The sequence below is a fragment of the Parasteatoda tepidariorum genome, chromosome 4, assembly GCF_982258835.1.
Source record: "Parasteatoda tepidariorum strain Cologne lab strain chromosome 4, Ptep-v5.0, whole genome shotgun sequence".
NCBI lineage: Eukaryota > Metazoa > Arthropoda > Arachnida > Araneae > Theridiidae > Parasteatoda > Parasteatoda tepidariorum.
Window position 1 is genome coordinate 93,615,383 of NC_141758.1, and position 144,179 is coordinate 93,759,561.

Here is a 144,179-nt window from a genome sequence, read left to right on the forward strand (position 1 = left end):
CCAAGTTCGGTACAATGAATGTGTCATACAACTCTGTTTAGTTATTCTCTCTTTAGTTGAGCTTTTTTATTGCATTTAAAGCTCTAAGTTTCGGCTTGAAGTAATAAAATAAAACAATATTTATTAATCAGAGATGGGCAATTAAGTATGTTTAAAACACTAATAAAAAGTTTGCTAATAAAAGTTATTACGTCGAAATGTAGAAAAACATTTAAATAAATAAAGTCAAACAAATGAAAAAGTAAAATAAAATACATTGCACTAAATAATTTTTTAAAATAATTTTGTAATAATTTTTTACAAAGGATAATATTTTATCCTTTGTAAAAAATAAGTAAGAATAAATTTAATTTCGTTAAATATTTTTTTAACTAACAAAAATGATTTTTTTACTGATATTTACTATTGTAATATAAAAACTCCAAAAGTATTCCTTAAATTATTTTCTGAAATATATTTTTATAAATATCTTCTTTTGTACATTCAGGTGAAGGCTGGCAGTTTTTATAGTTTCTGTATTTATATTAAACTTGGTACATAGACTAGGATAAATAGAACTTTAGATAAAAAATAAATGTTTATAGTTTTTAAAGAAAAATAATGAAAATTAGAATAAACTACAATAAATTGAATTAATTTTATTAGTTATAAAAATTCTGAATATAGATTTTAAGAATCTAAACCATCAATCAGTAATAATAAAAAAAAACTAATTATTATTTAAAACAGTTATCTTCTTTCATTCTTTAAAACGCATATACTTTAAGAATTGATTTTTAGCAATATATTGAATTTATCATCTTCTTTACTATAACCTGTTTTTCATAGTTATCTTAAAATGCAATGTTCGTTGCAATCAATGTCATATTCACTATTTAAAATGAATTCTTTTAAACTTATTGATATCTTTTTATTAACCTAATTCAATCTCATAAGTTAAAGTAATTTATATTTACGAAATAAAGTACTAATAGTATTAATATAATAATCGAATTTAATCTATTAAAGTAAAATTGAATTTTAATATGAGTAATTACATCGATTTTGTTTAATTTAATTAAACAACATGCTTTATGGTCAAATTACAATTTTTTGGAGATATTTTTACATTTATTTATTTAACAGTAAAAAATAAATATCTGTCACTGAATAAAGCAGACACTCAAAATTGTTTTTAAAAACAAATTATTCTTTTTGTCTACAGTCCAAAATGGGAAAGTCCACAAGCACCCAAAAGTATTCCTAAAATCAGAATAAAAATAATTTGCGTCAGAAAATTTTTTAGAACAATGGAAATGTAAAATGGCTAAAACAATTTGGAAAGCAACATGTATTAATATAATTTAATTTCCTTTCTTTACATCTGAATTTTTTATTTATTTATTTTTTAATTTCAAATTAAAAACTGAGATAAGAAAGAAGTAAAATAACTAAATTTTTTTCAATATTAGATTTTGTTTTAAAATATAAGAAAAAAAATCTATAATTTAATTTTCTGATATTAATTTTACAGTTTTATGTGATATATTTATAATAAAACTTTTAAAAAATATATATAATTCATTACTATTAATTTAGATTAAAAAAATCATTGTTGAAAAAAGTAAACATTTCCACACTATTTTTTGAAATTTTTTTTGGGTGTTTGCAGCTGTTCCCACATTTAATAAATATGAAAGAACATTTCACTTAGTCAACTTTTTATCTATATAAAAGGTCTTATAAAACATTTTTTTACATAATATTACCCACCTCTATGACTGATTTCAAAATATTGGTATTTGAGAGTATGAGTTATACGCTTTTTATTTTTTACAAATATAATTTCTGTGATTAAAAATATTTAGTTTATGAATGTGTATTTTCTAGTGAGCTTTATTAACCTCCATATTTTTTTTTACAGTAAAAAATAGACTTTATGTTAAATATATAAGATGAAACATATACTTATATATGGTTTATCTCTCTATTTAAAGTTCAAATGAGCTAGTAACAAATAAATGGCAGTTGAAATAAAGTTCCATATATATTACGTGACATTTAACTTTACTGGTCGTGTAAAACATTGACTAGGCAGTGAATTGGTATAAATTTTTCAATCTCGTATTAACTCAGACTCTATCAAATTTGTGATTCATATTTTATAGGAATCAAACAAACGTGCTGCCATCTGGTGCACATAAAACATAACAGCTGCAAGCCTAATAAAATTTCTTTTTACATGCTTTTATATAATATATATATAATATATCTATATATACTAAATTTCAAACAGACTAAAATGGTCGTATTTACATATAAATATAAAAAGTCTATTCATTGCGATTGGCTAAAAAAAATTGCATGAGCAATCAAGTATAACATAAATTAAATTCAACACAGTCAGAAATGCATGGCAATATGCATCAAAAGCTTCTTTACACACAAAAGTGACCATAGCATGCTGGATAGCTCTTCCTTGTCTTTTGAGTATTGTGTCCATTTTGAAATGTTGCTCGTTTTATATATCACATTGGACGAGACCAAAAAATTGAGACTCGTAATCGGAGAAACATTTCACTTGTGTCTCAATAAATAGCTCAGTTTTGCTTCTGGGGCATATTGTTCTACGCCGATCTTTCTTTTTTTAATTAAATCATTGAGCCGCAAATCCAATTGAGATCGAGATTAATACTTAATGGAGGCACGGATAATCATCTGACCAAAAAGATTCGTGTTAATAATGTTTAGAGTAAATAAAAATATTACATTGACAAAGTAATTTGTATATATAATATATATATATGTATGTATAAATAATATAATATGAAGTAAAAACAGAGATACTGATTCTATGACCAATGCAATTAATTGCACTTAAAGCATAGTTTTTCGTTATATATACCTGATGGGAGTGATGTTACATTGTCTCATAACTTTGAAAAATGATTTTTTTCTTAACAAAAAAACGTGTACAAACATTTGAACAATGAGTTATTATAAATTAATGTGACTTTAAGTCTTTTTCCAAAATCTGGAAAAATGACTTATCTTAAATAACATTTAAAAAAATTCCCGAAACCTTGACCCCAAAATGGAGGATGAAAAATTCCAACAAAATAGTGAAGAGAGAAAAAAAAGGAGCCTACATTAAGGCTTGTGAAGTAAGTATCAGTTGTTTTCAGGATTTGTCGTTGTGTATCAGTCCCAGATCTTTCGGTCTTATTCATGGCTCATGTATGTTTAGGTAACAGCGTAGAACTTTTAAGATCTTCTGGAACAAATTAAGAATAGAGATCCCCTTTTAATTTTAAGACAGATGGGAATCGGTAGTGAATCATGTCTGGATCAGTCAGTCCACAAAACGTGTGCAAGCCTTTTTCCATTTGCACTGCGTGCACCACATGTCCCTGTTTTCCATGCCATACACTTTGCGGCATTTGCGACTCTCAGAGCGTGTCCTGCGATGGATTGGGGACGAGGCTTTACTGGGCGATGGAGCCGACTTCAAGCTGAGGCGCATGCATTTTTGTGGAGAACCCTGGAAAAAAATTGAATTTAATATAAAAGAAATAAATGTGCACAAATTAGGGAATAAATGAAAAGAATAATTAAAATTCTAAGTATGCATGATAGTCCGTGATCCCAGCTTTTAAAGTCCCGCAGTGGACTGATTGTTAAGATACGGTTCCCAGCAGATCACCGAAGTCAAGCATCACTGGCTGCGGTCAGTGTGCAGGTGGGTGGCCTCTTGGATCAGTCTGCGTAGGGACTGAGGGTGTGCGGTATTGGACCTCGTTAAACTGGACTTCGCGTGCAGGTCGTCGGGCTACCGAAGCGGGGGTGCCATCCCCTCAGCAGAGGATCAAAATTGTGATGGCATGTCTTCGGATCATCCTCAGGGATGTTTCCCTGACCGTCGCCATTAGCCCATTGTGCAGGTCTAGTGCGATGTAAATAAACTACAATAACCAACAACAACACATCTCTTAATTTATATTTTTATAATGACTGTAAGAAATTAAATCTAAAAGGTAGACATGTATTGCACATTAAGTGAGGTAAAAACAAAATTGCAATAAAAATCTGTCGAATCACAACTGAGGAAAGCGGGACAGAAAATATCAAAATCTTATTGATTGCTTGATGAAATTTAAGGGTATTTCTAATAATTACTTTTCAACTTCTCTTTGTTTTATATAGAAGTCAAACAGGTTTTAATGATTGCAGTCCTGCCGCTCATGTTTGTGATCATATAGATTTTTAAAACCGATTTTGCTTCTTCCTCGCCAGATTAAGTTTCATGTATGTTATATGTAAGATATATATTCCATATTAAGTTGTGACCCAAATGTGTGTTCTCCTTTGACAAAGATTCTACAAATATATATTAAGGGATGGGTTTATGGAGCACCATTCAAGGTGCGCAAATATTATCTGACCTACTTCGACTTGCAATAACAAATAACTGAAATAAAATGGCCAAGAAATGTAGCTCGCATGTCATATATACACTCCTCAAAAGTGAAATTGCAACACCAAGAAATAATGCACGTAGCGTCATGCAAATTTCAGGAGCGATAGAAGTGAGATGGATATGCAAATGATTAAATTTGCGCACGCATCTGATCACGTGGTACGCATATTCGGGCTATAAAGGCCAGCAACTTTCCCTTCTCATAAACGGCATCTGAGGTTTTGCGTAGCATTTGCGACTTTCGAAAAAGCGTAGAAAATGCCTCTGAGACGTCGGCGAGCTCAATACCATCAGTTAACGACCGGGGAACGCGACCGTATTATCACACTCCATGAACTTGGTTTGTCGCTGCGTGCAATGGCAACTCGTGTTGGGCACAACGTGAGTACCATCCAACGTTGTGTCACACGATGGATTCAGGAAGGTCTACGTGCTAGCCGAAGAGGAAGTGGTGCGCACAAGTGCACGTCAGAGCGCACAGCCCGGCGTATTCGCCAGTTGACTATTCAAGACCTTTTCTCCACGGCACGTGCCATCCGAAGCCGGTTGCCTTCAGGAGCAGGTGGATCTGTGTCCACCCAAACCATATGCAACAGATTGAATGAAGTACAGTTACGTGCACGGGTACCAGCAACAGGGGTACCGTTGACCGCTTTACACAGGGCTAGGCGCCTGGTGTCATGTCATCGTCATCGTACCTGGACCATCCAATGGCATCGGATATTGTTCATGGATGAATCTCGTTTCTGTCTGTGGAGAAATGACGGTCGTCGACGGGTATGGCGGCGACCCGGAGAACGCTACGAACCAGCCCATTACGCCGAGCGTCACAACGGTCCTACACCGGGCATCATGGTTTGGGGTGGCATAATGTTTGATCGCAGAACGCCCCTGGTACACATTCACCACAGTTTGACAGCGGACCGCTACGTCACACAAGTTGTGTATCCCGTTGTTCTGACCTTGTTGCAGGGCGCACCCAACACGGTATTCCAGCAAGACAATGCCAGGCCGCATGTCGCACGGCGAACTATTAACAGCCTGACTGGATTTGACATCCTTCCCTGGCCGGCAGCCTCTCCAGATCTGAATCCCATAGAACACCTATGGGATCTCATTGGACGTGGCATGAACAGAGGACCAATGGCCCAAACCATCGATGATCCGCGCACAGCAGTGGATGTGGCTTGGCAAAGGTTACCTCAGGCAACCATCAATGGAGTCATTGATAGCATGCCTCGCCGGATTGAGGCCTGTATAGCTGCCCGAGGTGGCCACATTAGATATTGAATAAATTGCTTTATAACGATTTTACTAGTCTGTTTTTTTAATCATTTGCATATCCATCTCACTACTATCGTTCCTGAAATTTGCATGACGCTACGTGCATTATTTCTTGGCGTTGCAATTTCACTTTTGAGGAGTGTATGTTAACGTGAATGATTGAAATTGGTGGTTGTTGACCTCCACTGGTGAATATTGACCGATAAAATAGTCGCTTCAGTAAATGTCTGAAATATATACTAAGTCTAGTCAAGTGCCACTGCCTGGTATGCATTTGCCCGGTATGCCCTACATCGATGTTTCTTTAAGATCAAGTGCCTCTGTCCGGTATGCATTTAACCGGTACTTTGAACACTGGTGTTTTTCCTAATCTATCCTCAGCAGATATTAAAATATCGAATAAACATCAACGAATAAATTACAGTAGGGAACCGATTATCCGGAACGATCGCTATTCCGGATAACTGATTTTTCCAGTTTTCTGAATCGCTACAAAAAGCCGTTTTTTTTATTGTTAAACCCAACTAAAAAAAAAAAAAATTTGGAAATAATCTTAAAAAGAAGAAAAAACGATGAAAACACACTAATGATTATTTGCAAAATGACGGAAAGGTAAACATCTTTCAAAAAAGAAAGAAAAATCCTAAAATTTTATGAGGAAAAGAATTTTTTTTTTTTTAAAAATATGACGGGAAACTTTATCGAATTTCGTTCCGGTTTTTTGGTTTTCCGGTTTTCTGATTTCCGGATAACGGGTTCTGTACTACTATCAAATCGGATATAACAAATATTTCAGAATTCACCAAAGTGACAACGTGATTGTTGACATTCACCGGTGAAAGTCGACGTTCTCTTGATTTCGGTCATTAAAGGTAACATATATATAGTGTATACTCTAATAACCACCCTTGATATATACATATTTATTCAAAAGGATAGACCAGAAATAATTAATTAATATTTAATAAAATATAAATTGGACTTAAACAATCTGCGTGCTATTCAAAAAAAATGATAGTTTTAATTGTTTTTTAACAGTGGTTTTTAATGTCCACTTTTTGCTGCCCGACAAAACATTCAAAATTTAGCCAAATTCGTCCGACACACGAAAATTATGTGTTTTTGAGTGCACCTCAGCAGTAGCATGGTCGTTTAGAGTTATCGGCAAATGTCGACACATGACGTGAGGAAGTATAACTCACAGCCGAGGGTGAAACTGAATGTCTATAGTCTGTTCAACGAGAACTGATAGTGGAAGTAAACAAAAGGGTTGCTGTTTGATCGCCAACGTTTGCCACTTCAACGGTTTCTTCGCTGAATGGGCGATTTCGTTTGAATCGACAGAGCCTTCGCTTTTATATAAAAAGACGAAAACGATATTCGGTTTTTTGACACCTTAGAATTAGATAACAAAGCGTAAAATTGAAATATTTACATGAAAATACGTTTCTAATTGTTTCAGTAAACACATAATTTAATTTTGAGAATAGTTTTAATGTATTTTTTTTAAGTTTAAATTAAGTTAGTTTTAATATATCTTGCGTAAATATCTATGCAAAACATAACTTTTATAATTCCATCGTAAAAGTCGTATAGAATTGAAAGTATATGTTAAAAAAATACTCTTTATTTTCATAATTACCACTTTTTTAAATTTATTAAAAGTTAAATAATATTTAAAAAAGTTTTATGTTTCACCGATTGATTTAAAAATATATTTGAAGGATTACATTATTTGTATTTTTAAACTGTTATCTTTATTTTTCTAAGGGAAGTATGTTTGAAGTCTAATTTTTTTAACAGGGAATGAAATGTTCTTGTAAAGTTTGCTAAATTAGAATCATCGTTCACAGCTTTGAGAACTTTGTTTATTGTCGGAATTTCGTTATGGCGGAAAAAATCATGAACTTTCCTTCTTACAGCATTTTTGTCGAAATCATCCAAAAAAGTTTTACGAGATTTAGTCCTCTTCGATGAATGTAATGTACTATCCCTTTTATATTCTTTAATAATTCTGAAAACAGAAGTTGTGCTAAGTCCCGATGCAAAAACCGCATGGTCAGCCACATCAATATCTGGTTTTGAATGCATTTCTGTTTTATAATTGTTCAATATTATTTCCTTCTCAGCTTTACTTATGTAAGATTTCTTCTGCCGTTTTTTAGGAGGATTTAAATCCTTCACTTTATTTTCCTATTGCTCATGAAACACCTGCAAAAAGACACCACGGTGAAACAAACAACCCTCTAAGAAATAAGAGTTTTTGCTTGACTGCTAGGCGCTATTTGTCATTAATCCGGTGCCAAGCAGACAACGGTATTGCGCCGAATAGCACGCCGCTTTGTTTACTTTCACTATCAGTTCTCGTTGAACAGACTATACCTGATGGTGTACCCTAGCTCTCACGTAACGCAGTGAACAAAGGCGTCAGCATTGACAGCAGTTTGATCGTGAGTTCGATTCTTGCAGCCATCTAAATTAGCTGTGCTTGTCAGCAATTAGGTCTACGAAAGTTCCCTCGATTTTTAGTTCAGACACAAAAATCAGAAATGTAAGAACAAAAAGGTAAAAATCAAGACAAATATGGGCATCATCAGGAGAACTACGAACTCAGCGTAATATATTGTTCCACTAAACCTTTTTCAATACTTTAAGCTGCATTAAATGATGGCGATTTTTAATAAATTTAAACTAAAATGTCAATAAAATTTTAATTAGATAAAAATTTGATAGACATACCATGGTGCTTGGAGCACTGGCAGCATATTCATGTAAGTTCCAAACAGCAGATTTCTGTAGTTGTGGTATGGATATTGGAGATGCTTGCGTGAAACTCGGGCTTATCACCTACACAAGGGAAATAATTTTTTAGAAATATATCTCACTCTATATAACAATATATATATATTTCACAATACAACAAATAGACATTTCACACAAGAAATTAGTTTTTAACTCAACGTTGTTCTACAAGAGTTGTTCTTAAAACACTGAAATATTTTAAAATGGATTGTTAATTTTTCACTTGACTCCATCCAGATTCTATACATTTTGGTAAGTTTTTAACTCATAGCAAATACATCGAAAATATAAATTCGTCATAATTAATTATACACAACATGAATATTAATATAGCAGCATTAACAAACAGGATTCACTTAGTCCTCAATTAATGCTAGTTTGTCCCAATTCAGGAGTTCCGTTAATTTCTGGATTGGGTTCAAAATTACGAAACTACGGAGTTCAACATTGATAGCTATAAAAGGTAGGCTGTTCAATGCTGGTTATAAAATTTTCTTGGTTTTTTCTGCTAAATTTAGTTTATTAAATTATCTGTCCCGCTCTGGGTTGAACTAAGAGAATGTGCGTTAAAGTCTTTTAAACCAGCCAAAGGCCAGGATTGCCTGGTTGGCAGAGAGCTGGACTCAGGTTCGTAAGAACGGAAATTCGAATCCAGCCAACCAAAGTCTCCCCGTGTAGTAAATGGTGACCGGTGCATGTTAAATAAGTCGGGTCACAAAGTCCTCTATGTTCCCATAATAAATTATGCCTCTGGGGTTCTGAATAGGAGATTGATCATTATCTGGTTCAGGTAAAAATCACAATTTGTGGATCAATAAATGGGTGTATGAGTGAGTCCGCCTTATAAACGGGTGTGATGTATGGATGTGGCAGAAGTCGAACTCTTAGCCGTAGATGGCGCCACTGGCAAGCAAGAACCCCTTGCCTTAAATTGCCCACGACAACAACAACAAACCACCAAAAAAAATATGTATAGATTAATTTCTTTACCGTCTTTCTTACTTGAGTATGTTTCCTGTACTCAGGGTCCTCGTGGGCTGGCCTTGCCATGTCCAGGTGACTGAGGGTGGGCACAGAAGAGGAGTAGATGGAAGATCCATTGAGGTATGGACTCGGAGTGCTCTCCACCTCCATTTCTGTGTAATAAAACTCTTCCTCGTGGTCGCTGCCTTCTTCAGAATCTAACATCTCTCCACTTCGTCTAAAAAGGAACACATGCACAATCGTTAAGCAAAAAAGTTTTACGAAAGGATATGGAACGAAATGCAATATGGAATGGATCCCTTACTTCAAGTGCTGTGTCCTTACGTGCCTCTCTACTTGTTCGCATTCCGGGTACTGCTGGCCACATCCTGGCCATGTACATTGAAAGACTAATCTTGTGCGATATGGACTCTAAAAAAGGAAGAGGAAAAAAAGGATATGAAGCATTATGTTAACCAATGTTACACAATAAGCATAGGGCATAATGTTTGGTTTAAACATTTATTGATAGATGTCTGATGAATGGTGGAATTTTGCTATCTTCCTCGTCTGATTAGCCTTTTTTTGAACTTAGAGAGGATGCTGTACAGCGGGAGAAAATTTTCCTAGCAAATTCTGTTTCATTTTGTTTGTTTCTGTTTGTTGATATTTTAAAGTTTAGAGATAAGTGAGTTCAGGTAAACGTAGAGTAAGCCATGAAGTTTTGAATACTTAAAAAATGCTTTCAATGTATCAAAAGACAAACAAAATACTGCAGGATAACTTCCCTAAAACGCGTGCGTAATCCTAAGTAATCCTGCGATATTTTCTTTGGATTTTGGTATTTCTAAAAAAACATTTTTTTAAGTAGAGTAAGCCATGAAGTTTTGAATACTTAAAAAATGCTTTCAATGTATCAAAAGACAAACAAAATACTGCAGGATAACTTCCCTAAAACGCGTGCGTAATCCTAAGTAATCCTGCGATATTTTCTTTGGATTTTGGTATTTCTAAAAAAACATTTTTTTAAGTAGAGTAAGCCATGAAGTTTTGAATACTTAAAAAATGCTTTCAATGTATCAAAAGACAAACAAAATACTGCAGGATAACTTCCCTAAAACGCGTGCGTAATCCTAAGTAATCCTGCGATATTTTCTTTGGATTTTGGTATTTCTAAAAAAACATTTTTTTAAGTAGAGTAAGCCATGAAGTTTTGAATACTTAAAAAATGCTTTCAATGTATCAAAAGACAAACAAAATACTGCAGGATAACTTCCCTAAAACGCGTGCGTAATCCTAAGTAATCCTGCGATATTTTCTTTGGATTTTGGTATTTCTAAAAAAACATTTTTTTAAGTAGAGTAAGCCATGAAGTTTTGAATACTTAAAAAATGCTTTCAATGTATCAAAAGACAAACAAAATACTGCAGGATAACTTCCCTAAAACGCGTGCGTAATCCTAAGTAATCCTGCGATATTTTCTTTGGCTTTTGGTACTTCTAAAAAAACATTTTTTTAAGTAGAGTAAGCCATGAAGTTTTGAATACTTAAAAAATGCTTTCAATGTATCAAAAGGCAAACAAAATATTGCAGGATAACTTACCAAAAACGTGTGCGTAATCCTGCCATATTTTGTTTGGGTTTTGATATTTTGGAAAAAAAAAGCACTCGAAACTTCATGGTTTACTCGACATTTTTCTCGCTTTTCCATTGAATTTAAACTATTTATTTGCCAACGCTCCAGTGGTGGCTTTAAATCTACCATCGATGAGAACCAGCGTTTCAGAAAAGTAAAGGCGACCGATGCGCAATGTTAACAACAGTGCCGCCATCAGGCCGTCGGTCACGAAATTGCTTAGCTTCATTCTCACAGCTTCGTTGACCCACCAATGAGTGAGTGCTTTACTTTATTTTACTACAATCACTTCAGTAATTCCTGCATTACTTTAAATCAATCACTTTACAATTCCAGGATTATTTTATCGTAATCAAGATCATCTTTTACAATAGTTTTCATGGGTCATATTTGCCCCTGTTTACAAGCTCGAGCTTAAGATACTTCCAACTGAAAGGCTTGGGATATTGTAGTGATAAGCTTCATTTGTTTCGAAAAAGTGACCATTTTTAGATCAAATGCTTCCTCAATTTTGCTTCCAAATAGGTACTTAACTAACTTCGGAAATTGCCACTAGATAGCAGCACAATACAAAAAAAAACATCTCATTGTTTGAATAGAAATCGCAGTGTTAAAAAAAGCTCTCCTGAATAATATTAAAAATGTGGCTTATCATTAAAATGCCCAAAGCCTTTGTACTTGCTAACACACTTTTTTCTGTTTTAAAAAAAGAAAAACAAATGACTCATCCACCTTCTTTTTAAAATTATTTGATTGATTCTGACAACTGTATAATAATAAAATAAAACAGAAAACGATTTTCATTCGAATTCGAACATAAGTTTATTTATCTCTACATCAATCAACCTTCAAATGGAAGGGGGGGGGGAGGGGAACTAAAGAACATCTAATTGGATTTTAATCGCCCAAGTATGGCTCTATTATCATTTGAATTCCGGTAAACAAGAGGATCTGCTTTCCATCATCTGCGAGGTGAGTAAACAAACGTTTTTGGCAACCTAGCACATTTTCTAAGATCAATGAACCCGAAAAAAATATGATTTTTTTTTATTCCATCGACAACACAGAAAAAAATAACCTATATTTCTACCCGTAAAACATACATAAATATCTTATAACTATTTTCCGTTTTGTTCCTTACATGCTGACGAAAGATGTTATAGCCGTGAGTCATGCATTTTTAGTTAAGTGACATAATAGGATTGGTTTTTAGATGTGATAAGTAGAAAAAAATAGAAGAAAGAAAAAAAAGGAAATCATAGTAAAAGTAAATCGTACTCATGATAAATCGATTTAATAAACATAAATGAGATTGATTTGTTTTCCTGTACTTTTAAGTCATACATCTTGAGATTTTTTTTTTTAAATCCAGCAACAGTCGTATATATTGAACGAGATGTGCAAGTTCAATTTAAAATTTTGTTTTAGAATGAATGATTTTAATGTTATTTATCTCTATTATCCACGCGTAATACGCATTCTGTGAGAAAACACGCACCACATTTTTGATGGAACGCACCCGCCTCTCAATTATCTACTATAAGCATAAAGTGCGAACAGATCACGTCACTGTGACGTCGCATTCACCATCACGATCCTGTGAATAGAATATAAATAAACATGCATAAACAGATTGTCAAATGTATTTTTAATTGACTTTTTTTAAATAATGGAACGATTAAGATTAATTCAGAGCTGAAATCGATATTTAAAAAAATACCGATGATTTTTTTTTCACTATGATGTTAACAATAACTTTTTTTTTTTTTTTTTTATGGAAAATTCATAGCAATTCGAAATTTTCTTAATAAGAAAGATGCAGTTTATAAGGCGCAAATTTGAGGTAAAATTAAATTATACTCGTCTATTACCGTTGGTTGATTTCCAAAAATTAAAACATTCTTCGGCGAAACATAATTCGCAATGATTATGAATAATTGAATAGCTTTGATTAATTTCGGAGCTGGAATCTAAGAAAAATACTGTTATGTTTTTTCTTTCTGATATGCGTTCTTTTTCCACAATACATTAAAGATTAATAGCTTTCGTTTAGCAAACTTAATGCATTTCTAAATCCGATTAACAAGATGCAATATTTTGGATGCAAATTTGAAGTAAAATTGCATCATACGCGTTCATTACCGTTAATTGATAACCAAAAATTAAAACATTCGCCGGTGAAAAATAATAAATAATGATTATGAGTAATTAAATAGCTTTGATTATTTTCAGAGAGAGAATCTGAATCTACGGAAAATGATGTCATATTTTCTTTCTAATATATGTTTTTTTCCCCATTATACATTAACAATGAATAGTTTTTGCTTATTAAACTTATTGCATTTTCAAATCTGGTTAACAGGATGCAAATATGATGCAAAATTGCATCGCTTTCTTTCTTCCTCTACCGTTTATTGATTTCCAAAAAAAATGAAAACATTTGCCGGCCGGCATGTACTTCCACGCAGAATCGATTTTCATAGAAAAGATGACAACATAGAATCTTGACGTCACGTGGGATCTTTGTTTATCGACAAAGTGGCGTGAGTTGCGCGCGCACGACACTGTGCCCCCGCAGTGACGTCACAGAATGTGGCAGAACGTAAACACCGATTCAAAATATGCTTCACCACGAAGTACAGAAAAACACGTTGTGGTTTTTTGTTGATCCAAATGTTATTGCATTTCATTTTATTATTTTTTATCTCGTTGTTTTGAAAAGCGGTTCAATTTGACAGGTTGTGATAAAGTCAACAGAGCAGGAGCTCAAATAAATCTATTTTAATTTTTTTTTTTTTTTTTTTTTTTTTTTTAATAAATGTTATCTACTTTTCTAGAGATTTCCTTTTGGTTCTGCTAGTGTAAAAAAAAAAGAAAATCGTAACTCAGATGTTAATGGGACAAGATAAAAAATTAGATTTGGAACAGTTGAAATATTTCTGTGTTTTCAATATTCCTCACATAGATTCTCCTGGAATCAATTGCAGCTCAAATGAAAACAACTCAAATTAAAACAAATAAAAAAAATTTAGAATTTTAAAATTAGTTCAAACATAATGGAGAGTAACCAAAGTGAAAAATAACAGTTGTAGTGAAAAATAATTTACTTAGTAGCAAATAATTTTGTTTTATTTTATTATCGTCACTGAACAGCCGACCCAACTTTGGGTTTACTACTACTTATGTTCAACTCCGTAGTCTTGTAATTTTGAACCCAACCCAGAAGTCAAGGGTACTTCTGGATCAAGTAAGTATTGGGAGAAATTTGCCTCCGTGGAGTTTGCTTCCGTGGAGGACTTTTTGATGGAACTAACCCGCATTTGCATTACATGTAGAGAAAAACCACGAAAACCTTTTAGACTGACGACAAGGGGACTCTAGCCCATGACTCAATCACTGAGGATATTTTCTACGTCAGCACTGTGGTCGGTTCGAGCCGGGTGTTTATCGAACAGCCATGGCTGGGATTCGAACATATCTATGTTTAAGAATAGCGATATTTTATAATTTAACTAATTTATATTATTTTTACGTTAGTCAATAATTTCCCTAACTAAATAAAATTTAAGAACACTCTCATAATAATATATATTCAATAATTATCGTTATGCATAATATTCGCTAAACTACCTTTACGATAACTGTGGCATGGATAATTATTGTTATTGCGATAATAATCGTAATATGGCAGTTATCGTAAAGCATCGCATCACGATATTGTTGAATTTGATATTCCAAAGCATATTATCGGTACCCAGTGATATGCGTAAACCACACGAAGGAAAAAATTCCAGTAAAATTACCGTATTATATTGTAATGATATTTCTTATAAATAAAAACTATATTTCTAGTGTTAAAAACTAAAATATACGGTATTTAAACCACTCATTTGGTAATTATTCCGTTCATATGGTAACGGTTAACCGGAAATTCTGGTTTTCTAAATTATAGTTCGTATTACCCCACATTTAGTAAAAAAAAACTGAAAAGTAAATTTAACGGAGTAAACGGTTTTTATGCCCTGCTGTAAACTATGAAAAAAATCAATACATTTTACCACATTTACCGAATTCTATCACATATAAAACATTATTTTTTCGTTAATTTTACCAAAATCATTACCAAAACGCTTCGGTAAAAATTACCGAGCTTTTTGGTGTTCTCATAGAGCCAGAAACACGGTACATTTTACCAAATTCCGGTAGTTATGAACATTCTTTTCTTTCTCAGTAATGTAGCGTTGTTCACACATGTTGGCCAATCTGGTCTAATAATCCCTATGACCAACAAATAACCCTATGACCAATGTATAAAAATCCCTATGACGAACAATTTTTTATAACTAAGGATAAAAAAAAAAAAAAACTAATATTCTCTCTCTTTCTCTTTTTTAGTTGAATGAAGAGGGAATTAAGAAAGTTATTCCGTTAGCAAGAGGGAAAAAGGAAACAAGGTATGTAAAGACGTCGAATATTGTTAAGAGTATTAAAATCTGAACAAAAAAAAGTGGGCATTACTGTGCCTATGATAGTAATGTCGACAAAGGGGACTTAAAAAAGAACAGGCCCCCTTTTATGACCTCACAGATGTTCGAAGCGAATTCTTAGAAAGAAAACATTCTTCAGGCGTGTGTCAATGAGTAGGAATTTTTATAGCAAACGATATTGTGATTGGAGCGATTCAACAGAAAGGGGAGAGTTGTAAATCTTTGCATTCGGGGAAGCCCTGGTTCTGCAGTCAATGCTTTATTTTGAAAGGTTAGGCAATATTAACAATAGAAAATAAGGTATAGTAAAAAAGTTATGTGGTATGAAAAATGAATGTAGGTTTTATTCATCGAAAGTGGTTTTTATGGAGGATTGTAGAATAATACAAGTTGCACATTTTATATTTGAAAACTATGCTATAAAATTTTGATTTCACTACACTTTTGATTTTAATCAATACATTTGTACAATTTTTATTGCTGTTTTAATCTATTTTTTTTAAACTATATTTGTGGAAATGTTGCCAAACTTTTCATTCTATAAATACACATATATTTGTACAATTTTGATGTTGTCATGCTTTTTTTTAATTTAATAAGCGTATACGTACATTTTTAATATTTATATATTTTTTAAAAAAAATATTTATAGAAATAATTTTTTATCTTTAGAAAAAATAAATTTTAAAATTCGGGTTGGGACAAAACCGTTTTTCTCAAAAATTCCTTTCATTAGTAGAACTATCGTCGTCTTCTTTTCTTTGTTCGCCTTGTCCACGCGTGGACAGGAACCTTTTCTTCTGAGCATGGCTTATCTTCAAAGCGTAATAACTCTCGGAGATAACGGACTTCCATATTATTGATTTGTCAAATTTTAGCAATCCACAAAATGCAACAGATGGCGACTGAATCGTTATTTTTGTGAAAAATGGACACACACTTTGTTTCTCCCTCAGTTTTACATTGTAGAATTTTAATATTACAACAATATTTCTGTAAAATTTTAATGCTATAAACTTTTTATCTCATACCAATACTTTCACAATTTCAATATTACCAAATTATATTTGAACAATTTTATTTGTTTTATAACTATATTTGTGAAATTTTAAGATTCCCTTTCTTTTCATTCCAATGTATGCAGAATTTTAATACAACCCAACCAGATTGGTAGTATATTTAATTTTATAGTCATTAATCTGCACAATTTCAACGCTACCAAACTTTTTATTTTATAACGATATTCGTACCATCTTAATATCACTACACTTTTCATTTTGTACTTTATTTGCTCAATTTTAATCCTATCAAACCCTTTAGTTTAAAACTATATTAATACAATATTAATATTTCATTTTATACAATTAAAATATAATTTTACAATAAATTATAAATTATATTCGTACATTTTTAAAAGTACAATACATTTCAATTAATTTTATAATCACATTACAACAAACGAGTTCATGTTACAACTACATTTGCGCAATTTTAATACTACCAAACTTTTTATTCTATAACTATATTTGCACAATTTTAAAATTTATGTAATTATAATTTTATGACTATCTTTACAAGTTTTTAATTTAATATTTCTGAAATGTTAATCTGATTTTATATATTAAAATAATTCCTAACACAAATGCCGGAAGAAATTTCGATAATTTACATCTATCCTTATAAGTGCTAATTTTTAATTATTTTTATCCCTCAATAATAATAATAATAATAAAATGTGCTCTCGATCGTATGATAAATAACAAACGAAAAGCTGAAACAACATTGACGTTCGTAGAGTATTAGATGGAAATCGTGCAATGCAAAACGTGCCGGTAAGTCAGGAAATATCACTATATCGGTCTTGCATCTCGTTCGTAAATAGCAACTTTCTCATCCAGAATAATAATAAAAACGGACTTCGCACTTTTAAATCATTAAATCGTGCGGCTTGTCATTTTTTATTTAGTTTCAAACTGTGATGAATTAGGTTAATCAGCTATCGCCCTCATCGCTAGTGGAAACAATGCAACGTTAACGAAAGTTCGAAAGGAAAAGGAACTTTTTTAATCCCTAGATAGAGAAGAGACAATTATTAAATCTGATACAGAAAGACTGAAATTAGACTTTGGAGATGGAAACTTAAGATGATTCCAATACGATAACTGAAACGAATATCATAAGATATAAATAAACATGGAAGTACAATTACATTTCTATTCATTTACTTATTTATTTTAAAAAAATATTGTCATTATTTTAAAAGGATTTTGCAATCAAATATTTAATTAAATTTTATTATCTCGTTATAGAAAAGCGAAGTTATAAAAAAACTGACACTGTTTTCTAAACATGAGTTATTAAATGTTTTTTTTTAAATAAATTAAATAACCCATTTTCTTGTTCATAAAATTGGTTATTTAATTATTGTTATAGAAATATTGTTAATTATTTTATTTTATTTTATAACCGTCGTTGAACAGCCGACCCAACGTTTGGGTTTACGACAATTAATGTTCAACTCCGCAACCTTGTAATTTTGAACCCAATCCAGAAGACAGGGGAACTCCTGGATCATGTATTGAGAGAAATTTGCCTTCATGGAGGACTTTTTAATGGAACTAACCCGCATTTGCGTTACATGGAGAGGAAGACCACGAGAACCTCTCACGGTTAGCCTAACGGCAAGGGGACTCTAATCTATGATCCGTCTACCACTGAGGATATTTCATGTCAGCGCTGTGGTCAGTGCAAGCCGGATGCGGAATTCGCATCGACTGCGATTCGAACCCGGTTCGCCTCATTGGAAGGCGAACGCTCTATCCCCTGAGCCATCGTGGCTCTCATTATTAATTATTGTTGTCGATAAGATTTTTAAAAAAAAACTTATATTGAAAATATACATGATTTATTATACGTGATTTTAAATACGTAATTTCTGTTAACGCCTAGCTACAGCCACAGGGTCATTTTCAGGTTATCCAAGGACGAAAACACGAAGATTTGTACACATCGAATTCGAAAAATTAGTAGCATAAGAACCGTGTTTCTTTTCTAAATTAACGTTAAAAGTATTGCCAGGAATCGCTGCAAACTACTTTTTTTGTATCGCACTATTTACTACACTGCATTAAAAAAAAAAAAAAAAAAAAACATAGCGCATACACTACAAACTACGACAAAAAAGTAGCGATACTTGCAGTGAGCCACTTCCGACAACTGGAACAAGGAAAATAATTACTGAAGTATGTTATTCATAACTTTCAGTTAATTCTGCGGTACAACAAAAATACAATGCTTGTTTTACCAGAAGATACGGCAGGGGAAAGTTTTACAGAACTTAATCAGATAAAAAAGAAAGTAACAAAGAGTTCTTTTTGTATCGGTCAGTAGCGCAACTTCTTCAGAACATGTGGTCATTTAATTTCGAAGTTTCATATTCTATTTCCGAAAGGGGGGAGGGGAGAACAATGTAACAATGTTTTGACCTCCATTTCTGTCAGAACACAATAACTTTTAATGCCTTTTCAAAAACCAACAATATGAACTGATAGGACAAGCAATAAAGGGACAATAGAAAAATTGATTATTATTTTCTTCTTAAAACTTAAAACAATGATCGTATTGATCCACAACAATTGATTGGCAACGTCAAATACTTTGCATAGTTTAAGTTTCAGTTCCCAGTTAGACCGAATTAGTTTCAAAATTTGAATTGAATAAAAATACCAGGAGGCATTTTGTTTAAGAGTATCAAAGATCGTAATTAAAAGATAATTTTTTAATAACAATACCCGTAATAAAATAAGTTTTAGGTGGTTCAGGGGATAGAGAACTCGTATCCCAGGTTCGACTTACAGCGGTGACTGATTGATACAAATTATGCTCCCAGCTCGCACCGATCACAGCGTTAACGTAAAATATCCTCAGTGGTAGACGGATCAAGGGTTAGAATCCCCTTTGCCGTCGGGCTAACCATGGAGGGTTTTTATGAATTTCCTTTCTATGTAACGCAAATGCGGGTTAGTTTCATCAAAAAATCCTCCCCGAAGGCTAGCTTGTTCCAGGAGTTCCCTTGTCTTCGAGATTGGGTTCAAAATTACAAGTATAAGGAGTTGAACATTAATTGTCGTAAACTTTAGGTTGGGTCGTCTGTTCCAAAAAGAAAAAAAAGCGTAAAAAATGATGTGTTTAGAGTTGAGTTGGCTCAGAAGATAGAACGTTTACCTCCAAATGAGGTGGCCTAAGTTCGAATCCCAGCGGAATGAATTCTGCTTCCGGATCCCACCGACCACAGTGTTGACGTAAAATATCCTCAGTGGTAGATGGATCATGAGTTAGAATCCCCTTATCGTCGGGATAACCGTAGGTGGATTTCGTGGTTTTCCTTACCGTGAAACGTACATACGGGTTATTTCTATAAAATGTCCTCCACGAAGACTAGCTAGTCCCAATGCTTAATACAGGAGTTCTCCTGTCATGTGGGTAGCGTTCAAAATTACAACACTGAACTTTGATATGAACTGGGTCAGCTGTTCAACACCAGTTATAAAATAAAAGAAAATTATGTATTATGATGTGTTTAAAAAGATGTTTTAACGGTGAAAATTTGGAAAATTGAAATTAACGTGTCAAACGTAAACGTATCAAAATGATAAATCACATAATTAGTTTATTTATATAGCAATATATATATATATTTTTTTAAAAAAGATCTGCTTAAATAAATTATGTATCTAACAAGATTATATGAATAACTAGAAAGTTGTTTTTTTACATTTCTTTAATGAACGATATAAAAAATAATTTCCGTATCTGATAAAATTCACTTTAATGATGTTATGAAATAATATGTACTAAAATAACTGAAAAGATGTTAATTTATTTAAATTCATTCACTAAAATAAAATGTATTATAATATCGTGTATCTTTATAGGTAGTTGCTTCCTTAAAATTCTATAATGCATTAATTTCTGCAAAAAAAAAAAAAAAAAAAAACTCTAAAAGTAACTTTATATATTAAACAATTGATTATTGTATTCAGGGTGCGTAGCCAGAGTTTTCAACAAAAAAATAAGCACCTTTTAAGTACTTTTTAAGCACTAAAAAAATATTTTTAATCATTTTCCAAAAAGAAAAAAATCATAATTAGAATCAGTGCAGTAATAAAAACGTTTTTTTTTTCTATCGTTTAAAGTTCTTAATTTATAAACTTAAAAATCAATTAAATTCAAAAATATTTTCAAAAACTTTACCTAATCATGATAAAATAACTATCTTATGATAAATATTGCAGAGAAAATAGGGAAAATCATGAATTTTTTGTTGTAATTAAGAACGACAATTGATACGACAAAGAAAAAATCTTTTTTTAAAAATATTTAAAATTAAGCCCTTTTTACAAACCCCGAATAAAAAAAAGCACCCTTAAGGGCTTTTAAAAAAAGTAAATCAAAAATAAGCACCTTTAAGCACTTTTTAAAAACTCTACGCATAACGAGAATTTATTTTAACGAAATAAAATGCTTTAAAATGATAACTTTTACCAAAATTTTTTTTCTCCGAGTACATTTATAAAAATATACATTTTTTATCTCTTAAATAAAGAAACTAGAGATAACAATTACATAAAATGAAAAAACATTTTCTCTGCTTAGTTTAAACAAGCCGCCAAGATAACAAATGATTCAAATGATCTTAAAAGAGCCACCAAAACACTTCTCATCCAGGAATAAAAAGAATCAGTCGCTATGGTGGAAGAAATGAGGGAATTTCTTTTAAAAATAGAAAGCTGGAGAGGATCCAGGAAAGCAGGAAATAGGTCGAAAATATTTCTGAGGAGCATCTTTGGTATTCGGGGAGAAGCGACGGTGGTCGTCACCTGTTGCTAAATTATCGCGATTTCCCCCCTCACTCGGTGTTACTTCACATCATTGTCTGAAAAATTTGCGCCATCCTCCCAAAACGCGTCATGACATTGAGCTGAGAACGTTTATTTCGGTTTAGTCTGCATAAAAAACACACAATGCCAAGAACTCAGTCAAAAACTGTTGATTCAAGAGGCGTTCGTAAAAAAAGAAGTTAGGTAAATAACATAGTAATCAAGCTATTAAGTCATTCCAATAATTAAATACATAACTATACGATTTAAAGCAGTGGTGGCTCAGGGGATAGAGCGCTCGCATCTCAATGAGGGTTCGAATCCTGTCACTGGCTGGTTGATTCGAATTCCGCACCCGGCTCGCACCGACCACAGTGCTAACGTGAAATATACCCAGTGGTAGACGGATCATGGGTTAGAGTCCCTTTGCCGTCAGGCTAACCATGGGAGGTTTTCGTGGTTTTCCTCTCCATGTAACGTATAAATAACACCGTAATCAAGATAACAAGTCACTCCAATAATTAAATAAGTACGACATGAATGATACGATTTAGAGCCGTAGCGGCTCAGGGGATAAAGCCCTCGCCTCTCAATGAGGTGAACCGGGTTCGAATCCTGGCAATGGCTGGTTGATTTGAATTCCGCATCCGGTTGGCACCGACCACAGTGCTGACGTAAATTATGCTCAGTGGTAGACGGATCATGGGTTAGAGTCCCTTTCCGTCAGGCTAACCGTGGGAGGTTTCTGTGGCTTTCCTCTCCATGTAACGCAAATGCGGGTTAGTTCCATCAAAAAGTTCTCCACGCCGCAAATTTCACTCAATACTTGATACAGGAGTTCTCTTGTCTTTTGAATTAGGTTCAAAATTATAAGGGTACGGAGTTGAACATTGGTAGCCGTTAGCTGAAAATTCCGTCGACTGTTTAATAACGATTATAAAATATAAAATGATACGATTTAGTATGCTGTAAACTATAAGATTAATAACATTTAAATGATAATGAATGAATATCAACGATACAGTGCTCCACAGCATTTACTTATATATATATAATTTTTTTTTTATCATTTTCGTATAAATATTTTACTATGAACATCACCTAATAGTTTTTCGTATAAATTTTCCATTTTATTTTTTTAACACTTTTTTTGTTTGAAATTATTTGCGTTAAATATTAATTAAAAACATTTCCTTAAATAAATTTAAGAAAGATACAATTTTATAGATGCAATAAATATGAGTTCTTATGCCTCATAAGTATGATGTAAAAATATTCTTTCGATTTAAAAAAAAAATAATAATTAGATATTTCATTTAGGTATAAGAGAAGCAAACGTTAAAGTAGATTTTTTAATATTTCGCCATTAAAATAATATTTCACATTTAACACAATATTTCACATTAAAACAATATTTCACACAATAAAAATAAATGTAAATTTCAAACATTTATGAAAAATAGTTAAGAAATTTCCAAAAAGCTCTTTTCTTGCACATAAAAAGTTTAAAAACATTAAAAAAGGAATAGCATTACAATTCTTTAAAATTTCAAGTTCACTAAATTTTATTCTTTATGTCATTCCAACGTGCTTAACAACACAAATAGCGTTTTAATAATGAGATATTCTTGGTTACAAATAAAAGCAGATTAAAAAAAAAAAAAAAAAAAGTATTATTTTTTTCCCCATTTCTGCTAGGAAACGTGTAATTTTGATTCTTCCACCTTTGACCTATCCAAATTACACGCTCTAACAGTTCTTTATTGCAACATAGAACACTAACAGTTATTAAATAACAGAAGTTACTTTCCATCGCATTGTTCTTTTTCGGAAATACCCACGCGTAACAGGTTGAAATATTTCAACCACAAACACGAACAGATAGACAACTTGCAATGGTTTATTAGGCGGGGGAGTTGGTTTCGGTATCATAAATGTATCGGATATTGACGTCACTTGGGTGTGATACGATGTTACCTTGACATCGAATTTTGTAACCTACACGATTTTGACCCACTTTTGCCATTCCCCCACAAATGATACTACTTTGGAATGGACCCTACTACCCTTCCCGATGCAACAGGCCCGTATTGATTTTTCCCCAGTTTACAAATGATTATTTCTTCCCTTCTCTGAGAAACCATTTCCGGGAAATTTATGCCGTAATCGTTTTCATTTTTACCTAGAAATTTATCGTCGTGTTTTATGGCGTAATGATTGCCGGTTTCGAACAATGCAATTAAGGATTTCATTAGAAGTTACTTTGATTTAAGCAATCAATTAAGTGTGTAAGATCACAATAATGAAATAGACAATTTTGCGTAAAATATGATTTTCAGCAATCGTTTTATTTTTACCTGGTTTCTGCAGTTATCGTTTTCTTTATTACCGTTAAATTTATTGACGTAATGGCAATCGAGTAGTGTAATTAAGAATTCCATTAGGGTTAACTTTGATTTAAGTTATCAGTCAAATGAGAGATCGCAATACTGAAATAAATGATTTAGTAAAAATATGATTCTTTGTCAGTGATCGGTTCATTTTTTATCTCGCTTATTCTTTTTTATCAGAAAATTTATCGCAGTGTTTACTTACTTAAAGATTATGCCTATACAGATTACCGCTTTGAACTAAGTAATTTAAGGATTTTCTAAAAAAATTAACTGTAATTCCAGCAATCAATTAAGTTTAATATAGAAATCAAATAAACGATTTCTATTAAAAACATAACTATTTGACAAAGCATTAATAGAATAGATATTTTTTGTGTAATATATAGTTTATATAAATCAATAGTATAAAAAATGAAACACCTTAATAACTTTTGATCTAATGATTTGTTTGCAATGTATTTAAAATGCATGGATTTTGGATAAACGAGTATTACAATACTTTTTGATACTCTTACATAAATCTAGAACTATAGTGAAATGGGCAAAAAAGAAAACTTGCATTAAAAAGTCAAAACTTTCGACCGTTCTCTTGACTAAACTATTCGGACCTTATTTCGAGGATCAAGAGTCTAAATCCGCGGAAAAGAAGGCATGTTTATTAAAAGTAAGTTAGCTTTTGGTTTGATTTCGTAATACAAAACATCGTTAGCATAAATTAGTTAATCTACTCGGGATTAGTATTTCGAATCATTAAGATTGCACGAAAATTTGACCGCTAAATAATAAGTTATTAAGATGTTGTGTATCATTTTTTTCCCTTTAAGCCTTAATAAGCCTTGTACAAGTGTTTTATAAATATTAGGTCACGTCCTCCGAATCAGAACGATTTTTTTTTAAAGGGACAATAGTCAATAAAGTAAAAGGGTATAGCTAGATTCAATTACCGCCTTATTTAGAAATTGTAATTAACAACAACAAAAAAAAAATCAAAATCCATTAACTCAAGAAATAATTCTAAATGGATATTAAATACCGTCTCGTCACGAGAATCAATAGACAGAGTGCAATTCAACAAAACCGGTCAAACTTTTTTTACGGGCAATATCAGTAATAAACAATCACAATCCGAATTAACTAAATAAACGGGAATGGGTGGAACGATTATGCAGTTCGGATTGGTGTCCCATGCGAGAATATGCATCTCTTTAGAGCAACCCTAAAGTAGTCAAGGCAATCGAGATCCACCTAAAATTACTATTACTTTCGCATTTTTTATTTTGTTTATAGCCTTTAATTTTGTTATTTCTCTGGACTATTTTTACGTTTCGCCTTGGCACGTGCACCTGTAGAGAGAAATCGGAAAAGAAACTAGTTTTTCCCCTCGCAAGGTTTCATTCTTTAATTTTAAAACAGCTATCAGGAGATTTAAAGAAAAAAAGCCAAGTTCTTATCAGTTAAAGGGTAATAGTATAAGTTAGATATAAGTAGTGTTTCGCATTAGTGGGCGAGTAAAAGAATAATTCAGAATCATCATTCTTTGAGAGTTTTGATTTCATTCAAGGACATGCCCATTCATCCTAATACTATTTCTACTACAAAAATTTTTCTGATTATCCGTGGCTAAATAATACACGCTGGTCTGGAATCTTGTGGGTAAGAAGTGCAGCATTTAATACAATTTTAAATCAACAACAAGTATTTGTCAACAGCAGATTCTGTTCCTCGAAATTTTATAGCATCAGATTCTGTCCCAAGATATTTTATACACAGGAAATTTTGTCTACATGAAATTCCGTCGCATACTATTTTGTCCAAATAAGCTTCTGTTCCCATGATACGCGATAACCTACACATGAGAGTTTGTTAAATGATATTTTGATCACACTATGTTCTATTCCATGATATTTTGTCTACATGAGAAACTGTTCTATATTTTGTTCACATGAGATTCTGTTCCAGGACATTATGTCCACATGAGATCCTGTTGTATGATATTTTGTCCACATGATTCTGTTCCATTTTATTTTATCCTCGTGAAATTCTGTTCCATAATATTTTATCCTCAAGAAATTCTGTTCCAGGACAGTACGTCCACATGAGATCCTCTTCTATGATATTTTGTCCACATGATTCTGTTGCATAATATTTTATACTCATGAAATTCTGCTCCAGGACAATATGTCTTCTTGAGATTCTGTTCTATGATATTTTGTTCACATGATTCTGTTGCATAATATTTTATCCTCATGAAATTCTGTTCCAGGACAGTATGTTCACAAATCAGATCCTGTTCTTTGAGATATTTTGATATTTGACCTGCTTGAGATATTTTGTCCACATGATTCTGTTCCATAATATTTTATTCTCAAGAAATTCTGTTCCAGGACATTATGTCCACATGAGATCCTGTTCTATGATATTTTATTCTCATGAAATTCTATTGAGATATTTTGTCCACATGATTCTGTTCCATAATATTTTCGAACCCAGTTCACCTCATTGTAAGGTAAACGCTTTATCCCCTGGGCCACCACGGTTCTATGCCGGCACTTTGAACATTTACTAATTTACTTAAAAGTATCTGAATTCATTTTAAACAGCCAAAAATAAATCAGACTAATTGAACAATACAGATCAAGAAGGCAAAAACTTATTGAGAAGACCTTGGGCTGTCATAGGCTGTAGTGCCCAAGAAGAAGAACAATAAATAATATGTTTAATTAGCCTAAAAGTGTCTGGGCTAATTGATATAAGTCTAAAATCTATTAGGCATATTAGAAAAATATTGGAGACTATTCCGATTAACCTGACAAAATGGTTTGCTAAGAGCCAGATTTGTGGTTCAGGGGATACAGCACTGGTATTCCCAATTATGTGACCACATTTCGAATCCTAGAGATGCGATACGAATTCTGTTCCCGGCTGGCATCGATAGCGCTTAACTAAAATATCCTCAGTGGCGGACGGATCATGCCCTTGTCGTCTGGATAATTGTGAGAGATTTTCGTGGTTTCCCTCTCCATGTAACGCAAATGTGGGTTGATACTATGAAAAAGTCCTGCACGCAGGCTATTATGTCTCAATGCTTGATTCAGAAGTTCCCTTGTTTTCTGTGTCAAGGTCAAAATTAGAAGACTACAGAGTTGAACATCGAAAATCCGTAAGCCCAAAAATAGGTCAGCCGCTACGAAATTAAATAAAATTAACCTACGACCCACATTAATTTAAAACAAAATAAGAATGCATCAACTATGATAAAGTATTCCTACAACGTGTTAAAATATTAATCAACATAATATATATGTGCATTAAAATTTATTATCTTAATAACTTTATCCTATTATTTTAACGGTATGATTATTGTATCGCAAATAACGCCCAATAGATTATGTTTATATAGTTTAATTTAAACAGCTTAAGAAAAAACTACAAATTTTGCATTCAAAATCATTTAATGGGATTACAAAATTCGATGCTCGTAAATGAAATGGAATTTTATTTGTTTAATCCGAACATAAAATTTAAAAAGTTCAAGTAGTTTTGTTTCTTCTATTATTTTTTTTAAACTTGATAAATGGGTGAGGTACCACACCTTTCTCAGCATTTCCCAATATTAAAAAGAACAGGGAATGAAAAGGTGAAGGCCGAATTCAGTTTCAAGATCATGTCAAGAGATTGCCCTAGATTTTATATGGGTACGCCAAATAGCGATGCAAACGAAAAGTAATCGAAAGTTCTGCAATAAAAGGAAAATGTTCGCTAATTTTGATAAAAACGTGATACGATTTTAGATGTAAACAAATAAATGTTGTTTATATCCTTGTAATTTTGATCGCAATCCAGAAGACAAGGGAGCTCCTGGATCAGTACCCCAGTGGTATTGATATTTTTTTTTAAAAAAGGGAACATGGAAGACTTTGTGACCCGACGCATTTAACGAGCACCAGTCAAAATCTTCTACACTGGTAGTCTTCGGTCGGCTGGATTCTAACTCCCGTCCTCACAAACGCGAGTCCAGCTTCCTGCCAATCCTGGCCTAATTGGCCGTGATGGCTCAGGGGATAGAGCGCTCGCCTTCCAATGAGGCGAACCGGGTTCGAATCCCAGTCGATACGAATTCCGCATCCGGCTTGCACCGACCACAGTGCTGACGTGAAATATCCTCAGTGGTAGACGGATCATGGGTTAGAGTCCCCTTGCCGTCAGGCTAACCGTGGGAGGTTCTCGTGGTCTTCCTCTCCATGCAACGCAAATGCGAGTTATCTCAATCAAAAAGTCTTCCACGAAGGCAAATTTCTCCCAATACTCTATCCAGGAGTTCCCTTGTCTTCTGGATTGGATTCAAAATTACAAGGCTACGGAGTTGAACATTAGTAGTCGTAAACCCATAAAATTGGGTCGACTGTTCGACGACGGTTATAATATAAAATAAAATTATCCCGGCCTAAACGCTTCACTAATTTTATTTAACAACAAAACAGTTCATACTGATGTGGAAATCAATTTATATTAAAAACAAGAAGAAGAAAAAAAATCCATAAAAATCTGAAAAAATAATAAATCTCATTTTAGTACGATAAAGATTTTAACTACGTTTATCTTTTCCGTCAACAACCAACTGCAAGTTCCAGAACCCCTTCTTTTCTCAATTGATAAAAAACAGCCTGCTCCCTTCATGGAATAACCGGAACGAAATATAAAAGAGGCTCTACATCAAGGGATGGATACGAAAACACACCAGAGAAATTAAAAAAAATAAAACGATTTTTTTTCCTTCCATCTTGTTTATCAGTTGGGGAAAAGTAAAGAGTACTTCGCCCACAATTCCTGGCACTGTCCCAAGATTAAGTGTCAGCATTGGTTTTTGTTCTCGTAAGAAAATATCAACGGTTTAAGTGTCAAGCCGTAAAATAACATGAAAAATTAAGAGAATAGCTGTTTACATCCGGGAATTAGAGTAGCTTTTTTTTCGCAACTACATGCTTACAACTCTGTGGACCCAAAGTGAAGTGCGATGCACGTAGAAGGTATTCTCCCTCTACTATTTTTGCCACCGCGGTAGTATAAATAACAAGTAAATTATTTACCCTAGATAAATACCCATTCTTCTTTAAATTCGGTTGGTTACAAAACCACTATTATTTTTGAGGCGCACTCAATATTCATAAACATCGAACAGTTCATTTGTTTGTTTATAGTCACGTGTTTCATGTTTTCTTTGATAAACATTCTAGAAATTGGGTTCTTAATTATTCTTTTAAATAAGTAAAGAAACTTGTTAAATTAAATCGTCATTTTTGCATCGATTCAAATGAAAATTTCAATATGTTGATTAACAGTTTGATTTTAAATTTGAATTGAAAATCAAATTCCAATTTGAATTTCAACTCATAAAAATTTAATCACTCAATTGTTATATGTTATTTTGAATCAGTTTCCATGAATAAATGGGTTCAAATATTTTTATGAGTTGATTTGATAAAAATTGTCGATTCTAAGATTCAAATCAATTAAACTTATATCGACTATATGAAATTATTCTTTTTATTTGATGTATATGATAAGTTTTCTCCCTTCCACCCTACGACATTAAACGATATTATTCACAAAACTCATATCGTTTCTAACTGATTCTATAAATAATCGTAATAAATCGTAAGAGGGGTAAAACTTTAAAAAATATATATATATATATACAATATTTATCAAAATTTAATAAATATTTACTTTTTAAGTTTATAAAATATTTGAAACGTAAGATACAAATATTTTCCTAAACAAAATGATGAATTAAAAAAAGATTCTTTTTAAAAACTTTTTCGAAGGAAGCTTATTTCAGAAGCAGCAATTTTTTCCAAGTACTCCAATATAAGATTTTTTCTGTCGTAGTCCTATAAATAAGTGTAAGAATCACGCCTGCCATATTTGATGCGCTGCATATTTACAAATATAGAATTTTTTCATGTTCTGTCTAGCGTATACATTATATGCAAATAAGTTTATAGACCCAATGTGGAAATACAGACGATTTTTTTAGGCAAACGATTTCATTATTTTTACTCCGTAATTGCTCTTAAATCATACATTGCGAAAAGCAAACGATTTTTATCGGCAATTTTTTTCCGTGACACTTTAACGCACACACAAGCGATTGTCAAGTGAAGGATAGTAAAATCCAGGGCCTTGGAAATAAATCTTCACAGGTGGATAGCAAATCTATGCAAAATACTCTGCAAGGTGAAATGCGTAGAAAACTCCGGTCTTCTTTTATTGCAAAACCGAAACACTGTCAGATCAAAACATCTCCACTCAACTCGGCAGTTACGCAAGTGAATCTCTATCCGACCTTCGAAGCAATTTAAAAAAAAACGATTTTTTTTCTTTTCTTCTTTTCTTACATACATATGAAGTGAAGTAACTAAGGAAAATGACCTCGACTTTAGTTATTAAAACGAAAAAAGAGAGAAAGAAAAAGATAAGATAGAGTAGGAGGGAAATTCAAATGCGATAAGATGCGAAGGAGAGAAAATATGAGATTTTTAGCCTTCAGGAAGATTTTCAACACGGCTTGCGAAGAAGATTCATTAAAATTCATTACATTTAAAAAGAAAAAGTTTGCATCGGTGGGTTGCTTCCTAATATTATTCTTTTCTTTTAATGAGCAAAATACAAACTTTTAATGTTTAATGCACTTCTATTATATTTTTTAAGAAAAGGCAGACGATTTACTAAAAACAATTACATTTAAAGAGCTTAAGACCAAATGACATTTATTTCATTATTAATTACAATATAGCTATTAATCTTCATTATATTTTGTTTCACTCCAATATCGCTATCATGCAAAATTTTAATACGGCTATTTTTGTTTGTTGGAAGCAATATTAAAAAGAAAAACTATTAATGTTCAATACATTTTGCCCGCTAAAAAATTTTTTATTTTTTTTTTTAAATTATTTATTAAAACCCGTCACATTAAAACACAACAATACTATTTGACATCTTTAATTTTTTAATGAAAACAATGAGCACATATATTATTTGATATGAGCATATTAAATTGTTTTGTATTTTTTTAGAATTGTAAAAATAGAATAAAACTAGCAAAAATTTCTTTTAGGCCAATTTAAACTGTTAACAGTCAATTTATAACCTGAATTAACAATATTTCCACAAAGCTGTTATTTAAGCCTAACTATCTGGAACACAGAATACCATACAGAACATTGAAGAAAAAAGTAGTTCTGTTCATTATCAGGTAAGATAATGAAAATAAAAATCACGAAAATAAAAATCACGTTTGTACAAAATAAAACGCTCATAATTCGAAGATTAATTGCTGTTAACATTAACACTTTCTAGCAAAACAACAAACACTCCTTCCTAAATGAAAAAAAAATTCGGAAATAAATTTTATTTTAAGAATTATTAAAATAAAGATAGCAAAAAAAAATTTTTTTAAGCTAATTTAACTGTTAATAGGCAGTTTATAACCTGAATTAACAATATATACCTATAGCTGTTATTTGAACTTAACTTTGCGGAACAGAGAACGTCTTACAGAACATTCAAGAGAAAAGTAATTCTGTTCATTATCAGGTGTAAGCTATAAAGGAAAACGCTTATAAGCCGAAGATTAATTGCAGTTAAAATTAACACTTCCTAGAAGAAATTAGGCAAGACTTTCCGAACATGCTTCGCTTCACATTATGTGTACCCTGAAATGATTAAGGAAAGCGCACGGTTTAAAGAATCGTTTGGGGAAAGATTTTTTTTTTCCAAACAAAAACTAAAAAAAAAACGGTGTTTTAATTGTCGAAGAATAATTTGTTTTGAGCACGATAGTTTCGTTGGGAGAGCAGAAAATTCTATTATGAAATAAAAGTTATCGTTTGCACTAAGAGAATGTTTATCAGTGGAAAGGTTCAAATGAAATTTCGTCATGTTTTTTGGCATAAAAAGCAATTTGTCCTTTACTAAACTGACTTTTCTTTAAAAAAAAATACTAGGAATAAATTTAAAGAATCGAAATGCATTTTTAATTCTTGCTAATAGCGTTTTGAATTGTTAAATAAAGCTCTAAATTAAAAATCGAACATGAATTTTTCTCACGGGAAATTAAATGGAAAATTTGAATGCAATTAATTACCAAAGAATGAAATAAAAAAAGAGGAAGACCTAAAAATAACCACTTGCCACGATGCTAATCAACGCAAAAAAAAAAGTGGCGACTTATATTAAATAAACAACCGGTCACGATTTCCCATCGTTTTTTTCTTCTTTCTTTGCTTTTTTTTTTCTTTCTAAACTTTTTATAGCCGTTGATTATTTCGATTATTTTTTAAAAAGAAAAATAATTTACTCCAGGCAAAAAAAAAAAAAATCATTAAGTGGCTATTAAAGGAAAAGGACCAATCGATATGGGTCATCAACTCATAATGTTTGAGAAAACAGTGACAGTGTAAGCCGGGAACAGAATTCGGACAAATCAGTCACCTCTGAGATCCGAACCTGTGTCAATTGTTTGTGAAGCGAGCTCTCTATCCCCAGAGCCACCGCTCCAAAAATAATTTAACAAAACCCTGCAATTAATACCTTTCTTTTGGGAGCTGGAAACGCATCATCTGCAGCAAAGGATGAGGAAGCATCGGAATCTATTCCTTCATCTGTTTGGCCATCCATCATAGGGGGGGAAGGTGTGGCACGTGTGGATCCCCCTCCACCCGAACAATAGCTGGATGCTCCCGAACTGCTGGCAACAGCCGAAGGTGACCATCCTACAAAAAAAAATTTAAACATTTTAATATATATATATAATATTGCAATAAAACAATGAATTTTTGAAATAAGATTACTAACACTTGCTAATAACAATATCGATAGTTAGCAATATTGATGTAATTGAAGAGTTAATGGAAAGAAAATACTGCGTGAAATTTGGAAAAAAATCAAACTTTCGAACAATGTTATTGTCTGCTTATTATTAATTTATTTCGCCAAATCTTTAAACATGGTGTTTTTTTTCTGTATTTGTTAACTACTTTCCGGATTTTCTATATGTCTTACTGATTTCGTCTAATTAACTAAAACATTATTTAAAATCTTTTATGACTAAGTCCCTCCAAATAAGATACCCCCAAGAATATAGCGTTTAAAATACAGTAAAATTATTATTATGCAGAACAAGAACATTAAAGGTTTATTAAATGATAAAAATTTCTTTAATTAAAAATACATTTAAAAAAAAATACATTTAAAAAATATATATTTTTTAAAAAAAATTATTAAAAAAATCATCAAGTATACCGGTACAATGTAATATTTTTTATATATTTATCCCCCACTATAGTAATGCTTTAAACATATATAACACCATTTTGTACTGTAAGATTTTATCCCCCACTCTAATAATGCTTTAAACATATATAACACCATTTTTACTACAAGATTTTATTCCCCACATTAGTAATGCTTTAAACATATATAACACCATTTTGTATTGCAAGATTTTATCCCCCACTATAGTAATGCTTTAAACGTGTACAACACCATTTTGTATTGTAAGATTTTATCCCCCACTATAGTAATGCTTTAAACGTATATAACACCATTTTGTATTGTAAGATTTTATCCCCCACTATAGTAATGCTTTAAACACAAAATTGTTCGGCTGTTCAACGACGCTTATAAAATAAAATATAAAAAAACTAATAAAGTAAAGTCATCGGAAATAACAAAATAAACACTGCGAAAAAAAACCGAAACTTTTCTAAATATATGAGGCAGCTAACAGTGCACGTAATTTTCAAAAATGTTTCTGAATATTTCGGAAATCTCTGAAACGGCGTCAATGCGATTCAGTTTCGCACTTTTCAGATTTTCTGAAACGCTTTTTGTGGAGTCAAAATTTGTTTCAGAATTTTTTTTACATTGCAATAATAAATTTAAAGAATTTAATTATTTTAGTTTTATTAATTGTGTCGGTCTTTCAGTTTTGTGAAGGATTTCGTAGTGTTGTATTGATTGCGTACTTTTTTCCACACCGTACGAAGAACAGGTATTCAACAAGTTGAATGAATAAAAAGAAAAATCTAAACAATAGCTAGTTATTTGAAGTACAAATAGCGACGAAACTTTCGTCCCGATCCTAACAGGTTAATGATCCTATACATATAATTTTACAGAAGATATCTAATTTGCATCATTACAAAAGACAGCTCTATGTTTTCGGTCAAAGAGGCTATCGTTTTGTGGCTTAATCATCATTCGAATACTTCCTAGGAAAAAAAAACTATCGCCGGACCCTTATTAATATGTATTTGACCCCATTGTTATGGTCCACTTCACCGACATCAGACATTTATTAGACCAATAGATCTCGGACATTCACTCAAAACTGTCACTGAAAATGTCGCAATGATTGAATCAGAGTTAAATAAAAATAGTGTGTTTTTAATTAGTCATTACGCAATGAAAGGTATATAGTACTGATTAATTAAAAAAAAACTAAAATTGACAAATTAAATAAATAGTATGTGTTGGTTAATTAAAAAAAACTAAATAACTTGATCCAACACGTCTAACAGTTTAGAAATGCGCATATTCCAAAAGAGAGACTGATTCCATAATAACAAAAATCACACTGAAAAAAAATTATGGTCAAAACTACCGAGACCAGCATGGTAAAATTTACCATATTTCTAGCTCTATAATTTTTATCTAAGTGTTTTTGGTAACGATTTTAGAAGCATTTACAATAAAATATATGGTTTCATAATATGTGGTAAAATTTGCTAAATGTGATAAAATTCATATTTTATCATGTTTAATTCAAGCATGGACTAAAAATTATTTATTCGGTTAAATTTACTTATCAGTTTTGTATATTTTACTAAATTAAAAAATTGCAATAAATTAAGTGATGTAATAATAATAACAATCATTACAAAATTACATTAAATGTGTGGTAATAGGAACTATTCATTTTAAAAACCAGAATTTCAGGTAAACAGTTAACATATGAACGGAAAAATTACCAAATTAATGGTTTAAATATTTTAATTTTATTAACTAGAATTATGTTTTTTTTTTCTTCTTTTTTTTTAAAAATACCAGAAATGTTATTGCTATGCCGTACGGTAATTATACTTGAATTTTTTTTTTATCTCCGTGGAGTATCACTTAATATTAAACACAATTTTTAAAAAAAATTCTAAAAGAAAGGAGTAGATTGTTTCTTTTTAACTAAGTTTTAAAATAATTCCATTTAGTAGATAGAACTCATGCGAAAAGCTCCAGGGATTCTTTCCACTTGTACCACTTTTCTTAACCCCTTTCCACTATTAACCCAGTTCGCAATGCAAGTTACAGCTTCTAGTATATTCGCCGTTGTTGAACTAAAAGCTAAACAACCATTAAACTTCTTTTGAATGAATAAGTTTATTTAGTAAAATAAGGAAATCAGAAATAAGAGCGTTGTACCCGGAAATTTTCGAGCTTTTTTTTTCGAAAACTTCACAAAACTGAAAGTAATTTTCTAAAATAGGATTTTCGGAATAAATAGCTTAACTTTTTTTTGTTAAGAATATAATAGGAGATAAGAGTGTTTAGAAGCTTTTTGTAACTGCCACCATTAAATTTAATTATACAGCGATGCAAAAAGGCGATAAGTATTATTCAAAAGAAAGAGCGGCTGTTTTTTGTCAGCTTTAAATTTCTACAGAACATAAATTTTGCAGGGGATAAATTGATTTTTCGTTTAAAATGTGAGTGAACAATGTATCGAAGAGAAATAAAAACTTGAAACCTTTCTGCTAAAATATTTCGCACTCTTTTAACAGTATTTACTATCAAAACTTCGTTTATTTCACTCTTAAAAATAAAAAAAAATAAAAAAAATAATAATAACTTTATCAGCCATACCTATGGATTAATAATTTTTTAAACTATCTAAAAGATCTAAAGAAAATAATTATAATTTAAATTCTAGAGAAAATAATTTAGTTAAGCTTTAGAGTCAGCTGATTTTTATTTAAAATGAAAATTTAATTGGAAAAAAAAACTAATATGTATAAAAAAAAAACCTCATGAGATTTTCAGACATAAAACAGAAGGAAAAAAAATGGAAAACCGAAATGAAAAAAAAAATATTTTAACAGACAAACCGTCAATTTTACATTTTTAAAAGCGAAATTGAAATCAAGTAATAATCGTTTGAAAGGAGGATATCAATAAAGATTATCCAAGCGATTATTTTATTCTCTTTTTTTTATCGGTCACTCTCAATTTGAGATAGTTATCTCAAAGGATCTAGGAAGTAACCAAAATAAGGGAAAGGACCTGCAAAATAAAGATAAATTTCTATTTATTTTCAAACTCCTCTCGCTCTGATTGTGACCGTAACGTTCGTGTCAGTTTGCAATTTTTTTTGTAGTTGACTATCCGATAATTTCTCGTCTGTTCTTCTTTTTAGAACTTAATCAAGGAGAAAATCAGCGCGAATAGAAATAAAAAAAAATCGTCTGTTCTACTTTTACTATTTCAAATGGAAAGTATTTTTTTTCTTCCTTTTTTCCTTTAAAATAACCTTATTTTACCTTTAAAAAAGAATGAATGTTGTGCCACGTTTTTGAAAGCATGGGTGAAAAAATAAGTTTTTTAAATAAGATACCTGAATCGAATCAAACTTTCTAAAAGGTAACTTAGGCACAATGTAAAAAATATTATTATACATTTGGCGAACATATAGTTCAAATTGTCTGCGAGTATGAATATTAAATTAAGTCACATTTATTATTAATTAAATGAAGATATTACGATTTATTTTGAACAAAATTATCGTTCAGTTGAAAAGCCTATTAAGGTAACAGCAAATTTGCACAATATTCTGGTTCGAAGTACTGATACTGGTAAATACCGATAATATGAGTCAAACTAGATGCAATTTTATTAAAACTTCAAAAAGTGTACATGTAATTTGCGGGATATAATGGTTTCGACTTGATCTAATTTTTAGAAAATGTGAATGTAATTTGAAAGTTTTTTTTCCCAAATTTAAAAAGTGTGAATGTAGTTTGCACGATATAATGGTTCTAAATTGAATTAATTTTCATAAATTGGGAATGTAATTTGAACCACATGATATAATTGTTCAAGGTACTGATATTACAATTCTTTCTTGAACGAATTTCCCTTTGTCAAAAGTAATTAGCACGATATAGTGCTTCAAGCTTGAAGCAATTTTTTACTGAGTGTAGAAAGCATGAATGTAATTTGCACGACATAATGTTCCAAAGCATCGATATTACAGTTCATACTTCGACGAATTTTCCCGAGTATAAAAAGTGCGAATGTAATTAGAACGATATAGTGCTTCAAACTTGAAACAATTTTTTCCAGAGTGTAGAAAATGTTAATGTAATTTGCAGGATATAGAGCTTCAAACTTAAAGCAATTTTTTTTCCAGAGTGTAGAAATTGTGAATGTAATTTGCATAATATAGAGCTTCAAACTTAAGCCAATTGTTTCGAGAGTGTAGAAAGCATGAATGTAATTTGCAGGATATGATGTTCCAAAGAAAGCATCGATACTACAGTTCATACTTAAACGAATTTTCCTGAGTATAAAAAGTAGTGTGAATGTAATTTGTAAGATATAGTGCTTCAAACTTGAAGCAATTTTTTCCAGAGTGTAGAAACTGCGAATGGAATTTGCACGATATAGAGCTTCAAACTTAAAGCAATTTTTTCCAGAGTGTAGAAAAAGTGAATGTAATTTGTAGGATACGAAGCTCCAAAGCATCGATATTACTTGGACTTCATACTTGGACGAATTTTTCTGAGTATAAAAAGTGTGAATGTAATTTGCACGATATAGTGCTTCAAACTTGAAACAATTTTTTTCAGAGTATAGAAAATATGCATGTTACTTGCAGGATATAGTGTTCTAAAGCATTGATCAAGTTTTTTTTTGGATGTGTGAATGTAATTTGGACGATATCATATAATGGTCCCAACACCGATATTCCGGAACAATTTCCCTGATAGTAGAAAAAAAAATGCTTCTAACTTGAATTTTTTCAAGTGTGTAGAAAGTGTAAACGTATTGGTTCATGCTTAAATTAATTTTTTATAAACTTTGGAAATTGCAATCACAATTAGAAGAATATATTGCCCCTAAATACAGATATTATAGTTCGAGCTCGCACCAATTTTCAAAAAAAGTAGAAAATAAGGATGCAGTTTGAACGATATTATCGCTCTAAGCACCGATATTTATGATGCAAATTTCAGCCGATCATATTAAGATAAAAACAACCATGTAAATTATACAGCGCGCATGTAAATTAAGGTTGTTGAATCTTGTTCACAAAAAAATAACTGATTTCTTTTATTTGAACAATAAAAGCTTATCGATCGATTTTTAATAATATAAACATCTGGCAAATAATGACCTTGATCTGTATCTAGTATTATGAATATTAGACAACACGGATATACAACGAACTTCAACCATTCCAAACAATAATTAAATTTTCTCTTTATTTTTAAAGTGTTGTTAAACAGAATTCATACCAGTGTAATTTTAAATTCTTTAAAGATTATTATAATGAGACTATAAATACAAATATATGTATAAAAAAAAGAAGGGGTAGTGCTGGTATTTAAAGATTACAAAACCAGCTGTGATTGCTTTAAGGCACTTCGATCTAAACATATCTTAGCTGATTAAATAACATTTCAGCTGATATAAACACCTGTTAAGATTGCGGAACTATACATGCGGAGTGACGTATTTTCTGAACTGTCGATCTGAACATTCCTTTTAACAAATATTAATTACAATTATAGATGCGTAGATGTAACATGTGCGCTATATCACAGTACTATTGTACTATACTTAAAATATTATACCTACTATACCTGGTAATATACTATCAATACTTAAAAAAATATGTTAAAAGAAATATATAAAAAAAAATTTTCCAAGTCAGATATTTTTCATTAATTATAAATACATTATAATAGATTTTATTTATAATCAAATTATTTACCTTATATAATTATATAATAAGTTATATGAATGACACAAACAATAATAATATGAAAAATATTTTTTTTAATTATAAATATTTTGCAAATTATGTTTAATTTACAAATTATTAATATTTATTTATTAGGGTTTATAATGATTAAAATTATAAGCCCTATATCAAATTTAATATTCATTAATTATAAATACATTATTATAGATTTTATTTATAATCAAATTATTTACTTTATATAATTATGTAATAAGTTATTTGACACAAACAATAATAATATGAAAAATATTTTTTTAATTTTAAATGTTTTTCTAATTATGTTTAATTTGCAAATTATTAATAATTATTACACATTATTAATAATATTTTTTTAATCATAAATGTTTTGCAAATTACGTTTAATTTACAAATTATTAATATTTATTAAACATCATTAATATTTTGAATCTTACGTTAAATATTGGAAATATTGTAAATTTTCATGATAAAAATTGATAAATATGATAAATTTTATATAGGGCTTATAATGATTACAATTACGATAGATTTATTTTATAAAATTTGTTATAATTATTAAATTATTATGATAAATTTTATTACAAAATTTATCATTATTGATACTTATAAGGATAAAATTGATTACAATAATAAGAAATATTAGTAAAGAAATTTTATTAACCCATTTAAAAAAATCTTATAGCTCTGAATACCTAACCTTCTATATACCTTTAACAAATCTTTAATGTACATAATACCCTATACTTATCTTTTAAGTACCTAATACTTTTCACAGACCTTTTATATATTTTAGCATACCTTAAGTCCTTATATCATTTTTTACATGGTTTTAACTTTCAAGTACCTGATACAATTTACATTTCTTAGAATATTAAACATCTTACATAACTTTCACAAATTTTTTATGTACCTAACACCATTTATATACCTTTTACATAATTTATACACTTTTTACAAATCATTTAAGTGTGTATATTTTTAAATACTTTTTACAAAGGATAAACGTACTTTATACCTTTTATATAATACCAAATATAATTATTTATTTATGCATTTATAAAATCCTATTATAACATTGAATACAATTGAATAAACTAATAATAAAGTTTATTTTAAACGCTTTTCGAATCAGCTAAATCATCGACCCCAAACATTCAAATAGTTTATTAACCCTTTAATATATTCATCAACAATACAGTGTCCCGAACTGAATTTTCTATTGAACAAACCCAACCTATCTACAAAGCTAGAGGAACAAAAAAACTTTATCACGCGAACAGATGTAATATCGATAATGCGACGAAAATAATAATGCCTAATACAATAATTGCAATAAAAAAAATGCGGCAGGTGTATAATTTTACTAGCAAATGCGATTTATATTCAAATTTTTTTTTCTAGAACGGCGATATGAGGTGGTTTCAAGAGTTGACTAAGGGTGTTGCTTTTCTTTCGCCAAAGAAAATAGAAACGCTACAGTTTGAGTGTTTTTATTCGAAGTAAACATTTAGTTATCGACTACATATATACTGGGCTATAAAACGAAAAAATATTTTAAATATTTAAAAAAATTATCAAACTTTTATAAATAGTCGCCAATTTGGCGAGGTTTTGTCATTTACGGGGAAATTAACGGGTAATTCTCAATTTCTGCTTATTATGAGCTTAATTTATACAGTGATAATATAATGTTTAAAAGTTACACAACAAACGGTTTCTTATATATAATTCTGTTTCTTCATAATGAAATTTTGTCTCATTTCATAATTTGCAAAACAATAAACTTTCTAGAGGAAGAATATACTTAATCTTACAGTATATAACGTTTTATTAACCAATAATACAACGTTTTTTAAACCAATAATGTAACGTTTTTTTAACCAATAATATAGCACGTTATTAGTTTTAAAAAAAATCTTACTTCACATGATGTTAGATACTTCGATTAAAGTTGGATTATATATCGAGGAAAACTGATAGTATTTAGAAATCGCGATAACGACATTTTAAAAAGTATTTTTAGAACATATCATGAAAACAACATCTTACGATAAACATCAAATATATATATATCATAAATTATCGATAATGGTGATATCAGGATCATTTTCGACAGCGATAGATACGATAATGTAAGAATATAATGAGTGATTTGAAAAAAAATTACTAAAATTTCAGCAATTATTGTACTATACATCATTATTTTGGACGTTAATTTTTCTATTAAAATTATGAGATTTTTGACGAAATGTGAACTCTCAAACATTTGACATAACTTTTTCCTCTCTTGGGTGTATTCTGGAAGTTCTCAATAATTTCAAATCCTAATTATTGAAATTAGGTAATTTTTGACGAAATGTGAACTCTTAAACATTTGATTAAAACTCTTTCCTCATTCGGGAGCATTCTGAAAGTTCTTAGTAATTTCAACTCTAATTAGTGAAATTAATTGATTTTTGGTGAAATGTGAACAAAAACATACCTCTCTTCTGGAAGTTTCCAATGATTTCATTTTAGAAGCGTTTTCACTATATGACGGGATGATACAGAGGTTAACGAGTTCTCCTGATTAACAGATTTCTCGGGTTCAACACTTGGCTTTGACGGGTTGTCCATCTTATTACTCATACATCTTATGTTTAACGGTGTATTGCCTAATCACCTAATCAATTATGTTAATCGACAGGAAAAATTAGGCATAAAATTGTTTACAAAATTCAACAAGTGAAGATTAATATTTCACCAATTCGTCGATATAATCGCTCTAAACTTTTCCTTGGAGAAGGTTTCGTCAAAAAAAAATTTTCTTTTGTTACAGAGACTAGTAACATGTTTAATAAAATATTTTATGATCCTTGTTAACGTTTCCGTCATCTACTTGAATTATAAGCAAATTTGTCGATAAATTTAAACCCTTTTAGGAAAAAGGAAAAAGAGAGCTGTAAGCAAGGGTTTAAATTTAGCAAAACAACAGAAACGTATTTATAATCTCAGTATTACTTATGACCCTTCGGAAGTAATTACAAAGTTCATAGCATATTAGAATCAGCCGTCTAGTTTGTAACAATAATAGAGTCGTTGGCCCCAGGGGAAAGGGGGAGAAGATTCAAGGATTCTCCGAAGATCGTCATTACGAACGATAAACTTCTACGAAATAAATCCAGACTGAAATTAAAAACGATGAACAGAACACCACGCCAACGATAGACACCATAGGAGTGAATTTGAAATCGTTTTAATAATTAATCTTGTTTTGCTAGTTCATCGTTCGTAATTATAACTTGGCCCTTGCTTAATTATCAATTCTATGAACAATGAGTGTTTAATCCGTATGGAAATCAGAGTTCTAATAAGTAATTCCAATCGGTCGTTTACACGCGAGCATGCAAATGCAAGGAAAGTGCGAAATTATGCTAATATGATTATAAAATTAATAAAAGTGTTAAAACCATTTTATTAATTTTGAATAAATGTTATTGATGAAGATAATAATTTTAATAGCAAAAATATTTTTTAAGAAAATAATATCCAATAAATTGATTGATTCGCTATAGATTTTTTAGGGATGGAGTTTTTTGAACTTGATGTAGCTTAATTTTTGGCATAAACTTAGTGATATATTATTTAATAATCAGTGTAATTCTTTTAAATTTCAGTTAAATTCTATTTCGAAATTTGTAATTGTATTGCATTGATTTGTATAATTCTATAATAATAATTGAATTGTATTAAACAAAATATGTAGTCGTATAAATTTGTATTTGTATAATTTTTTTTAATTCTTTTGATTTCACTAATAGCTTAAATAATAACTTGTAAGTACAAAAATAGCTGTTGTAACTGTTAGTGCGCGATTTTTTGTACCTTCCAAATCATTCATATAGTATGTAATTATAACTATTTAAATTAATAGGTATAACGGTACATTTTTAAGAATGGTTCGAGAAAAAAGCTATTATTATTACTCGAATGTGACAAGTATTTTTAGGAATTTATTTCCTTTAAAATTCATCATAAGAAACTCGTTTCTCAAGGGTGGTTTAAATGACAAAGTGGCTTTTTTAATTTTTCAATCAGACTAAATCGTAATCTTTAGAAATAAGAAAAAGACAAATCTGACAAACTAATTCCTAACTTCTATTTAATAAATACTTCATTAAATACAGTTATAAGAACAATTCAGTTTTTAGCTCTTTTTAAACATTTTAGTTCTCGCCCATAAACTATTTCAAGTACTAAAACAAAAACCTTCCAAACTGGATTTTTTACGATCTAAATGATTTCATATAATTTTACTTAGTATAAAAAATTTGATTGCAAATAAAGAAGCTCGAATATTAATGGGTCAAGGAATTCAATAAAAATATTTTTTTTTTCAAATCTGCAGACCTATATTATTGTAGAAAAAAATCATGTACATGAACTAGTTCATTGTTGACATAAAAATTATTAAAAAAAAATTTCTATGAGTTGTTGGATGTGGGCTAAAAATAGCTGTACTTAGGTTGTAAGTAAAAAAATATTTTCTAAAGACAATCTATTTTTTTATCTTTGAACAGCGGACCCAATTTTTGGGTTTACGACTACTAATGTTCAACTCCGTAGCCTTGCAATTTTGAACCCGATCCAGAAGACAAGGGAACTCCTGGATGAAGTATTATTTGTTGCTGTTTATTTTATTAATTCAGATATGAATAGATTTTAAGTTTAATTTAGATATCAATAGATTTTAAAATGAATAAATAAAGACAAAAGTTTACAAGTTTCTTTCTCTTAAAAAAATTAAATTACCTAAGGTATTTAATAAAATCATGAGGTATTTAGTATTATCAATCTAAATTTTCAGTTTTTTTCAATTGTTATTTTATTATAAATTTCTTATTTTTTATTGAAATCAAGACGACATGCACTTAAATAGATTTTTTTACAAGAATCAATTAAAAAAATCTTAACTAACAGTACTCCGAATTCAAAAATAATAAACAAATATACTTTTGTTTTAATGTTTCGTTTTTAAATAATGAGCGACAAACGATTTTATAAATAGAACAAAAACAGAAACACATAAATATCCAAGGCAGTCACTTAACTATCCTTAAGAGCCTTGTTATCAGATGTAAAACAGTTGACAAGTTAAAAGTTCAACGAGAATCATGGCTTTTAACGACCTTTAGAGAAAAAGGTATTAAAAAGATGGTCGGAATATATTAAAACGCAATCACATAATACTGGGTCAATATCAGGACATTGACTCGCTCTTAAAGGTAAGTTTCCCATTTAAAAAAACGTAGGTTAAGATGCAAAAGACGACCTGCTTAAAATGGAAATGAAAGACAGTGTTAGCAAGGACATTTTTTATTATTTTCTTGTTTCTATTAGCTGATTTATCATTTCGGTCATGGCTTTGTACGAGGTTGCATTCGTTACAAATAATTGCTATTTGTAAATACAATGTAACACATTCAGTGAAAAATATCGATGCAACAATAAGCTTTATCAATCACAATCATCCTTGGCTAACGTCAGGATGATTGTAAGCCATTTTGAAACAAAATGGCTTCATGATTGGTTTATGCATTTTTTTTAATTAGCCAATGAAATAACGAGGGAAAAAAACTTAGAAGTAAAATCCTTTAATGATTAATGTTGGTAATTTTATAAAAATATTTCAAAATGGTTTCATGATTGGTTTATGATTTTTTTTTAATTAGCCAATGAAATAACGAGGAAAAAAAACTTAAAAGTAAAATGCTTTAATGATTAATGTTGGTTACTTTATAAAAATATTTCAAAATGGTTTCATGATTAGTTTATGATTTTTTTATTAATTAGCCAAATTAACCATGTTAAAACAAATTATTCAAATGAATGCTTTAAGTTTTTAAAAAAAACTTAATGCCAAGATTTGATTATATAAATTATAAATGAATCTTTTTAAAACAAAATTATTTAAATTGATTATTATTTAAATTGATTTTGATTGTTAAAAAATTTAATTACAAGTTTTCAAAATTATAAATCAAATATTTTAAAACAAAATAATTAAATGATTGAAAAGAAATTAAAAAATCAAAAAATTTATGGTCAAGTTTTTTAAAATATTATAACTATAATAAAATAATATAACTATTAATTTTTTATTTAAATTAATAGTTATATTTAAAGTTATATTTAAAATAATTAAGTTAATGTAAAGTTAAATAGTTAAATTATATTTAAAATAATATAACTATTTTAAAAAAAGTCATTCAAATAATTGTTTTAGATTTTTCTAAAAAAATAATTCTAAAATTTCAAATATAAAAGTAAATTTTTGTTAAAACAAAATATTTAAATAAATAGTTTTGGTTATTTAAAATTAGTTAAATCCGAAGTTTTAATAAATAAAAATAATTTTTTTTAAAATAAAAATGGTCAAATTTAAATGGTTCATTTTGTTCGCTTAAAAAAATTAACACCACATTTTTAAAATTCTAAACCAATCATTTCAGAACACAATGTTTAAATGATTTATTTAAAATATTTTGTCAAAAAATAGCTTTTAATATTTTAATTTTCAAATCCAAGTAACTCATAGGAGACAATAAGTGTTTAATCATTAATTCAGGTCCAAATTATTAGACGCACTATAAGATACTATGTAAAATCTTAATTATCAGATGATACTATACGGCAATATTCTTTTGACGCGGCTGAAACCGGTTTGTACTTGTTTATGTTCGTGTATCAATTGGTTAACAATGCAATGCAATACTTTAAGAATAAAAACAAATAAGAAGTATGTAAAGAATCTCTTGCACCCATTACACGTATGTTTAAATATAAAAGTATTGCATATAAATTAGTGCAAAACATGTCATTATTAAAACACTACCATGAGTCTAATAATTTGGTCTAATTATTACAATATGCTAATATAATAATTATTCTATATTTATATAATATATCGTCTAATTTATCCAATCATCGAATTTATATTATATATCGTCTAATTTAACCAATTGATACACGAAAGTAAACAAGTACAAACCGGTTTCAGTCGCGTAAAAACAATAAAGCTGTATAGTATCACCTGATAATTAAGATTTCACATAGAATCTTATACAGGGTGCGTAGCCAAAACTTTCAGTAAAAAAAATAAGCACCTTTTAAGTACTTTTTAAGCACTCAACAATATTTTTAAGCATTTTATTTATTAACAAAAGTACAAAATAATTTTTAAAGACTCTACATCAGGGGTGTCAAACTCGCGGCCCAAGATGCACATGTTTGTGGCCCAGTCAATATATCCGACGCAAAGTAAAAATAAATTAGAAATGTGAATTAGAAAGGAAACTAGCATATGAAATTATAATATACTTTATTTATAAACTATACGGATCATTTTAAATTGTACGCGCAAAAATGTAAAATTCCAACTGGCTTGCGGCACCTGCCATTCCAGGGATACTGCATCATATCAAAAATACGCAGAAAAAATTTCAAATCTTAGAACGGAATTTGAAACAAGGTTTAAAGATTTTAATTCCTCAGAAAACAAATTTTGTTTGTTTTCGTCGATTTTCTCAATAAATATAGACTCAGTACCCAGTAGTATGCAAATGGAAGTGATTGAGATTCAGTGCGACTCAAATTTGAAGGCAAAATTCATTGAAGTGGTTGTGCCTGAATTTTACAAATATTTACCGGCAAGGTTTGAAAATACTCGAAAATTCGCCTATGAAATTATTTCCATGTTTGGAAGTACTTATCAGTGCAAGAAATTATTTTCTATTATGAAAGGAAATAAATCTCCTGTCCGAAACCGTATTAATAACGCTCATGTTGGGTCAATTTTGAAAGTAGTCTCGGCCAAAAAAATTTCTCCCGAAGTAGGAAAAATAGTAGCAGAGAAGAGATGTCAAATATCAAACAATAATTTAACTTTATATATGTTTATTACAATGTGCTAGTCAAAATAAAAATATTTGTTTCTATGAACATTGATTTATTTTTTTTTTTCTTGCGGCCCACCTAAAGTTAAGCATTGTTCATTTGGCCCAAGTTAGCTTTTGAGTTTGACACCCCAGCTCTACATGATTATAATAAAATAACTAGTTTTTGACAAATAACTCTTTTCTTGATTATATTAGCCATTATAAAATGATCAAGAGATTTTTCAGTTCGATTTCAGAGGGTGGAAAGCTTGAAATTGAATGAAGCTTGAAATTGAGAATATCTCACAAAATGCAGCAAAGTTGCGCATGAGAGTGCAATAATCTCACCGAATCCAGCTCACTTATACGCACATGCGGACTCGCAAGTATTTCTTCAAACCTGTAAAATGATTGGCGCTTTCATATGCTATGGACCGACGGTACGCTGAAATAGATTGTTGCTGAATGAATTGTGAAAACGTTGAATAGAACAGTGGGAATTAGCTATTCTATTCAACGCTGTTCTATTTGCTTAATACGTGGCGAAAATAGACATGGTAAAGAAAAAGAAAAAAAATCTCCTTATCGAAAAGGGAAAATTAAGCACTTTTTACAACCACCCAATGAAAGAAGAACTTTTAAAAAACGAAAATCTAAAATAAGCAATCTTAAGCACTTTTTAAAAACGCTACGCACCCTGTTATAGTGAGAATAATAATTTGGCCATGTACTGTAAAAAGAACATCTAAGAAATCACAAAGACACCATATGGTATTTAGATCATTTCTGGTAAAAGTATACCGTTCCAATGCTTGTTCAACCTTGACATTCAACCATATTTAGCATGATCCAGGTGTAGACATGGGACAAAACACCTCGTTATAACACATGTCTACTTCTCACAAAAGATTCACACATGCCGTTGACATTTTAAATGATAAATTCTGACAATCTGATTCATCTAAAAATAAATACAGAGTTCTTTTCAAACGAATTCATTCAAACCTTTTTAGTTTTAATTTTTTTTTTTTATCAATTTACGAACGTCACGCAATCTTACGATTCGTTTCAAGTTTAACTGGCGTATAATAGCATAAGGTTTGTGGATTAGAACTCTGATAGTATTTCTTTTTTTTTTTTATCTTCAAAAAATAATATGGATCGATGTCATTGAAGTTTACTACGTATTATGCCAATTTTAAATCTATCATAAAGAAGATATTTTAACTTCGATTTTGTCCTTAGAAAGTTACAAAAACATGGTACTACATAGCTTTATAATTCATTATTCTAGTGCAGTGATTCTCAACCTTTTTTTTGTCGCGGCACACTTTTAAAGATTTCGAAAATTGACGGCACACAATGAAAAAAATTAGTTTAAAAGTTGTTTAATTACCTATAATACACTGTGTTAAATAGTTTGTGATAATAGTTTTGAATGTGAAATAAAATAATATGTACTACAAAAGCACATTTATTAAGGGATTAATTATTTCTTTCGACTAATTTTTTATTAGTTAGTAACAGTTTTTTTTTGCTAGTTATTAATTGTTAGCTTGTTTTCCATAGTTATTAACTGTTAGTTTTTTTACATTAATTATTATTTTTTGTGATTTCTTGTTTGTTAGTTTTTTGCTAATTATGTTAGCTTATTTTTTTTTTGCTAGTTATCCTTTGTTAATTTGTTTTTATAACTATCAATTGCATAGCTTACTTTAATGATTAGCTTTTATTTTCGCTTGGAAGTTAGTATTTAGCTTGTTTTAGCCTTTGTTAATTAATAATTTTAATAGTCATTAAATTTCCTACTAATTTCAACATTATTTAAAATTGTGTGTCAAAGACAATTTAAACACTTCCTTCTTATTTTAAGATTGTCAGAGACAAGACAATTGCCCACAAAGAGATGTTCACGTGGTAAAAGCGTGGAAAAATTATAAAAAGTATATATATAAAATTATATATCTATACACTTTTCTTTAGTTTAAACTTCACTTGTAATAAAAAGAGCATTAATTTCTACTGTATCATTTCTAATATTTGGCGGCACATTTTAAGAATTTGGCGGCACACAAAAGTGCCGCGGCACAGTGGTTGAGAATCACTGTTCTAGTGCGTGGCTTCACCTTGATACTGTAAATTGTCCCAAGTATTGAAATAAAAAAATTTTTAATTACATTTTCTCATAACTATTTAAAAAAAAGTCATAAAAAATTTTCATCAATGATCGTGCTGAATTTCGTTATTTTTGACGTTAGTTTTCGTATGAAACTAAAGTGATTTTTGACGAAATGTGAACTCTTAAACATTTGACAAAACTCTTTCCTCTCTGAGGTGTATTCTGAAAGTTATCAGTAATTTCAATAGCTAATTAATAGCTAATTTCAATAGCTAGTAAGTGAAATTAGGTGATTTTTGACGAAATGTGAACTCTCAAACATTTGGCAAAACTCTTTCCTCACTGAGGTGTATTCTGAAAGTTACCAGTAATTTCAATAGCTAATTAATAGCTAATTTCAATAGCTAGTAAGTGAAATTAGGTGATTTTTGACGAAATGTGAACTCTTAAACATTTGACAAAACTCTTTCCTCTCTGAGGTGTATTCTGAAAGTTATCAGTAATTTCAATAGCTAATTAATAGCTAATTTCAATAGCTAGTAAGTGAAATTAGGTGATTTTTGACGAAATGTGAACTCTCAAACATTTGACAAAACTCTTTCCTCACTCGAATACATTCGGGACGTTCCAAATAATTTCACTTTTCACCGCAAAAGTTCCCAATTTAGCCCTATATCCAGCAGAAACGAAGACTATCTGTCATTAATGACATTAATATCTTAGTGACAAGAGGAAGGAAGGAAGACATCGCCCAATTATTTCCATCCCCTCAAGGCAGCAAACAACGGAAGCACACTCCAGAGTTGCCTATATCTACCTTTTGATTGTGTGCTACCGTCTCGAACTAATCCTGGATTCATCCGGTGGTTTACGGCTCAACCCTCACAACAACCCTCGATTCGCATGTCAAGCACGCGATGAGGATTACTACACTCTCAAATGCAAAGCAGCATGTCGATTCTCTTTTTTTTTTCTTTTTCCTTCTAGCAAATGCGGTCAATCATAGTTCACAGAGTCCCAAACAATATGTACCAGTCGTAATTGGCTTAAGGATTAACGACCCTAAGCCAAATTCAGATTATGTCGCCAATCATTGCTCCTTAAAAGGGTTTGATTTTCTTTTTCTATTTCGTTACATTAAGCTCTCAGTCTGGTCAATATTTTTTTAAATTTTTTTTATGTATATTATTGATTTGCTATGGGAGCATGGGGGACTTTGTGACCCGACAGATTTAACGTGCGTCAGTGTCCGGCCGGCGGGGATCGAATTCACAATCACTTCGACATGGACTCAGCGCCATACCAATCAGGCTATCCCGGCCCTAGTCTGTCCTATATTATAACCGTCGTTGAACAGCCTACCCAATTTTTGTTCGGGTTTACGACTTCTAATGTTCAACTCCGTAGCCTTGTAATTGTGACTCCGACCCAGAAGACTAAAGAACTCCGGGATCAAGTATTGGGAGGAATTTCGCCTTCGTGGAGGACTTTTTGATGGAACTAACCCGCATTTGCGTTACATGGAGAGGAAGAACACGAGACCACGAGAAGAAGACCACCAAATCATTAAGCCCAGAACTTTACGAAAAATAATTATAAATATTTTTGTTCTTAATTTTAAAACATTTTTAAGAGCTTGAAAGAAATATTTCATACGCAAGCAAGTATTTTAATGAGCAAAATATTTTTCATAAATTAATAATAATAAAAATAAAAAAAATACTAAATACTTAAAGAGTTAACAAAAACAGAATAACAAAGTAAACTTAATTCAAAATAAATTAGAAGAATATTTGGTTCGGAATCTTTGTTATTTTTCCAATGATGATGGAAAAAAAAATGGCTAAACATTTCGGGAGATTTCAGTATCGTGATCTGTAGCAGAATAATCGTCATCAAGCCTTGGTAGCGACCCAAGAAAAACTACAAAAAAAAAAAAAAAAAAAAAAAAAAAAATTACAGAAAGGGACCAACTTTACCAACTCGTAGCCATTCCCGGGGCAAACATCTACATGTCTTTTTAAAGAAGAAAAAAAATTGCAAGTTTAAAATCTATTTGGCACCATGGCGACAGTAGTTGGCGAAACTGATCACGATACGGAAATATCCCCAAACATTTATCTGTTTTTAATCAAAAATCAAATTATTTAAAAAAAAATTTTTACTACTAAACATGTGCTCATTTGTCAAATCATCATGAATTGGAGTGTTTTTTGCTAAGGTATAAAAATATAATAATATCAAAACATGTCTGGAAAGTAATTATGTAGTTAACTATTTTAGAACTGCCACCTGTAAATGGGAAGAAAAACCAGACGACAATTACACCGATGCACATTATCTTAGAAAGATATCGTTTTAGACAGGTAAAGGTGGGTTTACATTTCCGACGGGGGAGGATGAGTAGCGGACATACCACGCGGAAGATTACCGTAAAAAAAAAGAAATAAAAAAAAGGTAGGAGTAAATAAGAAAGAAGAAAAAAAAGATAAATGCACGTCATATGAGTAATATAAGAATACTGCATAATACTAGAGGCGTGAGTAACTACGTCATCGACTGACGTTAATCCCCATTCAGTGACGAAATGTCGTAAAAGCAGACGATTAAACACGGAGCACCTGGATGAAACCAACCGTGAAAAAGTTTTATTCGAAAAATCTATACATTAAAACAGATTAAACAGTTAATAATATAGGAATATGCAGCTAGTGTTACTTACAAACTTCAATTCAGTTTATCTTACTGTATGCTTTAAGAGCAATCTTGATAGAAACTTATAAAATTTAAAAAAAAAAAAAAAAGAACTTTTGAATGCTTACAAAATTATAGAACTTTTGCAATTTTCAAGTGTATCAACTAAGAACTTATAAAGAGTAGAAAAAACGGTACAAGACGTATTATATTTGAAGCAATAATGAATAATAGAATTAGCAGTCGTAAACTTAAAATATCGTTTTCTAAAAAATACATACTATAAATAAATAATAAGAAAGAAAGAAAGAAATTTTCGGAAAATATTATTATTTTCAAATTTGATCTAATGTTCAACGGCGTGTATATTACTATTACTTATTTAGTTTCTGTTACAAGTACGACTTTTTTTTTCCTCGTTTGAGTTTATAGTTCTTGCGTAATAAAACAATTTTTGATTATGTCACTCTATTTTTAAAAAACGTTTTCGTAAATAAATAAATAAATAATAATAATAATAATAAAAATTAGATTTTATGGATTTTTTTTATTTTTCAAATTTGATCCTACGTTCAATTGCGTATATGTATTACTATAACTCATGTTGTTTCCGTTGCGAATTTTTTTTTCTTTCGTCGAAGTTTTTGGGAACACCTGACTTTTAAGGCATATTGTTGCAATAAATGTTCTCTTTATTGCCAGTATGATTGTTTTCAGCGTGTACATTTAATGCATGATTGCCAGTAGCATATTTTTTTCTCTTTTTAGGTTTTTACGCAAATAAATTACTCTAAGAAAATCCTTGACTTTAAGGCAAAACGTTGCAACTAATATTTACTTCAATGCAACAAATATTTATTTCGTATTTACTTCAACAAAGTGTACATTATTATTGTAGTATTGCAAGTTTTTTCCCCTCTTTTGGGTTCATAGTTTTTTAATTATTAAATTACTCTAAGGAAATATTTGATTTAAAAAGCAATATAATTCAACAAATATTTCCTTTATCACTAGAATATTATGTTTCTAATGTTAAACAGTGCATATATTAGATATGTAGTTTTTTTTTTTTTCGTGGGAAATAAGATTTTTTAAAAGATGAACGTACCGTTTTTGGAATAGTAAAATGACTCTAAAAATCCTGACGATTTGTAAGAAATAAGGGTTCGAAAATTCTTTCCTTTGTAACCAGAATACTATATTTCCAGTGGTATAATCAAATGTTCAACAAAGTGTACAATACTAAGGTAATTTCTGCGTAACTGGTAGGATTTTTTTTTTTTTACCGTTATGTGCATAGATTACACTTCACTAAACTATTCTTGAAAGAACCTCCGATTGATTTATTTCATTTCATTATTATAGAACTACGCTCTTAAATAAAAAATTTTAAAAAGCATGTATAAGTTGCATTTCTTTCTTAAAAGATTGTAAAACGTAAAGGTGAGTTTAGTTGTATGATGTTTTTAAGCAATAGAATTGTACGAATGGAACATGAACGCCATGAAAAGATCCATTCATTGCGATGTAAACAAAGAAACAGAAAACTGTCTTCGAATAAAACAACATCAAAATGCATAAAATCATTATAAGCCCAATTTAATAATCATTAGAATTAATAATCAATTCTATTTCAGAAAGCTTTACATCCCTTTAAAAAAAATGATTTTTACTTGAACTGGGATCTATTCTCTTATCTCCAGTTTCTCTGTTGACCTTTTGAGAGAGAGAGGCGTGGCAGGGGTTTCCTCCAATGGGAAGAAAGAGCCCGGGATCACATGACCTTCCGTATGCAGGAAGTGGTTCAGCTTCTGTTGCCAAACAAACCGGTCGGCGTGTATGCTCCCCAAGTCATGTGGTCAACGGACTCTTTAGATTTTTTTCCAAACAATGCCGGATTGTAGGCACCTGGAGATTTTTATTTTTTGTTTTTTTAATTTATCGACAGCCCCCTACGGCGCCTCGATATGAGTCCTTTCTTTTAAAGATAGAAAGACAAGGAGATGATAAGAAATAGTCTTTTTCTTGCGTCAACCGGAAGGGGGGCCCTTTGGAAATACTTGACGATCTGTCTTAATTTGTTCCAACACTGATTCGAAAAATTTTTGCTTTTTATTTATGGGGAAAACAATTTTCACATTTTTACACAACTTAAAAAAACTACTGTTGTATAATGACTTAAGAAAAAGAAAAACAACAACCTTAAATAACTCGTGTATCGGATTTCTACGTACTGCCTATCTTCGTTGTTCCAAAGTTTGACCTCAATTATGGCTATTGATTAGTTTTAACTATTAATTAAGTAACAAAATCAAATACAAGAGATACTTTCTTTCAATAATCAGGCTTTTTTTCGGCATGGATTCGGGTATATGTTCACTCTAATAATCCAGACAAATAGATAAAATTTTCATTAATCTTCATCGATTTTAGTTCAGTAAAGTTAAAAACAAGTTAGGAAATTTAAAAAAAAAAAAAAAATTAGCAAATATTCGTCAGTTAAAAGAAAAATTTTTAAAAATTTTTTTCAGTGGATTTTAAAGATTCGAATAATGTATTTAAATTTAGTCCCCTCAAAAGCCTGTGCGTCCAGTCACAGTTAAGAAAAAATCGTCTCAATAGTTTATTTAGAGCAATCGAATGTTTGACCATCTTTTGGTATTTCGATGTATCTCTGAAACTACTAACTGAATCACAAGCTTTTTGCACATTATTATAAAACTTTTTCGTTCAAAGATTATTTTATACATTTTTATAATTATTATTCAATTTAATAACATTAAAAAAAATATTTGTAATAAAATGTACATACTCTTACTGTACATCATTACTGTGCCTCATTCTAAGCTATGGAATTTTAAATAACAAAGTGACAAATGCATCATGGCATCTAATATAAAAAACATTAGTAAAAAATTGCGGCTTTTTACTCATTTTTTAATGTTACAAAACAGCAGTAATATACATTCAACTAGTCAAAATTCGAAAACATAATTTCATATGATTGAAATGTAAACATAGCAAACTATGCATAGAGACTTAAATATATACATTATTTTTTTAGTAGATTGATGGAATAACATTTAAAGTAAAAATTAATCTTTCATTTCTCAATCGAATTCGGCACGAAAAAGTTTAAAAAAATAATTTTCCTTCCCAATGACCGATAAATGTTTTCTTAGCGTGACAAACAATCGTTTGACGCTTGCAACGCTGTGTTGACAAAGTGTTTAAGTTGTTGAGACAGTTTAACTATAACCGAAACTATGTAATCGACATGTACTATCAATGCCGAAGTGAACAATCGTTTGTTTATCATTTAGAGTAATGTTTCGTAACTAGATTGTCAATGTAGGAGTTTTGAGTCGTATCGATTTTTACACAAAACCTTAATGCTACAAAACAACAGTAGTCATTTAATAGATTTGAATATTTTTACTACAGAATTTAACTTTTTTTAGAGACCATTAAAATTGTAATGCTTCAAAAAAAAAACTTTTTTTCTTCTTTTTTTTTAAATAATTTGTTTGTTGATGGGATTTTTACGTACTAGAACTCAATCTTTATTGTTTGAAGATTGACCCTTCAATATTAATAGTTCGAGGTCTTAAAAAAAGTCAGATATTTAAAATTCGATATCTCAGTAACAATTAGACTGATTTCATTCAAATTTTGCAATTCACCATAAGAAATTAAATTTTTGAAAATGCCGTAAATAATTGTGTACCTTACAATTCGAAAATATTTCGACCATTTATTAAACAAAACAATACAAAAATAACTAGTCATTAAAAAAAAATTTTGTGTGAAATTCTATTTGAATAATCATATTTTATAATTACATGCAAAAATTTTTCGATTCGCTTAAAAACTTATCAAAATAAACAAAAATTAATATTAACACTAAGGGGACTAAATTTTCGACAGCCCTCCTGATCAAACTATTAGGACTATATTTCCCAGATAGCGGTTACCCGCAATATATTGGAGGTCAAGATTCCTTAAATTGTCGGGAAAAAAAGGCATACATGTATAGAGAAAGTACGTTCTTCTCTGCGCAATTTAAAATATCGTCTGCACTAACTAATTAGAATATTTGACGTCACCTCTTCAAGATCGAATCCTAGTACGTGAAAATCCGATCACAAGACAAAAGTTATTCAGGGTGATTCATATATTGTGGTAGTTGGCTAAAAATTCTAATTTATCTCTAAGAATAGGTTTGACATCACGAGACAAGAATTCGAAAACTCTCTGAAAAGAAAAAAAAAATCTTATTTTACACAAGTTTGAACAAGGGCAGGCTAATCGTAAACAGATTAGTCAATCGAATCTAAATTAGTTTCGAAAATTGGATTCTAATTCAGACGACTGGAATACGATTTTCCAGACAAAACAGTTGAAATCATTTCTTGGCACGTTTCTACGCATTTTCAGCCAAACCTGAGACACGGAATTTCAAGACCTTACATAATAGTAAAAGCATGGTTTTAGATAATTGTAGCAAATTGTATAATATGATTAATACGTTTTTTCATTTGAATTTGGATTATCTAACTCTACGATAATTTTCCTGAGTCTTGTTTTATTTTTAAGGAAATGTTAGATTTTTATAAGATAAATAAATATTCCTTTTTATTACTTTATTAGTATTGCACTTTAAGCTAATTTTTCTTACTTTTAAAGCTATTTTTGGAAATATAAACTCAAAAATGCGGAAAGTAATTCACAGTTTTATTTTTTGGAACAAGGAGAAAAAAAAAAGGAATTGAACATGTGGAACTAAGTATTTAATTAAAAAAATAATTTTTTCTAACATCTTGCCATCTTCTGAGAAAACGGAAATTTTCTCTTTTTAATGAAGTCGGCCATATTAGGATAATTCTTTGTTTATTTGATTTTTCCGCTGTTAAAAAAATCTTTTGGTCTGTTCAATTGGATACCTGCAAGCGACGTCATCGTGGCATTTGTCGATACAGAAGCCAATCAGGTTCAACACGCGCGTGACGTTGCTTACAGGTATCCTATTATATCTGATTTAAATCACACGTTTAGGCATAATCACTTCTTCTCGCGCTTCAAGTACCCAATTATGGTAAATGAGACAAAGCCTATTAAGGCGAAACTAGACTATTATAAATTTTTAAAATTATAATATCGTTCAAATTTGCAACAATTTGAACTCTATTACAGTCTTTATTAATCTAGAGTGCATGATACAATGGTTCAATTAAACATATTATTAAGGTTATAGAAAATTCACACCGTATTATGGTGCAAGACAGGGATATTATAGTTCACTATTGAGCCTATTTTTTTAAAAGTGTATTACAAATACGATTTGAGAAAAAAAAATCCCGAACCCGATACTTTATGTCAGGAGATAAAATGTAAACATCAAACTACATGTTTGCTGAGAATGAACAATAAAATGCTTAAAACTGCCATCAAACAAAAGATAAACTGTTGTGAATAGGGGATAAAAACTTTTTATTAGTTTGTGCAAACAAATGTGTGTTTATATATTTAGTAAATTTCAGTAGCACAGCGCAACAGACGAAACTACCTTCATGCGCGAATTAACACGTAATGGCGCATGGAGATTTGTTCACTGACGTCATACATCACATGATCAAAGAAGCGCTGATGCCGGTAATTGCCGAACACCACATGTTTAAATATCTATAGAGGAACTATAGCTTTGGTCATATTAATATAAACGGAAAACTGTATTGAATTGCTTTATTTAGACAGGTATAGGAAAATTGTAGGAATATCAACGAAAGAAAAACATTAGAAATGCTTTATTTATTTTGTGTTTCATTTACTTATTATTTTATCACTTCATACAACATATAATATAAATACTGCTTTTCGAATTTCAGTCATTCGATATTTTCAAAACCATATTTTTCATAAGACATGCCAGTCATGGTTTGTTATAAACTTGACCTAGTTCAAAAAAATTTTCAAAATTTAACAAACGTAAGTTTGCTTAATGGTCACACGCACGAGGTGACCCAGGCTCGATTCGACTATTTAGTACAAGACGAGCACAGTGCGGACGTAAAATATCTTCAGTATTAAACGGATCATGGGCTAGAATCCCTTTCCATCGAGCTAACCGTGAAAAGTTCTGTAGTTTTCCTCTCCATGTAACGCAAATGCGGGTCAGTTCTATCAGGAAATGCACCACGAAGGCTATGCTTGATCCAGAAGTTACCTTGTCTTCTGAGTTGGGTTCAAAAGTACAAGGCTACGGAGTGTGGATTGATTAATCGAAAACTCAGATTTAAGTTGGTTGTTCAATGCTGGTTATAAAATAAAACAAAATGGTCACACGCAAATCTATTAAAGATAACGTAAAATTTAAACCGCAGTAAAAATAAACTACAATTCTAAAAACAAAAAAAAATTCAATTTTTAAGGAAAATCGTAAAGGTAACAAAATGTAAATGAAAAATATGTAACTTCCGTATAAGATTTCATTAGCCTCTTATAAATTTAACGAAACAAAAACCGCTTCCGTAAAACACGTTTTCCTCCAAGCCAACGTATCTTGCAAGAAAAACCTATTTACAGCAATTGTACCGTGGATGATGCATGCTGGCTAGGGGACACATCTTTCGTAAAATTTTGTATTTATAAACAATAAGTAGATTTATTAGTTATTCGAATAATTTTCTAGCAAACAAATACAATGTTAATTAATTACAGATAGATGTAAATTATTTACCTCAGGAAAAACAAAATTTTATTTTCCACTTTTCACTTCGCATTAGTTGGAAAGTACAAACATAGAGAAGAGATCCTTAAATATGCTTTGCACATTGAAAAGCATTTTTGAAACTAATTAAATTCCATTTAAAATGTTTATTTTAAAACGTTTAAAATCATAATATGAATTCAAATCGTTGTACCTACTTAATTAGCATGTTTAGTATAGACAAAAACCCATCTACAAATTACAATAAAAATAAATTCGGGTTTAAATTAAATAAATTATAATTTAAATTTGAAAATCAGCAGAATTATTAACCGGTTTGAAAAGGCAGCGTTTATTAATTGCATTTTTGTATGATTTAAAGAATTTCTTTCCAATAAATTTTTTTGTAATTACTGGCATATCTACTATCTGTTTGTTAATTTCACAATTATATTTTCATTTGATTTGAATAATTTTTTTAATTAGTATGATTTAATTTAATTAAAGCCGTGAGTATCCACTAATGTGTTCCTAAAAATTGGAGTTAGTTAATTGCTTGTTTGATTTTTTAATTGTTTTGAATAACTTCTTCACAATTAATATTGCTGAATAATATATTTAAAAAAAATCGCGCATAGCCATTATTTGTGTTTTTAAAAGTTGAGTTTGTTAATTGCATTTTTTAAATTTTATTTCATGTAAATTTTTTCTCCATTTTTGCTGTTTAATAATTTCTTTATAAAGTCCCAAGCCGTGTTCCTAAATTAAGTTTTTAAATTGCATATTTAAATATTTATTATCCTTGAATAATTTCTTATCAATTCATTAATTTCTTTTTTCCAATACCATGCCAATTTCGCAAATGTCATACATATCAGCAATCTTTGTTCTTATATAGTGATTCTGAATTTACAACTTTAATAAGACTAACAATCATTGCGGATTATTGTTGTATTATAACAATATTAACGACAAAGGGAATGGTAATCTTAACCAAAATATTTAACAATTAAAAAATATACAAAAAAGGTGTCAATTTACGATCATATTTCATACTCAGATATTTTCAAGGTTGAGGTGCATAATGACATACAAACGACCTACACGAAAAACACGTGCATTCGTACCTCGCGCACCTGTTTCTTAAAACATATTCTTCTTTCAAGCAAAGACGTCATTATTATAACAAGTGCAGAAATGAATTCAACTCGATGTCTTTCTAAAAATAGTATAAAATAAACCTTAATTAAAAATCCATCAAGGTGCTTTCCTTAATTATTTTTTCGGTCAACGAGGAATCGGGTAAAGTGTTTATCCTTAAAAAGTCAGCATGTGGAAGAGGCATGCCTTCGAATTATGTCACATTCTTAGGTGGAGATGCTAATTTCGTTCTACTGATCTTCCCAACTTCCTAGTTCTAGCAGCAACCTTGAAGTGCTCGGTGCTTGGCAAAGGTCCAAAAGATCGAATTCGAAAGAGAAGACCTTGAAGAGCGGGTCACCTGAGAGAATCTTCTATTATTTCTCTTTGCACCACCCCTTCGCCGCTTCCCTCTTCGAAAAGTAGGAAAGGTAAATAAATGCGGTAATAAGAATAAAAAATTCGATATTCCGCATTTTAGATAGAAACAAACCATTTACGAAACGTTATTATTTTTTTGAAACGTACTTCTTACCTCTACTATGGGTAAGAATGGTAAATAATTACAGAAATAATAATAAAAACTTCGATGTTCCACATTTTAGACAGAAATAAACCTTTATTGGAACGTACCCCTTCTCTCTACTACGGGTAAGAATGGTAAATGAATACCGTTATGATAATAATAACTTCGATATTCCACATTTTAGACAGAAGTAAACTTTTATTGGAACGTACCCCTTCTCTCTACTACGGGTAAGAATGGTAAATGAATACCGTTATGATAATAATAACTTCGATATTCCACATTTTAGACAGAAGTAAACTTTTATTGGAACGTACCCCTTCTCTCTACTACGGGTAAGAATGGTAAATGAATACCGTTATGATAATAATAACTTCGATATTCCACATTTTAGACAGAAGTAAACTTTTATTGGAACGTACCCCTTCTCTCTACTACGGGTAAGAATGGTAAATGAATACCGTTATGATAATAATAACTTCGATATTCCACATTTTAGACAGAAATAAATCTTTATTGGAACGTACCTCTTCTCTCTACTACTTGTAAGAATTGTAAATAACTACGGTAATAATAATAATAAAAACTTCGATATTCTGCATTTTAGACAGAAGTAAACTTTTATTGGAACGCACCCCTTCTCTCTACTACTTGTAAGAATGGTAAATAATTACGGTAATAATAATAATAAAAACTTCGATATTCCACATTTTAGACAGAAATAAACCTTTATTGGAACGTACCCCTTCTCTCTACTATGGGTAAGAATGGTAAATAAATACGGTAATAATAATAAAAACTTCGATATTCCACATTTTAAACAGAAGTAAACTTTTATTGGAACGTACCTCTTCTCTCTACGACTTGTAAGAATTGTAAATAATTACGGTAATAATAATAATAAAAACTTCGATATTCTACATTTTAGACAGAAATAAATCTTTATTGGAACGTACCCCTTCTCTCTACTATGGGTAAGAATGGTAAATAAATACGGTAATAATAATAAAAACTTCGATGTTCCACATTTTAGACAGAAGTAAACCTTTATTGGAACGTACCCCTTCTCTCTACTACTTGTAAGAATTGTAAATAATTACGGTAATAATAATAATAAAAACTTCGATATTCTACATTTTAGACAGAAATAAATCTTTATTGGAACGTACCCCTTCTCTCTACTATGGGTAAGAATGTAAATAAATACGGTAATAATAATAAAAACTTCGATGTTCCACATTTTAGACAGAAGTAAACCTTTATTGGAACGTACCCCTTCTCTCTACTACTTGTAAGAATGGTAAATAATTACGGCAATAATAATTAAAAAAACTTCGATATTCTACATTTTAGACAGAAATAAATCTTTATTGGAACGTACCCCTTCTCTCTACTACTTGTAAGAATGGTAAATAATTACGGCAATAATAATAATAAAAACTTCGATGTTCTACATTTTAGACAGAAATAAATCTTTATTGGAACGTACCCCTTCTCTCTACAACTTGTAAGAATGGTAAATAATTACGGCAATAATAAAAATAAAAACTTCAATATTCTACATTTTAGACAGAAATAAATCTTTATTGGAACGTACCCCTTCTCTCAACTACTTGTAAGAATGGTAAATAATTACGGTAATAATAATAATAAAAACTTCGATATTCCACATTTTAGACAGAAATAAACCTTTATTGGAACGTACCCCTTCTCTCTACTATGGGTAAGAATGGTAAATAAATACGGTAATAATAATAAAAACTTCGATATTCCACATTTTAAACAGAAGTAAACTTTTATTGGAACGTACCTCTTCTCTCTACTACTTGTAAGAATTGTAAATAATTACGGTAATAATAATAATAAAAACTTCGATATTCTACATTTTAGACAGAAATAAATCTTTATTGGAACGTACCCCTTCTCTCTACTATGGGTAAGAATGGTAAATAAATACGGTAATAATAATAAAAACTTCGATGTTCCACATTTTAGACAGAAGTAAACCTTTATTGGAACGTACCCCTTCTCTCTACTACTTGTAAGAATGGTAAATAATTACGGCAATAATAATTAAAAAAACTTCGATATTCTACATTTTAGACAGAAATAAATCTTTATTGGAACGTACCCCTTCTCTCAACTACTTGTAAGAATGGTAAATAATTACGGTAATAATAATAATAAAAACTTCGATATTCCACATTTTAGACAGAAATAAACCTTTATTGGAACGTACCCCTTCTCTCTACTATGGGTAAGAATGGTAAATAAATACGGTAATAATAATAAAAACTTCGATATTCCACATTTTAGACAGAAATAAACCTTTATTGGAACGTACCTCTTCTCTCTACTACTTGTAAGATTGGTCAAAAATTACAGTATAATAAAAATAAAAATTTCGATTTATTTTAGATAGAAACAAATCATTATTGGAACGTACCCTTCTCTCTACTACGTGTAATAATGGTAAATAATTACAGTAATAATAATAAAAACTTCAATATTCCACATTTTAGATAGAAATAGATCATTTTTTGAAAGTTTTTGATTTTATTTTATTTATTTTTATTTATTTTCTCATTTAATTATTTTGAATAAGTCCCTTTCCTCTTTTCAGCGTAGAAATGACCAATAAATACGGTAATAAGAATAATAAAATCGATATTCCTCATTTTAAGAATGAACAAGGGAGAAATAGACTATGTTTGGAGGGAAAAACAGATTTTAAAAGTAGTATCATCTAATTTACAAAAGACATTAATAGAAAAATTTTAACTCTATACACAGGAGACTATATTTAAAAACATTATAGTCGTAAAATATCAAATAATCTTTAAAAGCAAGATAAATAAAAATATAACTTATAAAAACAGTTTCAAAAGCCTCGAAAACAATTTGAAAAAATGAAAATAAATGCAAAAAGGTACAAATTTTCAAGGATGTTAAGCGATTCGCATATTCCGTACGTATTGGAAATTTTTCTTGAGTACTTTTATATTTGAAGAAAAACATATAAAAAAAGGAAATAAATCTTAATAAAAAAGTTTCTTTGATTTTCGGGAATGCATATCTTTTATTTAAAGGTAAATTTTATATATCCAAAGGAAAGAATGGAAAATAAATCAATAATCATAAAGAAGTTCAAGGATAAGCACACATTGAATTTACAAATTATTTTTTTATTTTTATTTACCGATCTCTGTGTGGAATATACAGAGGGGTGGTCGCTTTTATTTGATTTTATGATCTTCTGAAGTATAATGGTAGTTTATGAGGCTAGAGATATTGGCAGTAAATTTAATAAAATATATTCTTAAAGTTGCGGTTTATTAGATTGTTTTTTTTTTTTTTTTTTTTTGGAGGTTATGTTAGGGTTAGCAAAAAAATCAGAGATTGCTAATAATTGTAGAATTGTATGTTATAAAAATATGTTGCAATTAGTAATATTTATACTTTGGCTAAAAAATAAATAATATTTGCTTTTCTTTAAGTTTTTTGTTTAAAAAAAATAAACTAAAGAATTTCGTAGATAAATTCTAACTACTCTGTAAAAATTTCAGTATAAAATTACCGTAAAGGTACTTTTTTACCGCAAAATCCATTTTAGAACGTAAAAATTTGATGAAATAAAAAATCGAAAAAATAACCTGAATTTTACAGTAACATTTACTGTAAAATCACGGAATTACTGTAATGAAATAAATATAATAGTAAAAACTACGGTAAAAGTTTTTAAGGTAAATTGATGTACCCAGGGTGCCAGTTTAAAAAAAAAATCATTTAAAAAAAAGCATCTTACATTAAATAATTTTTATAAAAAAATCTTTTGCATTATAATCTTTTTCAAAAAAAAAAAATAAATAAATAAAAATCAGACACTTTCTTTACGACGTTGTTCCCAAACGTCATCAAGTTACCCACCCAATCAAATCCAGTCTTTGCTTTCAACAAAGGGACATATGATATGCAAAGAGAAATCGAATCTGGTTTAATGGTTTTTAGAATTTCACTAGTCCCAGAGGCCAAAAATTAAAATAAGAACAACAGAAAGAATAAGCAGTAGACAGCGGGGCGTCCTTGTCCTGGCCTTGGAAAAAAGCGAATATCAAGAGGGCGTAGCCGGAAACTTAAAACTAAACAGCGTTAACCTGTTTGCAGTTGACAAGATATAAATTCCCTTTTTTTACATCCTTTTTGGCGATGAAAAGTGTCCGTAACAAGTCGCCAATTACCATTGTTTGCGAGGGAAGATCCCAATGAATCCTGGTTGTCACGGAATTTGTGGGCAAAATATAGCCGTTGTAAAACGTTGAAGCACAATACATGGTTTTGATTGTTACTTTATCTACCTTTTTTTATTACGGAGTTAAAAGAGAAGCTAGGTGACCCAAAACTTTCAAAAGAGATCTTAAATGGACGAGGAAAAGATAATATTCTCAAACAACATTAATTACAAAGTGCCGGGTCTTTTTGTTTATTGGCGTAAATAATTTGTGCAGGCTTTGCTCTGATTCTTTACATCAAAAGCGATATTTTTTTTTGTGTGTGAATTTTTAAAAGATTTTAATCGGTGAAAAGAAACGAAATTTTGCTTTCAGATAGCGTGTAAAATTTGAATTAATGTTTTTTGGCGACAAATTAAAGGCTAATTGCTGTTTGCACGCATAAGATGACACTTTTATATACCTTAAGATAAGGATTATACCATAACACAGAGAACAATAGCCATGTTATTGTTTACTATTGCATATTTTATACACATGACTGTTTATAAATGATTCTCTATTCGTTGTTTAAATGCATTATGCATTTTAAATTTTTTTTTAAGATGAATTAAAGCGTAATGCATAGCTTTTCTGAAGAATTAGACGAAAATTCATACATGTTTTAAAGAATTTGAGTGTTTTTCCTAATTTCCTATAAAGAAGATAATTTAAAGTTTTCATTGAAAATTAAAAAAATCCAACTAAAATTGTTCGTTTGGCAATACATTAATGCATATTTTTTTCAAAAATTTTATGAAGAAATAATTAGAGGTTGATTTAAAGTTTTTTATGAAATTTTAAAAGGCAAAAGTTATTAACACCAAGAATTTGCTACATTTAATTATTAATTAATAAAATAATTATATTACAAAAAAACATGCAATAAAAAAGTTTAAAAAACCGAATGCCTAGGATAGTTTTTTCAAGCAAATTTTCATGAGAGTAAAATAAAAAAATAAACGCTAATTAATTATAGATAGTTATTTATTCTGTATTAAACTTTAAAGCAGTAATGTAAAAAATAAAAAATATGTACATATATTTTATCCGCAAGTTAAAACAAATAATTTTATGAGCATAAATGCATTGATTGAATATTTCTTAAGAAATAAATAACAATATGAAAAAGTATAATAAAGTTTAAATTTAAAAAAGCAAGAAATAGAAGCAAATGTATTTACAATTAAATCGTAATGTTTAGTAAATGTTCTTCAAGAGTGTATCGTATAATTGGATACTTGCACTTCGTATAATTGGATACTTGCACTTCAAGAAGAAGACCTTCCATACCCACACATACAACCTATGACGTCAGCACCAGCTAATCTTTATCAGCAAAATGACGTATTAAAGTTGAGCTAAGTTTCTCTACGTATGTTAGAAGGTTAATTAAAGATAAGTTAATTTAATACACAGCCGTATCGCGCATCGAATTAGTTGAAACATAATCTTTTCTCGTCTACTTATTTTACTTAACTTAGATTTATTATTTGTTTATGTATTTTATTGTAACCGTGATATATTTTAGTTTTGTGCACCAGGCAACTTCGATGCATAATTAGTTTGTTTATGTTCCACATGGCTTCATGCCTGCCTTTGTGTTAAGTCTCCGTGTAAATATATAGTGAAAGAATAGAAATCTTTGAGAAAGAATCTTGGTGAAAGAATTTAGAATGTGTCACCTAAGAGAATTGATACCTGGACGGCTTGGCTTATTCGAAATAGAATGGAAAGAACAGTTGCTAACGAAAATAAAATGCCACGTTTCAAGAACCAATCAGGATCGAGATCACACGACGTAATTTGCAGGCATCCCATTTATAGACAAGCTTAAAAGTAATTTCCAATTTTGAAACCTACAATATATATTTACAGGTGAACGGAAAATTGGGTACAAATTTTCTTGTAAATCACAACGATTAAAATACAAGGAATAAAAATAACTTTCTGCTAAACACAAGAAAAAAAAGAACATTTTCCTTAGCTCTCCATCGCATTTGAAGTGGTTGGAAAAGAGAGGAAGGAAAAAAGAACAACCTGATATATAAGACGATCTATTTCGGGATCTCTCAACTCCAGTCCAGCTTGTCACCAATGAGGGAAGAAGGAAGGAAAAATAAAAAAAAACGATATGCTTCTTTAAATGATATTTTCATTGCATGGTGAAATGACAGCACAGAGATCGAGTTTCGCCCACTCACCCATCCAAGTGACAAGGCCAATCTATAAACAATGCATTCATATAAACTGCCCAGATATTGAAAAGATCTTAATTTACATCTAGCAATTGTAAGAGCTTCATTGATTAAATGCCAGTTTCAATTTTTGATTTGTTTAAGAATGTTTTTTGATGCTATTTCGACAGGGAAAATACATAAGTCTCAGTCTTAAGAATATAAATTGCAAAGCAACGCTTTATTTTTGAATTAATGTATTGAGTTTTAAGAATATATTAGACAATTATATTACAAATTTAAATAATTATTAAATCATTTTAAAGTTAATTTGGTGAGAAAAGAATTAAAGAGGTTAGAAGTTAGTTCTTAATATTTGCTTTAATCGATTTGAAAGTTGCTTTTTTCTTTTTTTATAAAGAAAATGTTAGGTAACTTTCCAGTAAAAGAGCATTTATAAAAGTCAAGTTTTATTCATTTATAGTTAGTTCATTGCGGAAATATTGAATTATGCTAATTTTTATTAATTTCAAACTTGAAATTCACTTTTAAACAATATAAGAACTAAAAGTTTTTGTATTAATTCCAAACTTGAAATTAACTTCTACACAATATAACATCTAAAAAACAATGTATTTTTGGTTAAATATTTAAAAACATTAGTTAATGTTGCATAACTACATTATTTACCATTTCCCACCTTGGATTTGATTTTTATAAAATTTTATTAATATTAAGATTTTTATCCAAGGCATTATATAATTTTGATCAAGCCAATGTATAAATATATTTTGACTATTAATAATCAATGATAAGTGTTGTAATATTATGAAATAAATACGCATAGATAATAATCGAAGGATAAATATTTATTAGATTATAGGTTTTTAAATAAACTAAAACAATATACAATAAATGCATAAAAAAGAAAAGAAAAAACTTTGTTGTAAAAAAAAAATTAGAACGCGTGAAAACAATTTTTAGCAAACCTTAAAACCGTTCTATTGTAAGAATAAGATTAAATATTTATAGAACAATTTAACCTATATCAGAATTATCTTCAAATCACTCAGTTTATAAACGCATATGCAAATTAAAAACAATTCATAGGAATAAAAAACTGCATATTATATCACAAACCGCTAATAAAAGATAATAAAATGAAAGTTTCAGATTACGATTTTTAAGCAACGGGGTTAATCAGATACGACGATAAGCAACTTTAACTGCTTCTATAATGTCACTTAACTTTAATCCTATCTCATTTGGCAAAATTGGCACCATTTTTCTCATCACCGTTTGTCTTATCGCCTTCACTTGGCGTGACAAAAACTCACGCGAAGTCTCAAACAAAAACGGGATAAAACGAGATCGAAATCGTTAGGGATAATAAGAACTACAAAGAATATGAATAATTTCTCTATCTTTGATTCTTATGATCACGAAATTGGCACGAATATTTTTTGCCAAGAAGCAGTTTATGATTTCATCTGTTGTGATAATAAACTAGTTAAATATTTAAGATAAAATAAATATGATAAAATTATATCGGGAAAAATTATAGTCTATTTTTAAGGAGCGATGCCTGATAAACGATATACTACTTAGATAAAAAACGAAAAATTGACACATTGAAAAGTATATTTTATCAGATAGATATCAAAAGGTAATATTCGAATTTAAATTTTATTTATAAGTACAGCTAAAAATAAACTAAATAACCCATTTTAATCTTTTCGCCAATAAATAAAAATAATTAGATCAAAAAAAAAAAAATTTTTTTTCTCAAATGAATGAAAAAATTTTTTTACACAACTTCCGAAGTAACTACTAATATAATAAGGGAATAAACAAAAAAAGTAAAATTAATACGAGAATTATTTTAAAAGTTATCTGATTAGTTTAATTACTTATTTTTTAAAAGAAATTTTTGTCGGTAAACTATCAGTCAGCTTATTTTACTCATTTTGATTATTATTTTATTTTATTCATTTTCTGCACCAAAAAGAAATTTAGAACTCGATTAGATACCGTTGTAGCCTTAAAAATTCAATTGTTTGACATAAAACCTGTTTTATTTTATAAATTTTATTGATAAAACAGTTATAGAAAAAAACTTCATCCTTCACATTATTAATCAAAATATCAATATCTAATCTATTATCAAAATATCTAATTATTATCAAAATAATTAGTAGTCTTTTTTTGGTAAGTATGTTCACACCTGCTAATAAATTTTACTTATATATTTGGGGTTCCGGAAAAAGATGCTTGATCATTGAGGGTTCCGTAGCATTAAGAAAGTGGGAGCCGCTGACTTATAATAACGAACGTTTTAAACATCTAATAAATATTTTCAAAACGTAGTTATCTAAATTGGTTTTTAAATATTTTTACTTTATATCTTCTTATGTTTTTCTTTTCATGAAAATTTTATTTTTACCTACCGTTAATATAACTTTTTTACGCAACTTTTCTTGAAAACTAATGACTCAATTCTTTGATAAGAAAAACATATATTAACAACTGATAATTTCATCTCTTTTAACAGGCGTCTTTTAGTTAGTTCCCCATATAAACACAGAGCAAGAAAAACTTTATAAATAATAACTCAGTTAATTAGGTAACTCTTATTAACTGCTTCGACGCTCGGTGGTTGAGTGGTAGCCCTTCGCGCTGTCGTGCCACAGGTCCCGGTTCAACCCTTGAGCCGGGCAAGGTTGACTCAGCCTTTCATCTCCTCAGTGGGTCGATAAAATAAGTACTTGAGAGCTAAACACTGGGAGTTTCGAGTTGGGCTGACCACCCAACCGAAACATCTGCTCGTGCACCTCAGAGTCCAAAGGTGAAGAAAACTGAGATGTTCACAGTAGGCCTTGGCCCTCCATAGGCTGTCGCGCCACTGAGTTTAGTTTAATAACTGCTTCGTAATTAGATAAACGATAAGGATTATTTTTCTAATAATTTAAAACTTCTTATGATAATAGTAAAAAAAAAATTTCTTAATTCAGGCAGGAAATCATCGTTAACTATTACAAAATAGTTTTAAAAAAAACACTCACAGCTAAAAAAAAACATGAAAGTAGTCAAGCAGTGATTCATCTAACCCAGAGGTCGCCAAAGTGGTCTATATAGACCCCCAGGGGTCTATTTAACATAAGCGGGGGTCGATCTGAGCCAGGGGGTCGAATGGGGGTCGATCCGCACCGGAAGGGTCGATTGGTCGAAGGATTATCAGTATTTTTCAGATATGTGACAATTAGAAATAAAGGAAGACTTGGAAATATATACAGCTAATCTTCAAAAATTGAGCGACGATTTTAAACTGCGTTTTGTTGATTTGGAAAACATTGACATCCCTGATTGGATTATTGTGCCATTTTCTGCTAAAATTGAAAACGTGGACATCAACCTACAAGATGAGCTTGCTGAATTATTATGGGGATTTGAAGCAAAGACGCTTTTTAAAAATTTAACAATAAGCAAATTTTGGACAAATATAAATATAATGCAAAAATATGTAAGACTTTACGAAATAGCTCAGCCATTTATGATAGCATTTCCAATTTCCTGTATGGTTGAAGCCGGTTTCAGTCACGTAAATTCAATCTTAACTAAGGACAGAAATAAATTAAATGTGGAGTTTCGAGGGGATTTAAGATTAAAATTGACCAATTTTGATCCCAATATAACGAACCTTGCAGAACAAAAAAAAGCACCAGGCACACCCATGTCATTGATTAAAAAGCAATAAATCCGTAGTTACTTTACTTATTATTTCTACTTACTTATAATTACTTATTATTTCTACTTACTTATAATTACTTATTATTTCATAAATATTAAGGTATTTATATTTCAACATTAATATATTTTTCATAAAACTATTGTTACACTATGTACTATTACTTTAATAAATGTTCAAAATCATAAAATAAATTCGCAAACACAGTATCTAATAGTTTTATTTTAATTAACAGAAAACTACTTTTATGGGGGTCGATGGAGATTTCGAAAAATTATGTAGGGGTCGATGATCAAAAAAGTTTGGCAACCCCTGATCTAACCTTTGATCAAGGACAGCGAGGCGAAACTAGATCTGTAACATCAAAAATTTTGCATATTTATTTTCTAAATAATAGCCAAAATATATGAATTTTAATCAATCCTTAGAAGGATAATTAATAATTATATAATCGTTTCTTTATTCAGATCTACCAGACAAGAAATCATTACTCTAACTATTACGTAACTAAAAACAAAACCACTGTCAACTAACCAAAAAAAAGTGTCTCGTCGGAAAGTAGTTTAGAAGTGGTTAGGAGTGGTTTATAACGCCTAAAAAAAAGTCCAGGCGTGCTGTTGCATACAGCAAGGCAGAGAGTTTTAAGTTTCCTTCAAGGACATGCGGATGAAAATGAATGCGCGATGCGGAAGTGTTGGCGAAATAAAAACCAAAAACAGAATAATCATGTCCAACATTCGCTCTTTTGTATTAAATCGATGCTTATGAAGGCCGAGGTGAAATAAAATACGAGACGCGCTTGAATGGTGGCAATTTTTCACACTATATTTTTTGATACCCAGATGGGTTTTTTCTGAAAACTCAATTCAGTATTAAAAACAGAAGCGTTTGACCAATGCATTCGAAGAAAAGTCCGGTTGCACGAGCCGCGATGAAGGTCGTCATGTGACCTTGGCAGTCATTAACAATTGATTCACAATCTAATTTACTGAAAGTTGTAAACAACTGCGTATTATATATCGTACTAAAGATAACTTTTAAAATACATTGGTTCAAGTATATGCCATACGCTTATATACATGATCGAATATTAATACACTGTAAATTTGAGTTACACTTAAAATTCTCATATATATGATAAATCTATATATTACGCTCATTTATAAGATCGAGAATATGTAAATGGTAAACAGGTCGAATAAATATAACACGTAAGATCAAGTGCATATAGTACGCTGGATTTTAAGACCAAGTGCATACGATACGCTCATATATAAGATCGATCATAGATAAGGTGTAAAACGCTCATCAACAAGAAATCAATTTCAGTTAGCTCATTAAGTATGTGTTAAGTTCATACGACGAATTTAAAATAAGAGATATCATCATTATATCAAACATATTTATACAACATATCTGTATGCAGGAAGTAAAGGAAGTAACCATGTCGCAAATATGTAATTTTTGAGGAAAGGAGGGTTTAGATTTTCTTCCCAACTTTATTTTAAGATTATTAAGGTTTTATAACATGTTACAAATCAATTTAAGAAACAAATAGAAATGATGTCCTTGGTAGCCTTGGAATTTTGAACCCAATCCAGAAGACAAGGTAACTACTGGATCAAGTATTGGGAGAAATTTGCCTTCGTTGAAGACTTTCTGGTGGAACTAACCCGCATTTGCGTTACATGGAGAAGAAAACCACGAAAATATCCCATGGTTAGCTAGACGGCAAAAGGATTCTAACCCATGATCCGTCTACCACTGAGGATATTTTGCGTCAGTACTGCGGTCGCTGTAAGCCGGATGCGGAATTCGCACCGACCAGTCATCGATGAAGTTCGAACCCAGGAAGGCAAACACTTTATCCCCTGAGCCATCACGGCTCTGCAATAAATAAGAACAACATTTCATAGTGAAGCGTTTGCATTTGTGACAGCGACTTTGACTGTGAATATTGGTTTTGTATTTTGCTCATGATTTACACTGATCATTAGGCTAACCGTGGGTGGGTTTTGGGATATTTCCTTCGTGCAAAACAAATGCCAGTTAATTTCACTCAAATTCTCACCGTAAGTAAATTTGCTCACGTTCTTAACACAAAGCTTAACTTGCCTTTTGAGTTGGGTTTAAAACTACGAGCTGAAAGAGCTCTACGAGTAACACCGAATACATGAATACGTTTGAGGTGTTACATCACGGCGAACTTTTTCTTATGACGTCACTTGACACGAAGTCCGTAGAATAACGAAAGTGAAGGAAAGATAAATAAATTTTGTAATCTGATTTTTAAAAATTTAAAATAAACAAGCCGCCATTTTCTTATTAAAAAAACACACCCAACATAAAACGCAGATCGCCAACAACGCAATTAACGATGAAAAACGAAATGCTAAAAAGAGATCGCAGGCGATTAAATCAACAAAACACGGCACCTGAACTAATATATTTATTCTTACAGATTAAATTAAAAAAATAAATAAATAAATAAAAGTCAATAATTCCATGATGGGAAATGCCCTTTTCGAGGAAGGTGCTATCGCTGCTCCGTGGAGCGCGTTGTTGTTCGCAATGAGCAATGACAAGCAAGGTCGCAGTCCAAGGACCAACTGAAAACAACAAGCGAGCTCGGTGGAGAACAATGACAGGGAAGGCCACGCACAACGCTTTCCAAAGGGGTTTTGGATACTATTAGTTCCGCACATTTTCTCACTGAAACTATGTTATATTCCTTTCTTCGAAATAGAATAAAATTTCAATGTTTAGAATCTTCTGTTAACCTTCATAGTTGTTTGTTTGCTTAATAATCGTGAACCCTGGACATTGAAATTGTAAATCCGGAAGGAAAAGAATACTTTATCACTGATAACTTCTTAACTCTTTTGGGAATGTGGTTTCTGTTTTATTTTCATTTATTTATTTTTTAAATAACTGCATAACGTTAACATTTTGAATTTCATTCTTGAAATTGAAATAGAATTTTTTTTTTTAAATTTTCTACATATATATTGCTAGAAAAGCATTTGCTTTTGTATAGATAATCCGAAAAATTCATACAGTTATTGGGCTATTTTTAATCAGAATAATTTATAGAATAATCAGAATAATTTATAGAATAACGACTTAATCAATTAACACTCGAATTTACAGCTTGAAGACACACTGTAAAAAAATCCGGATCAAATCACGTAACAAGTACTTTTACCCTGGGTGCATCATCCGTATTATTTCATTTTACCGTAAAATCCACTTTTACCACAAAATTTCATATCGTAATGTTTACAGTAATATTTATCTATTTACACGGATTAAGTGTTTTTTAACAGATTTTTTGTTCTGTGTAATTTTACGCTAAAATTGACTTTATGGTAAAAAGTACCGGCAGCCTGAGCACCGGTACTTTTTACCGTTATTTGTTCCGAAATTTTTTACAGTGCAGCAAAAGAAAAATGATGCTCAGAAATAACAACTGGGAAGGATCTTTTAAATCTTCAACAAAATTTGAGTTTGATCGGAATGTTTTACCCCAACCTCAATATTTACATAACCTTGTGGCTTGAAATTTCTTGCTTTTTCTATTTAATTCTTTCCATCTAAAATGATTAAAAAATCTTTACCGAAATTTAAATGTGTTCCGCTTTAATTATTCTTCAAAACTGGGACTATCATCCTCAGGGATATTTCCCAGACCGTCGCCAATAGCCCAATGTGCAGCTCTAGTGAGACGTAAATGAAGTTGTTGTTGTTCATTTACATCGCACTAGAGCGGCACAATGGACTATTGGCGACGGTCTGGGAAACATCCCTGAGGATGATCCGAAGATATGCCATCACAATTTTGATTCTCTGCAGAGGGGTTGGCACCCCCGCTTCGGTAGCCCGACGACCTGCAAGCGAAGTCGAGCACTTTACGGTAGAACAGTTTAACGAGAACCAATACCGCACACCCTCGGTCCCTACGCAGACTGATCCAAGTGGTCACCCACCCGCACACTGACAGCAGCCAGTGATGCTTGACTTCAGTGATCTGCTGGGAACCGTGTCTTAACGATCAGTCCACTGCGGGACAGTTAATGAAGTACCTACCTGCTAACATTACAGTTTATTATTTACAGTAAATGTAATAGTATATGTACAGTTCATTATTATTTCCAGTGAGTTATTGTTCCAAAATTACAGTTTATTATTTACAATAAATTATTGCTCCAAAATTACTAACATTACAGATTATTATTTAGAGTAAATGTTATAGTAAATATACAGTTTATTAATTACAGTAAATGTATTGAGAAAAATTAATCAGTTGATCACATTAATTTAATTCCTATAAACTGGGATAAGTTTAATTGAAAATTTTTAAACTGATTTGATTTAAATATTTAGGAAGTATATATAATAAAAAAATATAAATTCATTTTTTTTTCTTTTGAATCACCTCGTTACCTACTTTATAAACAAAAATACATTCTAAATGTGAGTCATACTAAAAATACTTCGTCAAACAAATAAAGAAATATCGCACTAACGCCCATACGACACGCTGAGCCACCAACAAAACCCTTCCTGCGTTTAGTCCGGTTGGGTGGGTTAAATGACAATACATTAAGAGGCCCTACGCAAAGTGCAAAAAAAAAACTATCTGGGGTATCTATTGATATGGGTGGTTTAAATTCAATTCCTTTAAAAAAAATAGCAAAACTTTTATCTAAACAATGCTATAAAGCAAATCAATAAAACTATTTTTTTTTATACCTTAGTCAGTAAATATAGATAGTTACTGCTTTGTAATATAAATGACCAAGTTAAATAGACCATAGAGATGAAGATACAATAAATAAATGTTATTAATTACACAGTTGAAGAGCACAATTTGCTGCAATTTTATAGTAAAGTTAAATCATGTATTGTTTATGGGTGAAGATATAATAGCATAATTTAACTTCGCAAGTGTAATTTAATTTAAACATAATAACCTATTATTAGTAAAAGAAAAATCAACTCGGTTATATAGTTCAGTCTGACACCTTACAGTTACAACAGGTTACGGTTTAATATGGTTGCGATAGTTTGAACCATGTGGTTTAAATTAATAGCAAAACTCAGATTAAATCAGGTTTAATGCTGATCCGATTTATCAGAGAATGAACAGATGGTGCGTTTTTAAATAAGTGATGATAATGTCTGGAAGTCGTAATCCCTTTTTTTTTTTTTAAATCATCATAAAAAACGATTTACAAAAATTAACAATATCATACTATTTTCTCCACATGCTAATGCTTGAGTTTCACTTTTCGTGGTTTTCTTCTTCATGTTCAAATGTGGATTAAGTTCAATTACGAAATTAACTTATAAAGCGAATTTGAGCCGTGATGACTCAGGGGACAGGGGGCTCACCTTCCAATTAAGTGACCCAGGTTCAAATCCTAGCAATGGTAGGTCGATACGAAATCCGCATCCGGCTTGCACTAACCACAGTGCTGACATAACATATCCTCAGAGGTAGACGGATCATGGGTTAGTGTCCCCTTACCGTCGGGCTAACCGTGGAAGGTTTTCGCTGGTTTTCTTCTCCATGAAACGCAAACGCGGGTTACTTCCATCAAAAAGTCTTCCACGAAGGCAAATTTCTCGAAATACTTACTCCAGGAGTTTCCTTGTCTTCTGGATTGGGTTCAAAATTAGAAGGCTACGTAGTTGAACATTAGTAGTCGTAAACCCGAAAAATTATGTCGGCTGTTTTACAACGGTTATAAAATAAAATAAAATGTAAGGTGAGCTTGTACAAATATCAGACGCAGGCCATTTAAATTTACTACGTCGCTAAATTTATTTATGATTAACTAAAATAGGTTAACGATAAACTATGCATTACAAATTTCTTAATTTCGTCATTGTTTAAGAGAGAACATATAAAGTCTAAATATAGAGAGAATCTTTAAAAAAAAAAATTTGAACAAAAAATATGCATTAAATAATTTTGATTAATAATCAAACGTTTTAAAAGGTAAAATATCTTATTATTTTGTAGTAATTCCTACTTTTTAACTGTTCTAATTTAGAACATCACAATACAAATCTAGCACAAAAGAAAAATAAAATAAATCTCAGCACAAAAATAAAATAAAATAAATAAAATTAACTAAAATAAATAAAGTAAAATAAATTAATGAAGTAAAATAAATTAATAAAATAAAATAATTAAAATAAATAAAATAACAGGGTTAATTAACGAATCAAAACCACCCCATCTCCTAATCATTAAAAAAAACGGAATTTCCTTTGTTTATATTCGGATTAAAAAAACTAATGATAAAAAACTGATAATGAAACTACACATGAAATAAACCTATACCTCTAGGACCTTCAAAAACCACAAACTAAGAGGGGAATGCCCTAACTTCGTTATCGTCAATAACGGGGTGTTCTTTCAAACTCAAGAACAAAAAACATTATTCTATGAGTGGAATGATCGGGATGGAGTCGCTAAGCGGTCGCTTGCGTGTTTCTGGGCACGCACGCCCGACAAGTTCGCCCTGGGGCGGTGCCTCTTTCCCCCACCCCCTCGCTAACTCAATTGAGCTCGAAACAATAGGGCGCTGCCGAGCTCGCTTACTTGGCCAAGGCAGCAATCCACCTGGGCCACAACATACCGATGTTTGTTTTGCAAAGGTCGCGGCTGTTGTTTCCAATTCGTTACCTGGCGTCGAAATTGGCGATTAAGTGTCGAATCTAGTTAGCGCCAATTATTGGAACAATAAGTTATTAATAAGATTTTGAATCATGCAAGGTGAATAGGTTAAACAATGGTTGATTAATGTTTTTGTAGCGAAATATGTTAATTTATATGCTTTGAGGCACTCAAATAAAATATAATTGTTGATGTTATAACCTTCGAATTTATTAATTTCAAGATATCAATTCTAAAGCAAAGGACAGTAGGTGATTCCTTAAATTTACTCAACCATTTATCAATAGGTCTTTAAAGTTAAGTTATTTTTCTCTCGACTTTCGATTAGGCGAGATGAATTAAAAAAGTTTAGCACATTTTTTTTTTTAATTTTATATTTCAAAAAGAGCTTCTAAAACCAGTTTTTGTAAAAAAAAGAAAAAAGAAGAAAAAAAAAAAGAATCCAAATAATTTAAAGCACATTAACCAGTTTAAATAACAATGTAAAACCGCTGCGATTACTAAACGAAATTTGAAACGCGTAATTCTCAAAATTATTATTTTAAAATTTAATAAAAAGAAAAACTTTTGATGGTTTAGTTAGTATATCAAGAAGTTTATCCTGAAAATCATTTTTTTTTTTAAGGACCAAATACTTTAAAGCTCAATATGCAAACGCTTTCATTACTGTGTTGAATTTTAAACGCGTACTAATGTTCAACTCCGTAGCTTAGTAATCTTGAACTAAATCCAGAAGACAAGGGAACTCCTGAATCGAGCATTGGGAGAAAATTGCCTCGTGGAGAACTTTTTGATGGAGCTAACCCGCATTTGCGTTACATGGAGAGGAAGACCACGAGAACCTCCCTTGGTTAGCCTAACGACTAGGGGACTCTAACTCATGATCCGTTTACCACTGAGGATATTTCACGTCAGCACCGTGGTCAGTGCAAGCCGGATGCAGAATTCGTATCGTCAGGGATTCGAACCCGGTTCGCCGCATTGGAAGGCGAACGCTCTATCACCTGAGCCATCGCGGTTCTTAGTAACAGTTATTATCACTAAAAATGTAGAAATGCTCAAAGTGTAACGAAACAAAAGGCATTTTATATCGTAAAAAAGTAATGGCACGTCCGGGTCCGGGGGAAAAAATAAAAACTAAACTTGACATTCTAAGTCAAGTCTGAAAGATCAAGAAATTTTTTGTCAGTTTTAGAGCAAATTTCCCCCCAACATTTTATAGAGGAATAAAGGAATAAAAAAATGAATGGGAAAAAAAAATTTCCAACCCAGAGTCATTTATTTAAGGTGAGGGAAAAAAGATAAAAATATTTCCCCAATTCAATTGCGGATGAGAAAGACCTCTAATCAAGTTTGAGGTCAAGGAGGGAGTGAAGGCGCCAAGACTTTCATTATGCTTTATTTATTTTGGTAAGATCACATAAAAAAAAAGTGGGGAATAGCTTTGTGGTTTACCTTATAAAAAAATGCTTCTTGCTTCACGATATAAATGTCTTAGGCTAATTGAAATTTGGGCATTTTGCAATGAACCAAGCTGAATTAGAGAATCCCCAAATACTTTCTGATCTGCCTTATGTTTTTCAAGTTAATTACAATCAGCCTAAGTGCCTTTAATTAGTGAATATGTGAGGAATTACTTATCTCTCTTATGTTTTTCAAGTTCAATCAGCCTATGTGCCTTTAATTAGGAAATGTGTGAAGAATTACTCATCTGCCTTATGTTTTTCAAGTGAATTACAATCAGCCTACGTGACTTTAATTAGTTATTATGTGAGGAATTACTTATCTGCCTTATGTTTTTTTAAGTTTAATCAGCCTATGTGCCTTTAATTAGGAAATGTGCGAGGAATCACTCATCTGTCTTATGTTTTTCAAGTTAATTACAATCAGCCTACGTGCCTTTAATTAGTAAATGTGTGAAGAATTGCTTATCTGCCTAATGTTTTTCAAGTTCCATCAGCCTATGTGCCTTTATTTAGGAAATATGTGAAGAATTACTCATCTGCCAAAAGCACTAAGGCTTTTGGCAGATGAGTGAAATTACTCAAGCTGAAATGAGTGAAATTACTCAATCAGACAGCATTTGTGTATGCTTATTGCGATAAACCTTTCAAAAAGGCCATTTTCAATGAGCCTTTACATAAGTTTTTCACAATAAGCCTTCACTGGACATATTACGAACTGACAGAGACAATGCAGGCTAATTGAGAAATTAACGCTAAATTTTATAATTAGCCTGAGGATATGACGACTCACTGCAATAAGCTTAAAAAGTGTGCTATCATGCCACGTGATGCCATTATGTCAGAAATGGCTATTTTCAATTTTATTCGTAGAATAACTGACCAGCCAGTAAAAAAGAATAATATTAATAAAAAAAATAATAAAAGAAAGAAGAATAGAGCTTAATGTCAAATCTAGGAGAGAAACGCACCTAATGGAGACACCGCTTGCTGGGAAACAGCTGGATAAAAGCGTAATTTTAGAGGACGAAATTTTAGTCCGCAAATGGATTCGGTAACCATGGAAACGGCAGAGTTGCTTTCAAGAATCCTGATTTTTCGTAACAAAATTTTGTTTTAGATAAAACAAAGAACGATTTTACTGATACATTTCTTTAAATACTTAAATGTAAATAGATTAAAGTTTGGATTACATCATATAAAAAATAACAAATATAAAATAAACTGAATGAATTTTATGCACTGGAAAAATAGCTCATACTATAGTTCATTATGTACGACAACTCTTCGTTCCAGACGTCCATATATACGTATAAAATTCAGGGATTCAATCACATATGAATGTGAAATAATGCATAAAAAAAAGAGTATTTCTACATATTCACTCACTAAGTAATGAATCTATAATATAACCGCGCTAAATATATATATACATATATAACTGAAATGAAGGAAATATATATTTACGAGATTGCAAATGAACATTTAAGGGAAGGAAGAATAAACACCGTTATCAGAATCTGAGGAATCATTAACGCGAAAACGGGATTAAAATCATCAAGTTTTGCCAAAACACAATCACCTTTCGTTAAATAAAAAAATGACACAAATTAATAAATTTTTTTTTTTTAATTTTTCTAAAAAAATGGAAAAAATTATATTTAATTAATTTTAAAATCTAATTTTAAAAGAAAGAGAGGGATTTGTACAAATTATTTTGCTTAAATATATGGAGTGCAAGCAAAAAAATTGGAAACAAAAAGTGAAATTTAAACCAATGACAACTTGAAGTGATATAATTAAGCCTCTTGTGAATAGTTTTAACCCCCTACTAAATAGGTCAGGCTAAAACTTTGCCGATAGCTTGTCAGCTGCCCATAAAGCTCGACCTTATGTTTAAATAAACAACGAAATGAGGTTTAGAGATAATGTTTAACCTTTGCACGTGCCTTATTGCACTTGAGAGGCAGATGAAAACACAAATATACGTAGAAAGAATAGCTTATTTATAGTTTCCTTTTTTAGAGTTGTTCTTCTTTTTTAAAAAAAATTCTGAAGGAGAACATAACAGATATATTAAAAAAATGACTGAAATTAGAATAGACGATCCGTGAAAAAAATAAAATTAAACATTTTATACATTCACTATTTATACGTTACATTTTATGCTATCTTTTTCACCTTTTTTATTTGCAAAATTGCTAATTTTTCTTTTCATATATTTGATAAATCTTTTTTGGGTTGTTTCGTTTTTTCTTATATAAATACTACTTTCTTTCAGTTTTTCTTATTTGTTATTTTCTCATTTTTACTTTATAAATTTTCAATCGTTTCTCTTTTCATTTATTTGCTGTCTTTTTTTCCTTAATATATTTGCTATCTTCTTTCTATCTTTCATTTATTTTTATATTTTTCGTTTATTTATTTGCTATCTTTTTACGTGCACTTTCGTTAATAAACATACTATCTACTTTCTTTTATTTATTTGCTGTCTTTTCACACTTTCCTTATTAGTTATCTTTATTTTTACTTTATTAATTTTCTATAGTTTCTCTTTCCATTTATTTGCTGAATTTCTTTCATTAATATATTTGCTACATTCTTTCTATCTTTTATTTATTTTATACTTTTCTTTTATTTATTTGTTATCTTCGTTTGAGTACTTTCTTTTAAAAACATACTATCTACTACTTTCCTTTATTTATTTGCTCTCTTTTTTACTTTTTCTTATTAGTTATTTTCATTTTTACTTTATTATTTTCAATCGTTTCTTTTTTCATTTATTTGCTGTCTTTTTTTCCTTAATATATTTGCTATCTTCTTTCTATCTTTTATTTATTTTTATATTTTTCTTTTATTTATTTGCTATCCTTTTAATGTGCACTTTCTTTTTTTTTATAAACTTACTATCTACTTTCTTTTATTTATTTGTTGTCTTTTTACTCTTTTCTCATTAGTTATCTTTATTTTTACTTTATTAATTTTCTATCGTTACTCTTTTCATTTACTTGCTGCCTTTTTTTTCATTAATTATTTTGCTACATTCTTTCTATCTTTTATTTATTTTTATACTTTTCTTTTATTTATTTGCTATCTCCTTTTGTGTACTTTCTTTTAAAAACATACTGTCTACTACTTTCTTTTATTTACTTGCTCTCTTTTTACTTTTTCGTATTAGTTATCTTCATTTTCCTTTTATTAATTTTCATTAGTTGTTTTTTTTTCGATTTATTTGCTGTTTTTTTCTCCTTAATACATTTGCTATCTTCTTTCTATCTTTTATTTATTTTTATACTTTTCTTTTATTTATTTGCTATCCTTTTATGTGCACTTCCTTTTTTTATATAAACATACTATCTACTTTCTTTTATTTATTTGTTGTCTTTTTGCTCTTTTCTTATTAGTTATCTTTATTTTTACTTTATTAATTTTCTATCGTTTCTCTTTTCATTTATTTGCTGCCTTTTTTTCATTAATATATTTATTACATTCTTTCTATCTTTTATTTATTTTTATACTTTTCTTTTATTTATTGCTATCTCCTTTTGTGTACTTTCTTTTAAAAACATACTATCTACTACTTTCTCTTTTTCTCATTAGTTATCTTCATTTTCAATTTATTAATTTTCATTTGTTTTTTCTTTCATTTATTTGCTGTTTTTTTTTTCTTAATATATTTGCTAATTTCTTTCTATCTTTTATTTATTTGCTATCGTTACTTTAATATCCTTAATTTTCCATCTTTCCAACTTTCACTTATTAGCCAACTTCTTTTTTCTTTTATATGTTTGCCATATTCTTTCTGTTATTTAATTGCTATATTTTTATTTTATTTGTTTGCCATCTTTATTTTCCTTTTATTAAATATTCCTTCATTTCTACTTTCATTTATTCGTTACTATCCTTAAATTACTTTTTTACTATCATTTTTTTCCTCTTCGCTATCTTTTTTTCTTTAATTATTTGCTAGACTTATTTTTGTTTATTAATTTGATATATTTACTTCTTTCATTTATTTCCTATCTTTTTTTCCATGTATTTTTTATTTTATTCATTCGCTTTTTTTTTCAACAAAAAATTGTGGTATGTATTAATCCGCTAGCTGAAATTAAGAATTTTTTAAACACGTAAAGTTTTCATATACAGCAAGAACTGGCATAGATCCAAATAAATCATGAATAATCATTTACGTAACAATTAAAATCCGCTAAAAGTAATAATTTAAATAAATTAATATTATTATTTACTAAAAAAAAGAAGTTAAAAATAAGAAGTTAATAAAAAAAACTTAAAAAAAAGAAAAAAAATGAAGTTAATACCTCAAATTCTACTCCAATTAAATATATAACTAAATAATGGTATAAAGTTATCGGAAAGAAATATTAAAAATATTCACAATAAAATATTTCGAAACAATAATTATGTCAGATTTGAAGACATCAATATAATTAATTAAATAAAGTAATAAAATTCTCTAACATCAGTAATTGTATCCTATTTGAAAATCAATTAACGCATTTTATTCGAAAGTTGAATTAATTGAAAATTAATAATTTCAAAAATGTTGAGAAATCAAATTCTAACCCAAATCAGAGCTATAAAAGCCTAAAAAAAAACGTTTAAAATAATAATAAAGGTAATTAAAGAAAATAATAAAACAAGAGCCATATACACAATATCCCATTATTTCAAACATTAAGCAAACCAGCTTTGAGCTCTCTACACCCGAAGGGTAAACTCGAGTAATAAATACCGGGAAAGCCTCAAGAGTTCAACCGTTCCAAACGAGTAAACACGAAGGCGCAAATAAAAGCATCCTAAGGATAGAAGCCCAAGAAAGAAATCGGGCGATATTCTGTACTCAAAAATCGCCAAAGAACTGAAAGTGAAGAAGCTGTGCTCCATTTACCGGCTCTATAAATAAAAAAACAAGCACCCGGTAGAGAAAAAAATGGAGCGTGACACGTTTATTTTTTTCAATTTATTTTTTCCTTCGATCTTAGAATAATAGTTGACACCCTCTCCAGTTAATTGGGACAAGCTTTCCCCCCGTGATATACGGTTGTTGTTTATTGAATTCGAATTTCCTTCTTGTTTATGCTAAGTACCGAAGAATATATTTTGGCGATATCCATACGTTTTATTATGTAACATTGTTAGTTGCTTTCATTTGCTGACCTCCTTATTTATGAATGTAGCAACATGATAAAATCTCAATTCAAATAGATGTTAAAGTTTTATAGTAGCTTGTAAACTATTACATTAATAATCTTTGTTGGATTAATATTTTATTTTTATTACGCTTTTTTTTATTAACTCGCTTTTGTGTCAGTGTGGAATTTTGCATTCCAAATTTCTACCAGCTAGTGCACTAAAATCATTATTAGAGCTCTATATCGAATGGCAAAAATGCCGGGCAGTTAAAAAATCAACGCAAGCGACAAAAAATTCAAAATTGAGATTTTTTGTATTCGTCATTTTTGTATGCTAGGTTACAAAAAATATTTTCAAAAAGAAGACTTTTTTTTAATCAATTTTCTGAAGTTCTATTTCAGTGTTAGAAAAAAAGTAATGGTCAAACCACTTTTCTAGAAATCTTAAAGCACTTTATTTGTTTTGACAGTTGCAAAACAGAAGAAAAGTTTTAATCGTTTCCTGACCGCTAAACTCAGAATTAATTTATTGCTAAATTATCGCCACAGAGTGTCAAATATTCGACCAATTTCAGACAAACTAGAGTACTCAAACCTTCCTTCTGGAGTTCTGTGCCTAATGGCAATGCAAGTTTCAATAGTCTCCTAATCGTTATCGCCTTATTTTAGGCACAGGAAATTCGACAACAGCCACAACGTCATGTATCTAATGCAAAAAATGCTAACCGTTCTGGCGTATCTCTCACATAAAAAACAATTAATAAAATTTCGAAGATCTATTATTTTGGAACAGGTATTTATAACAGATATGATTTTGTATCGGTAATTTTGAGTAATTTCAGCTGTAACATGTAATTTTAGAATACCTGTTACGACCTATCTCTAATTATAACAAATGAAAAAAAATATTAGAAAAAATCAATAAAAAAAATAAGCGAGTTCTTTTTCCAACTTGGTGTTCCTTCTTATATTTAAATAATTTCTTTGCCGTTCTGGCAAAAAATACTAGCCGTTCTGGTGTATCTCTCAAATTAAAAACAGTTAATAAAATTTCGAAGATCTATTATTTTGGAACCGGTATTTATAACAGATACGATTTTGTATCTGTTATTTTAATATTGAGCAATTTCAGCTGTAACATGTAATTTTATAATACCTGTTACGACCCATCTCTAATTATAATATATGAAAAAAATTAGAAAAAAAGCGAGTTCTTTTTCATAGATATTTTCCTTCATATATTTAAGTAATTTCTTAGTCAAAAAATCACAGAAAGTGAAGGCCACAAATTACATTTCTTCTTCAACTTTATAATACGAAAAGAACAAAGAAAAAGTAAAAAGTGTATCCGGTCATTACGAATTAATTATAAAATTGGAATGTCGGCAGCGCCAAGGCGAGAATAATTTTGAGTAAATGGAATAATAAGAAAACATGGGACTCACCTGTGATGGGGGGCAGGCAGGGGGATTTAGGACTACAAGAGAGACTCATGAGAACCATGGCTGCCATGCAATCATCCATGACACCATCGTCTGCACTTGACCTTCGTTTCCGGCCACTATAAAAAAGAACGTAAAATGTTCCGTTAGGTTCCATTTGCATGGCAATAAAAATTGTTACAGTGATATTTTTTTCCAATAAGCTGAAATGAAAAAAAATAATTCTAGAAGTTAGAAGTTAAAAGTTATTCAAATGAAGATATAAAAAGCATGTAATGTTTAATGGAAGAAAAAACACTTAGAACTAGGATAACTAATAAGTTTTTAAAAAAAGATTCTTTACCGTAAACATACCATTATTTTAATCAAGTATCAATATTTAGATAATGATGTTGAAAATATGAAGTATTCAAAAAACACCTCATTCTAGAATATGAAGGGAAAAAAATCCAAAATAGATCTTTTACTATAAATAAATCATTATTTTAATACTTAAATATCGATACAGAAAACACTCAGGTATAAGATAGCTTAATAAGTTCAAAAAAAGATTCTTTACAGAAAATAGACCATTATTTTATAGGACTTTAATTATTTAGATGATTATATTGAAAAACCTAAACTATTTAAAAGCACTTAGGTTCAAGATATATAAAAATAAAAACATTCTTCCTTACATACAAAACTCTATCCTAACAGAGCTCAGTTATTTATTTAAAAGATATGTTTTGAACAGGTAATGTTTAAAACCACTTAGTTTTAGGATATGTAATAAGTTTCGGAAAAAGACTCTTCATTATAAGCAGATTCTATATTGTAAATTTATTAAAAGAAGAAAAAGTCGTTTAAATTTTTCAACAACAACCAAATATTTCAAATATACAATTCTCTGCCATTTCCAGAAACAGCTGCAAAATCAACAATCAAACTTTCAATCTACTAAATCAACAAATAAATAATAATAAATAAATTCGACTTTTAAATTGAGTACAAAAAAATGCAATTACAAAAATTAATAGGTTTGTACTGCATGATTAACTAGAATTTTATTATAAAACTAAAAAATAAAACTGCACATATTCAATAAATAAAGGTTTGAGATGTGCTTTAGCCCAAAATTTAATATGAAGCAAAGAAGAAATTCCATAACAACTAGAACTGGGTACCTGTATTGTAAATAAATATTTCTTGAAATGTAAACTAGTATAATCAAAGTTATGCGTTATCTTATTTGCGAAAACTTTTGACCTGTTAGATCATTAATACCTAATCACTCTCTCCGATTGCCTATTTTCTTTCTAGTTAAGATATTTTTCATAACAACAATCTTTACAAGCTTTCAAATATAAGCATTTAGATTAGTTCACGATGTTTTTTTAATATTAATTGTTCAAAAGTAAATTCTTAAAATCTTAAGATAGCACTCATAATTATTCAAACTTTGGTAAGAAAATTTGCCAATTCATTTTTTAAAAAAATACTTTCGTTTTTTAAAATGCTAATAATGCATGTAATAAGTTAATGGTTCAAAAATCAATTAACCAAGTTATGTATATAAAAAAAAACTTCCAGTTAAACTGAAATCTTGCAAATAATTTTTAAAAAATTTAATGGTTATAAAAATTAAATTTAACAATCTTCCTATTTTTAACGACTATCCCATAACTTTCAGATAAAATAAATTCTGTAAAGAGATAAAATAAAAAGACAGATGAAAACATTTTTGAAACAATAAAATGTAATAATGTATAGAATTAAACGTTGAGAGATGATTTGAGAGGATAAAATGATAAAATGCAATGAGATGAATTAGATGATAAAATGCAATAATTTAAAGATATTGAGAGTTAAATGATAAAATGTAAATATTTATGTAGATAATTTAAAGGTGCTGAGATTTTGGGAAAAAAACTTAATAATGTTGAGAATTTAATGATACAATGTAAAATAATTTAAAGGTATATAGAATTTAAAGATGCGAATATTTCGAAAGAGTAAAACGAAATGATGTAGAGAGTTTGATGTTAAGTTGCAATAATTTAAAGATGTAGGGACTTTGAAAAAATGAAATCTAATGATTTTATAATATTATGATCCATAAATTGAAAATTATTACTGATATGTAGTGAAATTATAGGTCTATTTTTATATCAAAATTTATATATTTTTTCTTCTGAATTTTATATAATATGTTTCTAAAATCCAATTCAACGAATTCAGAAATTTGCAAAACAAACATAAATTTAAGTTGTTTAATGTTATTATATTTCCCTTAAATATATTGACCTAAAAAATTTAAACTGAGAAAATTCAAAACAAGAAACTGTCGTTAAGAATATTAAAAAAGTTCAAAGATATAAACTCTTCTGTGCAAAAGAGTTCAACTAAATGGAGCCCCAAGGGTTCCTAAAAACACGAAGACCTATCCGTTTGAGTTCGTAAAGTAAGCGATGAGTTTTTTTTCAAGAAGGGTGCTCCTACGGAGCGCGACCTTCTTCCCCTCTGGGCCATTGCTGGCCCATTTTTCGAGCTTTTCCGCGTTGCTGAATGCCTCATACTTATAAAACTTCAAACATAAATATATATTTTCAAGAAATAATTTAATCCTAATTTTTCAAAAAAAAAAAAAGAAGAAAAAAAAACACTTATATAAACGTTTTATAATTATACGATTCAGATCAAAAGTAGCATTATGCTATCATTATACTATTTTTATCACTACTCGTTTATTTAGTTTCTTTTATCATTTTTAATGTTTTACAATGAGTGCTTTTTAAAAACTGGAGTCAGTGTAGCACACGCCAAATTGTCAAAACTACTATCATTCGTAAAGAGTTTAAACTATTCAATCGAATTAAATGATCTGGAACGAACCCAACTCGCTTTGGTTTTTAACAAAGCAGCCAAATATTTAAAAAATAAAATGATTAGTAAAAACAAAAAAAAGTTGCACGCCTTACATATTATTTATTTATTTATTATTATTATTATTATTTATTTATTTATTATTATTATTATTATTTATTTATTTATTATTATTATTTATTTATTTATTATTATTATTTATTTATTTTATTTATTTATTCATTTATTTTATTTATTTATTTATTTATTTATTTTATTTATTTATTTATTTATTTATTTATTTATTTATTTATTTACTTATTTATTTATTTATTTATTTATTTATTTATTTTTTTTTTTTTTTTGAAAAGAAGAAGAAAAATAAATTGCACTACAAAGCAGTGCAGTGTTTTTAATTTAGTTTTTGATAACTAAGTATTAGAATCATCCTGAAACTTCCTCCCCCTTTAAAGAAAACATCTACATAATTTATTTACATAAAATATAACAGTTAGTTAACTTTGCTTTAATCAAATTATAACAAAGTTTTTTTTTTAATTCCATTTTACAATTTCCTAAAATTAATCAATTGCTAAGCTAATTTAGAAACATAATCCAATGAAATATTTAATTTGAAAACCATAACTGAAATTTTACAATTTTCATAAGTGGTTAAAAGTATCATAAGTGATTAACATAATCATGCCTTTTGAAGAGTGTTAATTAGAACAATTTTTGTACTTTACTGACAACATTAAAGGGCAGCAGCCTTAAAAAAAGAATTAGTTTATAAAAACAATCTTATGAAAATTAATGAAAGCCCTTTTAAATATAAATAAATATTTTATTAATAAAAAATTAGTGAAATTCAATTGTTATAAATTTTTTTAATAGTGAAATTGAATTTCACTATTTCTTAGAACATGGCATGAAATCTATTTATTCGGTTAAATTTGCTTTTCAACTTTGTATTGTTACTAAATATGTGGTAATAAGAACTATAATTTTGTATGGTAATAATGTGTGGTAATACTATAGAGCAGAATTTCCGGTAAAATATTACCATAAGAGTGGAAATATTACCAAATGAATATTGTGCATTTTGGTTTTATTACCTAAATTAAGTTTTTAAAAAAAAAAAAAAAAAAAAAAAAAAAACAGAAATGACATTACTGCATTAGCACATTAATTTCACCAAAATTTCTTTTCTCTCAGCAATACAATTTTTAATTAGAAAAATATATTTTATTAGTTTGTTTTTTTTTCTTTTTACGAAGCAAATCAATATCAATATAAAAATGTGAAGAAAATTTTTTTTTAATGCATTGTTCAATAGAAGATTTGTGAAAACATTTTAAAATTTTGTTTCAATAAAAAGTTGCAACCAAAATATATTATAAATCTTTTCTAAACCTTAAAAAAAATCATAAATATAAAACACTAAAGATGATAAGTAATGCAAATTCTACTCTACTTTAAAAACTATTAATCAATGAGATTTAAATCAAAAGAATCGAGAGAGATTGACCAACAAAATTTCGATCGTGAGTTGCAAGTGGAAAAAAAAAAAAGAATACTTTCTCTGGATTTGCAACGCGATGACCAACAGTGGCAAATATGAGGTCACAAAACACTCTCATATGGGTCCAAGTGAGAGCGATAAAGGCCGAATGCTGTCCCACTAACCCACTCACTCAATGTCAAATCCTTCAACATTACGAAGATGCCATAAAGTTATCACTTTTATAAGCCTTCTCCCATTTTTGTCTTCCATTTTACATAAATTCTTCATCATTCATTTCAAATTGCTTACAATAAACGCGCGAAAACACGACAAATACGATTATATTTGCATCTGAATGCCGGTGCGTGTTCTCTGAGAACTTTTTTAGAGTGCGCAATGGGTAATAAATATTTTTTTTTCTTGAGAAATGAGAAAGTGACGATTTTTTTCAGAAAAAAATTACAAAATGGTAGACAATATTTTAGATCCCTCCTGTTGTTACCATGTTGGAATTTGATTATAAATCCTGCGTTTTCAATAAAAAAAAAAATTAAAAAAAACAGTGATTTGTATCTGTTTTAAGCGAAATCAATAATTTACACATGGTTCGGAACAAATATTTTAATTATTTATTTTTTAAGTAAGTAAAAACAAACGATTTTTTTTAGAAAAAATTACAAAATGGAAGACAATATTTTAGATCCTTCCTGTTGTTACTTTGTTGGAATTTTATTATAAATCCTGCGTTTTTAATAAAATAAGAAAAAAAACAGTGATTTGTATCCGTTTTAACCGAAATCAATAATTTATACACGGTTTGGAACAAATATTTTAATTATTTATCTTTTTAAGTAAGTAAAAACAATAATTTATGTTACATAAATGTAGGATTAAAAATACTGAATTAAAAAAGCAATGGTGACTTGTTTCGAACATGGGTTGTTGAATGACCACATTTTACGATAAATATACAGGTTAAGGTAATATTACAAGCGATTATTATCGAAAACAATATTATCATGAATGTTGATAATTTAATCTGGGCGAAATAAACATTGAGCAATTTAAATATAATTCAAATTAAATTGTTAAGTTCGAAAAATATTGGGAAATGTCTATTTATCACGTTACAAAAATTCCGATATCACTAGGAACTATTTGTAATTATAAACTATGTAACTATACTTGCAACGGAAATGTGATATATCAAGATACATTAACACATTTCAAACACGTCTCTAGCTTTTTAAAAAGAGTTCTCACGATGTATTATGTATAACATGTCTTGCGATAAATATCGATTTCGAAAACATTACAATCACTATTAATTATACTGAATACAATATTATCATAAGTGTTTTCAAGTTCAGCTAACGTAAAAAAAAAAAATAATAATAATTTGCGAATATAATGTAAAATATTCAAATTACAAAAATGTCGCGATGCAGTGGGATACGAAAATTGCGACATCACATAGTACTACTACTTGTAATCATAAATTATAAGATTACTTGTAAGATTAAAATTGTCATCAAAATTAATGATACTAAATAAATACATAGGTGTATTATTTGTTTGTAATAAATTACATTATTAATCACCTCTTGTGTTAGTGATTTTGAATTAAATTAAATAATTAAAAATAATTTTGAATTTCACTGTGGTTTTTGAATTACAGAAACAAAGTGGATTAAGTTACTTTCTAAACTAAACGAATCATTTAACTAATAACCCGTAAAATAGTTCAGACAAATTTGCAACAAAATAATTTTTCATTTGCTCATATGAAACAAGAAAACAACACAAAACGCAACCGTTATCATTATTAACAGAAAGGAAACCGTCTCCGTTCAGTCTAATATGTAGCAAGCAAATCATTAGTGGCAAAGCCAGCATGAAAACGACTAGACGCAATCGTCTGCTGTCTTGGAAAATTCCCTATCGGCAGCATCCATATGTACAGCTCCCTCACGTTTCAATTACAATAAATCTTATCCCATAAACAATAAAGCGAACGAAGTCGTTTACTTTTTTTATCCCCTCCAGGTTATGTCTGTAATACGAGACTTAACAGTAAATATCTCGAAAACAGAATAAACATGATTTTTAAGCCGGCACTTATAAATATGAATTGTCTGGACTCCAGACAGTTTAGATTACAATATTGTTGCATGTAAAGTAAATAAATTCAATAAGTTGGTCAAACATCGTCTATCATATCACCAGATACAATTTTTATCTTGAAGTCATCACAAAATTTTGGTTTTATGCAGATTTTTTGTCATATTATTAATACTATACTATAAGGGCATACAGATCACACGTATGCAACCCCCAAATAAAAGTTCAACAAATTTTTTGAAAACTTTCATTTAATTAGATAACAAATTTTCAACTTTCGTTTAATTCATTTAACGCCATTCATTTTTTTATTTATTTATTATTATTTTCCATTTTATTGTGACATAAGAGGACTTAGATATAATTCATATGAAACAAATATTAAACCATTTTTCTTTATCTAGCCCCAAAATGTTATTCTAAAAGCAACTGAAAAGAACATTTTACCAGGAAACACCGTTATTTAAAGAAAAAGAAAGATAAAACGTCCTAACAAAAATAAATTGAATCAAATTTCCATGTCCATTGATGAAAGGATTTAATTTCTAATTACAAATGATTAATTCTTTTTATGGTAATCAAGAGGTAAATTAAGGAATAAAAGATTGATTACATGCGATAATTCGCACGTGATTTCACAACCATGTTTTGGTCACGTGAGTACAGCTATCCACTCCAAGGCGAAGCAGAATCGGGAGTTCTTAGTAGAAAACAGAAGCCATTGTAAATTATCTTCGCCATTGAAATTTAACATGTGAAATAAAAGTAGATGGTTTTCAAGTATGTTTTCTGGGTAAAATTCGAAGTAATTACTATATTTATACTTCCTGTTTTTGACGAATAAATTTTTACTGGAATCGTAATAGCTCAAGGAATATATATTTATATATTCTATAACTGCTCAAATTATATATTTTATCAAATTTTTGATTGCGAATACAGATTCCAACTAAAATAGTAAAAGAAAACCATATTTAATGAATTTCTATCATTAATAAAATAGGAGTTAAGCTCTCGTTGGAATTAGTCATTATAAGCGTTTAATGCTATTATTGGTTGCAAATTGTTTCTGGAATAGTAATAGTTAATCCCATTTAATAAATTTGTATTATTATTAAAATTGGAATTAAGTTTTTTTTTCTTTTGGAATGAATAACAATAATCGTTTTGGAATTATTCACTAAAATCGTTTTGAAATTACTCGCTATAATCGAAATCATTAATAAATTCTCAGAGGCGTATGGAATTAAAAAAATTGCATAGTTGAAATTAAATTTTTTCTAGAATAAAAAGAAACACTATGAGTGTTCTAATATAATATCTTTGAGGGCAAATTTTAAATCAAATTCTAATAATTTATTATAATTTTTGATATAGTAATTACGAATTTGTATCATAACTGGAATTGGAATTCAATTCTTGTTAGTTTTACTCTCTATTTTGAATGTAAATTCTTTTTGGAACTGTAATGATTAATGTTGGAATTTAATGCAGTTGTATTATTGCTGAAATTAGATTGTTTCTACAATTATTCACAGTTAATATTACCTATTTTTGATGGAGCATTTTTTCTGAAATTAAACCTAATTATGTTTAAAGAATCGAATGAAATTAAACTGTTGTTATTCTTATTTCTTATTACGAGCATTTTCTGTGTACAACTGTAATTCCTGACTGGAATAATGATAACTGATAGAGAAAACAAAAAAAAAAAATTTTTTTTTGTGGAATAATTAATAAATTCAATTTTCAGAAACTCATTTAAGCTCCGTTTTTAGATTTTTAAAAAATATATCTTAAATAGTAATACCGTCACAATTGACAACACTTTCCTAATTTCAGCACAAAAGAAATAAATAAAAACTCCATTAACAACGTGTTCGAAAAAACTTGAACAATATTCTAAATAAAAATCTCATTACATTCAAACTAAACAACCAATTCCATTTTCCGCAGTGAATTACAATTCTAAACGGTTCGCAGTTAACCTACTAAGTTAGAAGCATAATGTTCACGTTCAAATACTTCCATCTTCTATCAAAACATGAGAAACTGTTATTTCAAACTTGTGAATGAAGACTTTCTACACTCCTTTTTTCTCAAAGAAGGGGTTAATAGCGACAACTTCTTTCACCCCTTTCTCTTCGAGAACTAGAATGTGTGCTATTTGGGTCGAGTTCTCTTTCTTTGCAAATAACAGCCAAGTTACCTACGGTTTTTTTTAATCAAATTTGTTTTTATCTTATCGTCATGACATATCACGCAAGCGATTTTGATGTTTAAAAATCGTTTTCATGCCTGCCAACTGTGTTCATTATAATTAGCAGAAAGTAATCATTGATATCATTATTTTTTTAATTTTTTTTTTTTAATTCTGGTGCTGATTGTAACAAATTTAATAGGAGTTAATTTAATCAATTAACCGCTCTATACTACAATGTTCTCTGTTTTTTGAATCTGTAATTCATAGTTGAAGAAAGACTTAAAACAATAAACGATATTTTTTAAATGTTATTGATAGAATCACTGAAAAAATTATATAAGTATATTAATAATTATTATATTAAGTATATTTTAGTTTTATTACTATTATTTTTAAATCAGAATTACGTTTCTTTTTTCTATTCCTTTTGTTTAATACCAGAAATATTACTATACAGTACAGTAATTTTAACAGAATTTTTTTCACCGTGTACATATAAAGAAATTAATAAAACCATTTTCAGAATTTCGATAAATATATTTTAGTTTTTATTACTATTATTTTTAAACCAGAATTACGTTTCTTTTTTCTATTCCTTTTTTTTACCTGAAATATTACCATACAGTACAGTAATTTTATCAGAATTTTTTTCTCCGTGTATAAAGAAATTAATAAAACCATTTTCAGAACTTCGATTTTTATTCTATCTTTATCGATATTTACGTTGATGATTACAAGTAAAATATTTTTTAGATAAGAAATAAAACTGATATGCTGTGTATAAATTTAGATTACTTCTTTATCATAGCAATTCTTATCTAGATGATTGAATTAGGTAACCAATATTTTTTTAAACAAGTGTAATCCTAGTGTAATAACTGGTGCAATCATTAGAATGTGAATAACAGTAATAAACGACATAAAAAATAGCGGAAAATCAATTTTGTCCCAAGATTTTATAATTATTCATCTCATAACAAGGAAACTCTCGAATAGAATATTGAAATCCGACTTCCTTAATTAACCTACATTCACGCAATACGTGTTACAAACTATAACATCATTTAGCAGTATATAATACTTTTTTTTATTATTTCTTAATTCTAATTATCATTTGGATGATTTTTATTTCATACGCTTTTTTTATCATTTCCCAACTTTAATTTTCTTTTCTTGTTTCTTTCAATTTCTTGTTCGTAACCTTTTGAAAAAGTTTCCATTTTTTTCCTAATCTTTTCATAAATGTCTACACTTTTCAGTCGCAATTTTTTCCTATTTTATTCATAAATTTCTCCATTTTCCTCATACAGTTTTTCCTCGTTTTAAAAATTTCCCGCATTTTTTCCCGGAATTTTTACCGTCACATTCCCATTTCCCGAAAATTTCCTTTTATATCAATAAAAGGAAATTGATTTTTACACTGATCTTTAATAAATCTCCGTCTTTTGATATTTTTTTTACTAAAAAACAAATCCTATTTAATTTAATCAGTTTTTTTAAAAAAGTTCAAATCATCATTTCTTAACAACTTCCTTTCTGTACATTATGTTGTTTTTTCATTGTTTCATGACAAAAATTAATATTTAATCTTTTCCTCCAAAATTTCTTTTTCATTTATAATTTTTTTTTAAATAATTTTTCCATAAATATTTCTAAATTTTTCCACTTTTCGCAAGTATTCGAATTTTTAAGTCTAATTTATCCTTCTTATCTCTTAAATAAAAATATTTTTTTCTAAAAATTCATGCATTTTATAAAAAATTTCGAATTATATCCTTTAATATCTCGATTTCCTTCCAAAACTTTCTCCATTTATTGTCAAAATTTCGATAAATAAAATGTTAGTAATATAAACTTTCCTTTTAGAATAAACGAAATCAAAGAAAAATAAAAAAAACACTAAATAAGAAACGCTTTCTATTTTTATTACTTCGACTGATTTTAAATTAAATCGAAATATTAATAAATTCGAAAAATTTAGAGCAATAATTCTTCTTTTTTCTTTTTTACCGACAAAATGGCTTGAATTCCGGTTAACTCATTCTGCTACATAATTTACTAAACATTATAAAACAAGCCAGAAGATTTATTTGCATGAAAAACACGCGTCGCATAAAAATACAAAAGCACAAACAGCCCATAGCCGGTGAAAAACATTGCGAAAACGCCACCAAGTTTCCTTGCAAAACAATCATTTCGCATTAACAAGTGTCGTGTGGCAACAGTTTCTTCTTATGAAATGGATCCGGTAAACAAGGAATGACGGAGAAACAGCAGCGCTTTTGGTCTACTAAAAGGGTTTTTGGAAAAGACGCCAGCTTAGCGAATATTAATCAAGCCTTCATGAATATTTTATTATTCTGCTAAGGTGGAAACTTAGTAAGGCACTTTCTCTTCTTGCTGGAGTTTTCGTTAAAAACAATTTACACAGCTTATGGGTGTCATGTGACTCAAACGATTTATTCTAGGATATCAGTTTATGAAGATAGCGTGCGTTCCGAAAAGTTGGCCTGCGTTTATTATTTTTTGCAAAAATCACGAGAAGCGGTTATGACATCTTTTGATGAGTTCTTTGTTTACTATTGCATAATGTTACCATTCGTACACTTTTAGTTAGATAATAGTTAAATTAGTTAGAATAGACAATGTTTTTATACGATGTTCTTTGTTTTAAGACTATGTGAGCGTATATGTTTATTTGGTTAGCAGGGTAACGCCAGGAAAGAAAAATGGTTGGTAAAAGCAACAAATTGTACGCGTAGAAGTTATTATTTCAAACAACATAATTTTAAAAAATTAACTCGGTATGCTGAGTTTTCTCGATTTGTTAAGTTAAAATTTTTTTGAAGTACAAAATGACTCTAAACATGAAAAAATGTGATAAATTTTGTTACAAAAATTCAGTTGTAAGAGCGAATTTTTTTTTAAAAAAAAATAGATATCTATGGATTTATCATTCATTTTCATACAAAATAATAATGTACAAAAAAAAAAAAAAAAAAAAAAACGGAACACCCTTAATAACTTTTGATATAATTCGGATCTTCACGTTCTAAGACTCACTTAAAATTGAGGTAACCTCAAATATGCTAATTAATTAGTGCAGACGATCATTTAAATTACGAAATCGATGATATCTTAACTTTATATTACATGAAAATTTTCTTTTGAAACAGTTATTTCTTTCTTTAAGTTTAAACATTAAAAAGTCGTCTTCAATAACAATTTTTAATGTATGATGTAACGATTTATTCTGATAGTTAAATAGTTTTATAATATATTCTGTACACAAATAAATTCTGAAATCTTGGTATGCGTACAACAATTTTTGTTTACAATAGTACAATAATACCTTAGATTTATTTTTAATTCGAGAATTTTATTTTATATTATAACCGTCGTTGAACAGCCGACCCAATTTTTGGGTTTACGGCGACTAATGTTCAACTCCGTAGCCTTGTAATTTTGGATCAATATAGAAGACGAGGAAACTCCAGTATACGTACCCCCAAAGGTATGAGTTTATTATGAGAACATGGGGGACTTTGGGACTCGACAGATTTGACTTGCATCACTCACCATTCACTACACGGGGAGTCTTCGTCCGGCGGAGATCGAACCCACGGACATGGGCCCAGTGCCCTACCAACCTAGTTAATTATTTTACTTAACCTTTAAACTAACTATTTTTAGACTTCGGTTGCAGATGTCTTTATTTAGAAAAAAGAGAGGTGCCAACGGAAGTAGCAAACAAATGTACTCAGCATTCTTAGAAAATATGCTACAATTCGTAATCCCTAAGCTTATTTCGATAATTCTTAACTGTTAAGAGTAATACTTGATTCCTAATAGAATCATTTTACTTTCAAAAGCCACAAAAGCTCATTCCGCATTTAATTAGACATCAACATTTTATTTTAATTATGTTATAAAGTCGTTTAGATTAAATTCTGATTCGTCCATTCACTTGTAAGCCAAATTCATTGATTCGACCGTTTGGAAATACGTCCATTTATTGATTCGCCTATTCATAAACACGTTCATTCATTGATTCGCCCGTTCATTAATTCTTATCCCTTCTCTAAAGCGTGCATTCATCAATACGTTGAATCACTAATTCCTTTTTTTCCTTTATTCATTCACTTTATCCAATATCATTCATCGGGTGTCAGATATAATACGAACACTTATTTCAGTGCCACGAACCTATAATTATTTGCTTTTAGATTCTTCGAAAAAAACCACTGGAAAAAAAAAACTATTAATACAAAGGAAAATGGAAGCGATCGTCATAGCAACGGAAAATATTACATAACTAGCGTTATATTAATAACGCTATTAATATAACGTGTATTAATAGTAACAGGTACGTGTGTAACAGGTATTAATAGAAAGTGTCAATAGAAAGTGTCAATTATTTCTATTAATACACGCTGTCTAAATTCAAGATTAACTTACATATGTTTATAAACCTAAAAAAAATATTTGACGCTTCACTAGCAAGTACTAATAAGAATAAGTACTTAAAAAACTAATATCATTTCTAAATACCAGGTACATGATAAATTGCGCTTGAAAGCGAAGTCAAGACAGCAAAATGAAAACCGCAAATTGGTGCCATTTTTCTATCACGCGCGACTTGCCAATCTAATCCTAATCAATCACAAATGGACCAAATCCCGATGGCATCGACATCCACTGACTTAAAAACGGACCAAAATTGCCGGATTTCCCTGAATGCCGGCACAAAAATTGTACTGCGTCACTTGAGAGAAGCTTCAAAAAACCAAGTCGTCACCAAACTTCTCTGTTTACCTTCGAAAATAAAAATTAAAAAAATGAAAAAGTAATAAATAGTTATCATTTTAAAGCCCTTCCCATTTGCACAAATAAAAAAAAATATAAAGGGGTAAATACTCGAGAAAAAGAAGCCAAGTTGAACGAAGCTGAATGTTGTTATGGAAAGGAAAACTTGGAGGTCAACGCGCAAGCGCATCTTTACGCTTCCCGGTTCGCACGTACCACAACGGAAGAGCGCATGCGCAAGGCACTGTTTGTTGACAATCTAGCCGGCTTTTTTTTAAGGTCGATTGGGGGGCATATCTACAGGAGAGCATTAAGAAACTTTAATGTTTTTCTTTACTCTTGTGCTCAAAGGAGTTAGCGCAGTTAAGTATTCTAATCGCGGAATACAGTAAATATTTATATCGGAGTAATAGAGTTTTTTTTTTTTCAGACGCTTTAGGAGGCAAAGCGCTATCGCGATTTTATTTTTGCTAGGCAAACAAAATCTCGTTTATTTAAATTGAATATTTTTATTTATGGAATGACGAAGAAATTATGTCAAGGAGAAATGATCTCACATAGGCAATTAGAACAGTTAAGGCATTAATTATATTAGAGGATATTTTTTTTTTAATAGCCGAAGAATTTCAATCATAATAAACTTAGGTTATTTATGATTCGAAATTTGTTTATATTTATTCCATACATTAATAATAAGTTTCTCTAATTGCACTGAGCATAAATAACAATGCAGCAACAAAGAATAATTTCTTATTAATAGGGTCACTCATTAACAGCAAAAATATTAAATGCTTGAAAATATTTAATAACAGCGAGGACAAATATTTGATTACTTATTATTTGACTGCATCGCATAAAAATAATATAATTATACAGGTAAGCATATAGGTATCAAAATTATTTATATTATACAGGTAGGCCAAAATCAAAGTTGCCAAAACATTTCATACTAGAGGGCTGCGCCCCCTGCTTGCTAACGCTCGCCAACCCCCGAAAATTGCTATGCAATCTTATATGGTTTATTTCGCAAACCAAGCTCGCTCGCTACTAACTTAGGTACATTGCAAATGCACAAAATTCTAAGAATTCAAAACAATCATTCAAATCCATATAAAAACTTTTTTGTTTAAAAAAAATTACATCTTTTTAGTAAATACTAAGTCATTAAAATAAATTTGAATTCAAATAAATGACATGTAATTCGTTAAACCTTTACATTTGGTGAAAATGCTCTCTCTGGTTATTTCAGTTTCCGTTTTTAAAAGCGCTATATGTTGAGCCACCTCAGCTAGATTTGGCATGTGACATTTTTAGCGGCAATAATTGGTCTATTTTCTAGCGTTGCCATTCGAGGAGTTGTAATGAGGCTTTTTTTTGTCGCCGTGTAAGAGAAATATATTTATAGATGTTTCGAGTGAAATCTGTAAGTTAAAAGTATTAATGCTAACTTATAAGTTAGCATTGATAATGTTTTACAAGTCGCTTTTATTTTGATCATCCTTTATAAATTACGGGGACAATTTCTTTTCGCAGTTAATTTATTGACCTGAATTTAAAATATAGTCTAAATGCTATGATTTATTATCTCATAGAAAAGTATAACGTGAACAAAATATTTACAATCCAGCAAAAATGTACGCGCAAATTATAAATAAATGAGCATACAGGTATCCAATTAAATCCGATTTAAATCACATGATTAAGTAGAATCACTTGACTTCTTCTCAATTGAGACAAACTGATGTATAATGCTTTTTAAACTTTTTTTTTTTTTTTACGGCAAGCACTGAACTTCTACGTTCTCTGCCTAGGAATATGCCGGAAGAGTTGCTCATTTATCCTTACCCAGTGGGCACCTGTGAACCTAAGTCACGGAGGCGAGCAACATTACCTACGCCACAAATACCCGTTCATAGGGTGGACCGCATTCACGCATCACAGAACAACGCAGAGAGAGAGAAACATCTACGCCCTGAGCGGGATTCGAACCCGCAACCATTGGATCCACGGTCAGACACGCTGACAGCTCGGCCATTTGGCCAGGCGAAAAGGTCTTTAATTAATTTTTTCATAAAGGCTTTTATTTTTAAACGCTACTTATTAGAGAATTCGATTTTCTATCACAGTGGTTACCAATTGGCGGCCCGCAAGCCAAATCCGGCCCCGCGAACTAAAGTATATTAGTTGTCATTTTTTTTCCGACAATTTTCGTAAAAAATCTATATGGGTTAAAAGTACTTTTTTCCGTTTAAAAACAACTTAATTTCTTCATTTCTGTAAAATTTAACAAACCAACGGTGCAAAAAAAAAAAAAATTTCTCAGGTAAAAATCTACTTCTTATGTTAATTTGTAATTCAATACTTTTGTTTTGTACAACTTGATATAAATATCAGCCAGTAATATTTAATGTTCCTTCAAACATAAAAGAGTCCTATATAAATTTTTGATGAAGTTGCGGCCCGCTATTTGACTGGTGTTTTTAATTGCGACCCCCGTCCTCATGTAAGTTGGAAACCCCTGTTCTATCAACTCATAAAGATCATAAAGTGGTGGGCTGGTGAAATTTAATATAACGTTCCGTTATAAAATCACCCAAGTAATAGCCATTTAAATCTTTTCTAAAAATGCATTTGTGGTGCCTTAAGCAAATGAAACTTGATAATGTAGTTGAAATTTATTTGGCGAGATAACTTTTTCAGCTGAAAGAACATCGTTGTCTCTATTGTGAGAAGATAATATTTTCTAGCTGGCGTTAAAACCTCTTTACAGTCTTGAAAATAGTTGTAAGGTCACTATCAAGACAACTCTAATGACGGGGAATAAAATAAATAAATACAAAATAAATAAAGAAATAAAAACAGAAGAGCGTACTGGTAAAACCGCAAAAAATACTTTTTCTTTTATATTCTTAGTATAGCCTCCGGAATAGCAACATCATTAAAACCTGCGCTCGTTAAATAGTAGTTTCCTTGCGATACTTACTAAGCTATAAAATATGAGTTAGAGCATCTTAACCTTGGCGAAATTTAAAGGGGTAATATTTTTTTTTTCCTCAAGAAGATTTTTTTAAACGCTTTTAAAAAAATTAAAATATGTATCAAAAAACTCTTAACGCTACATTGTAGAGAGTTCGATTATCTATAATCTCATAAAAAATAAAACGGAAATCGGATGAATAGTTTCTGAGTCCAAATATAACCTACCTTTGAAGACTCAGCTTATGCTTTTTATGCTAAAATAAAAACTATTTTTTTACGGCTACGGAACCCTAAATGCATCTTTTTTTTGGTGGGACCCCAAGTTAATAAATAAAATTAAGTGAAAAATAATAATGCAATCATTTTATAAATGCATAGTTTATTTATAAAAAATCACAATTTATTTAATATTGAGCCGTGGTGGCTCAGGAGATAGAGCGCACGCCTACCAAAGAGGTGACCCGGACTCGAATCCCAGCGATAACTGGTCGATACGAATTCCGCACTCGGCTCGCACCGACCACAGTGATGCAAAATATTTTCAGTGGTAGATGGCTCATAGATTAGAATCCCCTTACCCCCCAGACTGTCCGTGGGAGATTTTCGTAATTTTTCTCATCGTGTAACGCAAATGCTGGTTAGTTCCATCACAAAAGTCCTCCACGAAGACAAATTTCTCCTAAAATTTTATCCACGAGTCCCCTTGTCTTCTGCATTGGGTTCAAAATTACAAGGTTATGGAGTTGAATATTGGCAGTCGTAAACTCAAAATTGGTCAACTGTTCAACGACGATTATATATATAAAAAAAACTACTCAATATATTATTATTTGAAGTAATATTTTTTTTACAAATGTTTCGCTTATTTTTTATGGTTATTTTACTTAAATGATTCATTTAAATAACGTAAATATAAAATAAATTATTGTTGATTGCTTGGATATATATACAATGGCTGGCTTCAAAAATCATTATTGGTTTAAAAAATTTAAACGCAACCCCACCTCCCTCCCATTTGGAAACCACTGGACTAGAGTGTCTAATCTGAAAGGATAGAGGCAACAAAGTGGCAATATTTGGTCAAAACATGAAGGCAATCACACACGCTGCTCAACTTCATTTTATTTGATTTATTTATTTCTATTTAAGCAATCTCCAATTCATCTACTTCAGATTTTATGATAAAATAAAAGTTGTAATTCAACGAATTTTCACGCTCTGGTTAATTAATGCTCCTAGCGTAATTTCATTCCGCAAAAAAAAGAAGAAAAAAATTCCGTTACCTAGCAACAGGTAAAAGGCCTAATTTTTTAATTTTTTTTTTATACGCGAATTCTTTTTAACTCTTAAAATATTACAAGCATGCAGTAAAAAAGAGACACGAGTATAATTTTGATTAATTTATCTCGTATAAAATAAAACCTTATTTAATAAAATGGCAAAAAAATTATAATAATTTTGTTCTTTTTTGTTTGTAATTCTCATTAAACTTAATAAAAAAAGCACTGAAAATAATTTCACTGATCTTTGTGGATGTGACAGAGGAAACATCAGGAAGTGTAGCCATTAGAGCGTACGATAACAACGAAATGAACAAGCCATAAATATTCTTTGCTTGACGAATGATAAATATTTCTTACAAGACCTGGTTTAAAAATTCCAAGCGCGTCTTCTTTTGCTTCTTCTAAAGATAGAATGCTATGAACATTCCTTGTGATATTTTATGTTTTTGACCACATACCAACAAGTTTGAGAAAATGACATCCAGGTTAGAGTCATGTACCATGAAGTAAAGCGTTCGCATAATGCAAATGAACTAGTTAAAATAAATATAAAATTTAAAAAAAACGGTTTAAACGTTTTAAAGTCGATTTAAATTAACAAGAAAACCAGTTTAAATTGAAAATAATTTTGTAGTTGTCAAAAACTTGTTGGAAATCTTTCGATTTAAAAATTAAAAAAATAGTAATTTTTATTTTTATAGAACTCTACATTGATTCATACCATAGGGTTAAGTTTGGTAAAAAAAAAACCTAAAAATAGAAATTCAAAAATGTTACGCGCAAAAACAGTTTTTAAATACTAATTGAAAAAAATACGTGAAATTTAAGCAAGAAAAAAAGAGCATGTAGAAAATATTTATCTACAAAATGTTATCAGCGTTTCAATCGAAATATTGATGCGAGATTTTATTTATTTATTTAAATTGTGTAAATATAAATCTCAATGCGTGATTTTTAAATCACGTGAATACGAATCTAGGCATTTTATTTTAAAATCGCGTGAATACGAATCTCGATGTTTAATTTTAAAATCGCTTGAAAGCGAATTTCGTTGTTTGATTTTAACATCGCGTGAATACGAACCTCGATGTTTAATTTTAAAATCGAGTGAATACGAATCTCGATGCTTGAGTTTGAAATCGTGTGAATATGAATCTCGATGTTTGATTTCAACGTAGCGTGAATACGAACCTCGATGTTAGTTTTTTTATTTCAAGTGAATACGAATTTTGGTGTTCCATTTTAAAATGGCGTGAATACGAATTCTGATTTAAAATTATTAAGTCACTTGAACACGAATCATAATTGTGGCTTTTAAATCGCGTGAATACGAAACCCGATCCTTCAAATAAATACGAAACACGATGCGCGATCTAAAATCGCGTAAATAGGAATAGCGATGTGTAATTTTAAATCACGTTTGCATTGGTAGGAAAAGAGCGTAAAAGCTATTATTTTTTTCTCTTTCAATAAAAGTTTAAAAAATATATAAGCTTAATAAATATAGAAATATATCATTAATGATAACAATGCGCATCTAATAAGATTATATAGCGAACCTTATTGATAACATAGCATATCAGAAAGACATTATCGCTAATATTATACATAAGATAATTTTTTAACATGATATTATTGTGAGTCTTACTACACTTTATTTGGTTAAAGAAAATATTTACCAATGTAGCAATTTAAATTAGTTGTTAAATCACGAAATAATGTTAAATCCCGATAATTTTAACAATACATCGCGATATTAATGTCAGTGAATATTGGTACCTATTATGTTGTAACATTTACTGCTATTGTGAGGAAGTAATACAAAATAAAAGTTTTGAAAACGTATCAACAACAAATCGCTTATCATTTTGTTAGTTAAATGGTAAGTGATTTGTTTTAACTTAATAAACTGCGATTTGTTCATTCATGAATTCATGAGGATTGCTCCTATTTAATATATATTAAGTATTATGGTTATTAAATGAGTTTTAATCTGTTATTTGATATTTGATAATTATTTGAATTTATTTAAATTAATCTTCCTTAATATTAGCACAAAATTTTTTTTTCGTCTTCAAAGTGCCAACATGCATAAAATATTAAAGTTACTTTTTTTTCTCTCCTTCTTTTCTCATTTTGAAACATTTCCACAAGTCTTAAAAACTTTCCCCTCTTAACCCAGTAACTTACCGTTTCTAAGAGCCTAATAGTTTAGCGGAAACTTTACAAAAATATAAGTTAAAAAAATCAAAACACAAACTTTTTCATTGTTAGATACAAAAAAAAAATTTCTTCGATTAAAATTTGAGGAAGTTTAAAATTATTTTAAACATAAGAAAAATAAACATCATTATTTAATCTTTATATTGCTTTGTATGAAAATTGAAAATTTTAAAATTCCAATCCATTGTGCTGAAAAAAAGTAATAGTAAAAAAATAAATAAATAATAATAAATTTAATGACGCACTAATCAGTCTATCAATTTTCAAAACATAACAAAAATAGTTGCGTTTTCCATTGTGTTTTGTGCAATATTTAATTATCTGAAATTAAAAATTTAATAACTTTTGTTTGCTAAAAAGTAAAACAACAATCAAATCTATCCATTACATTTAAATAAAAACAATAGTCTTTTCTATTAAAAATTATGTAACAACGTTTCTTTAAAAGAAATCCCAATAAAAAAGGGTTAAGGAAATTCCATATTTCTTTAGAGCAGTGACCGGCAAACACCCCTTTAGAATGTTTTCTCTGCAATAGCAACTAAAACCGGCAAAAACGATTTGACAGGCGTTAACCGGTCTCCCCTCCATGGGAATGGTGACAGGCCGCAAAACAACAAGGTAGCGGTAGGAGTCAGCTGAGATGCGGCGCATGCGCTCTTTGCACTTTCTCTCCTCTGCGTAACATAACAGCTGACTATTCACAACATTGCGAGAACTAGTTTTCCATAATGAAGAGTTTAGCAATAAACTAACCCCTCTATTGTTTATTACCCATTATTTTTTGCCATACATGTTTAAGTATATAATATCTTTAAATATTGTTCTTAATTATATGAAATAGCCATTGCGGGGTGCACCTCCATGCGATAGTAAACAAAACATCAACAGAGGAAGAAAACCATATACTTCTTTTAGAAATGAGCGATAATAATTGAAAATAAGATTCTTGTAAATAAAATTAATTTTTGTTAACTAGATAAACTTCCAAATCATAAAGTTAAAAAATTATTTTAAAAAAAACTAAAATTTTAAAATTTAAACTAGAAGCGTGTCTTTAAAATCAACATAATGAGACTTTATTTTCACGTTTTTAAAATAATTTATTATTCATAATAATATCCTTTTTAAATATGCACAATTTTATAAAATTTAACATTATCGAATAAGAAAATTAGAATCAGAAATAAAAATTCTCGCAAAAGACTTATACGTTTTTATTTTAAATGTAACTCAAACAATCTATTTAATATTTTTCATTAACAGAAAAATAAATGGAATTAAAAATATTTATGACGATAACCAACTAATGAAAAAATTCAGATGATTATCATTACGGAATCTCAGTGAACAAAGCAGACGATTTTAAAAGGAAAACGTTAGATGGAGTGGTTACCGAATCAAAATAATTTTCGTAGGGAAAGAAAAATCCAATCCATTACTCAATGCATTTTAATGAGAGCATGAAAATTGTCATTCACCAGAGCGATATGCTATTAACATCTTTCAACAAACCGACCATAGCACATTTCGATACATCAAACAAGCAAGAATGTTTATAAACACGCGCTCCTACAATATATATGATACACGAATAACTAAATATAGGTGAAAGTTTCGAAGGACTAATGGAACGCGACATCTTTTTCCTATTCCCGATTGTATCGATATATCTAAATTACAAATTCATTTTGTACTTGTATAAATAAAATTGCGTAACATCTCTGCTGTCCCCATAAATAAGCATATATTTGTCACCATGTTCCATTTGTTGCATTAAAAACACATGTGACGGTAATCGCACTTAAAAATTCAGACGATTATTATCGCAGAATACAAATAGACAAAGCAGACGATTTTAAAATTTGTTATAAATCAAATAAATGAAGTGAGATGAAGTTGTGGTGGTTACAAAACCAAAACTTTTAATGAGAATAAAATTCCGATCCATTACTCAACGCACTTGAACATGAAAATTTTCACTCACCAGCGCGAGATGTTATTAATATCTTTCAACAAACCGACCATAGCACATTTCGATACATAAAACTTACGAATGTTTACATACACGCGCTCCAACACTACATAATTCCCACGTAACTAAGCGCAGGTGAAAATTTTGAAGGACTGTAATGGAATGTGACGTCATTTCATGACGTTAAGTTTCGAAATGGAAGTAATAAAAAGAGAATAATTCGCTTTCAGTAGCGTATTCCTTCTCCTATATTTACAAAGCAGCTGTGCTGATAAACATCGATATTCGCACTATCTACGCATTTAAGTTCGTATTTTTTCCCCATAATTTCGCAAACCATAAAACCTGCTTAAATAAAAGATGCCTAAAAATCTCTTTTTAAACACGGATAGTGGGTTAAGCATTACAAGGTTAGGTAATACATATTGAATTAAAGAATCTGAAATGTAGATTAAACCTGTGGATCTTCTCGTTGCCATCTTGAGGTGCTTTTATAGTATAACAATTTATGCAAAGCAGTTACAGTGAAATATATAAATAAATAATTCCTGCTTTTTATCGTATGAAATTTGAGTATTAAAAAGTAGTTTGTAGACATAGTATTAGGTTTCAGTTTTGCGATTTTTTTTTGTTTTATAAATAATGAAATTTTGGTTTGGTAAAAGAATCTAAGTTATGTTATTAGTTATGTAAAGTCCGATGCAATTAGCATCAAAATATTCAACCCTTTTAGTAATATAAATGCAACACTAGAAGCATCATATATTTTCAAAAGAATCAATTTACATTATTAATCATGAAACTGCAAAATTAGGCTTTATCTTGGTCACCTTGTCAATCACCCCCTCCCCCATTTACAAAAACATAAAAAATAAAACAGTACACCACTTTTCATTTCAATAATTTTAGCCTTAGATAGGAATTGAAACTTAATAAAATGCTGAGAATAGAGAAAGAGATTTAGAAATAAAAAGTTTTCCTGCCTTATTTTATTAAAAAAATTTTTAATAGAATTGGGAGGAAAATGATTTTTTTTTTAAGTCAACGAACTAAGAAATAATTCAAGTTCAGAATCGGTTTTCCTATATAAGTTCAATACTAAAATATAATACGTCTAAACTGTTTACTAAAGATGAATGATTAATTTTCCAAACATATTTTACAAGGAGAAAGTCATTTAAAAGCTAGTTTCATATTTCATGAACCATAAAGATTAGACATTATGAATTGGGTATAATATAGCCTACGTCACAGGTTGTGTTGTTCCTACTAAATTTAACCCATGAACGGCATTTTCTGCGAGCCTAACTTCAAGCCACAAATAAACAAACGAAGTGTTCGATCGTTTAAATAGCTGCTCGCCAGATTTTATTGCATTATAAAGAAAAGTTATTGAAACTAAATACAACTAAATAAACAACAACAACTGAAACAAATAACAACAACTACTAATAACAATAACTAAATAAACAACAACTAAATTCCATTCGTTTAGCATTGCGTCATATGTTGTTCCTACTAAATCGAAGTAGTTGTGTTTTTTTCATATTATACCCAATTACAGTGACACTTTGCAAACATGAAAAAATCGTCCAATCCCTACATAAAAAATACATAAAATAAAAATAAATAAATAAAATAAAAATAAATAAATAAATCGTTATACATTATTCTGTCCTTGAAAATAAAAACACAGAAGAATATTCTAAGGGCGAAGTTAAAATTAAAAACTAATTTGAATATTATTTTAATATGAAAGCGGTGGCAACACTAGCAAAACAACGTTTTCTCATTTTCCTCTATTCCAAATGATAAAAAGAGCAAAGGGCAAGAGGTGAAATTAGCCACTGTTGACATAATGTCGTATTATGTAATAGCAGCTGGAAATCACTCGTATAGTTATGGTGCCCTTGCTTTGTTTTCGTTTCCTCCAACGTCAAATCGAATATATTCAATCTTAAGTTGCAGGCGATATTAATTTAAAGAGAACTATCTTCATTTTATATTACTTCAAGTATTATGCATTGTTTAAGGGAACATGGAATCTTAAAAATCATAAAATATTTTAGTATAAAATATTACGAAAATTTGTTTCCCATTTGTTATTGACATTTTTATCCATTACATAGTTCTTAAATATAATAAAAATAATTATATTGGCAATTTTACGTTAATTCACATCCAAATTAATTCGCTTTGATTAATTCAAACAATTTAAAGAAGTTACTAAGAAATTCAATCTTAGTTTCCAAAATGTTCACTTTCAAGGTTAAAGGTCTTCTTAAGTTTCAAGGTCTACTTAAACTTCTTAAAGTTTTGCAAGTGTTCAGAAAGGAAAAAAATAGATTAAAAAAAAGATGCTCGATACAGTGCTGTTGGGTTAGTTGTTGTTTTTAAGAATTTAAAAGTAAAAAAAAAAAAAAAAATTTAAAAAAAAACTGTCATTTTTTGTACAATAAATTATGTAATTAACTTTTCAACTCGAGCAAGTAAACTGATTTTCAACTTAAATAAGTGTGATTCCGAAGCAGATGTCTTAGACAGTGTTTAGAATGTTTTTATTTTTATTTTTTAGGCAGTCTGTAATATATATTAACACGTTTTCCAAAATTTTCGAAGCCATGCATGAAAGTGCAAAACTATAACTCTTAACTCTTTGACATTTGGAAAGGGAGAAAAAAAAAGTTCTGTTGCCATCTGCGAGCGTATCATTTTCGACAAGAAAAGAGGTAGAGAGAGGAAAAAGAAACCTTTCTAGTTTCGGTTCCTTTTGCGAGTGTGTAACAAGCACATAAAGTTTCCACAAAAAAAAATTAAAAAGAAAAAATTACTTTCTCTTTGAACTCATAATTTTTCTGCCAAATTCCACATTCCGTAGTTCCGACAGTTTTTATCGTTTGCTTAATTAGAACATTGCCACGGGGCTGAAACTAAAATATGCAAAGCTCAAGATTAGATTAATACTTTTTGCTTTTTGTTCAAGAAAACGATAAATATTCCACTTGCGGAAGACCTTAAGAATTAACTCGTTGATAAGGTACGCACGACAGACCGGTTTATAAGCGAAATGCTTGTCCAAATGTTAAACTCCTTTTTTTAAAAAATTCATTTATTAATTTATAGGACACCACAGGTTTCAGTCCACGGTTTGAAAGTTGACCTTGTTAGGAATTGGAACACCGGCTCGTTTCACAATAACCACCTTGGTCGTTTTTTGTGCCGGCAAAACCTAGATTTGTCAAATCGCTTTCACACATGTATTAACGAGTTAAGAATATTAAACGATTCCATTGAAAACGATTAGAATCAACAGTAGAACAAATAGTGACACATCCAATTATATTTTATGTTCTAAAACAAGGACAATTATTTCGACTTCCAGTTCTAACAAATGTAATTAAATATTCTTCTCTGGTAGAATATTGATTAATTTATTTTTGTTGCCTTACATGAAAATTGCTATATAACCCTGGATGATTATTTATGTTAGACATAAATCAAACCTCGTATGAACGTGATCGTAACGTTTACATCTTAAAATAAAAAGTCCGAAAAAATTAAATATATTCGATATATTAAAAATGTACAAGGAAACTATAATTAATTACATTAAGTTATTGAATTTTAAAAAAAATAGTTGTTTTTAACTATTAAATATTGGCAAAAAGGTTTTTAAAGAAATTAAATGCGCACAAAAATTTTTAAAAAAAGATAAAAATATAAAATGAATACATTGACATTTTAGGATCTTTTTTCCCACTCGGTACAAACTTCTGTAAATGCTACATTTTGCCAGTTTTTGCGAAGCGTAGGTCACGTGACAAATCTGTGAATCTCTGAACTTGAAATTTTAAAATCGTGATACATCCCCAGAAAATATTGATGCGTCCCAATTTTCTTAGATACTTATTAAATTTCACTAATTTACTTTGTACAATATTTTCGTTACCCACACGAGAGTTATCATACTCGATGATTGTTAACGATATCATCGTGGTTGAATATCGCACCCAGGAAATATACTGTAAGCAGATAATCACGATGTTTCGTGAAAACATGGTTTAAAATAAGTGTTATAGCAGAGCATGGTTTAAAATATTGTTATAGCAATATTAACGATTTTGCGATTTATCGCACAAATCGCGGTTCAACATACTTTTGCAATTTCACGCCCTATGGACAGGTACTGCCGAATAATAGAACAAAAATAAATAAAGAAATAAATAAAATTCTTTTTTAAAAAAAAATGAGAAAAATGCATAAGAAATATATTTATCTCTTAATTTATATTTAGAGACTAATACAATTTCAATTATTTAATTTGTCATTATTTACTTTTAACATGAATCAATCACTATAAATTAAAAAGCAGAAAAGTAATAAATGTAACAGGAAACGTTCAATAAGCTTTAACCACCTAATATAGTGGTTAACGGTTAACCACTAATAACCATTTATGCGAATATTTAAAATATACTAATACATTCTACATTAATTTCTTATGTATAATACTCGATTTTGATCGATTATTGTCATTTCTATAATGCTATGATTTCATGTTTTTAAATTCAAAAATAAAGTAGCTGATATTGTATTGTATTTACATTATAGAAGGAAATATTTTCCTACATATTGTATATTATATAATACTGAAAGGATAATATAATTTTTTGAAACAAATTTCTTCGTTATAATGTTTTTTTTTTTTTTTTTTTCGAATGCTTAATATTTGTTTTCTGTTGTTCAATCGAGGGTATCTAAAGAAAACAGTGTTTAGTAACATTCTAATAATATTTCATAATTATCTTTTATTTTGTAATCGACACGTATTTTCGAATTAACATTCTGTTGATTCCGATCTGCGAAAATAACATAAACTTTCTAAACGGCACTTTTTAAACATATTCCTCATCATAAATAATCAATCCGAAACAATACATGATAACAATGTTTACAATCACAGAGTTAATCAATATCATAATCAATGCTCGCCAAGCTTGGCATGATTTTACATTGCAAATTATTCATTGTAAACAGAGAACGAAACACCGGCGAATCAAAACCGTTCCTCTGTTGCCAGGGTTGAGGATAGCGATGTAAACTCATCTGACAGGACTGACCCAGATTGCTGCGCAGTGCCAACTTCACTGCCGGTTTTCTTTCTCTTTGCAAGTGCCGGAGAACTAAAAAGGCCCCTTGTTATTTTTAAAAGAACTTAAAAATAGCCAGATTTGTTGTTTTACCCTCATATTTCGGGATTATATCACTGACTGCTTAATAAGGAGGGTTAAAAAAAAAGATGAAAAGGTGGTAATTACCACTGCAGAGGCTTTGTTTACAATTTGAATGCGGCTTATTATTGAACATTTTCACATTAATAAGGCTTTAAAATGCATAGTAGGTTGTATTTTAAATATAGTAATAACTATTTCTATTAAATAAGCACAAAAATACACAACAGATTTTCAAATTTAAAAAAAAAAGATTAGTAATGTACCACTAATGGGGCAATAATGTTAAAGAACACATTTAAAAATAAATTTTTACAATAATTTCAAATTATCTTTAAAAAAATTTTACGGAAAATCTATAAACATGAAATAATGTCGCTTCGCTAGAAAATACTATTTTAAAATTTATACCAAATTAATTTACAGAAATAAAAATTAAATCAAATTTATGTATGATTTAAAGTAAAGGGGGAAATCTACCTCATTTAAGCGACAAAGCGTTAGTTTACAATTTATATCTACAATCAATATTATTTACAACTTCAAAATAATTTATACAAGATTCGTTTGTGTTCCTGTGTACAAGAATACACAGTTGAAAGCATAAGTATGAATATAGATTAAATTGAATTTAAACTCATTTAAGCTTATTAAACTAACAAAAAACTTCAATGATTAGATTATATCCTTAAAATATGTAAGTAAACAAAAATAATACAGATGTAATATTTTGGCAAAACAATAGTAAACAAAAAAAATCTAGATGTGATTGAATGGCTCAGCAACAATAATTAATAATTATTAAATAGAATTTTAGATATGATAGAATGGCTCAGCAACAATAATTATAAAATGGAAATCTAGATGTGATTGAATGGGTCGCCAACAATAATTATTAAATAGAAATCTAGATGTGATTGAATGGGTCGCCAACAATAATTATTAAATAGAAATCTAGATGTGATAGATTAGTTCAGCTACAATAATAATAAAATAGAAATCTAGATGTAATAGATAGGTTCAGCAACTGTAAACAATGAAATATAGATGTAATAAATGTACTTACTTCTGGCCATAGGGCACATCTATGCTCAAAGATGATGCTCTCCTTCTCGGCTCTGGTTGACCATCGGCTAAGCGAGAATAGTCCGTGTCCAAGTCCAGCAGCCGAGCTGATTTTCGGCTCTCAATCAGCCGTATCTCTTCAAGTCTTTTTTTAAGTCCAAGTCCAATGGAAGGAAGTGTTAACTCAACTTCATCTGTATCTGGCCTGTGGTCATTAACGACACCTTTAATTTCTCGTCCGTTGTAAGTCACAAAAACTCTTTGTCCCCTTTGAAGAATTACGTCCATGACTGTTTTGAACCCGGACCCGACCAAATCGGCTTGACCATACTCGCTAACGGATTTATCATCCAAACATACAGCATACACACTTCTATGGTCATCGCTCCTGGTGGCCTGTATCACACCGGGGACATAAAGCCCCTGCTCATTTGGGGCGCACACACGGGTACCTAAAATGGACCTTTTCGCTAATCTTTTTCCTGTTGACATTTTTACTGCTATGTAGAAAATAAAAACAATAGTTCTTGACACATATTTTTAAAGTAATAATATTTATTACTTATATCCACTGTTAAACTATGCCTGTTGACTGCCTTTTCGAATATTTCTGTTTAAAAAAAAAAACTAACTCAAACTTATTTTAAGTTATTCCAAAAACCAAACGATTCGTTTCAACTCTTGACTTGATCTGCTGAAAATCATTTCCCTGAGCCGGCCGGGCTCACGTCAACAAACCCACGTGACGCAACGGAGCGCGTGATTGGCTGATAAGACTGTGCCGCTACACTCTCATTGGATCCGAGGCCGGCTTGTCAAACGTAACGAGGAGAAGCCGGATACCGGAAAAACTAAAGATATCTTGTGCCGATTCCCGGCAATTTGACACAAATATCCGCCGGTTCACCCTCGAATTTTTAAAATAATATCGTTCGATGAAGTTTTTGGAGAAAAATAGGAGTCCACTTTCATTTGCGTCAATGTTAATGTCGAAATGCAAGCGCACGCCATGTTGCAACTGTAAACATGTTTACACCCATTCCAATCTTTGCACATCCTCCCCATTAGCTCCTAACTCTTGAAACCCCTAATCCAAAATGTAACTTAATATTAATTGCTTCCCTGTTCCTTTTAAACATGGATTTCATCCCATATTTTGGAGAAACGTCGTAGTTTTCTTTGACATCGAAGGAAAACTTTCGATTCTTCTGAGAAGGGAGGATAAACAGTGTTTAGAACAGCTGATACACCATCAAAGGGAATTTCGGTCGGTGACCTTGGAGAGAGCTGTCTTCTTAGCACGTTCTACTGCAGATGCACTTTATAGTTCTTCTAATGAAATAAACGATATATCTTTTTATTTCTTATTTTCAAAGAAGGATTAAGATATAACTTTTTTACGGTTTAATCGTTTGTTACTTTTCAATCGTTTGTTACTCGTATAATAATCAATAATAAACAAACGATTAATATTATAGGTTAATTGAAATCGCAATAATTTTTCTTGATTGTGGAGTAAAAATTTTCTGTTATCATTATAATTGACTTTATATTATTTTTGAAAAGAATATTGAAATTTTGCATATTTCTTAAATATATTTTTACTTTTAAAATTAAAATCCCCCACCCTCGCACGTTTTTGTTTTACAATCGTTTTTCTTTCGATAAACAATAAAAAAGAAATTAGTATGTAATATGAACTTAACATTTTTCCTCGGTGACCATAGCAACTTCCTCCACATTTTTTATTTTTTTATTCGTATTTAATTTCGGTTGTTATAAAAACCGGTTACGTATTTTTCGCCAAAGCATTTATTTAGCAACAACGAGAAAAATTTATTTTCAAAATTGTTTTAGAATTTTAAATAGTTATCTTGCATTATTAATGGTGCATACAAATCACATTGTTTTTAGTGCATAAGCACTGTTTCACATAAAATTATTGTAAAAGTAGATGTAACTTATTAAAAAAATAACTATAACTTACTACAAAGTATCCTATTTATCTTTTAATAGCAGTATAAACTGTGAATTAAGCCTTAATTAACAGTATAAACCTTTGCAATATATTAACCTTAACAAGCTAGAAACCTTCACAACAATATTAACCTATTTATCTTTTAATAACAGTAAATAACATATAAAACAATTTTAATAACACAAAGTTAACCCATAAAAATCTTTATCATAAAATGTTGCATAACAGCATAATATTATGTTTTACTTTTATTTGTTAAAAAAAAAAACTCTTTCTCATTTTAATAGCAGTCAAAAGCAAAAACGTAGTAGCAACAGAGAATAACAGAAATAATGAATAAATACTACACGTAAATAACGTTAAGTCAAGAAAAATGATTAATTTATAGGTACATATATTACATATAATTTCTATAAATTTTATTATAATTTTTATTAATAAATATTTACAATATTGGTATAAGGAAGATCCCAAATAGCAAATCATTTTACAAACATCATATATTGATATTTAAAAGTTCTCACTAAATATTCATTGTTGTTATGTTTAAAATTTAAGAGTTATTTTTCAATGTTTAATGGCACAGGAGCCGGAATCGGTAATGCTGCGGCAAACGTTTAACATTATAGAGTGATCAAGCAGTATTGCAAACCAAATCTGACTCGTAAAAAGAATTAAAGTTTATTACAGCATAACACGGTCGTAAGACCAGTGTTATTCAAAAGAGGACAGTATATATATATATATATATATATATATATATATATATATATATATATATATATATATATATAAATAAGTTACGGTGAAACACCGAAATCTGGAGAATGTCGACGTTCACCGGTGAATGTCAACATTCACGTAGTCGCTTGGTGTATGTCCGAAATATTTGCTAAATACACTTATTTCTGACTCTCGCCGGTGAATCTCAACAATCACATAGTCGCTTTGGTGAATGTCCGAAATATTTGTTATATCCAATTTTATATTAATTTATTCGTTAATATTATTATATTTATTTGATATATTTATATTTATTCTATATTTTAATACTTACTGACGATAGATTAGAAGAAACATCAGTGTTTGGAGTATCGGGCAAATACATACCGGGCAATGGCACTTGACCTTAAAAAAGCATCAGTGTTGGGTTAAAATATCGAATAAATGTAATTATATCCACGAATAAATTCATATCAAATCGAATGTAATAAATATTTCGGACATTCACCAAAGCATATCTGTGATTGTCGACATACACCGGTGAGGGTCCGAATGTACAAGAATGTAATGAATGATCTTTCACCGACGTATTTGGTGTTTGTCGACATTCACCGGTGAAAGTCTACAACCACCGATTTCGGTCTTTCGCCGTGACATATATATATATATAAATGTGTTAAATAAATGTCAATTTTCTAAAATCTATAAATTTGTGTAATTAAATATCAACTTTATTAGTTATAAATTTCAAATTATCCAGTATAATATAATTACCTTGCTCACATCCATTTTCGAGCCAATCCAAGGTAACTGGCAAATACTGCAGTAAGAACGTGCCATAAAAGATCCCTCTATTTACACTTCTAACTCTATTTTCGCTTCTGTTTTAATATTTTTTAATCAGGCAATCTTATTAAAAAAATAATTTTAAATAATTCCTGAAAAATTCAGTCACGTGTAAGTTAATTTGAATTCGCTACTCGCTTTATAGATTTCGTTTTGCGTTTTGTTCTGCATTTTCATTACATTTTCTTTTCTTTTTTTTCTTTTTTGTTGTGTGCTATTTTTTATTTCGTATATATTTTTTACTTAATGTGTTGTATTTTCGTTTCAATTTTATTTAGTGCTCCTCACATTATTGCATTGAAAAAATTTTCTTTGGCTATATTGATTCAGTATTAGAAAGCACTCCTTTTGCACGGATATAATCGTGTGAGCTGATGAAGAAATCTTTTCTTTAATTTGTTTTCCGTCTTTTTAATATATATATATATATATATATTTACATTGATTGCATAATTTTTCATATTTTGGGGGTCATATTACATACTGTGACGCCTTCCTTCCCTCCGTCACGCTTCACATTACCCCGTATCCCTCTCCCCTGTCACATTACATGCTATATAACAGAAACATATACTAACAGTTCAGAAACTAAATTCCTGTAATAGATCATAGTTCAAGTTTTTTTTTTAAAATTTGTACTGTGTGTTTTAGTGACACTGGCGAGCGTCACAACAATAATGGTTGGATGTGTAACGAATCGTCTGCTTACTACTACTATTACTAAGAAGAAAAGGGTTGTTCTTGAAACAAGACTCAATAAACATAACCATATACAAATAATATATCTGTATATTAAAAAGTTGTAAGAGCAGTTGACGTCACTTGTTTTGGGTGTTCACCTTTGACGTTGCACTTTGTTCTACTGTGTAATAACAGTAAGACTTAGAAATTTGATATTGCTAAAGTGTATAGAAAAGTGTACAGGGATGGGGAAAAATGAACATTCGATAATTAGTTTAAGAATTATTAACTGTTAAATACCATACGGGTCGCTCAAGCAGGCAGCAAGTATGCAATTACAGAATTTAAATTTGGCACTCTAAAAGTGCCATATTTAGATTTTTCCTTTTTTTCCCCTTTTTTTCAAAATTACAATTTTGTCGAAAGTTATTGCAATTTTATGAGTTTTTTACTAATCTTCCTCAATTCTATTTGCTTTACGTTGCATTTTGCTTTTCTGCTCAATATCTATGACTTTGGAAACTTAAAATTGCGAAAGTGTAATAAAAATGAGCAAGGAATTCGAAGGAATAAAAAAAAATTCTATTCGATTATTCGCTCGAGAATTATTTATTAATAATTAAACTAATAATAATTAATAATAACTAATAATTAATAAATGTTCGTCTGTCTGCCTGCTGTCCGCTAAAATGCAGCCGTTGAGTTAAAAAAAATTTAACGTGCTGATGGGACAATATTGAATTTTAACTAGATTTTTTTCCCCCTCGATATTCCTATTTTTTGCAATTTTAAGAGTGCTTTTTTTTTTAAATTTTTTTCTTTAAATATTAATTATTTATCCATTGTTAAAGAAAAATTTAACTCTCTCCAGATTTTCATTTTATAAGCACGCGCTTAACTTGATGTCAAAAAAAGGAAGGAAAAAAATGAATGAATAAAAATAAGGGAAAGGTTAGATGTTGCCAAATATAAACCCTAACATTTATTCCGAAATTTGTAAAAATATAAAGACAGAAGAGAAAAAAAAAACTGTTTCCAATACTGTTATATGATACAAGGTTATCGTTTTATTTATATTTCTTAATATGTAAAATTAATTATTTTTTTACTGCTTATTGTGTTGCATATTCTGTATTCTTAAGTTTAATTTTATTTCAAAGTAAATACGGTTATTTTTCATATCCAGTTATTATTTCTTTACTCTTAACATAATAATAAAATGTGCTCACGTAAAATTAAAATAAATATCTATGTTTTAAACGAAATTATCTTCTCTTATCAACTTTTAAGAAAATCAAGGGAAACGAAAGATTAATATCGATTGAAGCTGATTCTGAAAAAGAAAAAAAAGAAGAAACAAAAAATTAAATTTTTTTTAAAAAAAAGGGTTAAAATATATTTACAGAAGGTTAAAATATATTTTATATTTCAACATGGCGTGTGAGAACCATATTTTAGCAAGGTATCGATATCGTATTCAATCCATCAATCATTTGTAAATTAATTCAAGAAGAAATCACAGTTTTTTTTTCCTTCTTTTATACGCTATCAACATACATTTATGGAAAATTTGAATTCTTTGTGTATTTACATTGAAATATTATACTAAAAGCCAGCATACTTGTTCTTTATTTTTTATTTGAAGGTGTTTTTTAAATTATTTTACAAAATGGCTGTCTGAGGTTTAATCAAAGTATTAATCTAAAGTTCAAAGCTGTGGAGTGGATAATTGAAATGTTTGACTCCAACTTGACATTCTTGGGAGCTTGATTCCAACTCCGACTACCGACATTTCTGAGAGCTTTACACTGACTGCAACTCCGGAGACGTCTGAGAGCTTGGCTGACTCGAAACTACGAACATTTCTTAAAGCTTGCTCGAGCTCCAACTCTGACTTATATTGAATTTTCACCGAATATTCGAAAATAGTAGTACCATTTCTAGGTAAATATTAATTTAAGTTATTAGAGTTAAGTGTATATTTAAAAAAAAAATTTAAAAATAAAGCATTCCTGCAATACCCCATTATGAACTTCTTGGGGTCATGAAGCTTAAAGCTCCACACTTTCGTGACTAACGACATCACAGTGGCAGTGTGGTAACGTTGAGCACAAGCCGCCTGTACCTCTCAGGCAACTGGTACCCTGTATCTGAAGCTGGGTAGTCTTCAAGCTGCCACTGAAAATTTTATTTAAAATTAATACCATACATACTCTAAAAATACCATACTAGTTGAAGAAATGAATTTTTAATTGAAACTAAAATTGTACAAAATAATTATAAGAAAAGTAAAATTATTATTATCATTAGAGCAAAAAATTATAAATTCATTATTAAAAAGAGTAGTTTATAATTTATGTAAGAAATAATAATGTTAACAGGTTATATGTATTATTAGCTATCAATTATTGTTAAATTGAAAATTTGATTATGCTAAATTTAATTAGAAAATATTTTCCAAAAAGCATGTCTAACCTGTAGAGGAAATGTGCTATTAATTTAAAAATAATTCCATTTCAAACAATATAATTATTTAAAATGACCGCTCCAAATAAATGAAAACGATAATAAAAAATAACTACAATCAAATAAAATAATATTAGAAATTGAAAGCTTCCAAGGTTTTCTATCTGCATCTAAAGAGCATTTTTTTACTTCCAAAACATATGTTATAGTGAATCTTGCGTGGTAAAGAACCTTGAAAACTTTTCATAACCTTTTTTGCATATTAATTAGACTAAATCGTGTCATCAAAGTAAAAGCCACACGTGCAAGAGCACATTTTTTGCTTATTTTGTCCTTCACGCCAGTCTTTGACAGAAACAGAAACTATTTATCGTTTGCTTTTGTTGATTGAAAAGAATTTAAAATTGTTGTTAAATTAAAAAGAAAGGTAGCTGAAGGATATCTTGCCAAACAAGATTAGTATTATTTTATTGATAATCATAATGTATAATAAAATATAAACCTGCAAATTTAATTAAATTCCGTCTATTTTTATTGTTATGGTAATATATTTTTTGTTAACTATAGTTTTCTATGAATTTTTTTAAAACGATAATTTTTTCCTCATCGGATCCACTGCTGGATGAATTCCACAAATTTCGATTTGCTTTTCTTGCCTTTTAATTCTTGTCCGAAAATTTCTATCTGTTGCTTTTGCCTTTTAATTCACATCTGCTACTATGACTATCAGATCTGAAAAAATAAAGCAGATTTATTAGCGCACTGATGGAAAAAGCTCTCTGCCAGAATTTCGATCGACTTTTTTTTGCTTAACAATTCATACCTGCTGCTTTACTTTGTCTGTATGTTAGTTTGAATATCAAATCCGAAAGAAATATGTAATGGATTTATCAACTCACTGCTGGACAAAGATCTTCGATTTGCTGCCATTGTCTGCCATTTCGCACCAACTGCTTTACATTGCCTAGATGTGACAGTAAATATCATATCTGAAAGGGATAAAGCAGATTTATAAATCTTCAGCTTGATGAAAAGCTTCGCCGAAAAATTTCGACCTTGTCTCCCAATTTACTTCTTTATACTTTACCAATTTTAAAAGACCGCCTTTATGGTCATTTGATACCATAAGGATATCAATTCAAGATGTCGATAAATTCATCGATGAGTTCTTTGAGCTATATAACCTTCCCAAAGCAATTGTAAACGTTTTAAACATGCAAAAAATAAAATATCTATTTTTCATGAATAACGCAGAAAGAGCCGTGGTGGCCCAGGAGGTTAGAGCTCTCGCCTCCCAATGAGGTGAACTGAGTTCGAATCCCGGGAGAGGATGATTTATTCGAATTCTGCACCCGGCTCGCACCGACCACAGTGCTAACGTAAAATATCCTCAGTGACTGACAGATCATGGGTTAGAGTCCCCTTGCGGTCAAGCTAACCGTGGGAGGTTTTCGTGGTTTTCTTCTCCATGCAACGCAAATGCGGGTTAGTTCCATCAAAAAGTCCTCCAGGAAAGCAAATTTCTCCCAGTACTTGATCCAGGAGTTTCCTTGTCTTCTGGATTGGGTTCAAAATTACAAAGCTACGGAGTTGAACATTGGTAGCCGTAAACGGAAAATTCGGTCTGCTGTTCAACGACAGTTATAACGCAGAGATGAAATTAAATGATAAAATAAAGCAGAGAACTCTGCATTTATATCCTTGGTCGAATGGTCGGTCTTTGTCGAGACACGCGTTTAACAAACTTTGTTTACAAATCTGTATTTTATTTTTATTTTATAACCGTCGTTGAACAGCCGACCCAATTTTTGGGTTTACAGCTACTAATGTTCAACTCCGTAGCTTTGTAATTTTGAACCCAATCTAGAAGACAAGTCCCGGATCAAGTACTGGGAAAAATTTGCCTTCGTGGAGGACTTTTTGATGGAACTAACTCGCATTTGCGTTACATGAAGAGGAAGACCACGAGAACCTACCACGGTTAGCCCGGCGGCTAAGGGACTCTAACCCATGATTCGTCTACGACTGAAGATATTTTACATCAGCACTGTGGTCGGTGCAAGCCGGATGCGGATTCGTATCGATCAGCCATCGCTGGGATTCGAACCCGGTTCACCTCATTAGAAGACGAACGCTCTATCTCCTGAGCCATTGTCGCTCGCACTCTATCATCTTCCATGTTTCTGCATAATTCAGAACTAACTCAATCGTGTCAAATATAATTTTTGTCATTCGTGTATCTCAATTTCAGTGTCAAGGACATGAAGGGAAAAGCTTTTATCTAAAGAAAGATTTGATTCTTTACTGATTAAAAATTCTGAAGTGCTTCGTATTATGTCAATCATGAGCCGATGATAAAAAACTAATTGGAGGTGCGATGTTATAATTTTGAAGCATAACTTTATTTGTAAAAGAGGATTATTTTCTTTTCTCATTTTGTCCTTCCATGTTTGTGAGTTAATCTGGCTGACAAGGAGGTGAAAAAAGTAACTTCTAATAAAAATTTAGTGGGGAAAAAAACAGTGTATTACAGAAAACATTATCAGATTAACTAATTTCCTTTTTTTTTAAACTGTTAAATTACTTTGATGAATATTGTCTTTTTTCTTAATCTGGTTATTCCCCTCATAATTCCCATCGGGAATGAGGCATATTAGATTCTTTTAATTACATTTTTGAGACTTTTTTTTAATTAGATTTTTTTTTATTCTTATAAAATATAGATTCACTGCGTTGAACCATAATATCGTTCAAATTTACTCCACCCTTAATATGATTTTAAATTAAACCCTAGTTCGATTCGTTTTGAAGCATAATATCATACAAATTCACTCCAACCTTAAAAAGATATTAAATTGAAGCATATTTCAATTCAATTTGAAGCATAATCTCGTTCAAATTCTCTCTAACCTTAATAAAGTGTTAAACTAAGTCATAGTTCAATTCGTTTTGTAGCATAATCTCGTTCAAATTCTCTCTAACCTTAATAAAGTGTTAAACTAAACCATAGTTCAATTCGTTTTGTAGCATAATCTCGTTCAAATTCTCTCTAACCTTAATAAAGTGTTAAACTAAATCATAGTTCAATTCGTTTTGTAGCATAATCTCGTTCAAATTCTCTCTAACCTTAATAAAGTGTTAAACTAAACCACAGTTCAATTCGTTTTGTAGCATAATCTCGTTCAAATTCACTCCAACCTTAATAAGGTGTTAAATTAAACCATATTTCAATTCAATTTAAAGCATAATATCGTTCATATTCTCTCCAACCTTAAAAAGATGTTAAATTAAACCATAGTTCAGTTCGTTTTGAAGCATAATATAGTTCAAAGTCATTTTAACCTTAATATGGTGTTAAATTGAACCATACTTCATTCAATTTGAATCATAATATCTTGTAATAAAGTTCAAGAAGTACTATAATATGGTTTAACTTGACAAATTACCCATATTTCAGCAAATTTAAACAGCATTGTGGTTCAAAGCATTCCATAATTTATGACAGAACATAAAAACATTATAATTAAATTTAATTCTATATAAAAAGCCATTAAAATAAATTTATTTTTAACTTAAAAGTTATCAACGTATTTATTTATTACATGTTAACAATAAATGCAATGGCATTTCACGTCTAACTGGACTCATGACATGTAGTATTGGAAATATTGAAGCGTATTGAGTTATTTCTTTGGCTGTAACCTTATTAAGGGACCAATTTGAATTGCATTTTCAAGTAAATTAATCGTTCCTAAATTTGGATGCACGATAGTATGATTCAATCAAACAAGAACATCACGTTTTCTTTGTTAAAAAATCATTTTAGCATTTTTGGTTTATTCACTTGTAGTTTTATTTACCGAATTCCGCATTCGGCTTGCACTGACCATAATGCCGACGTAACTATCCTCAGTGGTAGAGTAGATGAATCATGGGTTAGAATCCCCTTGCCGTCAGGCTTAAATGGAAGGTTTACGTGGTTTTCCTGTCAATGTAACGTAAATGCGTGTTTTCCTCATCAAAAATTTCTTTACGAGGACAAATTTCTCCCAATGCTCGATTTAGGAGCTCCCTTGTCTTCTGGATTGGGTTCAATTTCAAGGCCACGGAGTTGAACATCAGTAGTCGTAAACCCAAAAAATTGGGTCGGCCGTTAAATGACGGTTAACGATGAAATAAAAATAAAATTATTACATTCCCCATAACTGGTACATTGGATAAATGTTCAATATTTTATCACAATTGCTAAATTTAGTGGTTATTATGAATGAACACCGGTGATTGTGCAACATTTCCGGATTAATCACGTTTACCGTAACATATATATATTTAGAATCCTTGCGAACAAAATATACCGAATAGGAATACATTAATTAATTAAAGCCAGTAAGAAACTGGTTATTTAAAACACTGGTGTTTTAAATCACACATCAAAACCAGCTTGATTGCCTGATGAAACTAGGAAATATTTAAATTACCAACGTATTATTTTCTATTTTCTCCGGCTATCAAACAGACTTTAATGTTTAACCCTTTCTGAACCGGTGGAAGAACAAAGAATCGCTCCACATTTTATTTTATAACCGTCGTTGAACAGTCGGCCCAAATTTTATGGGTCTACGACTATATTCAACTCCGCAGCCTAGTAATTTTGAACCCAATCCAGAAGACAAGGAAACTTCTGGATCAAGTATAGTGAGAAATTCGCCTTCGCGGAGGACTGTTTTGATGGAACCAAACAGCATTCGCGTTAAATGGATAGGAAATTCCACGAAAACCTCCTATGGTTAGTCTGACGGCAAGGGGCCTCTAACCCATGGTCCGTCTACCTCTGAGGATATTTTACGTCAGCACTATGGTCTGTGCGAACCGGAAGCGGAATTCGTATCGACCAGCCATCGTTGTGATTTGAACCCAGTTTATCTCGTTTAAAGGCGAACGCTTTATCCCCTGAACCACCAGGGCTCGCTTCATGAGTTAATGCATATAAAGGAGTACGTATACGTACTAAGACGAGATGTAATATGATCAGGGCCGTTTTATCCATTAGGCACTGTAGGCAACTGCCTAGGGGCCCCGCCACGTTCAGGGGCCCTGTGCTGCAGAGAAAAAAATTGACAATGTTTCTTAAACAGTAAAAATTTAATTCGCAATTTCAATGACGATTGTCTTGCTCTGTACATTACATCGACGCTATTTTAGTACATTTCTGAACGCATTCCAAATTAGATATTAATATTATGGTAGTTAGTTCATATATAACGCAGTAATATAATCGCAAGCAATTTTATCGCGGTAATTTTAACGCCGACTAATCAGATGAATGCAAGTGCAGCTTTTTTAACACAACACGCTTGAAAAACGCGCAAGCGCGCCCTGGCTTACTGTTCTGGTACCTACCATAGGTATGTATATTCTATGGCCAAGCTAAAAATAAGGTTGGCATTACTGGTTCGTTCGTCGCATGACTGGGGAATTCCCCGATCCGCTAAATACATACGTTGTATTGTGTCATAGACAACATTTTTGAAACATTTTTAATGTAATCGTTGAATTTTCACTTCGTGCAATTGAATTTTCACTTCGGCTGAACGTTTCCTTAAATTTCTTCTCATACAGAACCACAAAGGGGAAGAACTAGCCACCGAGAATTGAAATTAATTAAAAACTGTCTTCGTTCAACTATGTCTCAAAACCGTTTAAATTCATTGGCCATAATGGCAATTGAAAATGATGTATTGGAAAAGGTTAACTTTCAGGATGTCTTGAACGATTTTGTGACAAAAAAAAGTTAGAAGAGTTAATATTTAAGCTTATTGTATGATTTTTTTAAATGCATATATTAATTACTTATATTCTTTTCGTTTGATTCAATATTTTTATTGAATAATGTGATAATATACTATATATAATATACTGTGATATATAATAATTAGGAAGTTAGAAGACGGTAGGGGAGGGGGCCCGAGACGAGCATTGCCTAGGGGCCGCGACATGCATAAGCCGGCCCTGAATATGGTAATGCCATCTTGTGTTTACGTCCTTATGATCTCGGGCCGCTTGAGTCAGAAAGGCCCGTTTCACGTATGAAACTGTGGGCCGTGAAAGGAGAATCACGTGATCACGTACATGAGGTCACGGCTTTGAAAGGGATAAGGTTGAAACTGGGAAAACTTTTAATAACCACCTGTTTCCTCTTACTGCTTTACACATTTTGATATTTTCAGTCCCGCCTTTCTCACTGGTAATCTGACCTATTTCAATATCGTTCCTGACTTTTCTTCGGTGAAATATTATTTTGCACCCCTTAAAGAGTAAATCTTTTGACATCATCATATACATAGATTCTAAAAAGTAAATTAAGGGAGGTCATTACAGAACATCATGTATACTAAATAACTTAATCAATAATATCACATCTCCTTATTAAGATTCAAGATAATAATATTAAATTTTTTTTTCCTGTATATATTTTCTAAACGAAAATGTATTTTAAATTAGAGCACTCTTAAATTCGTGTTCAAGATAAGATATTTAAATTATATTCTTTTGATTTAAAAGTAATTTTTTAGGATCGTTTATAATAGGTTTCCAACGAAAGCGCTATCTTCTCCAATGAGAGTTGACGACTTTTATGAAGGGGTGGGGCAAACAAAGGTTTAAATTAATTACTTCCAGAGGGTGTTAACAAACTGCAGATAAAATTAGAATAATTAAACATTAAACTTAATAAGTTTTTAGTTCAAATATGGAAGAATTATTCATATATTTAAAGAAGCATATAATATTTGTTATTTTATTAAATTAAAATTGTTTGTCTTATAGAAACACTTTTTAACGATGACAATATAGTACTGTAATACCCACTTAATGCTTTTAACTTTGAACGGCGCTATGATCTTCGTATGAAATATATATTTTGTACCCATACGATTTCTGTAAATTTTTTATTCGAGAACTTTGGTATCTATTTTTGGTATTGATTTTTTTCTAACTTTTAACTCGTTTTATTAAGAAGTTTTAAATATATTTTTTAATTATTTCATTTGTATAATTTATACGTTTTCTCCTTTGTATAATAACACTGGGGAAATTTTTTTTTCTTGCATTTATACGAATACTTCATCTTTCCTAATTAGGCTATAAGGATTTCAAATTAGAAATTAGATTTGCTTTTAAAGTTGCATGTATTTATGAATGTCTATTTTATATGTCTATTTTTTGATGAGATTTACTAGTACAACAACTTTATACATAACAGGGGGTAGCGTAAATTTTGCAACAAACTTCTAGGGGAATTAAGGCACATTATCACCGGTACATTCTAGCGGCGTATGATGACAATTCCTGGCACGGGTTTTTATGAAATTTTGATCCCGATGATGTGCCCTAATTCTATTACAAGTTCATCTCAACATTTATCCTACCCCCTGTTATATATAACGTTTTTAAACTTGGAATTCTCGATAAAAAAATAGACATAAAATGTCATTAAAACAAACTGTAGCTTGGAAAGATGCAGATTTAAAATCAGCCATAAAATATTTAAGATCTGTTAAAAGAAAAAACCTCTTATACAACACAAAACAAGAAACAATACTCCCTAGTGTAATTCAAAGGGATAGTATTAAAATACAATTAACTCCGTACATCTTACAGTTAACTTATAAAATATAATTCTCTGATTTCAATTCGAAACATGTTTCCCACATTATCTTTTCTAAACAACATGTGCCATAAATTGCAGGTCAACCTGTTATAGACCTTATCCCAGTTTTTATAATGTATAATGAAAATACCATTTAATCATTTATTCAATTACTCAATTATCTGCCAATCATAAACTTTTAATCAATTTTTATATAATCAAATACGAAAAAAAAACCGAACTTTGAAATTTGTCAAATAAGCCAGATTGATTTTCGTCGATTACTCACCAATCTATGTTATCTTATCTTAAATGATTGCTGTCAATTATACATCATTAAGGTTCTAGTGATAATGAAAAAGATTTGAGTTCATTTCCACAGGTAAAAGTTTCGCTCAACATTTTCCCCGTCATATGATACTGATAACATATTGCACGATATTAGGTGAAATCAATGCACCGTTATCGAAATGTATTAGTGGTGTAATTTATATTAATATCACCAAAAAAAAAATTTTTTATTCTTTTTTACAGTTATTCTAACTAAATTCATCTAGCTGAATTACACTCTTCACAATTTTATATTTGTTAAACTAGATAAAATATGAAAGTTTCGGTTTTCATTACCTTTGGGTTAAGAGGTTAATATTTTACAATATTAAGTGAAATTAATACATCGTAATAGAAACGTATCTGTGACGGTATTATTTGAAAAAATCATGATTATGATTCTTATATTTTTCTACGGAGTTTATCTAAATTTATCTAGAAGATTTAGAAAATGCTTTTTAAAAACATTGAAAAGCTTCGGTTAATATTACAATCGGCTTAAGGTGTTAACATTTTACAATAATAAGTGAAAATATTTTACAATACACATAATTTACAATTGCAATGACATAAATGTTAGGGTGTAAAATTTTACAATATTAAGTGAAATTAATACTTTATCATTGCTACGTAACTGTGACGCTTTTAATTGAAAAACTCTTGATTATTGTTTTAAACTTTTCTACAAAGTTTACCAAGAAGATTCAGAAAACGCTATTTGATAACAAAAAAAAAAAGGTTTGGTTAATATTATAATCGTTAAAGGTGTTAATATTTTACAATATTAAGTGAAAACATTTGACAATATTTTTAAATGTTAAGGTGTTAACATTTTACAATATTATTTTATAGTATTAAGTGAAATTAATACATCGTTTTGGATACGTATCTGTGACGTTATTAGTAGAAAAAAAAATCATGATTATGTTTTTATTCTTTTCTACTAAGTTTATCTAAATTTATCTAGAAGATTTACAAAATAATTGCTCTTTGATAACATCAAAAAGTTTCGGTTAACATTACAAGCTGCTTAAGGTGTTAATATTTTATAATATTAAGTGAAAATATTTTACAACATTTTTAATCAACATTTTACAATATTAAGTGAAATTAATACACCGTTGTAGAAACGCTTATGTGACGCTGTTTATTGAAAAAATCATAAATATGTTTTTTATACTTTTCTACAAAGTTTTTCTAAATTTATCTAGAGAATTTAGAAAATGCTCGTTGATAGCATTTAAAAGTTTCGGTTAATATTACAATCTATTTAAGGTGTTAATATTTTATAATATTAAGTGAAAACATTTTACAATATTTTTAATTAACACTTTACAATATTAAGTGAAATTAATACACCTTTATAGAAACGTTTATGTGACGCTGTTTATTGAAAAAATCATAAATATGTTTTTTATGTTTTTCTGCAAAGTTTATCTAAATTTATCTAGAAAATTTAGAAAATGCTCGTTGATAACATTTAAAATAATAATTACTAATAATATTACAATCGATTTAAGGTATTAATAATTTACAATATTAAGTGAAAACATTTTACAATATTAAGTGAAATTAATACTTCATCATTGCAACGTATCTATGACGCTAAAAATTATAATTATGTTCTTATACTTATCCACAAAGTTTATCTAAATTTATCTAGAAGATTTTGAAAATGCTTTTTGATAACATTAAAAAGCTACGGTTAATATTAAAATCAGTTTAAGATGTTCAAATTTTACTATATTACGTGAAAACATTTTAGAATATTATTTTTCAACATTAAATATAGTTAATTATTCATTGTAGCGTATCTGTGACGCTATTAATTGAAAACATCATAATTTTGTTTTTATACTTTTATTAAAAGTTTATCTAAGTTTATCTAGAAGATTTAGAAAATGATCTTTGATAACATTGAAAAGTTTTGATTAATATCACAATTGCTTAAGGTGTTAATATTTTACTATATTAAGTGAAAACATTTTACAATATTATTAAATGTTAAAGTGTTAACATTTTACAATATTATTAAACGCTAAGGTGTTAAATTTTACAATATTATTTTTCAGTATTAAATGAAATTAATATCGTTATAGAAACGTAGCTGTGACGCTATTAATTGAAAACATCATAATTTTGTTTTTATACTTTTATAAAAAGTTTATCTAAGTTTATCTAGAAGATTTAGAAAATGCTCTTTGATAACATTGAAAAGTTTCGATTAATATTACAATTGCTTAAAGTGTTAATATTTTACAATCTTAAGTGACAACATTTTACAATATTATTAAATATTAAGGTTCTAACATTTTACAATATTATTAAATATTAAGGTTCTAACATTTTACAATATCATTAAATATTAAGGTTCTAACATTTTACGATATTATTTTTCAGTAATAAGTGAACTTAATATCGTTATAGAAACGTAGCTGTGACGCTATTAATTGAAAACCTCATAATTTTGTTTTTAAATGTTTCAAAAAAGTTTATCTAAATGTATGTAGAAAATTTAGAAAATGCTCTTTGATAACATTAAAAAGTTTCGGTTAATATTACAATTGCTTAAGGTGTTAATATTTTACAATATTAAGTGAAAACATTTTACAATATTGTATTATTAAATGTTAAGGTGTTACCTAACATTATACAATATTATAAAATGTTAAAGTGTTAACATTTTAAAATATTATTAGATGTTAAGCTGTTAAATTTTACAATATTATTCTGCAATATTCAGTGAAATTAATACATTATCATCGCAACATATCTGTGACGATATTAATTGAAAAACCATAATTATGCTTTTATAATGTTCCACAAAGTTTATCTAAATTTATCTAGAAGGTTAAGAAAATGCTCTTTGATAACATTTAAAAGTTTCGGTTAATATTACAATCGGCTTAGGATGTAAACATTTTACAACATTAAATGTTAACATTTTACAATATTATTAAATGTTAAGGTGTTAACATTTTACAATATTAAGGGAAACTAATGCTTCATCATCCAGACGTATTCATGATGCAATTAATTAAAAGAAAATTATAATAATTTTTTATTCTTTTCTACAAAATTTATCTAACTTCATCTAGAAGATTTACACAATACTCTTTGATAACGCTAAAAAGTTTCGGTTAGCCTTACGATAGGTTTAGGATGTTAACATTTTACAATATTAAGAGAAATCGATCCTTCATTATCGAAACGTGTTTGTGACGCCATTGATTAAAAAAAATGCACAAAAAAAGTTATTATTTTTTACGCAGTTTATCTAAATTCATCTTGATCATTGCCCTTTAAAGTTCCTTATGATTTTAACTAGATAACATAAAAACGTTTAGTTTACTATTTTAAAATCTTTGACTTAAAGTGATAAAATTTTACAATATTTGATGAAATCAATACTTCATTATCGAAATATATATATCTGACTCAATTAATTTATAAGAATATAAATAAAAAATTTTTACTTTTTACCCAGTTTATACAAATGAAATAGAACGCATCAAACACACTTCACAACTAAAAAGCAATTTTATATATCCTACATAATTTGAAGCGTAATTTTTAGAGATAATATTCGCATTGAAACATTAAAAAAATGGCAGAGTTTGGTTTCGATTCAACAGTTATGAGACAATATTCTAATCATTTTTCAGAAAACTTTGTTACAATTGTAGTAAGCTTCCTAATCTCCATAGAATTAACTTAAAAATTTCCCCCGTACGAGACATGGAGATCGATGCCTTAGGGGTAAACATGGCATCCATTACGAGCATGGGAGTCAATAACCAAATAAGAAAGTCAACTGATGAAAGATAGTAACTGCAACGCATCATTAACATCGATCAACAGTTGTTCGAAGATCTAGTTCATCCACCCAACCACATGATTGTCTTTCTGTTGCCAGTCCAATCCAACTAAATTATAGTATGTATCACACTTTCTCTCTTAAGATATCAAGATTATGGAGTCTGATTTATACAGACATTGGAAAGCATGTGGGATGTGTTTTTGGTGGCCCGAACTGATTTCCGTCCTGCCATTAGGCAATTTCTTCTTCTTCTTTTCTTTTTTAAGTGAAGGCTGGAGGATAGGGATGGGTAAGTAAAAACGGGTTAAGAACACTTCACCACACGTGTGGGTGGGAGGATTACATGCATTTAGAAACGGGCATGGATGCTGGTTATTTTTTTAAGAAGTTTTCGTTGGGTTTCTGACTTTTTTTCAGGAGATAAGTTACGGCAAAGATAGATCCTAAAATAAAGTCAGGTGTTTGAAGACTATGAGTGGATATATCTGCTTTTAAGTAAAAAGTTTGAAAAATAGCTATTTAAAAAAACGAGCATAGTCCTTTAGAACTTGTAATATGAAGAACAGATGTAACAGACGCTTATTTGTTGAGTGTAACAGCAGAAATAGATCAGCTGTCAGTGTTTTCATACATATATTTGTATATATTTTTTACCATCGTGAGTCTTTAAAGACGATATCGCTTCTCGTCGGTTTAACTGTATGACGATGTTACTGCATTAACTGTAACAGTCTAATATTAGTACCTGTATTAGGCTGTTACAGCTAGTAACAGTGAAAAACAGAGCATTAAGAGAATGTGAATTGCATTAAAAGATACTTAACTCACTGACAAAATGCATTGGGTGTTTTGATTTTCTCATTATTTTAGAACTATCCAGCCATAAATAAAAATCTTTTTGCACAAAAAATAAGAAGAAAAAAAACCTTTGAACACTAACAAATTGCAACTTTCATACAATATGTTGCAACGTTAGAACATATAGGTTTCTTTCAGAAAAGAAACGATTCTGCAAGAGTTACGAAAGATCAGTTGCACAAAATACGTAAACATAAGATAAAATATAACGTATTTCACTACTTATAGCGCTCTCCAAATGCATTGGTCTTTTTGATTTACTAATGTTTTTAGAACTATTTAACCACAAATAAAAGTCTATTTGCACAAAAAAGTAGAAAAATAATGAACTTTGAACACAACTTTCATCTAATATATTGCAACAGATTTTTGAAAGAAATATGTTTCTTTCAGAACAGATACGATTGTGCAAGCGTTCCAAAACATCAGTTGCGCAATATACGTGCCATCCCTTCAAAATGTTGCATAAAAAAGAAAAAAAGTTCAGTTCTGGTAGCCAAACGTGTTGGAATATACAGCAGACACGGCAAATTGAAAAACAAAATCAGATTACTCGTAATTGTGAGATTTAAATGTAATTAAAATATTTTAATGGAAAACAAGCTTATTTAAGCGAGTTGGATTTTATTAACGTCAAATTTTTATTAAACTTATTAAAGCCCCCTTTTTGCAAAAATTTAAAATTATCTGTATGCAAATATCTATATTATACGAAACACTAATGTGTATATAGGCTTAAAAAGTGATACAATATCTTTTTTGCGTTGTCAACAAACGCGAAATAACAAGCGTTTGGGCAGTCACAGGCATGAAACATAAAAAATCTAATGAAAAAGACAGGTTCCAAATAAAATCTACTAAAGAAAGTAACATCAACATCGATTTATTTTCATTATGGCATGCCTTTTCAATTTAAATAAATGTAGCTTTAAACCATATCTTTCTAAAGGGATATCCTTTCATTCATTATTTAATTCAGTTGAATTTCTATTGTATTTTCAAACTGATTTGCAATTTACTATTGTGTATGCTCAGTGCGCAAAAACTAAACGAAACACGATAGATATTTTTTGATCTAATAAACGGAATTTCACGTACTGGTGTATTTGTTAACCTTTCACTTACGGCTGGTTCAACATGTGGACCACATGTGATGGTACAACATGGGGCGCCGTAAACGAAGGGTTAATTTCAAAATTCTGTTACTGTAACCGAATTCATGAAATCTGGATAATCATTTTTAACACTATTATTGGACATATATATTATAATACCTTTATACAAAATTTTGCTCCGTTCTCGTGACAGGTGGTCATAGGTCAAAATTATTTTATAGTTAAGTCTTTATAAGCTGTACATTTATTGCTAGAGCAAAAATACATCACTTAAAAAATCGGAGCAAAATCAATTTACTCAATTGAAAAAGAAAACAAATCTATTAGTTACAACTTCGTTCATATTTCATAAAAATTTAGAGTCAATAAAATCTATCTTTTAAAATCTTTTGTTTGTTTTACTACCTGATCACTTTTATTACTGCTAAGAGTAAATAATACTTTTTTCATTGATTTGTTTCCCTATTTTTATTTATACCTTCTTAATCGAATCGTAATTATTTGAAAAGAATTATTGATGATCATTCTAATCAAAACTGCATGTGACTCATGATTAATTAAGGTTATATTATAGGTCTTACAAAAATGAACCACAATTTAAATGTCTATTTAACCTAAAATTATTTAGATAATGAATTTCCAAACAAAGATTAAAATATATTTATTATGCATTTTCTAACGGTACTTGCTTTTCGTTTTTAAGGCGACGTTCAAAAAATTGGAAATTGTAAAGCGTTTTGTTTTTTGTTCTTCAAATTCTTATGTCGTTGTCCTACTTCGTCACTCAAGTAAAGAAATATATTCAAATTCTTCGCGAAATTTGTCTACACTTTGTTACAGTAATTCTCACCGGTATTAGGATTATACAATTTTCGGAACCACAAAACAAGAGATTAAAACGAGTTGAGTTGCTAAACAACTTCAGCGGGGACAAAAATTCTTTCAGAGATATCTTATCGTCTGCGCTTTGTTGTACCAAAGCAAAAACCTTGGCCTTGTTTAGGACAAGAATTGAATACCCGAGGGCGTCTTCCTACTCTTTTTTTCTCTAAATTAAAATTCGAATTTTGTTTATAGCTGTATGACACAATGCTTTCTCATGGCCTATTGTTTTGGGTTGAAAGTTGAGCATAATGCCAGTCTTAATTAATTCTAATTCTTGCTATTTTCATAGATTATGAAACAGCATTTTAAGTACGTTTTTATTGACCAGCTTTTGTGTCTGAGGAATCTTGTAATTAAAATTTCGACCATTTTTAACTAGCTTTTATTGTTTTTTAATTTCTTAATTTTTCTTCGTGGAGACGTACATTTATTTTTGCCAGTTTTGGTATAAAATAGGCCCAAAAAGAAGAATCTAGACAGCGGCTCCTAATTCTTTTTGACTATGGAACCCTAAATGATCGAACTTCTTTTCAGCGAAAACCTCGGCATTGCAAAAAAAGTTTATTAGCTGCTGTTATTATACGAATTGAAAAAAGTATTGCCCGCAATTATGAAATTCGATAATCCGAACAAAAAAAAATTTTTTTAATGCCTATTATTTTCTATAAGTTTCACTTAAAAAATCGTCGAAATTTTTTTAAATTTTAAGTCATACAAATCTTCACATCGTTTTCAAGAAAATAATTTTATATGGCAAAATACAAAATTTGAATAAAACCGGTCGAAAAGTTCCTGAGAAATTTTAAATATACAAATACTAACTATTATTAAATATTTTTATTTTATTTTTTATTTTATAATAGTTGAAACATTTTGAATTGTGAGGTAAGCAATTTAAATCATTTTAAAAAATGTAATTTCACAAGGCGAGAAAAACAAAAACATTTTGAGCATAATCGGCCGTATAGTTCTTGAGAAATAGAATTTTAAGAAAATTATTAAATTCGATTAACCATTCGACCGATTTCTTTAAAATTTTGTATTTTGCAACATAAAATTATAATCTTTAAAATGATGTGTAGAATTGTGCACCTTATTATTCTAAATTTCTTTCGACTATTATTCAATAAAATAATAAACAATTATTGTAAATAATTTTTTGCATGGCATTATCTTAAAATAAACGAGTTTTATAATTGTGTGCAAAGATTTTTCAATTCGCTTAAAAGGTTCCCGAGATAAGGCGAAATACGCAGAAAGTAAAATTAACATTAAGGGGTCCAAACTCGTCTGCATATTTGAGGTTACCCCATCGAAACTATTAAATTTGAGACCTAGTACGTGAAAGTCCAATCATTAGATCAAAAGTTATTCAGGGTGTTTCGTTTTTCTTTTCCGCACTGTACACATTTTGAAAATCATTAGTCAATTTTAAAGCTATATGAAAATAAAATTGTGGTAAAAGTTGCCTGTTTTTAACAATAGTTAATAAATAAAACTTTCTCCAAGTGGATAATCATACCAAATCACACGTAGAACGCTACAATAACAAATTAAGAAACATGTTTCTGTCAACACGAAATAAAGAACATAGAGCATTAATGAAAGAAATCTATTCTGTAATCAAATATCTGATCAACTTCCTATTTCTAATGGGAGGAAAATAAGCTTGTGCGTTCAAATAATTGGGCAACTCAATGCAATGCGGTAATGTAATGGTAAGCCCAATGGAATAAAATCGCTTGTGCATTCAATTATAACGGCAATTTACTGCAATGCGGTAATGTAATGATAAGCCTAATGGAATAAAATAGCTTGTGCATTCAATTATGACGGCAATTTACTGCAATGCGGTAATGTAATGGTAAGCCTAAAGGGAAAAAAATAGCTTGTACTTTCAAATATTATGGCAGCTCAATACAATGCGGTAATATAATGGTAAGCCTCATGGGAAAAAATAGCTCTTGCATTCTAATATTACGGCAACTCAATGCAATGCGGTAGTATAATGGTAAGCCTAATGGAATAAAATAGCTTGTGCATTCAATTATAACGGCAATTCAATGCAATGCGGTAATGTAATGGTAAGCCTAATGGAGGGAAAATAGCATGTGCATTCAAATATAAGCGCATTTCAATGCAATGCGGTAATATAATGATAGGTCGTATTTTCAAACTACCAAGGAAAAATTTTTTAGATTGGTTTTGGTGAGAAACGCCATGAATTCTACGTAGGCAATAGGATTTTTATTTGTGTTTCGCTGTTGTGTTTTGGAAATCCTGATAACTTGTAAAGTACTTATCTAGAAACAATACTAAAAAAGGTTAATGTAAAAATATCACTTTTAATCTTATCACTATATTGTCCCAAGTCCTACAATTTCAAAGCTGAGTGGGAAAAATTGCAAAAAAATTGCCCATTTTTCTTATCAAGTAATAAAACGAAAACCCTTTTCTTTGTGGATAATTGCACCAAATCACACTCCGGACACAACAATAACAAATTATGAAACACTTTTCTGTCAACAATGCATAAAGATCATAGAGCAGTAATGTAATAAACCCGTTCTTTAATCGAAATATCTAGCCAACTCCGTATTCCAAGAGAGAGAAGGAAGAAAAAAAAATGGCGTACGCATTCGAATATTACGGCAACTCATTACTGGTTGGTATTTGGGCAGTCATTCTCTTTTCACCGCGTGGAACGAAGAGGCACGAATTCAATCATCTTCGCACGAAGAAATAGACAAGAAGCAGGCAGCGACAGTTCTCTTTTTTTTTTCCTTCCTTCTTTTGCAAGTCCATTAAATTCGAACTTAGCATAAGATGCTGGCAGCTTTTTACAAGGGAGTACGGAGTCCACGTAAAATGGTGTAACAATAACGTGTTTACTGGCCAACAAAGCGTGACGCCTTCTCCGAAAGTCGAGAAATCCAAGAAGTTATCTCACTGGCTGATTGCTATCTGCTGTAGTAGCGTTTGAGTTCATTTAGAGTTCTTTGTTTCTTTGATTGCTTTTGTTGGCTCATTTTGTTTGACATTTGAATCGAACGAGAAAGGCAATGTAATTCTGGAGGAAGTAGTTTGTTTCTTTGCTTCATTTCCTTAATTCATTGGAGGAGAGATTTAGATCAATCGGTTGACCCAAGTCTACGTGATAAATATTCCTCTAAACTATGAATTAATCACCCAGTTACAAGGATCAGTTACTTTCTCCCGTGCAACTGACTCAAAATATAATAATAAGATGGATCAGATTCGAAAGTCATGCGACAATTTGCAGAGATTAAAATCTATGCGGAGAGATGACGTCAGTACTATTACATCACAGTACTGTTCCGTGACTTTCAAGCAGATATCATCTCTCGCAATCCTACCCTGGGCATCTAAAGTATCTAACAGTGTTAAAATAAGTTTTTAAATTTTCTTTTAAGTTTCTTTAAGTTGCTAGAAGAATTTTCTGACTTTTACAATGTTGCAACTATATGTTGACCAAACAAGGGGACCTAATATTCGAATTATATGTTCACCTATTAAGAGAAGCTAATATTACAATTATATGTTTATCGAGGGAGGGTAATATTACTACTTTATGGTGGCCTATCAATGGAAACTAATATTACAACTATTGTTAATCGAGCAAGGGCGGCTAACATATCAACTATAATTATCAATGAAGTCTAATATAACAACTATATGTTAACCTATCAATGGAGGCTAATATTACAACTATATGTTGACCTATCAAGGGAAACTAATATAACAACTACATGTTGACCTATTAAGGGAAGCTGATATATAGAAGGATGGTAATTTACTACTATTTGGTGATTTATCAATGGAGACTAAAATTAAAACTGTATGTTGATCTATCAATGGAGACTAATATTACAACTATTGTTAATCGATCAAAGGGCAGTTAACATAACTACGATACATAAACCTATCAATGAAGGCTAATGTAACAACTGTATGTTGACCTATCAATAGAGACTAATATTACAACTATATATTGACCTAACAAAGGGGCCTAATATTAGAATTATATGTTCACCTATTAAGAGAAACAAATATTACAATTATGTGTTTATAGAGGGAGGGTAATATTACAACTACAACTATATATGCCCTATCAATGGAGACTAATATTACAGCTATTGTTAATCGATCAAGGGTGGCTAACATAACAACTGTACATAAATTCATAAATCTATCAATGGAGGCTAATGTAACAACTATATGTTAACCTATCAATGGAGATTAATATTACAACTATATGTTGACCTATCAAGAGAAACTAATATAACAACTACACGCTGACCTATTAAGGGAAACTAATGTATCGAAGGATGGAAATTTACTACTATTTGGTGATTTATCAATGAAGACTAATATTACAACTATATGTTGACTTTTCAATGGAGACTAATATTACAACTATTGTTAATCGATCAAGGATGGCTAACATATCAACCATACACAAATCTATCAATGAAGGCTAATGTAACAACTATATGATAATTTATCAATGTAGGCTAATACTACAACTACATGTTGACCTATCAAGGGAGGCTAATATAGCAACTATATGTTGACGTATCAAGAAGAGCTAATATCATATAAGTAATATCAAGATGGCTAATATTATTAATACTGTATGCTGACGTGTCAATGGGACTAATATTGCAACTATATGTTGACTGATCAAGTGATTATGATCTTACTACCATATGTTTAGCTTTCAAGGGAGGCTAATATTACAACTCCATTTTGAGTTATTAAGGATAGATAATATTGCAACAACATGTTGATCTATTAAGTGGGATAACAATTCATTTATATGTTAAACTATTGAAGGGTCAACATTTAGATTTTCCGATTCTCTTACTGTATGGCACTTAATCGAAAAAAGGTTATTTATTTGAGATTTTTGAAGAATGAATGTCTCTGTAGATTTCACCCTGATTTACTCTCTTTAGCATGTTCTTCTACTCTTGTTAAATGGATATTTTTTACATCTGTAGTAAATATTAAAAAAAAAATTAAATCTATTAAGTGGGCTGACAATTAATTTATGTGTTAAACTATTGAAGGGTCAACATTTAAATTTTCCGATTCTCTTACTGTATGGCACTTAATCGAAAAAAGGTTATTTATTTGAGATTTTTGAAGAATGAATGTCTCTGTAGTTTTCACCCTGATTTACTCTCTTTAGCATGTTCTTCTACTCTTGTTAAATGGATATTTTTCGCATCTGTAGTAAATATTAAAAAAAAATTCTTATTATTTTAAAGTGCATTTTATTCTTTGCTAACTTCACACTAAGTAAAAGATTACCACACACTAAACAAGCTAATTTTATGAAGCGAACCTGTTTCGCAAGCTACTAATTTCAACAACTGGCGTGAGCGAATAAATTTTTTATCTCAACACGAAATATATTTCTGCAGAAAAACTATTTTTTAAAAATAAATTTAAAAGTTTTGGATTTTTTTAATTGCTTAAACTGAGCCATGGTGGCTCAGGGGATAGAGTGTTAGCCGTCCAATAAGGTGAACCGAGTTCGAATCCCAGCGATAGCTGGTCGATACAAATCCACATCCGGCTTTCACAGACCACAATACTGACGTGAAATATGCTCTGTGGTAGACGGATCATAGCTTAGAGTCCGTTTGCAGTTAGGCTTACTATGTGAGGTTCTCGAATTCTTCCTCTCCATGTAACGCAAGTGAAGGTAAGTTCTACGAAAAAGTCCTCCACGAAGGCAAATTTCTCCCTATACTTGATCCGAGAGTTCCCTTGTCTTCCGGATTGGGTTCAGAATTACAAGGCTACGGAATTGGGTGGGCCGTTCAACGACGGTTAAAAAAATAGAAAAAATAATAATATGTAAAATAAAATAAAATGGCATAAAATGGAGCCGTGGTAACTCAGGGACACTGGTCGGTGGTAGCATTTTTTCTTAGTTTGTAGTGTAGTATGCTACTTTTTCAAAAAAGTATTGTAGCGATAAAAAAAAAACAGTAGATGTAGCAATACATGTCAACCTACTTTTAACGTTAATTAAGAAAAGAAACATTGTTCAAACGCAGGGTTTCTTAACCTGTGGTTCATGAACCCCTAAGGGGTCCATGAGTTGTATTTTGGGGGTCCGCTGACTACTCCTAATTCTTAAAACGTTTGGAAGCCTACCCATTGCTTGTAAAGCGAGCTATGGCAGCTATAATTCCGTTTGTTACAGTGTATATATTTTCGAAGCGGGATTTTCCACAATTGTGACAATAAAAACATAACTTCCAAATCGATTGAATGTTGAATATGCTATGCATGTTGCTTTGTCGAAAACCATCCCCCAATTCAATTTATTAATTAAGGAAAAGCAGCAGCAACCTTCACATTAAAAATTTTAATTTTTAAAATTTTGTATACTATTAAAATAATAAAATTAAATGTTTTCTAATAATTGATGTTTTTTACAATTATTTTTTTCACAGGGGGGTGGTCCGTGACTTCTTAAAAAATTTTAAAGGAGGTCCATTATATCAAAAAGGTTAAGAAACACTGTTCTAAGGCAACAAATTTTTCGAATTTGATGGGTACAAATTCAGGGCCCGACTTAGCCTAATTGGGGCCAAGGTCAAAAATTTCTTTAGGGGCCCCCTTCTGCTTCCCTACTTCAGTGATGAAGAACCGGACTTTATGAAGGTATTTAAATTTTTCACCTCATTATACATAAATAACAAGAAAATTGACGAGAACCTAAAAAAGCTATAAACCCCCCCCCCCTCCAATGGTCAGACGAAATATCATTCTGTCCATTTTATTGATTTTCTGACAATTCTAGGTCCATTATGCAGAATGCAGTTTTCTGATTGTTAACTTTGTCATCTAGCTGCGTAAAATTCCTAGCCTTGCTGATATTAGGGTGGAATTCAGCTAAATTTTCACAATTGGGTATAATATGATAAAAGCACAACTACTTCCACTTACTATGAATAACATTTACCTTTTAGTTTAATTAATAAACTGAGTTTTAAATATGCTTACTAAATTCATAAACTTCGGTAAAACAACAATATAAATTATTTCCAAAGGAACTAGACTAATACAATTCCAACCTGGCGAGTAGCGACTTATAACAAGACACTTCGTTTGATGCTTTTACTTGTTGTTAGAAATCAGGTTCGCAGAAAATGCTGCTTACTAGTTAAATTTAGTAGGAATAACACGATCTGTGACGTAGGCTATAGTATATCCAATTATGATGGCTCACTTCAGCCAATCGGAAGACTGTATTTTTGTAAACATATCGCAAATGCAGGATTTTGAGTGGTCAAATTCGTCCATCTTAAATGCAAAAATTTAGCTGAATTCAGCTCCTAGAAAGCCATGGATTTAAATATAGATTAATGAAGAAGCAAGCATAAAACTGGCTGATTTTTCACTGTACTGATACTTTGCTTTAAAAAACAGTTTCTAAGGAAGGAAACGTAAAATTAACTTTCTCTTCGATTTGGGGGCCCTCTCTGATGTGCGGGCCCGGGTCAACTGTCCCGTATGCCCTTGCCTCAGTCAGACTCTGTACAAATCTTCGCAGGTTCGACAATGGATGCAATAGATATGACCCTGTGGCTGCAGAAAAGAAATTGCGTGTTTGAAATCACGTATAACTAATATTTAAACTAGCCATTACGATAAATACTTCGGTCACACTTTCACCTTCGAATGCACACTTGTAACGCAGCGATGTTATTTTAAAAGGAAGGAACGTATTTTCGACGTACTTAGTTTCTCAGCGGAAATAAAAAAGCATTGAACAATTAAAAAATTGCAAGCATTTAATAATTTCGCATTTCTTAAATTAAATATTCACTGTCGAAAAAGGCGTAAAAAGTTTGAAGGTTAAATTAACAAATTCGAAAAATATGTTTTGGAATAACAAACTGGCTTATGTAAACATGAATAAACATTTCTTAATTATTTATTTATACTTAATGCTAGTCAATTTCTTATTCAAAACCATTTTGAACATAAGTGTAGATTAAACATAGGTTAGATTGTGTAGATTATGTAACGTATGTAGACTAAACGTAGGTTAGACTGTGTAGATTATGTAACATATGTAGATAGATTGTGTAGATTATGTAATATATGTAGACTAAGCGTAGGTTAGATTGCGTAGATTATGTAACATATGTAGACTAAACATAGGTTAGATTATGTAACATATGTAGACTAAACATTGGTTAGATTGTGTAGATTATGTAACGTATGTAGACTAAACGTAGGTTAGACTGTGTAGATTATGTAACATATGTAGATTATGTAACATATGTAGATTAAACATAGTATAGATTGTGTAGATTATGTAATATATGTAGACTAAGCGTAGGTTAGATTGCGTAGATTATGTAACACATGTAGACTAAACATAGGTTAGATTATGTAACATATGTAGACTAAACATTGGTTAGATTGTGTAGATTATGTAACATATGTAGACTAAACATAGGTTAGATTATGTAACATATGTAGACTAAACATTGGTTAGTTTGTGTAGATTATGTAACATATGTAGACTAAACATAGGTTAGATTGTGTAGATTATGTAACATATGTAGACTAAACATAGGTTAGATTGTGTAGATTATGTAACATATGTAGACTAAACATAGGTTAGATTATGTAACGTATGTAGACTAAACATAGGTTAGATTATGTAGATTATGTAACGTATGTAGACTAAACGTAGGTTAGACTGTGTAGATTATGTAACATATGTAGATTAAACATAGTATAGATTGTGTAGATTATGTAACATATGTAGACTAAGCGTAGGTTAGATTGCGTAGATTATGTAACATATGTAGACTAAACATAGGTTAGATTATGTAACATATGTAGACTAAACATAGGTTAGATTGTGTAGATTATGTAACATATGTAGACCAAACATAGTATAGATTAAATATAGGTGTGAACATAGGTTAGATTTTGAACATAGGCGTTGTATCCAATAAAATTCGTCTCCTTGAAGTAGTTACTAGTAGTTCAAAGTAGTTTTTTATTCCCCACATTTAAATAAAATGTAGTTGTAGTTAACTACATTTGGAACAAAGTAGTTGTAGTTACAGTTAACTACAAAAATAATGTAGTTTTTCCGACCACTGCTCAGGGAATGGGGCATTCACCTCCCAAAAAGATGACTCAGGTTCGAATCCCAACGATGGCTAGTTGATATGAATTCTGCTTCCGGTTCACAACTACCACATAGCTAACGTAAAATATCCTTGGTGGTAAACAGATCATGGGTTCGAATCCCTTTGACGTCGGGCTAACTATGGGAGGTTTTAGTGATTTTTCTCTCCATGTTACGCGAGTGCTTGTTAGTTACATAAGAAGTCCCTCATGAAGACTGTTTTCTCCAATACTTGATCCAAGAGTTCCCTTTTCTTCGGGGTCAGATTCAAAATTACAAGGTTACAGAGCTGAATATTGAGAGTCGTAAACGCAGAATTTGGTCAGCTATTCAACGACGGTTATAAAATAAAATAAAATGGCATAAAATGTAATTTTAGGGTACGGAATATTTAAATA

General features: G+C 30.0%; 1 protein-coding gene across 4 annotated transcripts; it reads right to left on the minus strand.

Annotated features, from left to right (window-relative positions):
- Nucleotides 1-3,263: 3,263 nt before the first annotated feature.
- Nucleotides 3,264-114,284, minus strand: Glut4EF (Glucose transporter 4 enhancer factor). Of its 4 annotated transcripts, none has more exons than XM_071182765.2 (7): nt 113,234-114,284; nt 85,002-85,117; nt 32,496-32,677; nt 9,831-9,937; nt 9,533-9,743; nt 8,480-8,587; nt 3,264-3,520 (listed from the first exon to the last, which is right to left on the minus strand). In XM_071182765.2, the coding sequence occupies exons 1-7, from the start codon at nt 113,722-113,724 to the stop codon at nt 3,332-3,334; spliced, it is 1,404 nt and encodes a 467-aa protein (XP_071038866.1). In that variant the 5' UTR covers nt 113,725-114,284; the 3' UTR covers nt 3,264-3,331. The 4 variants fall into 4 exon arrangements, 2 of the variants coding, with proteins under 2 accessions (XP_071038866.1, XP_071038867.1); XM_071182766.2 differs by having other exon boundaries at nt 9,545-9,743; nt 113,234-113,963; XR_015433203.1 differs by lacking the exon at nt 3,264-3,520 and adding an exon at nt 5,314-6,971 and having other exon boundaries at nt 8,123-8,587; nt 113,234-113,963.
- Nucleotides 114,285-144,179: the final 29,895 nt, after the last annotated feature.

Excerpts from the sequence above, each read along its gene's own strand:
- Glut4EF (XM_071182765.2), bottom strand. The coding sequence starts at position 113,724 with ATGTCAACAGGAAAAAGATTAGCGAAAAGGTCCATTTTAGGTACCCGT. Across the intron at positions 32,678-85,001 it reads CTGCCTGCCCCCCATCACAG|GATGGTCACCTTCGGCTGTT; the intron begins GTGAGTCCCATG and ends TTTTTTTTGTAG. Across the intron at positions 9,938-32,495 it reads TTCCAGCTCCCAAAAGAAAG|AGTCCATATCGCACAAGATT; the intron begins GTATTAATTGCA and ends TTCCTTTTTTAG.